Source organism: Oncorhynchus gorbuscha, linkage group LG24 (assembly GCF_021184085.1).
Source record: "Oncorhynchus gorbuscha isolate QuinsamMale2020 ecotype Even-year linkage group LG24, OgorEven_v1.0, whole genome shotgun sequence".
Taxonomy (NCBI): Eukaryota; Metazoa; Chordata; class Actinopteri; order Salmoniformes; family Salmonidae; genus Oncorhynchus; species Oncorhynchus gorbuscha.
The window spans coordinates 33,251,994-33,396,172 of record NC_060196.1 but is presented as its reverse complement, the minus strand read 5'-3'; the positions used below and the strand labels follow the sequence as shown (position 1 = coordinate 33,396,172).

Below are 144,179 nucleotides of genomic sequence, written 5' to 3'. Positions count from 1 at the left end.
ACATCCCGGTCGGCCAAACCCTCCCCTAACCCGGACAATGCTGGGCCTATTGTGCGCCGCCGCATGGGTATCCTGGTCGCGACACAGCTCGGGATCAAACCCGGGTCTGTGGTGACGCCTCAAGCACTGCGATGCAGTGCCTTAAACCTCTGTGCCACTCAGCAGGCCCTCAGGCTGCAACATTTGTAAACACATACTCTGTAAAGAGCTTTTCTAAAGCAAATAGTTTTTTCTTCGTGTGTGAGGTACAGTATATACTTTGTTTCAAAGGACATAGTATTCAGACAGACCCCTTCACTTTTTCCACATTTTGTTACATTACAGCCTTATTTTAAAATCGATTAGACAGAATACTGTTTTAACTGTTTTCAGATAAAAATGTAACACTTTGTATTATATTGTACTATACATAATACGTTCCTCATACAGACATATTAACATTCAACCGCAATTATGTTTAGTTTGACACACACATTCCAAAACCTGTTTCCAGAAAATGTCACTATGCTTTTCTACATTGTCAGTGTCATATTGCCTCAAGGGCAAGGTTACTCTAACTCTGCTACAGCACCAGTCATATTGAACCAAAATTAGTCAGAGACAACAACCAACAATGGGTTAAAAGAAAACACTAACACATACGGTGCATTCGGAAATGATTCAGACCCCATATCTTTCTCCACTATTTATTACGTTACAGCCTTCTTCTAAAATGTATTCAATAATTTTGTTTCCCCCTCGTCAATCTACACACAATAACCCATAATTACAAAACTAAAACAGGTTTTTAGAAATGTTTTCAAATGTATGTATATATATATATATATATAAACTGAAATACCTTATTTATTAAGTATTCAGACCCTTTGCTCAGGTTCATCCTGTTTCCATTGATCATCCTTGAGATGTTTCTACTACTTGACTGGAGTCCACCTGTGGTAAATTCAATTGATTAGACATGATGATTGGAAAGGCACACACCCGTCTATATAAGGTCCCACAGTTGACAGTGCATGTCAGAGCAAACACCAAGCCATGAGATCGAAGGAATTGTCCGTAGAGCTCCGAGACAGGATTTTGTCGAGGCACAGACCTAAGGAAGGGTACCAAAAAATGTCTGCAGCACTGAATGTCCCCAAGTATGGAAGAAGTTTTGAACCACCAAGACTTTTCCTTGAGCTGGCCACCCGATCAATCGAAGGAGAAGGGCCTTGGTCAAGGAGGTGACCAAGAACCCGATGGTCACCCTGACAGAACTCTAGAGTTCCTCTGTGTAGATGGGAGAACCTTCCAGATGGACAACCACTCTGCAGCACCCCACCAATCAGGCTTTATGGTAAAGTGGCCAGACGGAAGCCACTCCTCAGTAAAAGGCACATGACAGCCCGCTTCGAGTTTACTTAAAGGCAGCTAAAACTCTCAGAAACAAGATTCTCTGGACTGATGAAACCAATATTGAACTCTTTGGCCTGAATGCCAAGCGTCACAACTGGAGGAAACCTGGCACCATCCCCACGGTGAAGCATGGTGTTGGCAGCATCAGGCTGTGGGGATATTCTTCAGCGAAATGGACAGGGAGACTAGTCAAGATCGAGGAAAAGATGAACAGAGCAAAGTACAGAAAGAACCTTGATGAAAACCTGCTCCAGAGCGCTCAGGAGCTCATACTGGGACACAGGTTCACCTTCCAACAGGACAATGACCCTAAGCACGCAGCCAAGACAAAGCAGGAGTGGCTTCAGGACAATATCACATATGGAATCATGTAGTAACCAAAAAAGTGTTAAACAAATCACAATATACTTTATATTTTAGATTCTTAAAAGTATACACCCTATGCCTTGAAGGAATCTTCGCAAATGCTTGGCATTCTCTCAACCAGCTTCACCTGGAATGCTTTCCCAACAGTCTTTACGGAGATCCCACATATGCTGAGCACTTGTTGGCTGATATTCCTTCACTCTGCAGTCCAGAGGTCGGGGGATTGTGTAGACCAGGTCATCTGCATTCCGTCATTCTCCTTCTTGGTAAAATAGCCTTTGCACAGCCTGGAGGAGTGTTGGGTCATTGTACTGTTGAAAAACAATGATAGTCCCACTAAGCGCAAACCAGATGGGATGGTGTATCACTGCAGAATATTGTGGTAGGCATGCTGGTGAAGTGTGCCTTGAATTCTAAATAAATCACAGACAGTGTCACCAGCAAAGCACCGCCATACCATCACACCTCCTCCACCACACTTCACGGTGGGAACCACACATGCAGAGATCATCTGTTCACCTCCTTCACAAAGATACGGCGGTCGGAACCAAAAAGATTTCCACCCGTTTAATGTCCATTGTTCATGTTTCATGTCTCTTCTTCTTGGTGTTCTTTAGTAGTGGTTTCTTTACAGCAATTTGACCATGAAGGCCTGATTCATGCAGTCTCCTCTGAACAGTTGATGTTGTGATGTGTCTGCTACTTGAACTCTGTGAAGCATTTATTTGGGCTGCAATTTCTGAGTCTGGTAACTCTAATCAACTTATACTCTGCAGCAGAGGTAACTCTGGGGTTTCCTGTGGCAGTCCTCACGATAGCCAGTTTCATCATAGCGCTTGATGGTTTTTGCGACTGCACTTGAAATGTTCCGTATTGACTGACATTCATGTCTTAAAGTAATGATGGACTGTCATTTCTCTTTGCTTATTTGAGCTGTTCTTGCCACAATATGGACTTGGTATTTTACCAAATAGGGCTATTTTCTGTATGCCACCCCTAACTAATTGTTTCAAACGCATTAAGAAGGAAAGAAATTCCACAAATTAACTTTTAACAAGGCACATCTGTTAATTGAAATGCATTCCAGGTGACTACCCCATGAAGCTGCTTGAGAGAATGCTAAGAGTGTGGCAAGCTACCATTAAGGCAAAGGGTGGCTACTTTGAAGAATCTAAAATATATTTAGATTTGTTTAACACATTTTTGGTTACTGCATGATTCCATATGTTTTATCTCATAGTTTTGATGTCTTCACTATTATTCTACAATGTAGAAATGGTGTTCGAAAACTTTTGACTGGTACTGTATATATATATTTGTATATACATAAAAATATTAAAATGTACAATCTTCCTTTAGTGAAGCCCCTCAACATTTACATTGCATTCAGTCATCTGTCTCCCGTCCAGAACGACCCACAGGAGCAACAAGGGTCAAGCTCCTCGCCCAAGGTCACGTCGACAGATCGCCCACCAAGTCAAAACGGGGACCCAAACCAGCGACCCATTGGCCACTAGCCTAAGCTCCCAACTGCCAGGCCATGAACCGTCCAAGATCCCCGCACAGTTTCCCGAAAGCTGCCCCTCAACCATCCGAGCTCCCCACCCACAGTCCCTCCCCCTCCCGGAAAAAAACAACTCTCCCTCTATTCCCCAACCCGATCAAGCCACCATTCCCCAACGCACCAACAACCAACACAATGAACAAAAGAGAAAAATATTGAAAAACTAAGGAAAACAACAGATAACAACAGAAAACAGAAATGCAAAAAAAAGAAAACATAAATTGCAGTGTATTTCTTACTTTTACCTTTGACTGTCATTCTATCCCCTGCCCAGCAACTCCACTCCCACGTATCTCCAGTTCCACATCCAAACCCTCAGTTTCCGTAGGCCTATCACACCTATCTCTGTGAGCCAACCTCTTTCTAAGCGCCATATATAGCGCCTTAGATAAGCGCCTTAGATTTCTAAGCGCCATATATCTTTCAACTATGCTGTCATGTTTAACAAACTATTTGAATCTATCTATTCGAATTGAATCCACAGATTGCGAGTTGAAGTTAAATATGTTTTCCTAAGAGTATAAGTATATTAGTAATTGACTGACCAGGTCTCTCCAGATCTTCCAACAATCTGCACAAAGGCAAAAAAAAGCTATTTTTAAGCAGTGGATGAGCTTTTCTTAGTAATCTACTTGAGAACCATTTTGGGTTCATGTGAAACTTTTGTATAAGTGAAGCTTTTAGAGAGAGGTTCAATGCTTTTATATTTAATCATCTCAACCCACCCAATTCATACTCATTATATAGATTGGCATGCTTTATCTTGTCTGGTTGAGCGTCCCAGATAAAGTGAAATATTTTTTGCTCATATGGGTTGATAAATGAATCATCAGGAGTAGGCAGCGCCCTAAGTGAGTAAACTGAGATATGACTAAGGAGTTAATCAGTGTCATTTTCCATAAACAGACAGGTATTTACATCTCCATGGTTACAGGATCTTGTCTATTTTTTACTAGGTTTCTATTCAAATTCATTGTGGAGAGCTCATTTATGTTTTGTGATATGAATACCAAGTATGTCCACCATCATCCCATTTTATAGGTAAATTGCAGGGTAATGTAAACATTTAGTTTTTTGGAAGATCCAATACGGAATATGGGACACTTATCATAATTAGGTTTTTGTCCAGAGAATACAGAAAATATCTTTAATTATCTAGATCTTTAATGAGACATTGCAGGGATCTAGCTTGCGGACCTTTGTTTTTAAGACTTGGATTTCTGATGTCATCTAATGTTGTTATTTGATCTGATTTTAAAAGCTAGCATTTCGATGGCCATGACACACTTGTTTAACTCCTCTTGGCAGTCAAAACTCTCTGAGAAGTAGTCGCTATTTACCATTTTACACCTGGGGTTGGTATATGTTCAAATCCTGGCATTTACATATAAAATCCAGTCTTACTTTATCAAAGGCCTTTTCAAAATCCGCTATGAATACCTATAATGTTTCATGTTGTTCTATTATTTCTAGTATGTTATCTCCAATGTACCGTCCGTGTAAAAACAAAAAACCTGTCCGATCGGGATGAACAATATCTGTCAAGTGCTATGCATTTCGCTAGTATTTTCATCACAACGTTTAGATGGACGGGATCTTTATATTTTCATGTTGTTTCAATAATAGTGAAATCTTCCTGCTGACTCCCTGAAAGACTACCATTTCTGTATGATTAGTTAAAACTCTTTAAAAATATGATTAGGAGAATCATGGATGACTCCGACTTTAGTAACGAGTTTCTGAAAATTATTTTTGGTAGCGTTTCTGTGTTGGAGATACAATTATTTTCTCCATATTCCATAAACATTTGTAATATATTACGTTAGATTGTTCTTGAATAAGTTCCTCTAGTGACAGGCTCTTTTAGTCTAAGATCCTAAAAAATAACCTACGTTTGACTTTTACATCCAATACAATGTCCATTTAACCCAACACATACAGGAACTTCCAATGAATGTTAAAATCAAACAATTCACCGACCAGGAACTGTAAAGGTTAATGTAGCTTTGTACTGAAACAGCCTCCATTTCCGGCTTGTGGGGAGAAACACAACAAAACGGCCCATCTACCAGAAGTTTGGCCGACGACTGCTGTTTTTTCTTTAAAAAAAAATGTAAAAATGTACTTTTCTGCCCCTTCTCAGTAACTTAATCGCCCTTGATAAATCGCTCGGATCTGTAGCCTGCTTCATTAACGTCAGCATTAGCTGCGTGAGGTACTTCTTTGTGGGTGACATTAAAAGTTCTTTGGAGAGAGGCATGGGGCAGTCGAAATAAAATGATGGGTTAGTATAGCTGACTGGCACAGAACTGCGAAAGAAAAGAGGCTGAAGGAGGGTTCATTTTTTTACAACATAATGCTCATTGCTGTCCCTTTGTGAGTCGTGTTACAATCGGGGTTAGGGTCAATCTAAATAAGTCAGGAAACTAACTGACACTCAATTCCTGAATTGGATATTTCCCAAAACTTTCCGCGAGGGTTTTTCAATTGCTGAACATAGCTTGAGTTCATTTCAGGAGGTGACTGGAAGTAAAACAGAAAATTATCCTAGACCTGCTCTGTGTAAGTGACAGTAACTGTGTGCTTCTTACAGCTGCCACACAGGCTGCCAACACTACAGTGGCTTTAGAGAAGATGGATGCCATAGATATCGCTAATGCCAACACGCTGACAGAGAAGTAGCAGAGGTCTGAGAATAGGCTAAACCGAGGACCTAATAAAGTGCCTTCAATATGGACACGTTAAAAGGGTTGTGACAAATACTCATTTGGCAAGTCAATGCTATGAGTGTGGCTTACTGTATCGGGACGTACATCTTGGAGTGAAAAAAAGCCTGTGAGAAACGTGTCATTCTACTATACAAACTCCACCCCACAGGAAGAACCTGTTTCTGTGTTGATTTGAAGAAAGGTTCACGCTAACGATTCTTCGGTCATATTCTAGGCGAGTGAGTTGAAGGATGTAATGTTCATGTCATTGGCGTTAGAGATGTACTATATAGGATGGCAGTAACTGAATTTAAAACATGAAATGACAAAAACCTCTTATGCCCCACACTCCCCGTTGCTGAGCAACAATGCTGGTGGCCTTACCCCCCACAGTTCACCAGTCCCCAAAAGTTTTGGACAAGTCTGGTATAATTTCCTCCAAAATCCTCCCATTGTGAAGATGGCTCTGCAGTTTCTTCAATGTCATTAATCTCTCAAACATGTTTGAAAGAAACTAAAGTTAATGGGGCCACGTCAACTTTTCCCGCTTCTTTGTCCTGAACTGTGTGTGCATGCATGTGGGTGTGTCTTGATGTCCTTGGTGGCTTAACATTCGGGTCGGGATGCATCAGGGCCTTGTCGTATTGGAAAATGGAGTCATGCTGTAACCTCAGCCTCATTTCGCTGCCTGTCTCAGGCTGTCCAGGCCAATGTAGCACTCTTTGACACTCAAATGGGTTCAAATGAGCTGTGATGAAACGTGATCACACCCCCCCGAAACAATTGTCGGCTGTTGTTTCATTGTCAATGTGCAAATATGAGTATGCTGCAGAGAAATTAAAATGAAAAAGATCTGCACCATTTAAAGTCTTTGATCCCCACACACAAAATGAGAAACTTTATTGAAGCGTATTTCAAAAGCTAAGCGGCTGTTTGTTTTTTCAGATAAGACAATACAAATCAATTAGCGTCAACAGTCTTTCTCAAGTCACATGCTCTTCTTTCTATTAGAAAGCATTTTGAATGCTGATATCATTTGATCTGTAAAGAAAACTTTAGTAAATGTGCCCACTGCATACATCAATCCACAGTGAAAAAGGGGTGGGATGAAAACATCTTATGTGCTAGTGTTAGCGACGTTTGAGGTGGTCCTATAGGGGTCTGGATAACATCCATCTTAAAGTGCTCTTTATGTTTCCATTTCTTTCTCCATAACACACACAAAGGATTAAACGTCAGACCCCCTGCTCGTCAGCCATGCGGATATCTCGTAGTCAAACGCAGTTAAATAGCCTGTGAAAAGTTACCGGGAAGCCATCAAATAGGTTTTCAATTGTTTTTTGGGGGGTTACAAAATACAGGACATATATCACTGTGCCTGGGATTTATGTCTGTCTGTCTGTCTGTCTGTCTGTCTGTCTGTCTGTCTGTCTGTCTGTCTGTCTGTCTGTCTGTCTGTCTGTCTGTCTGTCTGTCTGTCTGTCTGTCTGTCTGTCTGTCTGTCTGTCTGTCTGTCTGTCTGTCTGTCTGTCTGTCTGCCTGCCTGCCTGCCTGCCTGCCTGCCTGCCTGCCTGCCTGCCTGCCTGCCTGCCTGCCTGCCTGCCTGCCTGCCTGCCTGCCTGCCTGTCTGTCTGTCTGTCTGTCTGTCTGTCTGTCTCTCTCTCGCTCTCTCTATAGCTGGTTGCTACATATTGAGAATCTACTGTGCTTTAGACTAAACGAAAAGCTCTACGGTATATAAATGCAATGTCCACCACATTACATTGTTACAGAAACTTCTACGGTTAATGTTGCATTGAAGAGCAAAGACGAACAGGTCTCCGCTCTCATGGTTCAGCTCATGGTTCAGCTCTGCGTCTCCATCAACAAAGTGATCCTGCAGGCCAACACTTGTATAAAACGTGTTGATGGAGAAATGGTCAGAGTGGTTGAATAATATCTGTCAAACATTGAACCACTATAAGAAACAGATGTGGGTGCAGTGAACTGAATTTAACCCTCTTGTTCCCTAGGTTTGAGAGTACATTCAGTGTGTGCAATGTTTCAGAAATGTTTTCAACATCCATGAGAAGTTGAGTCTGACCAATTCCAGTATTCAATAGGTAACATTTTGACAGCCATTAATTCAACAGACTTTTAATATGTCTATTTTTTGTGTGTGATGGTTCTTGGAAATGATGGCTCTTGGAAATGTATGGCTAACAGTAGTACCAACTGGGGGTGGTGGGGGCAATGGGAAGCACTGTTATGTGTGTGTTTAACAATCCCAGTGCGAACAGACATGCATGGCGTAAGTGGGTGAGGAACCCTATGTTAGAACCCTACGGGAAACAAGATACTGTAGCTCTCAAATCAGTCATCACCCTGTTTAACATAATGCTTCTATAGCCACTGACAGGGTCCTGCCAGCTGTCAGTGAAGGAACTCAGCTGTTTCACTCTGCACACCAGTTCCCTCTCAGACTCCACTCTTCCTCTCGACACATCTCCCGTGCCCCCCCTGAGGATTGGGGAGCTGTAGCAGTGCATAATAAAGATAGGGGCCGCCTCCTAGGGAGGCCAAATTAAGTCAAAGGTGTCATCAGTTCCCGAATAGGATTTCAAACTTAGACCACGCAGGCCCGACCCTAATTCATTCACACCACGCAGACTATGCCGAATCCTTCTGAGAAAAAAAGGATTGTGCTGTTCTGCTCGGCGTGGCATCTAATCCCCCTGCGTGTCGGTGAATATGCAATGGGGCCTAATGTAATGTGGGGAAGTGAAAGGAGCCGCAAGCGAGCGGTGGGACTGAGTTGAAGAAAGCAGGAGGTCTATGCCCAGTGGTGGTAGCAGTTGTTGGACTCAGAATTTGATGTTAAAGCTAACATGACACTCGGCGAGACCCAAATGCAGACGCGGGAGGCAGATGGTTGGAGTTTAAGATGTTTAATGATTCCAAAGGGATTAGGCAAGAGAACGGTCGTGGACAGGCAAAAGGTCATAACCAGATCAGAGTCCAGGAGGTACAGAGTGTCAGTCGGGCTGGAGGTCAGGGCAGGCAGGCGGGTACAGAGTCTCGAAAAGGCAAGGGTCAAAACCGGGAGGACTAGAAAAAGGATAAAAGGCAAAGCAAGAAAACGGGAAAACCCACTGGTAGGCTTGGACATACAAGACAAACTGGCACAGAGAGAGAAAACACAGGGATAAATACACTGGGGGAAAGAAGCGACACCTGGAGGGGATGGAGACAATAACGAGACAGGTGAAACAGATCAGGGCGTGACAAAAGCAGTCTCTAAGAATACAAGTCCTTTCCAGTCAACTAATAAAATATAACCCTTGACCGCATGAAAATAGCAGTGACTGACATAGCCAACTATAGATATTTCTCTATCTATGACTTTGAAACGCTATGACTTTGAAACGCCCTGAGATTTTTTGTGATAATATCAGGCCAACAAATAATTTTCCTTTCTATTGTGACTAAATTACACACAATTAAAGCTGTGAATTGATATGCTTCAAGTTTATAATAGGCCCAGACTACTCCATGTAATCATTTAATGTTAGTGCTAAAAAGCAATCTATGCCTCCATCTTTTCTGTGTAATTCCCCATAGTTCTGCTGCCCCCCAGAATATAAAGCTCAGCTGCTCCGAATTACCACTACATTTCAAGGATTGACAGACAGGTACCCCCCCCCCCCTCCTGTCCCGACATTAGAGGGGGTGAGAGGAGATGCTTCTTCTTTGCAGCAGAGCAGCAGTAGCGGAGAATATTCAGTGATGTATCATTTACCACAAGCATGGCATCACCGTGGCAACAAGCCAATGGGTCACCTGTACCCAGCTGTTTCCCAGCATGCCTTGAGAAAAGTGAGGATGTTAAAAACAGTGGGGTGGGAAGTAGGAATGGAGGAGTGAACCCGATCATCAAATGTAATTTAATTATGATGGGGAAATGTATTATTCTCTTTCTTTTATATCCTCTTTGTTCTCTGTCACTGTCTTTCACTTTATCCAAACCGTATCACCGTTTCAGCATCATTACCTTAGTTCTGAAATGATAAGGTTGAGGGCAATTTGGGATTGTGAACTAACTCAAATGTTCTCATTCCTTTAATCAGTGATTGGAATGGTGACCAACCTCTCTCCCCTCCCACCTCTCTTTCTTTCCCTACTTCTCTCTCTCCCTCCATCCCCTACTTGCTCTGCTATGAGTCAACTGGTGAGCTTGACGATCGTATTGATTGAAAGCTCTTAAGTCGGATCACTTCATTTTTGTCTGTGTTTGATTGGTTTGTCGCCTTATCTGGGGACCCAATTTTGTACCATTTCTTTCACTGAAAAGACCTGTCACATGTTGAGTGACAAACCTCAGATTCAGTCAGGGAAAGTAGTGGCACCTGCCTCCCGCCCTCCATATGTGTTCTTCTAGGAACGGTTTCAACCAAACAGCCATTACCAAATAATTGTATAGTGGATTCTTTGGTAGCCAAGTGGCAATTGTGAATTGGTCCCAAATTTCAGATGACAGAAATCTATGTATTTTCAATGAGTGCTCTCTCACTCCCTGACTGCAATGTTGTTTTGCTTGTATACACGGCCGGAATACCTATTTCATAAACATCAGTATGGATTTTCTTTTTACACAAGGCTATTAATATTCTATATTTACTTTTATCCATTTAATGCAGTTACACAGTTAAAACTGAGATGGGCGTTACATATGGGGAGAACAGTGGGGAGAACAAGTATTTGATACCCTGCCGATTTTGCAGGTTTTCCTACTTAAAAATCATACAATGTGATTTTCTGGATTTTTGTTTTAGATTCCGTCTCTCACAGTTGAAGTGTACCTATGATTAAAAAAATACAGACCTCTACATGCTTTGTAAGTTGGAAAACCTGCAAAATCGGCAGTGTGTCAAATACTTGTTCTCCCCACTGTATATACACTACCGGTCAACATTTTTAGAACACCTACTCATTCAAGTTTTATTTTTTTTTTACTATTGTCTACATTGTACAATAATAATGAAGACATCACAATTACGAAATATCACATATGGAATCATGTAGTAACCAAAAAAGTGTTAAGCAAATCAAAATATATTTGAGATTTGAGATTCTTCAAATAGCCACCTTTTGCCTTGATGACAGCTTTTCACACTCTTGGCATTCTCTCAACCAGCTTCACCTGGAATGCTTTTCCAACAGTCTTGAAGGAGTTCCCACATGCTGAGCACTTGTTGGCTCCTTTCCCTTCACTCTGCGGTCCGACTCATCCCAAACCATCTCAATTTGGTTGAGGTCATGGGATTGTGGCTGCCAGGTCATCTGATGCAGTACTACATCGCTCTCCTTCTTGATAAAATAGCCCTTACACAGCTTGGAGGTGTGTTGGGTCATATGTGGTTCTCAACGTGAAGTGTGGATGAGGAGGTGTGCTGGTGTGGGTTGCTGGTGACACTGTCTGTGATTTATTTAAAATTCAAGGCACACTTAACCAACATGACTACCACAGCATTCTGCAGTGATACGCACATCCCATTTGGTTTGGTTTGTTTTTCAACAGGACAATGACCCAAAACACACCTCCAGGCTGTGTAAGGGCTATTTGAACAAGAAGGAGAGTGATGGAGTGCTGCATCAGATGATCTGGCCTGAAGGACAAGCAGCCAACAAGTGCTCAGCATATTTGGGAACTCCTTCAAGACTGTTGGAAAAGCATTCCTCATGAAGCTGGTTGCTCCTGTAAGTCGCTCTTCTAAAATGTTTTAAAAAACTCAAGTTCTGTGCCAGATGGGTGTGTTTGCACTTTTGAGACTATTGCGTTTGTTTTGTTGTGCCAGAGAAGCTAAATCAAGCAGTTACAGTAAACCCAAGCCTGCTGTATAGTGAAATAGAATGATGATTAACACAATCGATGTAATGGACCAGAGTTAGCACATTTATGTAGACACCTTGAGAAAGATGGGCTACTTAATGCTACTGAATTCCACTGTGCTTCTGAACGCCTAGTTGTTGCTTCTCACCACTAAAGTTGTCACTCATCTCCTTTTGAGCCTAGCTAAATGTTAATGTCCACGTTACATACAAATATTCAATGTTTCGACGGATATTCACATAGAGCTCCTGTGAAGATCACTCAACATCCAGAGGAACTTGCTCGGACACATTAGCAATGTATTGACTCCGTGTATCAGTCACCATAAAAACTGTCCAGGAATGGCGGAGCCTTTGAGTGAAGAGAGAACACGTGTACTATTTGTGTGAAAAAATGCCCATATGTCATAATCTATGTTTGTGCGAGAGAGAGATATTGTGTAGCTATAAAGTTGTGTGTGCCGTGCATGTGTGTTTTCCTAGCACCCGGAGAGGACGGCCCGCCCGCTGACCTGCAGACTCGGGAGGGCTTTATCTCGCCGGTGTACCGCACATTCTTGATAGCCACACTGCTATTGACAGCCGGTGCAAGGAGGAAAGGGACATTTTTGGTTTGATACCACATATTGTGCTTTGGAGCAGCACTCATAAATAACTCTGACGCGTTTTTGTTGTATGCATGGCAAGGCCTCTGATACAGCCTCCCATAAAAAGACACTTCTATTATGGAATGTATTTGTCAAGTGGGCCCATGATGGATGGAGTTGCGTTTTAGCCCTTGGCAGGTGGATGGGCTTTCGGCGGCAACGCCTTGTGGGGAGGATTTGCTAGCTCGGGGGAGAGTAGGGATTGGTGAGGACGGAGAGGGCTGGTGCCGGGCTGGTGCAATTATTCAGCATGGAATGGGAAAAATTCTCATTCTCATGTACCGCGTGCTTTATGGCGACGGGTCTCCTTTTCCCTTTCATGGGAACAGACAGACAGTTAGCCGGAGGTTGAAAGTTAGCTCCCAGTAAATTGGTTTGTTTCCAGAGATTATTGAGATAGAGATTGAGGCAATTGCATATAGGTTGTCTGTTATTGTTGGACCCTGTTATAATGTTTACTATGAAGCTGCATTTCTTAAGTTGGCATAAAGCCAGCTGTGACTAAAAGCCATCAAGTCTTTGTTCATGTTTCTGTGTATGTGCCTGCCTGCCTGCCCGCGAGTGAGTGAGTGAGTGAGTGAGTGAGTGAGTGAGTGGGTGAGTGAGTGAGTGAGTGAGTGAGTGAGTGAGTGTGAGTGAGTGAGTGAGTGAGTGAGTGAGTAAGTGAGTGAGTGAGTGAGTGCGAGAGAGATACAGGGAACGATACCAAAACGTTTCTGTATTTTGTTAAGTGCTTATGGCACAACTTTAGGTGCAGTTGGCAGTGGGCAGTCTGGTGGGTGAGACACGTGTTACCTTATTGAGAAAAAGGGTGGCTGTACCCTTGCTGCTTAGCTACAGATGCCCAAATGTGCAGCACTAAAATGAGAAGACTCCAGAGTTCTCAAGTATACCAACCTCCCAGCATCCATCTGCTTCCACTGAAAGTGTGATTGCGTGTGTGTGTGTGTGGGCTAAAAACCCTGGACATTCTACCTACCACATTGTGGGTCTTTGACAAAGAGTTGATATGAGTCAACTTGAAAGTGCCGTGGTCGTGTTTATTAGGCACCAAAAGGAAGAACAAAGTATTGGAACAGGAAGAGATTACCTGGATTTCTCCAATAGAAAACACACATTTTCATTTTCTATTGCAAACCATTTTAAGCCATGTTTCTTTGCATGCCCAAATGAACACGACCCAAGTTGGCAGGGCTCACTGACTTAACACTGCTATAGCTCCCGAAGGCCCTATACCTAAATATGCACAGTGATCTGTCTACATTTGCACAGGCTGAAATCCCTAATCCCCTCTCAGGGTATCTATTGCAGTCGGGGTTCGGAGGTGAAATGCACAATTTGGTCAATAGGCTTACAATACTATCAGGGACTATTGATGTTGGTGCAACTTAGCCACAGCGCTACGCTAATTGTTTCCTTTACTTGCCTGTAGCAAGGACAACGTTACATTTGTCACACCCTGATCTGTTTCACCTGTCCTCGTTATTGTCTCCACCCCCCTCCAGGTGTCGCTTCTTTCCCCCAGTGTATTTATACCTGTGTTTCCTGTCTCTCTGTGCCAGTTCGTCTTGTATGTTTTCAAGTCTTCCAGCGTGTTTTTCCCCTTTGATCCTGCTTTTGATTTCTTTTTGCTAGTCCTCCAGGTTTTGACCCTTGCCTCTTTTCTGGACTCTGTGTCCGCCTGCCTGCCCCCGACACTGAGCCTGCCCTCCGACCTGTACCCCTGCCTTACTCTGCATTACTGACCTCTGCCGGCCTTGACCTGTCTTCTACTTGTCCCCGTTGGAACATTAAATAGTGTTACTTCGACAGTCTGCATCTGGGTCTTACTTTGATTCCTGATAACATTAGCTGCTTCTGGTTTTTTTCTTGGCACACACAATGCTCAGGGAGTCAATTGTGTCTGATTTGTGGGTTTAGGTGAGATTGGGTTCTGCAGGCCTGTGTGTGTGTGTGTGTGTGTGTGTGTGTGTGTGTGTGTGTGTGTGTGTGTGTGTGTGTGTGTGTGTGTGTGTGTGTGTGTGTGTGTGTGTGTGTGTGTGTGTGTGTGTGTGTGTGTGTGAGAAAGACAGTAAAATACACATACACAATCTATGCCCCTTTGATTTAACCCTGCACACACACACACACACATTCCCTGAAGCTGAACCTAATTAATCATTCTAATCCTAACCATTAACCCCTACCCTAACCATAATTCTAACCCTAAGCCTTTTTTTAAAGTGAGGACGGGCAAAATGTCCTCACTTCTCTGAATGTTAGTTGGTTTATTATTCTTGTGAGGACACACACACACACACACACACACACACACACACACACACACACACACACACACACACACACACACACACACACACACACACACACACACACACACACACACACACACACACACAAATAGTATTTTATTACATTTAGATTCAGTACTGTTTCATTGTGTCTTTCATGGGCATATTTTTTCAGTTATGGTTGTAAAACCTGTTGCAGAAGTGATAGTAACTATCCCAATACGCTACACATGCATAAAGCACATGTCCCCACCAGTCATCCATCATTCATTAGGTGCACCAAACAGCCAGTCCCTGCACCATTTCCACTGATCATTATAACATGCGGATGGGTCAGTTCAATTATCCCTGTAGTAGCCAAGAAAAAAGGATGATATAAAGATCAGTGAATCAGTGCAGGTGTCCCCTCTGGCTCTGAACCCATGATGCCCATAAACTCTCAGCTGCCCAGAAAGCCTGTGATGGAGGACCCTTACACCCTCTAATCCATTTCACATTTGTTCCAATCAATTATTGAAGCCGGGCAGCCAATTACAAACGAGAGAATTTGAGTTGCCTGGGAGGATTTGAGTTCAGTTCAACACCTGCGATAGACAATTCTCGGCCGTGAATAATTGGCGCAATTAATTTAGCTTTGCGGCGATCAAGAGGTGTTTTCATTCTCTTCTGCCACTAAATGATTGCAGACCCCTTCGATTGCAGACCAAACTTTTTATTTAAAGTATTAAGATCAGTGGGGTGTGGGGGTTTGACCTATATGATTTCATGTGTTTCTCTTCTTTAATCTGCAATTATTTCTCCTTTTGTCCATCTAATTGGGACAGTGGAGTGTCGTTAGACGGGTTCCACACAAACGAGGAAGGCAGGGAAGGAGTTAATGACTAAATCCATTTGCGTTTGATGTATTCATGCCACTGCAGTGGAAGGGGGGAATTATAGTGGGATTTTTTTGTATTTCTGCCTTTATTCCACTGATCAATTCCACAATCCCGTTCATTTGATGGCCAGATTGACGGCTGAGTAATTTCTTTCTCCCTTGACGGACGGGCCATAATGGGATGACATTCTGCCTGGATGTTCAGACTCGGGATCATTTCCAATTTACCACTCATCAACGGTAACCATGGCAAGGATGGGAGTAAGAGGGAAGGAGAGGAGAGAGAAACACTAGATTCATCTTCAATTACGCATGCTTCACATGTAGCTGAAAAATACATGTTTTTGTATTATGACAGGCTGTGCAGATTCGGAGACCGCTTCAAACCTCCTTTTCTCTTCAGTGCCTTTCTATCATAATAAATATATAGAGAAAGTGCGAGGGGGGGGTGGAGTTGGAACCATTTTCAAAATGTCGTACAAGATTGAAGGCTTTTGAACAATATATGACCAAGTGAAGAGGTGTGAAGAAGCCACAGCTCTATTTAACAATGAGCTGTGACTTTAAAGAGCTAAGATTAGCTGAGTGCTCACAATACACAATGTATAATTGCAGGTTCATCTTTTATCTCAATCTCTCGCCATCACAGGACATATTAGACAGGGTAGCTTTAGTATTGTCTTCTTGACCCTTTTTAATCGGCTGTTCAGAACGCTGCAACATTACCGAACATTCAGATAGAGATGCGTTATGTAGAACAGATACGATTGTCTGTAATGTAGAATAGGGATCCGCGTAAGCTCTATTTATACAACTTCTATCTGCAACAATCTGAACGTTTCACCTCTCCAAAAACAACCCCTAGAAAACCATTAGTGGATCTACTAGCCAATCAAGAAGAATCAAAAATACAACAGGCACTATGGCTCCTGGGAACAGGCGTGGTGCACCCCCTTGATTTAGCAGGTGTGTTGTCTTCTTCCCTTTACGACCAGACAAGCACAGGTGCAGAGGGTCAGGACCCCCGTGCCTCCAGGGACACCCTTAGAGCCTTGTGTGGCTATGATGGAGTACATAGAGGAGATAGAGCAGACGGCATGATGAGAACAGCCCTGCGGCGCTCAATCACTCTCCTTCCCAGTCTGTGTATAGACATTCCATCTTACCATCTCCCACCAAACTGCCATGTGTGGGGAGGAGGAGGGTGTACTGGTGCAAAATGGACGCCATCCCTCAGCTTTTTGGTTGCTACACCTTTAAGGTGAGTGGATTGACTTTGTGTGTTGAAGAGTCCTTTGGTATCATCAGTATTATAAGCAAATGAGCTTTGAATGAATTAAAAGGCAATAATTAATGCGTTGCATGACTTTCACTTACACATACAAAATGAATCCTGAAGATTCACTTTCCCTTTGGGTTTGTCGTTTCCTTGCTTAGAATGAATGTGCTTTCCACTAAATAGACACGGAGGTTTCACTGTTGATGGACCAATTGAACTGTCAAAGAGAAATGACCACCTATTGGAGTCCATAAGTCGGTGGACAACAAATGTCCTTGGGTATGTCAAGACCTTTATGGTGTCCTTGTCATTGAGCTCACCTTCCAGGAGAAAATCCAAACCATATCTGTCCATCCGTTTGTCTGTTATTCCACCACAACTCTGCCTTCCGATATCCCACAATCCTTCAATGTAAATGCAAGGCAGGACAAAGTTTTAATAAACAAGCCCCTAATTTGCCATCGTGTCACTCAGGTTCATAGGTAGAAAAAAACGAAATACGCCCAGCATCTGTTAGGCTAAGCATGGCAGACACCACCATTTTGTCTCCATTTGATGGAAGTTTGACTCGGATCTGAACAGCGCTCATTTGAAATTGGCCGCCCACGTGTTTAACTGTCAGAGTGCTGTAATGATATTCGTCTGTTGTTTGAAGTGAGTCAGACCGAAATGCAGCGTGTAGGTTACTCATGACTTTTAATGAAGAAAATGCTGTACATGAAATAACTGAGAATACAAAACAACAAACGAGTGAAACTACTTACAGCCTATCTGGTGACTAACACAAAGACAGGTACAATCACCCACGAAATACAACGCGCACTCAGGCTACCTAAATACGGTTCCCAATCCGAGACAACTAGAATCAGCTGACTCCAATTAGGAATCGCCTCAGGCAGCCAAGCCTAACTAGACACACCCCTACTAATACACACTCCCAATTAATACAAACCCCAATACGAAATACAACATATAAACCCATGTCACACCTTGGCCTACCCAAACATATAACAAAAACACAAGATACAATGACCAAGGCGTGACAGAACCCCCCCCCCTAAGGTGCGGACCCCACTCCATAAATGTCCTAGTTCCTCCCCTTCGCGTCCTAGGATAATCCACCTTCTCCGCCGACCATGGCCTAATAGTCCTCACCCTGATCCCCACATAACTGAGGGGCAGCTCGGGACAGAGGGGCAGCTTGGGACAGAGGGGCAGCTCGGGACAGAGGGGCAACTCGGGACAGAGGGGCAACTCGGGACAGAGGGGCAACTCGGGACAGAGGGGCAACTCGGGACAGAGGGGCAGCCCGGGACAGAGGGGCAGCCCGGGACAGAGGGGCAGCCCGGGATAGAGGGGCAGCCCGGGACCGAAGCAGCCCGGTACTGAGGGGAAGCCCGGTACTGAGGGGAAGCCCGGTTGCTGAGGGGAAGCCCGGTACTGAGAGGGAGCCCGGTACTGAGAGGAAGCCCGGTACTGAGAGGGAGCCCAGTACAGAGAGGGAGCCCAGTACAGAGAGGGAGCCCAGTACAGAGAGGGAGCCTAGTACTGAGAGGAAGCTCAGTACTGAGAGGAAGCTCAGGCAGGTAGTAGGCTCCGGTAAACCCTGGCTGGCTGGTGGACCTGGATGATTAAGGTTGTCTGGCCGATCTAGAAGATCTTGGCAGACTGGCACTTCTGGCGGATCCTGGCAGACTGGCACCTCTGGTGGATCCTGGCTGACTGGTGACGCTGGGCTGACTGGTGGCGCTGGGCAGACTGGGAGCACTGAACAGACAGGAGACTCCGGCAGCGCAGGAGAGGAGAAAGGCTCTGGCTGCGCTAAACAGGCAGGAGACTCCAACAGTGCAGGAGAGGAGAAAAGCTCTGGCTGCGCTGAACAGGCGAGGCGCACTGGACGCGCTGGGCCGACTGGGAGCACTGGCGGCGCTGGGCAGACAGGAGACTCCGGCAGCGCAAGAGAGGAGAAAGGCTCTGGCTGCGCTAAACAGGCGGGAGACTCCGATAGCTCAGGAGAAGAGAACAGCTCTGGTTGCGCTAAACAAGCGGGAGACTCCGGCAGCGCAGGAGGGGAGAAAAGCACTGGCTGCGCTGAACAGGCGAGGCGCACTGGAGGCCTGGTGCATGGTGCTGGAACTGGAGGTACTGGCGCGAGGACACGCACAGGAAGCCTGGTGCGGGGAGCTGCTACCGGAGGACTGGTGTGTAGAGGTGGCTCTGGATAGACCGGACCGTGCAGGCGCACTGGAGCTCTAGAGCACCGAGCCTGCCCAAGCTTACCTGGCTCGATGCCCACTCTAGCCCGGCCAATAGGAAGGGCTGGTATGTGGTACCTAAATACGGTTCCCAATCCGAGACAACTAGAATCAGCTGACTCCAATTAGGAATCGCCTCAGGCAGCCAAGCCTAACTAGACACACCCCTACTTATACACACTCCCAATTAATACAAACCCCAATACGAAATACAACATATAAACCCATGTCACACCCTGGCCTACCCAAACATATAACAAAAACACAAGATACAATGACCAAGGCGTGACAAGTGCTGGGAAATGCAATCCGATTGTGTGTTTTCGTATGCAAGCGCGCGGTTATGACTCAAAGCACCCCCTTCCTCACAATTGACCCCAACCCACTTGTTTTATTCATATCCCTCAATCCAACCTGCTGGTATTCGATCATTTTGATTAAAAGACCGATTTCTCCTGGAACTGCAGTGGGAGTTGGGAGTGGAGTGGCCAATGACAGTTGAGGATTCGTATATTTTCATAAACTTTTAACAATGTCAATGGGAACATGTCTTCAATCTTAGCTTTCGCCACAGAAAGGCACTCCATCTTTCTTTAGCTTTTGACAGAACATTTGAATACGAGCATAGGATTATTAATGTGCCAGGTCCTATGGCAGACTTCCTGGGGAGATTCACGAGGATTTTTATTGCAGAAAAGTAGGTGTTGTTTTAAATGGTCGTATTCTTTTTCTAAAGACGAGCAATAATAAGGAAGAATATTCATTTTCTCCATGGTTCCTGTGAATGGCTTCGGAGACATATATTTAAATTGGCTTCCGATTCCTTCCTATGACTGAGCCAGGGGTATTCATTTTAACCGGAGATGTTATGTTGTCCAACTGGTTATACAAGAACATAGGGGAAACTGTAGTTAATTTACATTTTCCCGAAGGAGTGTAATTGATTGTTTATATTTATTGTGTTTCCAGACGTAACAACTCAACATTGTTATGTCTAGGTTCTGCTTCAGTGCAGGTTAGTTTCCGACAAGCAAACTAACAAAGGGAGTATAAAAACTTATGCCATGGTAAGGTGTAGGTTCAGGAGTAGTAACTCACATTAAGAAATAGGTACAGCTGCAGCCTGAAGAACACAAAAATTGACTGAGTGAGTACTCGACCAGGGTGCTTCCCTTCTTCCTAAAAGTTCACATTCAGCAACTTTTTTGTACCTTTTTTCCTCTTTCTTCTCTCATCTCTTTGTTTCCTCTTGGGCAGTCACATCCTCTGTTCATCCCCCTCCTCTTCCTCCTCCTCTTCCTTCTCCTCCATTTCCTGCTCCTCCTTCCCTTGTATCAGTGCTTTCTTGTCATAAGAATGAATTGAATTTGTCCCCTTTAGTGCAAACAACAATAGACAGAGTGAGGACCTGCAGGAAAACAAATCGCCACTCCCGTCCCTGCTAGGGATAGTCAAGTTTGTGTGTGTGTGTTTGTGTGTGTGCGTGCGTGTGTGTGTGTGTGTGTGTGTGTGTGTGTGTGTGTGTGTGTGTGTGTGTGTGTGTGTGTGTGTGTGTGTGTGTGTGTGTGTGTGTGTGTGTGTGTGTGTGTGTGTGTGTGTGTGTGTGTGTGTGTGTGTGTGTGTGTGTGTGTGTGTGTGTGTGTGTGTGTGTGTGTGTGTGTGTGTGTGTGTGTGTGAGGATGAGGTGGCAGATGAGGAACAGGCCCAGGCCAGAGAGACACCCGCGGTCGTTTATTACCATGCCATCTTTATAGCTCCTGCTGAACCGGCGAGCGTCTCAGACAAATGATGTTAATAATAATAGCTGGCCCTGTGGCGAAAGAAAGTGGAAGGGCTAGAAACCTCACTGCTGCAGCACAACTCAAGCCTGCACCTGATACATGTAACTTCCCTCCATGAACAGAAGGGGGGAACGTTTGGGGGTTTTCTTTGCGGATCGAACACCATACGTTATAAAGTTGGCCTGCCTGTCTGAATATGAAATAGGATATGAAATAGTTATATTTGTTGTTGTTGTTAATATACTTCCTATGCAATGTAACATTGTCATTTAATCAGGATTTGCACATGAACAAGTGCATGCAATGAGTGTACATTTTCCTCCTGTCAAGATGCTCAAGGACGAGTATCTTGAACGTATCCATGTGTTCAGTGTCTGTTGGTAAAACAAACAATGTCAAACCATGCAACACTTGCATTGTGTATTGCGTCCTGAGGTTAATATGAGCAGGTCACAATGTAAATAGCTACCTTCAAAGCAACATTGATTTTCAAGCCTTTGATTTGAGAAATCAACTTTTCTGCGTTGAACATTGATGGTGATTGCTATGTGTCACATCTTTGATTCCTTTGGAGAGAAACCCCCCCCCACAATTGAAACGAACAAGAAAAGCTACAATATGGATCGTCCATGTCATTTCCTCTACATGCGGCGGCACTGAGTCGGATAGAGGTTAGCTAGGGTCATGGATTGGACACTTCGAGTGTTGTCATTAAATCAATTTGTTTGCGGTAAAGCCCTCTCTCCTCTTTCTCTCCCAGTCAGATCTCTGCTCTGCCAGTTGTAACATGGTAGGGAGGAGGGGAATGGATCATCTGCCCAACTGGTTACGGTCAGTGTTAAAAGCTTTTTCCAACACTATCGCGGAGTGGCTGTTGTAATAACACTGTCAGAAGAAATGACATAACACCTGTCATTTGTGGCATCCCACAATGTGTATCAATGTTGGTGAAGAGGAGAGTGTTGAAACATGACTGTGCGCATTACCACTTCCAATGTAGTTTGACAGATTGTTTTTCATCCAGTCGGCTCGGTGATTCAAACGACCAGCGACCTTTCGGTTCATGGCCCAACGCTCTTAAACGCTAGGCTACCTGCCGCCAGTTAGTTTTGACGGTAAACATACATATTACTATGATAGATTTATAATAATACAATGGTACGTATTCTCAGTGGCCCGTTGGACTAATGTGAATTACATACATAGTGTGCTTTTCTAAACCGTTCTCACTAAATCTATCCATTTCTGAGACAAGAGTTATTTTTACCCTCAACCCATTCCTGCAATAGATACAGAAGTGCTTTCCCCTTTTTTGACCTCAGTGGTTGTTTTTGTGTATTATGGCTGTGCCATGTCTAGAGTTGCTTACCCCAATAGGGTCAAGGACAGCTCTGGCACCTTGCAGCATCTCCCTCCCTACACATGTATTTCTTCCTCCCTCCTTCTCTCTCGTCCCCCCCTCTATTAATCCCTCCGTTGATGTAAGATGATATTTCATCACTCGACGGGAGTTTGTTGAGAGAGGGAGAGAGAGGGGCGTGAGGTGGATGTTGCCCCTAAGTACTGACTCAATGACAGTTTTGTTTTTTTACTCCTAATGCTATAAGGTTTGTGTTGACGTTGGGAAGGCTGGTCCTAGAATGGGTGAGTTGGTTGGTGTGTGTGTGTGTGTGTGTGTGTGTGTGTGTGTGTGTGTGTGTGTGTGTGTGTGTGTGTGTGTGTGTGTGTGTGTGTGTGTGTGTGTGTGTGTGTGTGTGTGTGTGTGTGTGTGTGTGTGTGTGTGTGTGTGTGTGTGTGTGTGTGTGTGTGTGTGTTTGTGTGTATATCTCAGACTTTGCTTTGCGATAGTTTTCATTTAGGTTCACAAAGTTATCAACAGCTGTTACTGTAAGGTCAATAAAACATGTGTAAACCAAAAACACAAGCAACCCTTTCCCCTAAATACACAGCACTTTGACTCAGATACTAAGTAATAAAGCACACTATTATGCCTAAGACATATCATGTCAAATAATGTACAATGTTATTTTTTTATTTCATGTTTTAGGGAAATGTAGTGTGTGTGTGTGGGTGGGTGGGTGGGTAGGTGCGTTTGTGTGTGTGTGGGGGGGGGTAAAGGGTAAGGTATGTGTGTATGTATGTAGAAGGTTGAAGTCCTGTTGGTTGTGAAACCTGTGGTCAGAATGGCAATATTTTATTGATAAAGATTACTACTAGGGAGGCTGGTCGACTGATATGAAAATGGGTTCGCGGGAGAATTTCCAAAAATTTGGATATTTTTTTTTAATATCAAAATCACTGTAATGTGGTTAGCCTTAAAAATCTAAATGAAAATGATTGAAGTCTAAAATATCAAATTCAACCAGAGAGTGCCCATAGATATGGGAAAAGGCCACACTTGACCGTTGCTCTTGAATCATTCCCACAGTGAATGGCTAGGCCTGCTACGCTATGAAACCACACGCTATTGCAGAGACTGATATTACCGGCCACAATTGATATGGTGAAAACATTATGTGGGGAGGCAGAGGCACATAAACTCACATCAATACCTTTGTCAGATAACACGGTTAAACTAAGAATGCATGCTATTGCTAGCAATCAAGAGGAAACTCTGACTGAACGACTCAAACTCCCCAGCTTATGCTCTCCATCTTGGCTGTGAGGGCCGAGATGCCCACGCATTGACTTTTGCTCGCTATATGGATGCTTTTCGCGAGGACATATTGTTCTGTCTCACGACAGATGAAATGGCACAGGAGATGTACAGTGTGCTGCGTGGCTATGTTGACAAAAAAACAAAAACAGATTCCATTGGATCGAATGGTGGGCTTTTGCGTAGACGGGGCACCATCTAAAACGGGAACGGTGGGCAGGCCTTCTGCGTTCTAGTTATGACTGTGTCTCCCTCTGCCGTATGGACGCAACGTGTGATATACTGAGAGCAACTGGCGATATGGGCGATATGAGATCAGAGCAGGACAATGTTGTGTTTCACACCGCGGCTTGGTGGTTATCGAGGGGGAGTGTAGGAAATATTTTTCGGATTGAGAGAGGAATCGTTTTCTCAGTGGACGTAAAAAGTAAAAAACAGGCTTGGTTGACTTTCTGTATCATGAATAGAAAGCTTGTGTCTTCTGCCTATGCAACAGACATATTTGGAACTGAACGACCTGAACGCAACCATGAAGGGGAAATCCAAAAACATTCTGCAGATGAGTGACTGAATCAGTGTATTCAGAGGACTGAATTCTTATTGGAGAGAGAGAGAGTCTTTGAAAAGCCAAAACCATACCCCCTTGCCCATGTTTCTAACAGAAAACTGCATCAGTAAGTGTCCCACACGAGTGAGGACTGCTCACCTTCAACGCTTGGAAGAGCACGTTGGGACCTACTTCCCAATCTGTTTGATCCTGGCTCAGTTGACATGCCGGTAAGTGAAATCGAACAGCTGATCAAACTGTCATGTGACCGAATGCATTCACGGGTCACTAGGGAGGAGTTTTGGTTCCTGACTCCAAGGGAATATCCCGCTGTCTCCCTCTGAGCATTAATGCCGCGTTCAAAACAACTGAATACTCGGAACTGGGAACTTGAACTCCGACTTCCGGCGTTAGTGCTCTCAAGACAACTGAGTTCTGACTGGGAAAAATCGTTTTGAGCGGTCATCCAACTTGGAATTCTAACCTGGGAACTCTGGCCTCTTTCTGTAGCACTGACTTTCCAACCTGAAGATCACTGGCGTCATGATTAGACCTATTTTTCAGAGTTCCCAGTTGTCATGAAAGCGCCATAAAACTCATGGTCCCCTTCGCCAGCTCCTATCTGTGTGAAGCTGGATTCAGGTCTCTAGTCTGCATCAAAACCAAATATCAATCCAGGTTTGATGTGGCAGCAGAGATGAGGTGCGCACAGTCGACCACGCCCTCTGACCTTTGAGAGGTTCTGACGCGACATGCAATCCCATCCCATGAGATAAGATCTATTATGTCAGACTAATTTGCAATTGACTGTCATAGCCCTATTTGAAAAGTAGGTGATAGTGAGTAGAGAAGACAATCAGAAATATTGTAACAATGTTTTTCAACTGACTGCCATAACCCCAAATAAAAAAGTAAACATTGGCTGTTTATTATTTTCTTTTAATTCTCTCACATGGTTCGGGTTGCAAGAATTTGGGGTCGTGGGCCAAAAACGTTTGGTAACCCCTGGCCTACCGTAACGTTGTTAGCCTTCAGCTCATTTTAGACTGAATTGCTACCTAGGAGACCAGGGGACAGGAACAATATCTAGTTATAGCCTATAACTAGGTTCCAGATTTTTCTTGGCAGGTCAAAATGCCATATTATGGCTAGTAACCTGCCACCTGGGCTTAAATATATAAATATTCCCTACAATTGGCCCAATGTGAGTACAATTCCAAGTATTTTATTCCCTCTGCTCTTATCAAGTGCCTCTAATGGATCTGAAAGCGACTGGACAGGTAAAAGCAATCGACCATAGATGTTTTGATTACTCACAACTTTCTCTGTGCGGGAGAGGGGGTATAAAATGGCAGATCTTCGATAGTCAGGCAATAAGTTATTCAGGCAGATACTGTATGTCCAACCACTCAAGATAATCAAGACTTCTGTCAATGTAAGGGTTTTCTTCTGGTGAAAGAGAGGCGGACCAAAATGCAGCGTGGTGGTTATTCATGTTTTTAATAAAGACGACTATACATGAACAGACTATACAAAACAAGAAAAGTGAAATCCTAAACAGTCCTATCTGGTGCAAACACAGAGACAGGAACAATCACCCACAAAACCCAACACAAAACAGGCTACCTAAATTTGGTTCCCTATCAGAGACAATGACTAACACCTGCCTCTGATTGAGAACCATATCAGGCCAAACATAGAAATAGACAAACCAGTCACACAACATAGAATGCCCACCCAGCTCACGTCCTGACCAACACTAAAACAAGGAAAACACATACGAACGATGGACAGAACGTGACAGAACCCCCCTCCCAAGGTGCGGACTCCGAACGCACAACCTAAACCTATAGGGGAGGGTCTGGGTGGGCATCTGTCCGTGGTGGCGGCTCTGGCGCTGGACGTGGACCCCACTCCATAATTGTCTTAGTCCACCTCCTTAGTGTCCCTTGAGTGGCGACCCTCGCCGCTAACCTTGGCCTAGGAAACCTAACAACGGGCCCCACTGGACTGAGGTAGCTCAGGACTGAGGGGAAGCTCGGGACCGAGGGGAAGCTCGGGACCGAGGGGAAGCTCGGGACCGAGGGGAAGCTCGGGACCGAGAGGAAGCTCGGGAGTGAGAGGAAGCTTGGGAGTGAGAGGAAGCTCAGGAGTGAGAGGAAGCTCAGGCAAGTTGATGGATCTACCAGATCCTGGCTGGCTGGTGGTTCCGGCAGATCCTGGCTGACTGGCAGATCCTGGCTGACTAGCGGATCTGGCAGATCCTGGCTGACTGGCACTTCTGGCGGATCCTGGCTGACTGGTGGATCCTGGCAGACTGGCGGATCCTGGCTGAATGGCGGATCTAACTGCTCCTGGCTGACTGGCAGATCCTGGCCGACTGGCAGATCCTGGCCGACTGGCAGATCTGGCAGATCCTGGCCAACTGGCAGATCCTGGCCGACTGGCAGATCCTGGCTGACTGGCAGATCCTGGCCAACTGGCAGTTCTGGCGGATCCTGGGTGACTGGCGGATCCTGGCAGACTGGCGGATCCTGGCTGATCCTGGCAGACTGGCGGATCCTGGCAGACTGGCGGATCCTGGCAGACTGGCGGATCCTGGCAGACTGGCGGATCCTGGCTGAATGGCGGATCTAACTGATCCTGGCAGACTGGCGGATCCTGGCTGACTGGCAGTTCTGGCATATCCTGGCAGACTGGCGGATCCTGGCCGACTGGCAGTTCTGGCAGATCCTGGCTGACTGGCACTTCTGGCGGATCCTGGCTGAATGGCAGATCTAACTGATCCTGGCTGACTGGCAGATCCTGGCCGACTGGCGGATCCTGGCCGACTGGCAGATCCTGGCCGACTGGCAGTTCTGGCAGATCCTGGCTGACTGGCGGCGCTGGGTAGACTGGCGGCACTGGCGGGGCTGGGCACACTGGCGGCACTGGCGGCGCTGGGCAGACTGGTAGCAACACTAAAACAAGGAAAACACATACGAACGATGGACAGAACGTGACAGTCAAACTGAAAGGGAGTTTTTCCATATGCCAAATCTGTTTCTAAATGGGTAATATCCATTCCATTCCAGTGTTGGCCTACAATAAGAGAGAAATAATGGCTGAACGGATTAATAAAAGGAATAAGAGGAATAGGCTTATTCAAGGCTCTATGACGGCAATGCTGTTTGAATGGAGAGTAAGACAATAGGAACAAAATGGTCGCTCTCTAAAGACGCTGTAGTAATGGCATTCAGAGATGGAAACAATCCTTCCGTGATCCAGTCATTTGTGTGTTTTGACAATCATTTTTTTCGCCCACAATGGCATTTTGTAAGGAGTCAAGTTAATTTGACTATAATAAGCTAATATGACGACATATACAGTGGCTCTTGGTCCAGTTCATTGGAGCTTGGTTATGGCCATTCAGACTGTGTATGGTGTTTTGTATTCCTTTCTTAGTCCTTTTATTTGAGGACTCGGTGCAATTAGAGAATCGGAAAAGGGAATGAGACCAAAATGGTTCCGTGTTAATCTGTTTAACTGTGCATGTTCATTATGACAAGGGTGTATTTTCCTGAGACAATCGCAGGCTTAATACATCTCGAGCCGGTGCGCAGTGAAGGGTTCGTTATGCTTTCTCGAGGCTGTGGATGGGCGGTTTGTTGCTTTCTCTCTGGCTCAAGACCTATTCTGGTTGTAATGTATGGCAATAGAAGGAGCTTCTGTATATTACTCTACAGTATACCACATCACACAGTTCATAAGGTATGATTTTTTTTTTTTTTTTTATTACATTAGATCTTACATGGACCTCTGGTTAAAAATGATATGTTTCTTGTTCTTTTTTTATTTTTAAAGAAGGTAAATGACTTTGGAAGCAATCAAGTCTTGTGATCTTCTGCTTCCTGGAGCATTAGAAGTGAATTTACCACCCCCTTCAGTTGATTCTCATACAGTTGCCAATCAGATTGACCTGTGGTCATGATTGAATGTGTCACACTTCCATTTTGAGGCTAATCTTAAAGCTATGTGTGTTTAATTCAAATTCAAAGCCTTAGATACTTGTTATGGTTAATTATGATAAGTCTGACTATCTACTTCATCGTGTCACGGTCTCTTTTGAGATTGAGAAATGGGCAGTGAAATGCATTTAAAATGGATGGAAACTGTAGCAAAAATACCATAAACGCTCCTATCAGGCAAAAAAAATCACAAAAATGAGATATCTCCAAGGAAGGAGAAATTATTCTTCCTTATGATACCAGAGGCTTGGTTTACAGGGCCAATATTAGGACAACTCTATCCTAATATTGAAACTGTTTTGGCAGCTGCTTCTCCAACTCCTACTTGGTTTACCTTTAAAACACATTCTCCAGTGGGCAGCCTTTAGGAAGTTTCCCGAATTGTCTTTGGCAAAGCCTGCTCCCAGGCACGCATCAATCTATCCCTCTAGAGGTTAGGAACCTTGGCCAACTTCGATAGAGCTAAATATTTACGCCGTCCAGCCCACCCTGTCTCCATGCAGGATGAAAAGGGGTATTCAGTAGATGCTCTCCTGGTTCTCTGGCACCTCACCTACAAGATGGAGAACCAAAGAGCAAAACCTCCCACTGTTACACAAATGGCTATATTTAGTCACATCCAAGCCATGGATAACAATATCTGTGTATATATTGGACAAATACCGTCTTAGTAAGGATTAGGTAGTGTAAACATATCCATGATGGGTGGCATAAGAATGAGAATAGGTTGAAGAGTTGTGTCATTTCAGCCTTGTAACCGGTTTGCTTATGACAGGGATATAGACCTGGTAATCTCATGTTGTCAGATGCACGGCCTCATGTTCAAGAGATGTGAGTCTTGTGCTAATAGTATTTTTGAATAACTATACCACCCCCAGGAGGGAGTGGTCTAACCTGTGAGCTACACCAAAAATGTTGGAACCCCCTGTACAGTCAATGTGTAATTATGTAGTTGTGATTATTCCGTTACTTGTTTAGTATTTTGTCCAATAGAACTGTATCATAGCATACAGGCGACTACATTTGTATGGCTTATGTTCAGCCCACATCTACAAGGTCACCATATACAACTTGACCTCAGTGAGCATATCAGTGCGACAGGGTTGGTATAACCCACAAAGTCAAATCAAATCAGAGTCTATCGGTCACGTACGCAGTTTAGCAGATGCTAAAACGGGCGCCGCAAAGTGCTAATGTCACCGGGTCCTAAAAACGCAGTAAAACGTTGAAAAAAAGTCCACAAACAGAGAAAATCAATGTCGGAACGAATTCAATTAACAACCCAAATAGCGCTGTAATAGTAATCCAGATACAATCTATGCAAACGTATGTACACCGGATGAATTCACACAAAATGTGTTGAGGATGATATGTACAGCCGTAGATATAATAGAGTGAGCTATGTCAGGAATCCATGAGTGGACGAAACATTTTGAAGTTCTTGACACACTCAAACTGGTCACTCAAACACACACCTACCCCGTTCTCAAAGGCACTTGGGTATTTTGTCTGGGCCCATCCAGCCTCTGAATGGCACACATACACAATCCGTGTCTCAATTGTCTCAAGGCTTAAAAATCATTAAAAAACCTGTCTTCTCCCCTTCATCTACACTGATTGAGTGAATGTCACAGGTGACATCAATAAGGGATCATAGATTTCCCCTTGCGTTCACCTGCTCAGTCTATGGCATAGAAAGAGCAGGTGTTCCTAATGTTTTGTGCATTCAGTGCATACAGTGCCTTCCGAATGTATTCATGACCCTTTTTCCACATTTTGATGTGTTACAAAGTGTGGTTAAAATGGATTTAAAAAAATGTTTTGGTCAACAAGCTACAACAAAATACTTCATGTCAAAGTGGAAGTAGAAATGTAAACGAAAATGAACAAATAAAAAATAAATCACGTCTTGATTTAAATACGTTTTCAGTATTCAGACATTGGAAAACCTCCCTGGTCTTTGTGTTTGAATCTGTGCTTGAAATTCACTACTCGGCTGAGGGACCTTATAGATTACTGAATGTGTGGGGTACAGAGATGAGGTAGTTGTTTAAGAATCATGTTAAACACCCATTGCACACAGAGTGAGTCCATGCAACTTATGTGACTTGCTGAGCAAACGTTTACCCCTGAACTTATTTAGGCTTGCCATAACAAAGGGGTTAATAAACACTTTCTGACTCAAGATATTTCAGCTTTTCATTTTTTATTAATTTGCAAACAGTTCTATTTGGCATTATGGGGTATTATGTGTAGGTCAGTGGCAGAAAATCTCAACGTAATCATTTTGTATTCAGGCTGTCACTCAACACAATGCAACTACAGATGTAATGTACAGTAGTAGAAACATTAGGAGGAGCTGTGTGAAGGATACAGTATTTAAATACACCGTGTGAAACGGAAGGTATCCAGTGTCTTAATGTCTCTTTAACATGGGACAGCAGCAATGGCTGTGTGTGTGTGTGTGTGTGTGTGTGTGTGTGTGTGTGTGTGTGTGTGTGTGTGTGTGTGTGTGTGTGTGTGTGTGTGTGTGTGTGTGTGTGTGTGTGTGTGTGTGTGTGTGTGTGTGTGTGTGTGTGTGTGTGCGTGCGTGCGTGCGTGCGTGCGTGCGTGCTGCGTGCGTGTGCGTGTGTGTGTGTGTGTTTGTGTGTATGAGGTGTGTATCTAATAGTGTGTAATAGTGTGTGTTTTGTGTGAGTGTGCATCACCTGGTAGATGGCTAGTGGTGGCTGTTCAACAGTCTGATGGCCCGCTAACAGAAGCTGTTTTTTTAGTCTATTGGCTCTGATGCACCTGTCGGACGGTAGCCACATGAACAGTCCGTGGCTTGGTGACTGAGGTGCTCAATGATCTTCTTGGCCTTCCTTTGACACAGAGTGTTGTACATGTCCAGAAGGTGTAGACAGTGTGCCACCGGTGATGAGTCAGGCTGCCCGCGCCACCCTCTGGAGAGCCATGCGGTTGAGGGCGGTGCAGTTGCCATACCAAGAGGTGATGCATCCAGAATGCTCTCAGTGGCGACAGGATGTTCTCAATGGTGCATCTGTAGAAGTTTATGAGGGTTTTAGGGCCCATGCCAAATTTCTTCAGCCGCCTGAGGTTGTAGGGGCGCTGTTGCAGACAATCAGACATGTTCTGGGCCATATGACACTTTGCGGCGCCAGATCTGGGCCATAGTCGCCTGCTGTCTAGGTCTGGACCGTAAAAGTTCAAGAAGCTGAATGCTCAAGATGCTCCCGCAGCTCTAGCTGGACCTTTGCCGCGCTCCTCCGCTCATACGTAGCAAAGTCAAATATCTGCTTCATCGTCTGAGTCAAGGGCGTTTGCTTGAACCACAGAGTGGCAGGCGCCGTAAATAACATTTAAGGAGCCAATGTGTCAACAATAAATGCCAATAGCCACCAAGCCATAAAGCATTGATGAGGAAGAAGGCCTTAAAATGATGCATCAAGCTTCTAAGAGCCCATTGATTCTGGATTTGAGCACTGGATAGCAACACTGAGCACTTATGGCAACTTGCTGACAATGGAGGAAACATTGCTCCAAAGGCTATTAACAGCTAGTTAATGCTTTCAATGCCTTTTCACATAAACCAAGGTCGTATATGCATAGTCTGATCTATTTTGTTTTTTTCAATTGTGTCACAGCGTCAGAATCGGCTTGACTATGAACATATCACGTGAGATGGAGAGGAAAAATATGTAACTTTGTGGCTAATTACACCACAATCTTGATTCAGAATTAACATCTCGTTTCCCACCTAAATATCCATAATTAATCAACAAATCAGCGAGAAAGAATAGGCTAATTGGCTTCAAAACTCAAACCTGACCACTTAATCCAGGGATGACACAGCTAATTGTGGGAGTAATCGAAGTTCCTCCCTTTGGGAGTTGATGGAGGGATTCGTAAATGGGGGGGTGGGGGGGGGTTCCGTCGTGTTGTCGTGACGACTCCATCCGTTACACGGGGAGTACCTCCACGGTGACAACCAGAGGGTTGGTTCATAATCGTCAAATACGTTACAGTATCATTATGAATGAACAGGCCGGACGATTCTGTACGGTGTGCCGAAGTGTCAATCATTGTAACAATTGTTATTACATTGTTATTACATGAAGTAACAAAGTAACAGAGTTGTTCAATAACATTAAACAAAGTAGCATAGTTATTCAGTGATAGAAGTTAGCTGGAGGAAAGCACATATTAGTCTTAAAACTGAACTACCAACAGTTTATATCTGCCCCTATGGACGATTGCTCTAGAAAGATTATTATATCCCACTCTCATTTATTCTCTTCATTACCAGCCACTTTGTCCTTGAGGTGGCATTCCAGAATTTTTTTCACAACCTTATTTTTCTGTCAATTCCTATTTTAATTGGACATTTTTGTCACCAAACAAGATTTATTACCAGTGTACAGGTGAGAGTGAACATGGCTGAAATTATAATCTTTTTTTTCTGTGACACGGGCATATCCGGGGAGGGGTGCGACCTTGTAGGCAGCTCTCTAGGGGTGGACCAGTGCTGTGTGTGTATGTGTTTATCAGAGAGAGAATGTGTGGGAAAGGGGATACCTAGTCAGTTGCAAAACTGAATGCATTCAACTGAAATGTGTCTTCCGCATTTAACCCAACCCCTTCACCACTGGCCTGGATACAGATCCTAGTCACGTTGTCTACTTTGCAGTGTCACCTTCAAACCCAGAAGTACTGACTCCTTTTTGCTTCCCCTGCTCAAAGTGCTATTATGATAACTTACTAACATGCTAACGTGGCATGGTAGTGCAGCTGTGCCATGCTGTTAGTAGAAGTTGCCCATATGCACAGATCTGGGACCAGCTTACCCTTCCCAAATGCTAAACTTAAGGACATTGCGCTGACCTTAGAACAGTGTATATTGGCAACCTTCATCCTACTTCCTGTCACTCTGGAAACAATCATTAATAGACATGGGCTGTAGGAAGAGCTAGAAGAGTAAGAGTCTTGCTTCCTGTTGGTTATGTTGTACGATCTGCTTATTTTTCATTATTAGGAAGCAAGATTAGCTTATAACTCATTTATGAGCCTGCAAACACTTGGTATGTTTGGTGTTTGCAATTCAGGAAATTTAAAACGTGTTGTGTATTTGAGGTTTAGAAATGCTTCTTCATTTTTTAATTTCCACTTTGAAATTTCAGACTTGATTTTCCCTTGTGAAAATGTAGCAATCCATTATAATCCACATAATAATTTGCATTTCCTGTTGCTGCAGGATTTTTTCCCTGCTGTACTCAAATTAAGACCCTACATGTCACGCCCTGACCTTAGTTATCTTTGTTTTTTTTTTATTATTTTTGGTTAGGTCAGGGTGTGACGAGGGTCGTATGTGTTTTAACTTTGTCTAGGGTTTTTTGTATATCTATGGGGTTTTGGTAATTGTCTAGGTTTATGTAGGTCTATGGTGGCCTGAATTTGGTTCCCAATCAGAGGCAGCTGTTTATCGTTGTCTCTGATTGGGGATCCTATTTAGGTTGCCATTTTCCATTTTGGTTTTGTGGGTTATTATTCTATGTTTAGTTGCCTGTTTCGCACTAGTCATATTGCTTCACGGCTCGTTTTGTTGTTTTGTATAGTTTTGTTCAGTGTTGCATTCGTTTAATAAAATAGAATGTACGCTTATCACGCTGCGCCTTGGTCTCCTCCTTATGGCGACCCTGACACTACATCCGTAATGGATATTCTATTATTTCATTACATAGAGTCGTGCTCTGATATTATGCATTGTATGAAATAAATGTTGAGAATGAAAACACTGACCGAGGTCTGAAAGGGCTAGTATTATTTTAACCCTTTTCTTTAGCTGCCTGATTTACAGTCGTATGTACTGTAGCAATAAAATCGATTCATATTTAATGTTCAGAAACATGAGTATCAGCTTCCTGTTTGAAAAACTCAGTGTCACTCTTAGGGCCAGTAAGAGGTCAGAGAGGAGACAGGCTCTAGCCTGTTTGTACTGGCAGTATGCAATAAATGTCTCAATGCACAGGGAAATTATAGCTTTACTGTGCCCACCACCATCACCTTTCAAATGAAATATTTAACACAAAACGTAATGTTTTACGGCCCTAATGCAACCGACCTAAGAGAGCCAACAAGCTCTCTTTATTTATGTCTTTCATTACACTCAGTTCATTTCATGGTTTTGGGGTGTTATTTTGCTTGTTGAGGACCTGTTCCATAGGTATGCTAGCAGGTGCATTTTATATCAGAGTTGTGTATGTTGTTCACATGGGTATCTGCCCTCTCATTGGCTAGAATGTTCCCAATTGATTTCGCCTCCTCCCGCCTGCCTCTTCCTCCTTTGCGAAAATAACTACCATTGTTAGGACAGAGACGAGACCATCTCGTCATTATCTAGAGTATCTCTGCTTAGGATTAGTTGTGGGTTTTTTAGGACCCCAGCTGCTTAGGTTGCCTGGCAGGTGCCTGTCCAGATGTGTCCCCGCCGCCCCTTTTCTCCTCTAGTGATGTCACTCTGAATACAGCTGCTAGGGGTCCCAAGCCTCCCCAACCACCCCTACCCTCGCCTTGACCATCGTACTCTGGGTGTAATGAATACTATCTAGGAACCCGTCGAGGAGGGTTAAGGGGCTTATTTTCGGTAATTGATTGTAAGTGCTGTGCGACAGCTCCCCTGATGCTAGTGTACAAGTCATGACGCGGGCACTTATAGCGCACTCACCGGCAACTTGATTGATCAAGCCCAATCGATAACTTGGCCAGTGTGTAACAGGGGGCCTCTTAGCACGGGTTGACGTTCAGCGCTAATTGTGCATGACACGGTTGTGGGGGGTTGTTTGCGGTGTGATTATTCCACATGCCACACTAGTACTTGGCAGAACACTAGTACTTGGTAGCATAATGCGGCTCACTGTAGCTCAGTGGAGAGAAACTCTAGCAGTTGGTCACGATGCTTACTGTTTTTCATTCATTCAAACTAATATCTCCTGTTTGAGGCCTGTGGTTTGCTTATTGATGTGAAGTGCAGTAGTCCTTCTACTGTGTGTGTGTGTATGGGGCATCAATTTATCTCCACCACCATTGCGCATCATCCACTTGGAAGATGCACATCAACAGTCACAACTCCTCCACTCTCCCAGCTCCCCTTACAGATGTAGGATCTTAATTTGATTACTGCAGGATGATTTTCCTACTGTAGCAAACTGGCTCAACTTAAGATCCTACATCTGTAGCTGTACTATGCCTCCCTCCCTCCCTCCCTCCCTCCCTCCCTCCCTCCCTCCCTCCCTCCCTCCCTCCCTCTCTCTCTCTCTCTCTCTCTCTCTCTCTCTCTCTCTCTCTCTCTCTCTCTCTCTCTCTCTCCCTCCCTCCCTCCCTCCCTCCCCTCACTCTCTCTCTCTCTCTCCCCCTCCCTCCCTCCCTCCCTCCCCTCACTCTCTCTCTCTCTCTCCCCCTCCCTCCCTCCCTCCCTCCCTCCCTCCCTCCCTCCCTCCCTCCCTCCCTCCCTCCCTCCCTCCCTCCCTCCCTCCCTCTCTCCCTCCCTCCCTCCCTCCCTCCCTCCCCTCACTCTCTCTTTCCCTCCCTCCCTCCCTCCCTCCCTCCCTCCCTCCCTCCCTCCCTCCCTCCCTCCCTCCCTCCCTCCCTCCCTCCCTCCCTCCTCTCTCTCTCTCTCCCCCTCCCTCCCTCCCTCCCTCCCTCCCTCCCTCCCTCCCTCCCCCCCCCCCCCCCTCCCTCCTTCCCTCCCTCCCTCCCTCCCCCCTCTCCTCTCTCTCTCTCTCTGCCTGCTGTCCACCTCTGTGACCGGCCTCCGTCGCCCTATCAATGCCACCCGCCACCACCATCTTAATGAGCATCAGATTACAAACAGAAATCAACAAGAGATGATTGGCATGTTTTGGCGGTGGGCAGCTGAATCCGGACATGTCGCTTTGATATTTCCTCTCTCTCTCCTTCTCACTGATAATGTTAACCCTCTAATGAACCTTTTGTGTGCCTGTCTGAAGCTATTGTCTTCTACAGGAACCATTATTTTCTTGCTTTTTTCCCCCGCGACTGACATACCTGTGACCGTATGACGGCTACTGTCTCTTTCTTTTGTTTCTATTTTCTTTTTCTTTCTCTCTCTCTCTCTCTCTCTCTCTTTCTTTCTTTCTCACTTTATTCTCTATCAATCTCCCACCGTCGCTCTCGTTTTCTCTCCTTAATCTCTTTCTTTTGTTTTCTCTCCATCTCTTTCCATCCCTCCATCATTTGCATATTAGATGTATTTGCACTCTAATTCACCCCATTTGCTATTTGAATTCATACGGGGTTTTGATGACTCGCTGTACAGCCACTCCCGCTGAAATGTCATCGTGCACGGAACAGCAGTATAATTTAATAGCAATTAACAGTAAACAATGGTGTGGGGTTGGTTGATAAATCAATGGGCGTGGAGAGGAGGGGTGGCGAGCGTGTGCTCCTTCTGTTCTTTCATCTAGTGAAAGGTAGATTAGCCGGGTTTAGCCGGGTTTCAAAGACCTCGACGCAACTGAACAAATGGCAGTGGCTACGACCCTCTGTGTTGATGTTCTCCTTTTTTTGCTGAGCGCGACACAGATTGTGTACTGCAATAGGGATTCATGCGGTACTACAACAATCAATTCAATGCAAGTCTCCACATGTATCCTCTCTCCTGTGTGTGGGAACACATGGGGATGTGTGTGTAACTTCCTCCTCAGCCTGAAGTGTCCCCACTAGCGCCACCAACTAGCTAGCGTTTCGATTGGCGCTTACCGCTAAGACGCTTCAGGAGGGGCGGTCACATGTGCTAGCAAGGCAGAGGATCCTGCGCGTTAGCCGAATTAGGAGGAAGTGGTGCTCGCTGAGCAAGCAGCAGCGCGGCGTCCTTCACATATGTACATGTGCAATCCGCTAGCTGTGTTGTTTAACACAAGACGTTGCACTTTGTGCATGTCTGCTGTCTTTTGACAGATGCCGCTGAATATACAAGTGTTGCGATGCTCATAAATACATAGTATTTTGTTTATCTTAGTACCTGAACCAGCAGCCCTGTGGTAAACGGTCCATTTCAACTATGTGAACAAAACAATGCTGTTCTGACAAGAACGACTCCGCTGTTCGTGTTGTGTAGCGTGAGCCACCTTCCCTTTTTGTCGGGAACATTTCCTGAAATGCACTGCTAAAGTGAAGTGCTAGTCGTCACAGCAAACAGAGGAAGCTAGGAAACGAAGTAGACGCCTTTGATGGAATGAGCCAAAGAGCCTTTCATGTCTACAGCGCCGAACCCATCTGTTGTCTACTCCTTCAAGGGCACCCTGCCGCGCATATCCCGCCCAAATGAGAAATGGCACAGATTTTTTAGAAACAATCAACGTTTACTATTTTCTGATTACCATTTGTTTTTCCTGTATACCACGTACCAAGTGTTCTATTATCTGCACTGTGCTGCAGGGGTTAAATGTAGGGCTAAATACTGTAGGAGGACGCAAGTATGCAGTCGTTTGTACGCTTTTTATTTACCAACAAGAAGTCCCTCCCTGGGTTTGTGGTTAATGAAGCTTGCATTTTTGCATTACAAGCCGATATTAGGTAAATGGCAAGGTTGAAATGATGTCAATATGATGTTGGCTTAACCAGGTTTGCCCCCCTGGGTGAATTATGAAACAAGGAAGTTATTGTCATGTTAAAAATCATCTGAGTTCAATTGCCGTTTCGTACCTCCTTCGCCAACTTTTCACACGTTGTTTGTTCTTGTCAGGTAATGGATTTGGATGCGTAAACTGGTAAGGAATGCCACATTAAGTTAATGTGGAGGAACTGCATGGCAGTAGAGCCTCTTTGATAGGCCATGATGCCCAGCATGTCTGAGGCCTAGAGGCAGAACCTCAGGCTAACGTGTCACATCCTCTCACTCAAGTGCAGTAGACTCAAACCAGCAATGGAGGGTTTGCAGAACCTCTCGGGTGTAAAATGCATCGGGAAGGATAAGGAGCTGTTATTGGTACGATAGATGCATGTGGATGTTATGTAGGAAATGTTATGTTTCAACGCTAGTTGGATACAGTTTAAACAACAAGATACCTGATAAAGTACATAGGTATCTTGATGTATTTCCTAGGGAAGGCCGATTTTGATATTAACACGTGTACATATCCTATTCACAGACCAATCGGCTAAAAACGATGGTATAGCTTTCACAGATAAATGTGAATCGTTTGACACGCAATTTGTGAAATGTTTTCATTCGAAATGTGGGCCATGTGTAACATTTGCACACCTATAGCACTACCACACTATGAACAAACAGACAATTATATTTTCTTCAAGAGAAAACATTTTAGTCCTGGTTATGATTAGCCTGCTACAGAAGCCTTATGCTATCAGAGTTGCTACTGTCCAGCCCTAATCTTTTTATGAGCGATTTGCTGTTTTTAATGAAAACCCTCGCAGCCCTATCCTCAATCAGCTCCCCCATCTCAGCTTATATTTCATCCGGCCATTGTGATGTCATAATACATAATTCCCCCTTCATGACAAACAGTGGCGTGTGGGGGGCAAAAATCTTAAAATAAATGCTTTCGGGCTTGTGTCAAGTCGTAGTCACTCGCGTTGGAACAATCATGTTAAGCTGGTTTTCGCAGGCTCTCAGGCTCCAATCGAATGAGTGCCGACGTCCCTCGTATCGAACAGGTTTTGTTGCCCCTGTGGCAGGCTTTCGAGCGATGAACAAGGGACGTCAAAGTGAAGATGGTTTTACACACACACACAGAGGGCGAAGGCTGAAAGGGCCTGTGCATGACACAGTCATGGTGGGAAGAGTGACAACCCAGACGGAATAAACAGAAGGAGAACACACACACACACACACACACACACACACACACACACACACACACACACACACACACACACACACACACACACACACACACACACACACACACACACACACACACACACACACACACACACACACACACACACACACACACACACACACACACAGCTACATGAACACAGAAAGACTACACACACACCCCTACCAGAAACATGCCCCCCTTGCTTGCCGCCCCCACCCCTCGCCACTCTCCCCTCAGCCTGAGAATCTTTAGCTGCTACATGATGCATGAAAATATGCTGTCTTTTCTCAGAAGTGTTTGCGCCCTCTGACCCCATCGTCTCGGAGGCAATGTGACCTCGCTGCCGTCATCCATTTTAGTCGGCAGAACAAATTCGATGAATTTTTATTACTGTCTGTCTGGTGTGTGTTTCTTTTTTTTCTGTCTTTCTTTTGGTGTCTCTTCACTGTGGTGTCGAATGTCTTGACACTTCCAAGATGAAATTGTTTAGGTACTCCGAGAAGTTTATTTCCCGCCCCACGCAGTGTTATACCACTGCTCCCTTCTCTTTGTTATTGACGGTCTCTCGTACGGTGGTTGAAATACAAACGGGATACTCAAGCTTTCATTCTGTGGAGGTGAGTAGCGTATCACTCCATTCCTAAGGGTACTGTGGAGAAAAAAAATGTTTTAAACTGGTCTAACTTCAGTACTTCGTCGAGAGCCTTTTAGACACCCTCATAGTACGACAGCAACACTGACGCAAGGCTCTGAAAGCATCAATTAGCACCGCTGGTGGTCGGCGTACATTATTACCTCCTCCATTTTCTTTTTACATCTCATGGGAGAAGCTGCTAAGGGATACAATTATTATTATTTTTTGACACAAAAAGGAAAGTGCTAATTCACCTGTGATAACGAGTGCTATTCTTACCTCCATGTTGATGAGCGTATAAAGAGGTGTTTATTTATTTATTTATTTATTCATTCATTCATTTTCCCCCATCGTCAGATTTGACTTTGGTAATTGTGGGATCTCAAGTTGAGGAGGAGTCTAAAGAAAAAGATTACAGTCCTGTTTGGCAGTAATAGCGATTGTCAAAAAAACAGAAAAAAGTTTTCCTTTACTTGCATGTTTTTCTATGAGTTGTTTTGGAGTTAGTTCAGCTTGGGCCCAGATATTTGGTGTAAGACTCAAACCATTATTTTCATACTATATCAAGTGTTTGAAGTGTCTAAGTAACATACTGTGTCTGGGGTGGCAGGGTAGCCTAGTGGTTGGAGTGTTGGACTAGTAACCGGAAGGTTGCAAGTTCAAGCCCTCGAGCTGACAAGGTACAAATCTGTCGTTCTGCCCCTGAACAGGCAGTTAACCCACTGTTCCCAGGCCGTCATTGAAAATAAGAATTTTGTTCGTAACTGACTTGCCTAGTTAAATAAAGGTAAAATAAAAAAAATCTTCCCTGAATCGAAGGAGAAGAGCAACACGGACCGTACAGTGAACAAAAGACGACACCCATTGACAAGAAACTGGAACTTAAGAGACTGAAACGTGAGCCGTTGTCAAACAGAGCTCAAGCTAAACTAAAACGAGTCCTCTTTGTAACCAAAGTGGGAGGTCTTGGAGGGAAAAACGTCAATGTGTTAGCGAAGCTGCGTAGAATGTCTTCACATCCTCCATGCTGGATCCTGGAGCGTTCCTCCGCTGATGTTGCAGAGGTAAAGTACAGAAGTGAAACACGTCAGTGCTTGTTAAATCAACATCACAGCGTCACCGCGCCTCACCTTTGGGAAACGAGGTGAAGGTATGAGACGCTTGTCACGGCTGTCGGAGGAAGGAGGACATGTTTATCTTCTTGATGCTTTACACATAGACGTACATGCTACAGCTTACGGGCTCAATTCAGCGGAACACACCTTTTTCCCCGTTGTCTTTGCATTGGATTACGTTGTAGGGCAACTGTTTTTGCCTAGCATTTCAGCGGCCAAAGTGGAGCTACTGGCATTGCTTATATCTATCCACTTCTTTCATATTTACAGGAAGTGTCGACGGGGTAGAGCCATGTGACATGAAACCAGGGTTACACAAGTAACTTGACGTTTCTCTCCCCTATAAGTGCCAGTGAAATCACAGGGGACAGCCCCAACACACCTATCCCAGGACCCAACAGGCATTTCCTTCACCCCTCTACACTAATAGGATTAAAACACGTTTCACCAACTCATCCAGGTCCGTCTCCAAAAGGCGGACATAAAGAATGGGAAACCATCTGAAATCACATCTCGCGCCGGCTCGTCTCTTGACTAGTGAGCCCCTGCACATTTCAACATGAATTCATTGGAGGCAGGGATAGGGCGAGATCGGTGGCAGCGGCGGGAGAATCGTGGCGCTCATGATTGAAGCTGTTGTGTTTTATAGGAACCATTTGTCAAGGCCGCCTCTGACAGCACTTGAGGTAATTAAATTGGCGAATTCGAAAAAGAAAAGAGGGATGGAGTGAGTGAGTAAAGGTGGGAGAGAGATATGTGGTGAGGAGTGGACTTTAGAGCTGCCCTGGCCTTGCCAAAGGAAGCCAGGCTTCCCCAAAAAATGTACATATAGAATCATAATTTCCCTTCAATTCGCTAGAGGCTGAATGTATTTCACTGGAGAAAGTTTCAGAGCGAGCGAAACAGCGCCCCCTCTGTCTCTGTATGTGTAGGCCCTCTATCTGATGCTGTCTGGTCCAAAAGAGGATGCCATTGTTGCCGTCTGTAGCATTGAATGCAAGAGAAGCCAGCGAGCATTTGGCCTCCCTTGATAAAAAAAAGTATAAAATAATAGCCAATCAGCATTGAGCTAAACTGAGTGAGCTAAACTGTGAATGGTCCTGGCGCACCCTAAACATTTTTTCAAGGGAAGCCAGTTTGGACTTGGTGTCACTCCTGTCAAATTGCATTGAGAGCAGAAACAACTTGATTTGTTGCATCTCGTTGTGTCGTTGTCCTCCAGTGGCTAGCTAGCTAAAATTGTCCCTTTCCTAAATTAGCCCTGGATGGACATTGGGATTTGGACTTGTGGTTTTACTTAATTCTCCATACAGGACAATGATTATAACGGCGATTCTGACCCAACCATTAATTCATACATTGTGCCCCTGGCCTGAGAGGATGGAAGTTCAATATGCACAGTAGCTAGATGTAGAAAGTTAATGTTAACTATCTAACTTTACCCCCTGAAAGGAAGTTAGGCTAGCGAGCAAGCCTTTTAGGCAGGTAGCCAAAGACACCAAGAAATGAACATGAAGAGAGGAGGATGGCATTGGCGTTCCTCAACAAGTAGGGTGAGTCAACATGTTTTTTCTACTTGCACGAACATGCGCAGCCGCATCATATTTAGCTTACGTTGATTGGGACTAAATGGTTTTTGGTATCTTTTAGTTGTCACTAAATTAGACTCAACATAAGTGATTTGTTGAAATGTTGAAGTTGAAAATGATGTTGGAATAGTGGAGGCAGCTCCTGTTTTCTTTGTGCCTTTCCGTCACTCTCTGTGGTTCCAAATCAAGAGTTGTTTAGTGGTCTGAAAGTGTCGGCAGCATTACCTTGCCTGACCCTGCTGTAGGTCATGTAACTGTTGGTTACATGCAACATGCTTTGTGGACTCCACCGGACAGATGTGGCTCTCCGCTTTTGAATGTATTCTGCCACTGTGTCTTCCTATTGTCTTAGGCCTATATCCTGTAATACAGAGTGAAGGCATATGAACTAACAGGTTATAGAGCAAGACAATTCAAGTATGACAACACATAGGTTGTATAATGTTTAAAATCTGTCTTCCCCGGTGATTTTACCCACCGTTACTGGTTGCCTGGTATTTTTTTGGGCCGGAGATAGGAGATAGTGTGTGTGTGTTGGTGGCTCTTCACCATTTAAAGGTCATTTTCGATTGAGCCAACATATGCGTTTACAGTGAATGTGGTCTCCGCGATCGCAGAGCACATTTCCTTTAAAAGTTGCATGGACAACAAAGTGCATAAAAGTTGCATGGACAACGAAGCACGATCGGGTTGAATCGCAGCCTCATTTAGCGTGTGTGTCAGTGTGGTGTTTGTGTGCATGCACGTGTTCATTGTGACACTGTAGAATGGGGGGTTTTCTCTGGCAGTTCTGATATGGGCTTTGAGAGTGGATGGAATAAGGGGCACAAACATACCCACTGTGACCTTGGCGTTCACCCGTCTGCAGCCAAATAGCCACTTAAACTCACATAGAACTTATTCTCATACCACACTACTCTACCACCTCCATCTACATTGTTCATTGTTCATATCTCACTCAATCATTTGGCCCATCTCCTTTGTTCACTCCGAGATGTCAATTATTTATCTGTATTATACACACGCACGCACGCACACACATACCTGCTCTACCTCTCCCTCTTCCAATTAGAACGCAGAGCATCTTCCTCAGTCTCCAAATGACTGCTCATTGCCAAGCCTGTCAAGAAATTAAGCCATCACATGATGAGAACTGCTCCTCTCTCTCTCTTTCTCTCCCTCTGTTTCCCTCTCCCCCCCCCTCTCTCTCCCCCTTTGTTTCTCTCTCTCTCTTTCTTTCTCTCTCTGTCACTTGTCTAGCAATAATCTAATCACTTAGGAGTTTCAAATACATCACACACAAGCATGCACACACCTACACATTTTGTGTATCCATTAGGTGTGCCAGTGTGTTTAGATACTACGAATGAATTAATATTTTTTAGATATCTACTCTTCCTCTTGCAGCTTCTCTCTCTTCCACTCGTCTATGAATGCCCTTCATTTAACAATGCTTTTTGATGCCAAAGAGTGCTGTCAAAAAGTCAAAAGTCTCAATCTCTCTCTCTCTCTTTCTCTCTCTCTCTCTCTCTCTCTCTCTCTCTCTCTCAATCTTTTTCTTGCTCGCCCTCCTTCATTTAACAATGCTTTTTGTTGCCAAAGAGTGCTTTCAAGAAGTCAAAAGCCTCAATCTCTCTCTCCCTTTCACTCTTTCTCTCGCCCTCTTTCTCTCTCTCTTACCCATTGCCCCCTCTTCTTTCTCTCTCTACCATCCTCCCAACTCTCACTCTCGCACCCTCTTTCCCTTTCCCACTCTCCTCTCCTCTCTCTCTTTCTCGCCCATTCCATTCCTCCCTCATCTCCCTCCCTTCAGTTGACTGACTCTAATCCACTCCAGTAAGCGGAGCCAGCACGCGGATCACTGGCGCCCCCTCATCGTCTCTCCTCTCTGGGGAGGCCTTTGTGAAGCTAGGGGCTGAGCTACAGGCGACTCCTGTGTTACAGCACTCTTTATCCCCCCCCCCCCCCCCTGTCGTTATCCGTGACTATCTCTCTCTGTGTCTGTTTGGGGCCGCACTATAAAGGGAGCGATTGAGAGAGGGAGACAGAGAGAGGAAGAAGGGAGGGACGGCATGTGGGTGTGAGGGGAGGAGAGGATGAGAGAGATGGAAACGAGATATCCTCAATACATAGAGGAGAAGAAGGTGTGAGTAAAGAGGGGTAGAAACAAAGAGGGAGAGTGTTTGTATGAAGGAACGAAGAGAGAGTTAGAGAGGTGGCAGAAAAACATAGAGGACTAATTTGAGCAAGAGGGAGTCACACACAGCAAATGGGAAGAACGAGGGGAAGAACCAGAGAGCGGAGAAAGGACAGCAAGAAGGAAAGAGTTTTAGTCGGCCAAAGAGAGGGAGAGAGAGACGGCGAGAGAGGCTCTTGAGGGCTAAATGAAGCCTGATTCCCCAGACATTTGGACCTCCCTCGGGAGTGTACAGTGGTTGCCTGGCACTGATGATTGGAGATAAGCTCCTGAGGGAACAACACAACAGAATAAGCTGGGAACACACAAGCGTCTCGCTCCCGTTTGATTGACGCTTATTCCGTCAACATATCCAGCATACCATCGCTCCAACGCAATCCCTTTCAGAGACACAGTTGTTGTTGTATTGAGTCCCGGGTGTCTAGGGATCTAGGGAAATCAGGCTCTTGTTTCGGTATTGATACAAGTATTTGGAGGCGATAAAAGCCCTAACAGCAGAAATATACTGTACATTTATGTGTGTGTTCTTGAACTTTTGAATATGCATGTGCCCTAGAATGATGGATTGAATGAGTGTGTGTCATGATCTGTTTGCTACGTGTGTGTGTGGTTGAGTCACTGGCCTGATCTTTCCTATCCAGTTTTGCGCCCCCTCGGGCTTGTGCAGTGGTGGAGATCTCCGTGGGCTATACTCGGACTTAGTGGTCTGTTGCTGTCCCTTTGGTGGTGTGGGGGCTGTGCTTTGGGTGGGGGTGGGGTAATATCCTACCTGGTTGGCCCTTTTAACTTTAGACGGCGTCACAGTATCACACTGTCGGTGTTCTATTTAGAATTCAAGGCACAACCAGCATGGCTACCACAGCATTCTGCAGCGATACGCCATCCCATCTGGTTTGCGCTCAGTGGGACTATCATTTATTTTTCAACAGAACAATGACCCTAAACACACCTCCAGGCTGCGTAAGGCCTATTTGACCAGGAATGAGAGTGATGGAGTGACCTGGCCTCCATAATCACCCAACCTCAACTCAGTTAAGATGGTTTGGGATGAGTTGGATCACAGAGTGAAGGAAAAGCAGCCAACAAGTGCTCAGCATATGTAAGAACTCCTTAGAGACTGTTGGAAAACGATTCCTCATGGAGCTGGTTGAGAGAATGCCTGTCACGCCTTGGTCATTGTATCTTGTGTTTTTGTTATATGTTTGGGTAGGCCAGGGTGTGACATGGGTTTATATGTTGTATTTCGTATTAGGGTTTGTATTAATTGGGAGTGTGTATTATTAGGGGTGTGTCTAGTTAGGCTTGGCTGCCTGAGGCGATTCCTAATTGGAGTCAGCTGATTCTAGTTGTCTGGGATTGGGAACCGTATTTAGGTAGCCTGAGTGCGCGTTGTATTTCGTGGGTGATTGTACCTGTCTTTGTGTTAGTCACCAGATAGGCTGTAATTTGTTTCACTTGTTTGTTGTTTTTGTATTTTCAATTATTTCATGTACCGCTTTATCTTTATTAAAGGTCATGAGTAACCTACACGCTGCATTTCGGTCTGACTCTCTTCTAACAACAGACAAAGATCATTACAATGCCTCAAGTGTCAACAAGGCAAAGGGTGGCTACTTTGGGGCATCTAAAATCTACAATAAATTGGTTGCTACATGATTTCATATGTGTTATTTAATCGTTTTGATGTCGACACTTTTATTCTACAATGTAGAAAAACCATTGAATGAGTTGGTGTGTCAAAACGACCATCTTAAAACAATTCCATATGTTATGTGTGATCTTTGTTGTGTGTCTTGTGTTTGTGTGGTTGCGCGCGTGTGTGTTCCCCTCTGTCCTATCCACCAGTGAACACCCCCTGCATTACCAAGGCCGTTAGCATCTTTGGAGCCTGCTGTAATATGGGAGTGTTAGTGACACATGTGAGTGCCCCCCCCCCCTCCACTTAGGCAGCGTGGATGATGGACAGGAGTGACATGCCAGGTGACAGTAATGCGTCACACTGTGGCATTAAGAAGTACCACGGCGCCTCTGGCTACGGGGAACGTTCTCATGGAGCAGTTTCAGGACGCTTCTGTCACTTTGAAAAGAAGGGAGCTCTGTTAACTAGGTCAGGTAGGTCGTAGTCTACTAATTAATACTAACACTTAACAATCAAACGTCTGATAAGCCGGCCTTATTGATGACAATACGTTTAGAAAATGCTGAAAAAACCTTATTGAATACACTTGGAAAGTGGAGACGTCATAGAGCGTCAAAATGGAATCATTGCCGGGGACACCTTGCCGTTTTGGAGACACACTTGTTAGCAAAGAGATTTGCGGTGGCTAGTTAACGGTAAATGAGTTCATTGTCTCGCCTCACAGTTAGGCAAGACGCTAAGCTAGACAGCTAATTGCTTACAGTTTGTTAGCAATCCCTTCTACACTATTTTGCTAGGTACAGTAGCGATGCCGTGTCTCCTAAAATGTGTTGACATTTCACCATTGTGACATGCCTCCATGCATATCCACTTTCTATGTGTATTGGCATATGTTATTACATGTCTATTGCATATGTTAATGTTCTTTATTAGTTGTTCTTGGACAGCCTACAGTATTAGTTTACAGTATTTACAGTGGGCCTCATATTTATCAACATATAAGCAAAAGAATATTAAGGCTTTGGGGAACCTGGCCCTCCATGGATCCCCATGCCAAATTGGCACTTCAACTCGACAGCCTTCCAATGCCCCGATGCGGTACTACAGTATGTAGGAGCAGGTGACATCTCTTCACTGAATAATGAAGCAGGTGATTAAAATGACTGATGTCCACCTATCCATTCTCTCAGATCTCCCTTTAATGCCACCCCCTTGGCGACCACGAAGCGACCATGTCCAAACTTAGACTATCAAATAACCTCATTTGTGAAGGATCCAGCTTACTGCCTTCATGTTATTCACGTTGCACCCAGGCATCGTTCTCTAGTAAGTGAATGATCATGTGTGGACAGAGAGCAGTTGAATAATAGGAGGGAAGAAACCCCAACTGCCATCTGATTGTCCCATTTCTCCTAGCAGTCCTTCCCTCCACACCTCACTCCAGCACAGAGCAGAAGTGATACCACCTTGCCTCAAGTACTATTTGTTTCCTTGGAAAATCCTTGAGCTACACATGAATGATCATGCCTGGCGCAATGGAACCAATGGAGTGGTCCCTAACGTGCAAATGCACTTCCGACGGGCTCAAACAAACACCTAAATCATTTGAAAGATAACGGATACTACTTGAATCCAGGAGTGCGCAGGAGTGATAAGAGTGATATTTCGGCTCGCGGGGTCTTTTATATTGTCCATATCAGGATATGGGGAACAATGTGTCCGCTGTGGCAGGCGCCCATAGTTCATAATGTGCTGATGATGACCATGTGTCACTTTGATCCATGGATGGCAGAGCAAAAGGAATCCTTAAGCAACCTATATACACACACATGCATGGACACACGCAAACACACACACCTTCTGCCTACCCCCATAAGAATGTTCCAGGAAGAAGTAGCAATGGGGCCAGCATCTATCCGCTGGACGGGGAGCTGGACACATGTAGCAATGGGGCCAGCATCTATCCGCTGGACGGGGAGCTGGACACATGTAGCAATGGGGCCAGCATCTATCCGCTGGACGGGGAGCTGGACACATGTAGCAATGGGGCCAGCATCTATCCGCTGGACGGGGAGCTGGATACATGTAGCAATGGGGCCAGCATCTATCCGCTGGACGGGGAGCTGGACACATGTAGCAATGGGGCCAGCATCTATCCGCTGGACGGGGAGCTGGACACATGTAGCAATGGGGCCAGCATCTATCCGCTGGACGGGGAGCTGGACACATGTAGCAATGGGGCCAGCATCTATCCGCTGGACGGGGAGCTGGACACATGTAGCAATGGGGCCAGCATCTATCCGCTGGACGGGGAGCTGGACACATGTAGCAATGGGGCCAGCATCTATCCGCTGGACGGGGAGCTGGACACATGTAGCAATGGGGCCAGCATCTATCCGCTGGACGGGGAGCTGGACACATGTAGCAATGGGGCCAGCATCTCTCCGCTGGACGGGGAGCTGGATACATGTAGCAATGGGGCCAGCATCTATCCGCTGGACGGGGAGCTGGATACATGTAGCAATCAGGGAGGAGAGGGATGGAGATGGAGGTGGAGAGGGGAAGAAAGATAGAGGACTGGAATAAGACAAAGGAGGGAGGGAGTAAAGTGGGGACCAGGCACACTCAAGTTAAAAAGAGATGGCGAGAAAGAACCGGGAGAGGGAGTTCGGGACAAACGTATGAGGGGTTGGGAGACATGAGAGAATGAAAGAGTGGCGGTGTCGCACATTTCAAACAGAGCTCAATGTGAGGCGCTACTATGGGGAACTGCAATGGATATATTAACACTGGCAACTGATGGCGGGAGACAACGTTATCAACAGAATGGAAGAGAGAGGTGGTGAGACGAGTATACAGAGAACAATGTCAAAGGGTGATATCAAGGGAGGACAGAGAGGACAGAGAGAATGAGAAGAGAGACCACCATCCGCTAACTATTGTCATATTCAGATTAGGGAGCAGACATCATTATGTTATTCTAGGATTGACAGGTGCTCTCACGGGCTTTAATTCTCCATTGGCCCGAAACCTAACTTGAGATCTGCGCACCTAACTGACTTCCACATAAAACAAGCATTGTCAATGGGAGAATTGGGTGAGAACTTCAATTTTGCACTGTGTCACAGGTCGTCTTCCGTGCCATTGTACGTGAGAGCGAGACACTCCTGATGTCAAAATAATAAGACAAAGCCAACTTGTTGTTGTTCAGCAGAGAGGACGTTTTGCTGTTGCTCGGTGCAAGAGTTGCATCAGACACGAGTCCCTCTGGTTGGTCGTTAGACCAGAGCTTCTCTTTTGAGTCGCGCCAGAGCTTGACGGCCCATACAGACCTTGGGCTTGACAGTGGAGTGGGGGTTGCATGATTGCATCAAGGAGTGAAGTGGGAATTAATTGCATGTATGTGTATGCGTTTGTCAGTACGTGCGTATATGAGCCAGTTTAAGTGTTTTCATGTACAGAGTCTTAGTGTGTTTGTGCGTGTAAGTAGCGACCAGCCAGATGTGACTCTTGGCAGCTTTTGAGATGGAAGTCTTTGAATAATTTTGTATTATATACTGTAGCTGCATCCATCCCTATACATTCACATTGATCTGTTAACACACACAGCAGTTGAAGCTAAAATCATTGAAAATGGGCATTGGGCTACAGTGACATGTTTCCATTTCCACATTGCTACGGCCATAGTTATACAATACCTGCGACCAGCACACACACACACACACACACACACACACACACACACACACACACACACACACACACACACACACACACACACACACACACACACACACACACACACACACACACACACACACACACACACACACACACACACACACACACACACACACAAACACGCCCATTGTCTGACTTACGCACACATACTCATCCAGGCAGGTTTCACTTTGAACTATAAGGTTGATCAAAGTAACACAGTCTGTCCTGACAAGGCAGACTTGACAGAGACACTGAGGAGTTCTTGAGTAGAAGATATGACACACATGCACGCACACCTGATCATTGGCAATATCTACGACAACACAATTGACATATTTATAAAATCCACACTTGACACAGACATAGAGCCCCAGGCATATGTGTTCGTTTGGAATTAATTAATCTGTACAATAGTGAAATATTTATAGTGAGACAATAGATTTGTGTCGGGTACAACTCAAAACATGACGGTGAGTGGACTTGTAAAGTATATTGTATTTATTGTCAAGATTTCAAATCAATGGATCTGTGGCAGTTTTTGTGCAGTACAATCATGTCATTTGGTGATGAACTAGTAGTTGAAATACGAATTTTGAATGTGTGATAATCTTGAGCGAGAGCGAGAGAGAGAAAGAGAGCCCTTTGATGGGAGTACAACCTGTTGAGAGCCCTTTGAATAATCTTGAGAGAGAGAGAGAGAGAGAGAGAGAGACCCTCTCTGTTGAGAGTATTGTAAGTGGTCTAAAGTCCTTAATTTCTTCAGACTATACCCAGATATTCACAACACATTATTAGTGCGTGTGTGCATGCGTTGGATTGTCAACATGCAAGTGTGTGTCTGCACATGTTTGTTCACTGGTATAGCCAAAGGTTTTTTGGTGTTTGGACGGAGTGGGTATAGGTTTCAGGACTCTCTCTCCCTTCCCCTATCCCTCTCTTTCTCCCTATTTTCTCTCTCTCCTCCCTCTCTCCCTCCCTCCTCTTTCTATCTCCAGCTCTTGTTCAGGACTCTCTCTCCCCCCTCTATCCCTCTCTTTCTCCCTCCTTTCCCTCCCTATTTTTCTCTCTCCCCCTCTCTCTCCCCATCTCCCCCCGTCCTCTCTCCCTCCCTCCCTCCTCTCTCTATATCTAGCTCTTGTTCAGTCTCTCTCCCTCTCTCCCTCCCTCCTCTCTCTATATCTAGCTCTTGTTCAGAGTCTCTCTCCCTCTCTCCCTCCCTCCTCTCTCTATATCTAGCTCTTGTTCAGAGTCTCTCTCCCCCCCTCTATCCCTCTCTTTCTCTCTCCTTTCCCTCCCTATTTTTCTCTCTCCCTCTCTCCCCCCCCTCTCTCCCTCCTCTCTATATATCTAGCTCTTGTTCAGTCTCTCTCCCCCTCTCCCTCTCTCTCTCCCCCTCTCCCCCTCTCCCCCGCCCCTCTCTCTCCCCCGCCCTCTCTCCCTCCCTCCCTCTCTATATCTAGCTCTTGTTCAGTCTCTCTCCCTCCTCTCTCTATATCTAGCTCTTGTTCAGAGTCTCTCACCCCCTCTCTCTCCCCCTCTCTCCCCGCCCTCTCTCCCTTCCTCCTCTCTCTATATCTAGCTCTTGTTCAGAGTCTCTCTCCCCCTCTCTCCCCCTCTCCCCCCGCCCTCTCTCCCTCCCTCCTCTCTCTATGTCTATCTCTTGTTCAGAGTCTCTCTCCCTCCTCTCTCTATATCTAGCTCTTGTTCAGAGTCTCTCTCCCTCCCTCCTCTCTCTATATCTAGCTCTTGTTCAGAGTCTCTCTCCCTCCCTCCTCTCTCTAGTCTCTCTCCTCTCCCCTCCTCTCTCTATATCTAGCTCTTGTTCAGAGTCTCTCTCCCTCCCTCCTCTCTCTATATCTAGCTCTTGTTCAGAGTCTCTCTCCCTCCCTCCTCTCTCTATATCTAGCTCTTGTTCAGAGTCTCTCTCCCTCCCTCCTCTCTCTATATCTAGCTCTTGTTCAGAGTCTCTCTCCCTCCCTCCTCTCTCTATATCCAGCTCTTGTTCAGAGTCTCTCTCCCCCTCTCCCCCCGCCCTCTCTCCCTCCCTCCCTCCTCTCTCTATATCTAGCTCTTGTTCAGAGTCTCTCTCCCTCCCTCCTCTCTCTATATCTAGCTCTTGTTCAGGGTCTCTCTCCCTTCTCTCTCTATATCTAGCTCTTGTTCAGAGTCTCTCTCCCTCCCTCCTCTCTCTATATCTAGCTCTTGTTCAGAGTCTCTCTCCCTTCTCTCTCTATATCTAGCTCTTGTTCAGAGTCTCTCTCCCTCCCTCCTCTCTCTATATCTAGCTCTTGTTCAGAGTCTCTCTCCCTCCCTCCTCTCTCTATATCTAGCTCTTGTTCAGAGTCTCTCTCCGTCCTCTCTCTATGTCTAGCTCTTGTTCAGAGTCTCCCCCCCTCCTCTCTCTATATCTAGCTCTTGGTCAGCGTCTCTCTCCCCCGTCTTTCCTCACAATTTATTACACAAGCAACACAGAAAGGGGGAAACCTCCCAGTATGGAACCATTTGTCATCTCTACATTATCAGTGAAACACACCGCCTTCCATATTGTGCTACAAGGGCTCCGGCAAATTACTCTTTTTATGGGGTATGATAAAGGAAATGCTCCCTTATGTTCCCATTTTTTACCGCCTGATGCTGGCTAGACACGCCATGATTCACTCTCGGGAACCAGTTTTTCCGTAGGCTGCAGTGCGTTGCTTGGTTTGTGGGGGTGTACGCGTGTGTATGTGTGTTATGAAGAGCAAAGACACAAGCAGAGATGGATACAGGTTGGATGTGTAATATTTCCATTTTATACCATCTTTACCACCATCTCGGGAGAGGTTGAAATGTTGCGTTTGGAAATAGTGTCAACGGATCATTCAACGACAAGGAAAAGAAGCGGATGGATGTCGTTCACCTGATGGAGCCAGACAATTGTGTCTACTAGAATATCTAAGTGTGACTATGAGCCTTGTCTGGGTTCAGTTAGTCTTTCCTTGATTCCTTGCGTCCTCGCTCCTCGTCCTTCTCAAAGAGAAACAGCCCTAATCTGGCAGAACGTCCTCTAGCCTCCAGTGATACGCTGCAGTCACGAATGCTTGTCGAAGTCGTTCAAATGAAAGGAAACACAACCCGAAAACATGAATGTGTACAAAACATCAGGAACACCTGCTCTTTCCATGACATAGACTGACCAGGTGAAAGCTATGATCCCTTATTGATCCCTTATTGATGTCAAATCCACTTCCGTCAGTGTAGATGAAGGGGAGGAGACAGGTTAAAGAATGATTTTTTGGCCTTTGACAATAGAAACATGGATTGTGTGTGTGCCATTCAGAGGATGAATTAAAAATATTTAAGTACCTTTTGAATGGGATATGGTTGTAAGTGCCAGGCACACCGGTTTGAGGTCAATATCCTTCCAGGATACCCGGGCCAGGTTGATTAGAAGGGCCTGCTTGCTGAAGTGTTTTAGGGAGCGTTTGACAGTGATGAGGGGCGGTCGTTTGACCGCAGACCCATTACGGATGCAGGCAATGAGGCAGTGATCGCTGAGATCTTGGTTGAAAACAGCAGAGGTGTATTTGGAGGGCAAGTTGATTAGAATGATATCTATGAGGGTGCCCGTGTTTACGGATTTGGGGTTGTACCTGGTGAGGGCATCAAGCTTAGAATGTAGGATGGCCAGGGTATTAAGCATGTCACAGTTTAGGACACCTAGCAGCACGAGTTCTGAAGATAGATGGGGCGCAATCAATTCACATATGGAGTCCAGGGCACAGATGGGGGCAGAGGGTGGTCTGTAGCAAGCGGCAACAGTGAGAGACTTGTTCCTGGAAAGATCAATTTTTAAAAGTAGAAGTTCTAATTGTTTGGGTACAGACCTGGATAGTAAGACAGAACTCTGTAGGCTAGATTGCAACACCGCCCACATTGGCAGTTCTATCTTGTCAGAAAATGTTAAAGTTAGGGATGGAAATTTCAGGGTTTTTGGTGGACTTCCTAAGCCAAGATTCAGACACGATCTTTCCAGGAACAAGTCTCTCACTGTTTCCGCTTGCTACAGACCACCCTCTGCATAAGGCATATTGATATTGGGGAGAGGCATGCGTAGCCGGGCGATCAATAGGGGTCCAGTGAGTGGTTGGTCTGGCTGGAAACACGGCGATTCAGACAGCTAGCAGGCACCTGATAGCAAGCTAGCAGACCGGGGCTAGAAAGCTAGCAGAAGGGCCTTAGAAGGACGTCTCAATGGAGGAAAGTCTGTTTTGGCCTTCGCTTGCGGTGGCGTCAATTGACCAGTCGTGACGGATTAGTATTGTCATGTTTGTCATTTATTATCATGTCTTGTCCCTGTGCTCCCCATTCTGTTCGTTTCCCTCTGCTGGTCTTATTTGGTTCTTTCCCTCCTTCATCCCTTCTGAAGATCTCCCCCTCCCTCTCTCACTCTCTCGCTCTCTCTTCTCTCTATCGTTCAACGTTCCTGCTCCCAGCTGTTCCTATTCCCCTAATCATCATTTAGTCTTCCCACACCTGTTCCCGATCCTTTCCCCTGATTAGAGTCCCTATTTATTCCTTTGTGTTCCGTTCCTGTCCCGTGGTTCCTTGTTTAGTATTCACCATGCAGTTGGATTCTGTGATTGTGTTTCGCCCTGTCCTGTCGTGTTTTTTGCCTTCATCAGATGCTGCGTGTGAGCAGGTGTCTCTGTCAACTACGGCATGCGCCTACCCGGGCGACCTGCAGTCTGGCTGGAAACACGCTTCTCCAGTTATTCCCCTGATACAGACTAGAGACCGATTTCTGTTATTCCCTGTTTGGACTTAAATAAACTCTGTTTCTGTTAAGTCGCTTTTGGGTCCTCTTTCACCTGCATGACAAGTATGGTTCTGAGTAGCAGAGGGGTCCAAGTCCGATTGTCAAAATAGGTATAGTGGCCCAAGAAATTGGCCGATGGATCTATACAGCTAACAGTCCAATATGCTCTAGACAGATAGCAGCTAGTGGGACGCGGCCAGCGGATGGGCATTCAGGGGTAGTCGCGATGTAGAGGTTGAGTACCCCTTCGAGCAGATTGAGTACTCCCTCGAGCAGATTACGTCGTAGTCCAGTCGTGAAGGATCGGTGGGTTTCCTTGCCCCGTACCGGCAGTAGAAGGTGTCTGGGTATATTAGCCCAGGAGTAACTGATGGGCCTCTTTAGCTAGCCGGGAGAAAGGACCTAGCATGGGCTAGCTCCAGGACAATATGTGTACCTGACCTGCAGAAGTGATTAAATAACTGAACACATGGCATAGTTTTCATCAAAATGTGTATTCTAATGTTCTCCTTTCTTTAAAATGTGGACATGATAATGTGATGGTTGTTCCAAAATGTTTATTTGGTTAACTCTTCTTTCAAGCTCCTTTGGTAGGCATTAACTCTGTGAAGGTCAGAAAGACAGAGAAGGATGAAGACAAACCTGGAATAGGGAGTCATGAGAGACATAGAGTGAGAGAGAGAGAGGGGGGGGAGAGAGAGAGAGAGAGAGAGAGAGTGAGAGAGAGAGAGAGAAAGAGAGTGAGAGAGAGAGAGAGAGAGAGAGAGAGAGAGAGAGAGAGAGAGAGAGAGAGAGAGAGAGAGAGAGAGAGAGAGAGAGAGAGAGAGAGAGAGAGAGAGAGAGAGAGAGAGAGAGAGAGAGAGAGAGTGACAGAGTAAGCAATGGTAAATAAATCAGTTGAGGTAAAAATGCATGGCCTTGTTCTGCGGGCAAAGATGTGTATACCCGTTGTCTGTGTCTATCCCCCTCCTCCACCTCCTCTCCTCTCCTTCAATCCTTCTCTCCCCAAGCCTTTGGCGTTGTCTGACAGCCCGTGCAGTGCCAAACTGACAGGTCCTCAAGCCTGGCCAAGAAAGCAGGCATTAATTAAGTCATTGCCGGACTATAATTTCCTTGAGAAGTAAAAAATTCTCACACTCGAAAAGGTTACCGAGACCTTTTCTGTGTCAAAATTACCATGCGTCATGAATATTAATGTGCCTAATGAAGACAACCTTTGCTTCATCAAGAATGTTCTGGAGCAGGTGCCAAGCTGATAAATTCAACTCGGTGAAGTTTTTTTTTTCTTCTCTTTTTTTCTCTGTTTTTTTTTTTTTTGTCTCGTCTCGTCAGCCCCGCTGAAAATAGACACACGGCGAGGTTTACTTATTTAAATCAACATCTATCTGGATTAGTTTATTTCCTTTCTTTCAACCATCACCCATCCCCCCCTCCTCCCCCTTTCCACCTAGCTACCAAGTCTTTCCTTTTCTTTCATTCACTCTTTTTACATTTTAGTCCTGTTTGATGGTCTTGAAAAGTTGCCGACTGGCATGAAAAATTCTGTTTATTTTATGTTGAGGAAATGTTTTCCTTCTATCACCCCAGATGTGGGTAGCCTCTAACCCTAGGAAGCTCTTTGCCACCTTCTCCTCCCTCCTGAATCCTCCCCCCCCCCTCCTCCCTCTCTGCAGATGACTTCGTCAACCATTTTGAAAAGAAGGTCGACGACATCCGATCCTCGTTTGCTAAGTCAAACGACACCGCTGGTTCTGCTCACACTGCCCTACCCTGTGCTCTGACCTCTTTCTCCCCTCTCTCTCCAGATGAAATCTCGCGTCTTGTGACGGCCGGCCGCCCAACAACCTGCCCGCTTGACCCTATCCCCTCCTCTCTTCTCCAGACCATTTCCAGAGACCTTCTCCCTTACCTCACCTCGCTCATCAACTCATCCCTGACCGCTGGCTACGTCCCTTCCGTCTTCAAGAGAGCGAGAGTTGCACCCCTTCTGAAAAAACCTACACTCGATCCCTCCGATGTCAACAATTACAGACCAGTATCCCTTCCCATCCCTTCCCCCTTCTGATGACCAGGTGGCGAATCGCATCTCTGCATGTCTGGCATGTCTGGCAGACATATCAGTGTGGATGACGGATCACCACCTCAAGCTGAACCTCGGCAAGACGGAGCTGCTCTTCCTCCCGGGGAAGGACTGCCCGTTCCATGATCTCGCCATCACGGTTGACAACTCCATTGTGTCCTCCTCCCAGAGCGCCAAGAACCTTGGCGTGATCCTGGACAACACCCTGTCGTTCTCAACCAACATCAAGGCGGTGGCCCGTTCCTGTAGGTTCATGCTCTACAACATCCGCAGAGTACGACCCTGCCTCACACAGGAAGCGGCGCAGGTCCTAATCCAGGCACTTGTCATCTCCCGTCTGGATTACTGCAACTTGCTGTTGGCTGGGCTCCCTGCCTGTGCCATTAAACCCCTTCAACTCATCCAGAACGCCGCAGCCCGTCTGGTGTTCAACCTTCCCAAGTTCTCTCACGTCACCCCGCTCCTCCGTTCTCTCCACTGGCTTCCAGTTGAAGCTCGCATCCGCTACAAGACCATGGTGCTTGCCTACGGAGCTGTGAGGGGAACGGCACCTCAGTACCTCCAGGCTCTGATCAGGCCCTACACCCAAACAAGGGCACTGCGTTCATCCACCTCTGGCCTGCTCGCCTCCCTACCACTGAGGAAGTACAGCTCCCGCTCAGCCCAGTCAAAACTGTTCGCTGCTCTGGCCCCCCAATGGTGGAACAAACTCCCTCACGACGCCAGGACAGCGGAGTCAATCACCACCTTCCGGAGACACCTGAAACCCCACCTCTTTAAGGAATACCTAGGATAGGATAAGTAATCCCTCTCACCCCCCCCCTTAAGATTTAGATGCACTATTGTAAAGTGACTGTTCCACTGGATGTCATAAGGTGAATGCACCAATTTGTAAGTCGCTCTGGATAAGAGCGTCTGCTAAATGACTTAAATGTAAATGTAAATGTATTATGAGGTTTTGTGTGAAGTAGCAGAGAGCCTAGGAAATGTCAGAAGGTGAAAATGAGTTTTGATGACTCCAACCTAAGTGTATGTAAACTTCTGACTTCAACTGTACATACACTTAGGTTGGAGTCATTAAAAACTTGTTTTTCCACCACTCCACAAATTTCTTGTTAACAAACTATAGTTTTGGCAAGTCGGTTAGGACATCTACTTTGTGCACGACACAAGTAATTTTTCCAAAAATAGTTTACAGACAGATGATTTCAATTATAATCCATTGTATCACAATTCCAGCGGGTCAGAAGTTTACACACACTAAGATGACTGTGCCTTTAAACGGCTTGGAAAATTCCAGAAAATGATGTCATGGCTTTAGAAGATTCTGATAGGTTAAATGACATAATTTGAGTCAATTGGAGGTGTACCTGTGGATGTATTTCAAGGCCTTTACCGTCACTCGTTGCTTGACATCATGGTATTGGAGTGGCCAACACAAAGCCCTGACCTCAATGCCATAGAAAATGTGTGGGCAGAACTGAAAAAGCGTGTGCGAGCGAGGAGGCCTACAATCCCGACTCAATTACACCAGCTCTGTCAGGAGGAATGGGCCAAAATTTACCCAACGTATTGTGGGAAACTTGTGGAAGGCTACCTGCAACGTTTGACCCAAGTTAAACAATTGTAAAGCAATGCCACCAAATACTAACTGAGTGCATGTAAACTTCTGATCCACTGGGAATGTGATGAAAGAAATAAAAGCTGACATAAATCATTCTCTCTACTATTATTCTGACATTTCACATTCTTAAAATAAAGTGGTGATCCTAACTGACATAAAATAGGGATTTTTTACTAGGATTAAATGTCAGGAATTGTGAAAAACTGAGTTTAAATGTATTTGGCTAAGGTATATGTCAACTTCCTACTTCAGCGATATGTGTGATCTCAGCTAGTAGGGTTGAAAAAACAAAGATTTTGTGTAAAACTTATGATTTGATTAAAACCGTCCCTTGGGAATGATTCTGCTTCAATAGAGCTATTGTCAAAGACAAAAACAAATACGATTTTTAGACTACAATGCTTTAGACTGGATGTGGGGGAGGAGTTTCTGTCTCTTTCACATAGTGATGGTGACTCCAGGTTTTGTATGAGTGAGAGTGTGAGAGCAGTCAGATTATCAAACACGGTGGCTCTGACGTGGCGGCGGCAGTGAAAAAACACACCCCCACCTCCTCCTTCCACCCCTCCCCAACTTTTTCTTTTCTCTGACATCCTCCGCCACTGCTGCCTATTGTCTCCCAGCTGTAATTGAGATGCACGAGCATTGACAGAACTCATTTACTGCGATGGAGAACTGTGTAATATGGAGGGGAACACAGATTATTACATCGACACACAAACACACAGGCACATATGCTCGGCACGCACACAAGCACATGCACACGTGCACACACCAGCACACGCACGAGCAGACAATCGGACACACACATACAACCACACGCACACATGTGCACACGCAGGCATCAAACACACACAAAAAATAAGCCTTGCAATTTGCCATTGCGGTTGATGTGTTTATTCAGTTGTTCCAGCATGATTTACACTCAGTCTTACTCAGTCTGGGTGGCACTGTGAGCGGAGGTGAGAGCAACTCTCTTGATTGCTTTGTGTTCACAGCTCAAGTCAGTGAGACTCTGTGGCAGTGAGCTCAAGTCATTTCAGCACAGTGCTGGAATAATGTCCGAAGTAGCTAACGTCCTCTTGTGTATATATTACGTCGATGTGAAGCACTTGAACTAACACAGAGAAGTGACATAATGAAGACTCTGATGATATGGTGTGGACTGGGTTTGAATTGGACTGCTTGGAACTTCTTGACTTGAGTGGGTGGTTAACTCTTTGACTTAATTTGCAATGCATTCTAAGGTACAGTATATAGGGTTGCATTAGTTTTATTCTGGCATTGGTGAACCCAACAAGATTAGGGTCAAATCAAATGTCGCCAATTCAATTCAGGGAATTAACTCAATTTGTATTGTTTCCTTAAATTGACTGAACTTGACACTTAAATGTAGAATACACCTGCACAATTAAACTATATAGATATTAAAGGTATGGGAAGTCACCTGATTGACCTAGGATGTGCTTTTGCAAATTAAAAGTTTAAATTATACTTCTTTGATTTTCCTTAATTGAAAATCAATATATATTTGGAAGTATGTATTTGGAAGACATTTTCAGAAGGGAAACGTGTGCCTCCCTTTTCTAAGGAAAACATCTCTTTTCTCTTCCTCCTCTTTCTGCATCAGATCGATGGCCCAATCCCTGAAGGGGACCCATCCTCTTGAGACAAAGGGCCTCACTCACTCCACACACACACACACGCACGCACACACACACACGCACACACACACACACACACACACACACACACACACACACACACACACACACACACACACACACACACACACACACACACACACACACACACACACACACACACACACACACACACACACACACACACACACACACACTGTAACAGCGCCGGGATCCACCGTCATACACCTCTCATGAATTCCCACCTGTCAGCCAGTCCCCTCCCATATCAAGCCCCTTGAAAGGTGACAGCTTTCCAATGACTGACAAAGGCTCTTTAGGTGATACCGAAGATCTCTGGCTGCCGCCGCTTCTGTAAAGTGCCCCTCAAATGTCACTTTGCCTCTCCCTCTGCAGATACACACACACACACACACACACCCTTCCACTCCTTACACTTTTCAAACAGAGGCCTGCTCTCAATTGCTCCACCGGCTTTGACATTGATATTGCCAGGAGCACGTAGATGTAACAATGGTGCTCGCCCAGAATGCTTCTAACACCTGAGAGGTGTACGATATGTTGAATGATAGGTCTATTGCTGCTTAGTTTTTCAATACATTTGTTTTTATCCATGAGGTAAAATAGAGAAGGAGAGGGAAACTATTTGCACTGAACCATAAGTATCTGTGGGTTTGTTGTGTTAGCCTGCTGAGCTAAGGCCTGGACATCAGCTCGGGGAGCTAACACAAGTCTTCAGGTTTCAGACACGGTTACTCATCATGCAACTGTTGTCCACCCGAATGACTTGTTACATTTCACCCCCTTTGTCCTCCTCCGTGTCGAGACCCATCTGAGTCATGGAACCAATGTGACAAACGGGGGTTCAAACCCAGATCTCATGTGCACCACAAGACTGTATTAGCCCATGTGTTAGCCCGCTGAACTAAAGCCCAGGGATGAATTAACTCAGGGAGCTAACCCAAGCCTTCAGATCTGAGGCAACGTTACTCATCATGCGAGCGCAGTTCACCGAACCACTGCCGTTACACTTGCAGGTCGAAAACATGACAAAGATACGCCAGAAATGAGTCTAGTTAGAGGTTGTTAGAAGAAGTGAAGTTTTCAATAGTTATACGATACAGTTCGCCTGAAAGAAAGCAAATAATTGACGAGACGTTTCATTTTGTATGATGAGCCATTCGCCTCTCGGAAGTCGTTAACATTACTTCATAGCAGCGGGAGGGCGGATAAAACGTTGCGAAGTGAACTTCAAAGACGGTGGTAATTTGTGTTTAGCTGAATGATAAAGGCTGTTTCCGTGTCATAGTGGCGGTGCCTTTATCCAGGAATAGTGGCCCATACAAAATAATAGCCATGTTGTGTGTGTATGCTTATCTAATTAACAAGTGATACACACTGTGAGCCAAATGAAAGTCGCGGCGGGGTATCTCTGGTGACAGGGAACAAAGCTTCTAGTGTCTAGTGGGATCGCACTCAGTAGGAGGAAAGGTACAGTTAGATTGTGTGATGCAACCTTTATTTCATGGAAATGTCACAAGAGTCAGTTAATAGAAGATAGATATATGCTGTACATTTCAATATGATTCAGTGCAGTAGAATACAATACAATTCAATATGATACAGCACAGAGCACTATTGTTCATTCAGTCGGGTACTGTTTTTTAATTATATATTTTGTGTTAAGATATTTAGTGGCGACATCTTGGGTGAAATAGGACACAGTGATTACCTAGAAGAACCTTAGGCATGGGACAGAAAAATAGTGTGTTGACTGATTAATAGTAAAGCACAATACATTTTAATCGCTTCTGAACATTTTGAAATCAAGAGCTTGTTACACTAATTAAAACACCTTGCGGATAAAAAGTCGGTCTTGCTTGTGAAGTGGGAAAGGAGAGATCAAGATTAAAAAAGCCAGGAACCAATTATCACAGGAAGCAGACCAAAACGATACCCCATTTTTCACACACAAAGGAGATGTCAGACAGGTTTCAATAACTACCCCTTCAATTATCAAGATGCGTGTCTTCAACAAGCAGTTCAAATGTTTATGTGCACTACTTGAAGGGCATATTCCATTTGAGTTCGTATTTAACTGAGTTTCTTACTTCAGTGTTCAGAGAAAACTAAGCAATGTCATAGAGGCTTCCTCAATCCATTGTGTGTGACACCAACAACATCATTGTTTTCTAAAACATTGGTAACACGGTACGGTACGCTTGTCATAAAGCCAGACATACAGTAGAAATCGGAAGTTTACATTACACTTGGAGTTGGAGTCATTAAAAATTGTTTTTCAACCAATCCACAAATTCTTTGTTAACAAACTAGTTTTGGCAAGTCGGTTAGGGTATCTACTTTGTGCATGACACAAGTAATTATTCCAACAATTGTTAACAGATTATTTCACTTTTAATTCACTGTATCACAATTCCAGTGGGTCAGAAGTTTACATACACTAAGTTGACTGTGCCTTAAAACAGCTTGGAAAATTCCAGAAAATGCCATGGCTTTAGAAGCTTCTGATAGACTAATTTACATAATTTGAGTCAATTGGAGGTGTACCTGTGGATGTATTTCAAGGCCTACCTTCAAACTCAATGCCTCTTTGCTTGACATCGTGGGAAAATCAAAAGAAATCAGCCAAGACCTCAGAAAAAAAAGTCTGGTTCATCCTTGGAAGCAATTTCCAGATGCCTGAAGGTACCACGTTCATCTGTACAAACAACAGTACGCGACTATAAACACCATGGGACCACACAGCTGTCATACCGCTCAGGTATGTTTGGGGGGAAAAGGGGGGAGGCTTGTAAGCCGAAGAATGCCATCCCAACCGTGAAGCACAGGGATGGCAGCATCATGTTGTGGGGGTGCTTTGCTACAGGAGTGACTGGTGCACTTCTCAAAATGATGGCATCATGAGGCAGGACAATTATGTGGATATATTGAAGCAACATCTCAAGACATCAATCTGGAAGTTTAAGCTTGGTCGCAAATGGGTTTTCCAAATGGACAATGACCCCAAACATACTTCCAAAGTTGTGGCAAAATGGCTTAACTAGTTTGGGATTGGGGGCAGCATTTTCACGTTTTTATGAAAAGCGTGCCCAGAGTAAACTGCCTACTACTCAGTCCCAGTTGCTAATATATGCATATTATTAGTAGATTTGAATAGAAAACACTCTGAAGTTTCTAAAACTGTTTGAATGTCTGTGAGTATAACAGAACTCATATGGCAGGCGAAAACCTGAGAAAAATCCAACAAGGAAGTGGGAAATATGAGGTTTGTAGTTTTTCAACTCTTGGCCTATCGAATACACAGTGTCTATGGGGTCATATTGCACTTTCCAAGGCTTCCACTAGATGTCAACAGTCTTTAGAACCTTGTTTGATGCTTCTACTGTGAAGGAGGGGGGAATGAGGGCCCTATGAGTCAGTGGTCTGGCAGAGTGCCACGAGCTGGTATATCTTTAATTCTGTGAATAACACTTGTATCTTTTATCAATGTTTATTATTAGTATTTCTGTACATTGATGTGGCTCTCTGCAAAATCAACGGATGTTTTGGAAGCAAAACATTACTGAACCAATGTAAACTGAGATTTTTGGATATAAATATGCACTTTATCGAACAAAACATACATGTATTTTGTAACATGAAGTCCTATGAGTGTCATCTGATGAAGATCATCAAAGGTGTGTGATTAATTTTATCTATATTTCTGCTTTTTGTGACTCCTCTCTTTGGCTGGAAAAATGGCTGTGTGTGTTTTTGTGACTAGGCTCTGACCTAACATAAGCATATGTTGTGCTTTCGCTGTAAAGCCCTTTTGAAATCAGACACGATGGGTAGATTAACAAGAAGTTTATCTTTCATTTGGTGAATTGCACTTGTTAATGTATGAAAGTTACATATTTCAAAAAAATATTTTTGAATTTCGCGCACTGCCTTTTCAGCGGAATGTTGTCGAGGGGTGCCGCTAGTGGAAGAAGAGGACATAAGAAGAGGACAACAAAGTCAAGGTATTGGAGTGGCCATCACAAAGCCCTGACCTCAATTCTATAAAACATTTGTGGGCAGAACTGAAAAAGTCTGAGCGAGCAAGGAGGCCTACAAACCTGACTCAGTTACACCAGCTCTGTCAGGAGGAATGGGCCAAAATTCACCCAACTTATTGTGGGAAGTTTGTGGAAGGCTACCTGAAACGTTTGACCCAAGTTAAACAATTGAAAGGCAATGCTACCAAATACTAATTGTGTGTTTATAAACTTCTGACCCACTGGGAATGTGATGAAAGAAATAAAAGTTGAAATAAATCATTCTCTCTATTATTCTGACATTTCACATTCTTAAAATAAAGTGGTGATCCTAACTGACCCAAGACAGGGATGTTTTACAAGGATTAAAGGTCAGGAATTGTGAAAAACTGAGTTTAAATGTATTTGGCTAAGGTGTATGTAAACTTCCGTCTTCAACTGTAGCAACACTTGTCGTAAGCAGTTATAACAACTGACGTCAGATGACATTTTTCCTCTGAGTTGACTGACTGTAGTAAGCATGTAGCCCCAAATAACCTATTGCTCTGTGAATGCCTGTAGGAAACCTCAGCCTATTTGGTGCACTCACCTTCTCTTCAAAGACTGTCACACAGGACTTCCCACTGAGAATAATCTCCTGGAAAAAATAAATGGGTTTGGGAATTTTACCAGTGTCCCCGTCTGCCTCTGAAGACCCGTGTCAATATTCTCATTGGCTTGTAGACAGATGAACATGGTATTGGAGAATGTGACTGGTACTCCCTAACACAGGGGTGAGAAATCTTAACAGTTGAGGGCCGGTGTGGGTGCAGGGTTTTGCTCCGTCCAATTCTATTTGGAATTGGGCATAGTACTTATCCTAGGAGGAAAACAAATATGTCAGCCGTTTTCTACTTCCTGATACGCACAGAGCAATACCTGGTCTGAAGCTACTGACCTCCTACTGGTCACAGTTCAATGTCAGCCTGTTCTGGCCTGGTGTTTGGAACACTAGTTCTCAGTCTTTGATCCATATTTGATTTTGTCCCCATTTCCTTTCCACGGAAAGAAAAGGACACAAACAAATGTCAAAGTAAAAATGCAATGTTTTGGTCGAGAACTTTCCGTTCCTATTACACATACAGAACAAATATGTAAACATATACCCTGTGATCACAGTAGGTTGGTGGCACCTTAATTGGGGAGGACGGGCTCGTAGTAGTGGCTGGAGCGAAATGAGTGGAATGGTATCAAATGGTTTCCATGTGTTTGATGCCATTCCATTCACTCTGTTCCAGCCATTATTATGAGCCGTCCTCCCCTCACCAGCCTCCACTGCTTGTGATACACACACACTGCATTTGGTGGCAGCAGTGGGGATCTAGTGGCCTCAGGGCAGCACCATCTTCAAGCAAGACACACACACACACACACACACACACACACACACACACACACACACACACACACACACACACACACACACACACACACACACACACACACACACACACACACACACACACACACACACTAAAACCTCCTGAAAAGGCCTATCATGCCACGAAGAGGTAAAAAAAAAAATAAATAAACTACAGAGGGAAAAGGAGAAAATATATAGCTCCGGGTTTGCAGCGAGTAGAAATTAATTACGTAACCTATTGCAGCTCATCTCCAAAAGTTCACGGTGCATGAAAAACTTAATATGTGCTGCCTTCACCTTTACAGGGTCATAAAAACGATATAGTTGTACTTACATTTTTTCATAAAGTGACACAGAACATTTATTAAGACTGGCATATGTTAATAATATTCTGTCTTAAAACCCCAGTGAAGGACGATGCTGGACATCCAGTAGCACAGTATCGCAAAGGTCAATAATATTTTTATAATACTGTTCTAATGGCATTTCACATCCTCGGGGACCGCCTCTGAATTTGACTCACACGTTTGGATCGAAATTAAAAGAGGGAGAGAAAAAAGTTGAATGTGTAAAATATGTCCTAGATATTCTACAGGTTCATTTAATTTCAAAGTAGAAAAAAATAGAATGACCTCTAAAGAATATAGAGTGGCTTCAAAAATGATTCACAACCCTTGACTTTTTCAAAATGTTATTGTGTTAAAGGCTGAATTGAAAATAAATTAAATTCAGCCTGTGTCACTGATATACACACAATACCCCCCAACATCAAAGTGGCATTTTGTTGTTGGAACATTTTCTAAATTAACAAAAAAAATTATAATAGTGGTTAGCGTTATTTTTGAACGATTACCCCAACTCAGTATTCCACACACAATTATCTGTGAAGTCCCTCAGTCGAGTACTGAATTTCAAGCACAGATGCAACCACAAAGACAAGGGAGATTTTCCAATGCCTCTCAAAGCACCTATTGGTAGATGGGTAAAAAAAAGCAGCCATTGAATATCCCTTTGAGCATGGTGAATGTATTAATTACCTTTCGGATGGTGTATGAATAGACCAAGTCACTACAAAGATACAGGCATCCTGCCTAACTCAGTTGCCGGAGAGGAAGGACATCGCTCCCGGATTTCAACATGAGGCCAATGGTGATTTTAAAACTGTTATAGAGTTCAATGGCTGTGATAGGAAAAAACTGAGGATAGATCAACAACATTGTTGTTAATCTACAATAGTAACCTAAATGAAGGAAGAAAAGGAGGTCTGTACAGAATAAAAATATTCCCAAAACATGCATCCTGTTTCCAATAAGGCACTAAAGTAATACTGCAAAGAAATGTGGCAAAGAAAATTAACATTTTGTCCTGAATTCAAAGCATTATGTTTGGGGCAAATTTAACACAACACATCACTGAGCACCACTCTTCTAATTTTCAAGTATGGTGGTGGTTATATCATGTTATGGATATGCTCGTCATTGGCAAGGACTAGCTGTTCTTTTATATAAAAAGAGACGGAATAGAGCTAGGCACAGGCAAAATCCTAGAGGAAACCAGGTTCAGTCTGCTTTCTTACATAAACAGGGAGACAAATGCCTCTTTCAGTAGGACAATAACCTCAAACTCAAAGACAAATATACACTGGAGTTGCTTACCAAGACAACATTGCATGTTCCCGAGTGTCCTAGTTACAGTTTGGACTTAAATCGGCTTGAAAATCTATGGCTAGACTTGAAAATGCAATGATCAACAATCAACTTCACAGAACTTGACAAGTTTAAAAAGAATAATTGACAAGTATTGTACAATCCAGGTGTGCAAAGCTCTTCGAGGCTCACCCAAAAAGACTCACAGCTATAATCCCTGCCAGGTGTGTTGACTCGGGGTTGAATACTTATCTAATCAAAATATTAGTGTTTTATATTTCATCATTATATCATTTTTCTTCCACTTTGACATTCAATGATTTTGTGTAGATCGTTTCCAAAAAAATGTAATTAAATCAATTAAATCTATTTTAACCGCAATTTGTAACACAAGAAAATATAAGGAACAAGTCAAGGGGTGTGAATTCTTTCTGGAGGCATGGGGTCATTTATGAAGGGTGGTAGAGATCCAGCATATACAATGTTCCTTTAATGTCAGACATGTGTTTCCATACGGTTTGCATAAGGCCATATATAAGTTAATGGTTTCGCAAGACTTCCATAGGTGAGTGTATGGTTTCCATTCAAACACAATGTATGGCTCAGGTACAGGCCAAGCATATGTCACCGACCGGCTCGATTCGGTTATATGTAGCAACATTTGACATGGCGATTATTTACATAGAATCATACACTACAGTTGAGGAACAATTTTTGAGAAAATGGCCCTTGAATATTTTGGTACACCTACTGGAGAGCTCTTCTTTGTCTACGCTCGTTCAGCATCGTTCACACCCTCTTAAGCCTTAGCCCTACCCATCCCTTTAAGGATTCACGTGAGGCCATGTGCTAAACAGGGTGATTTAGTGTACTAAACAACAAAAGATTTTAAGACTAAAGGCAGGTTTATACTAAATCTATCTACATGTCTGTATACAGTTGTTGCAGTGGCATCCTGATCATTCTATTGTAGTCCGACATCAAACTAGTCATTATATCAAATTAAATCAAAGTGTATTTGTCACATGCACAGGACATTGATGTTTATGATGTTTACCACTGATGTGATCTTCCTGTCTGGCTTGGCCCTTGGGTTGTGCCGTAGCGGAGATCTTTGTGGGCTATACCCGGCCTTGTCTCAGGATGGTAAATTGGTGGTTGAAGATATCCCTCTAGTGGTGTGGGGGCTGTAGGTGGGGTTATCTCCTTCCTGTTTGGCCCTGTCCGGGGGTATCATCGGATGGGGCCACAGTGTCTCCTGATCCCTCCTGTCTCAGCCTCCAGTATTTATGCTGCAGTAGTTTATGTGTCGGGGGGGCTAGGGTCAGTTTGTTATATCTGGAGTACTTCTCCTGTCTTATCCGGTGTCCTGTGTGAATTTAAGTATGCTCTCTCTAATTGTCTCTTTCTTTCTCTCTCTCAGAGGATCTGAGCCCTAGGACCATGCTTCAGGACTACCTGGCATGATGACTCCTTGCTGTTCCCAGTCCACCTGGCCGTGCTGCTGCTCCAGTTTCAACTGTTCTGCCTGTGATTTTTTTTTTGACCATGTTGGTCATTTATGAACATTTAAACATCTTGGCCATGTTCTGTTATAATCTCCACCCGGCACAGCCAGAAGAGGACTAGCCACCCCTCATAGCCTGGTTCCTCTCTAGGTTTCTTCCTAGGTTTTGGCCTTTCTAGGGAGTTTTTCCTACCCACCGTGCTTCTACACCTGCATTGCTTGCTGTTTGGGGTTTTAGGCTGGGTTTCTGCACTTTGAGATATCAGCTGATGTACGAAGGGCTATATAAATACATTTGTTTTGATTTGGATTTATAAACGGCAAAGTGAAATGGTTACTTGCATCTCTTCATTCAAAGACTCAATCATGGACACGCTTACTGACAGTTGTGGCTGATTTGCGTGATTTATTGTTGTCTCTGCCTTCTTGCCCTTTGTGCTGTTGTCTGTGCCCAATAATGTTTGTATCATGTTTGTGCTGCTACCATGTTGTGTTGCTACCATGTTGTTGTCATGTGTTGCTACCATGGTGTGTTGTCATGTGTTGCTGCCTTGCTATGTTGTTGTCTTAGGTCTCTCTGTATGTAGTGTTGTGTTGTCTCTCTTGTCGTGATGTGTGTTTTGTCCTATATTTATATATATATATTTTTTTTAAATCCCAGCCTCCGTCCTCGCAGGAGGCATTTTGCCTTTTGGTAGGCCGTCATTGGAAATAAGAATTTGTGCTTAACTGACTTACCTAGTTAAATAAAGGTTAAATTAAAATAAAAATAATTTGTGGAGTCTTTTGTTTTAACATGTAGCCAGCTAGCTAGCTAAACAATTAACCATAATCCCAACATTACTACCCTGCATGAGTCTACAGGTTGCTAAAGATAACCAACAAGGTTCAATGTTATAACTAGCAATGCAAATGACTCTGAGATACGAATAATATTACTAAACAGACCATACATGTAATGTTAACTAGCGAGCCACCCAGCCAACTAACAATACACTTTTACTTGCAATGAAAACAACTTTTTGCAAAAATGTGAAACGTATAATATCTGAAAATGTAGCTAGCTAGACTCTCTTACATGGATGAACGCTTCTCCCTCTATAGTTCTAGTGATATCTTTCAAAAAAGCCTCATTAGAAAGGATTACCTACACAAACTGAGCCGCTCATGTTATAGACAGAAGCATGCTACATGGCAGACCAATCCAAACTCATCTCTTGGCATGTCCAACCCATCCATTATCTCATCCAATCATGGCTAGCGGGAAGGTTCCTGCCTTTTTCCATGGTTAAAACAACTAGGGTCGTAATTTAACAATATCTTCATTTTCACAGATGGCATACACGTTTATTATTTAGGCACATTAAAGTTCACATGTTCCAGAAGGCATTTCTACATTTTACAGTCAAATGCCTCTCATGTGAAGTATTGTCGTACGACATAAACCTAGTTTCCTGAAACGAGTCACATACTCCCAGGCTGATGCAGGCTAAGGCCTGCCAAACCTACCTTCTGCCTGATTAGGCCGCTTTCCCTCCACACTATCTCTGACCAGCCAGATGTCTGTTAAGGTCAAGGTAGGGCTGTGGTGGCGATGACATTTCATCAGCTTGTGATTGTCAAGCAAATAACTGTCGGTCTCACGGTAATTGACCGTTCATTTACATAAACACATTTAAGCATCTCCTGGGATCCACACATCATTCACAAGTGATAAGCTAATATTAACATCCATCAGACTATTCTTAATTTAATATTGTCTTTACATATACTAAATAATAAATGTGTGGCATTTGTTTCAATTTAGAAAGGACCATTATCGAAATAGGAGCAGCGGAAAAATGACATGTCATCTATGCACTCAAATACCGAATGGAGGACGCTTTTCCCAGTGGCTTATTTTCATGCCAGTCAGGAAGGCTATACTCCTGTTGTAAACATAAGCAATGTGCTTAATATCAGGAACGTTGAGAAATAAATGTAGTAGACCTAGCCCATAGAAAGCTGATGGGATCCTCCTCTTTTATTAGTGGCCATCACTATTAGAAACGTTGGCCAGCGTGAGCTCTGATGAAGTGTTTGATTAGATTTTCGATGACATTTGCATTGATGTCAGAGTGATTAGAGGGACAATAGAGTGCTGAGTAGCAGGCAGTTAGCAAGTTTGGTAGGCTACTGATGACCATCAGCAGCATCAGAGCTTGGAGAAGCCTAATTACCGTGATGTGGAATTGCACTGCCTTCATGACTCTGAGCGCCAGTGTGGCAGTAATACGGTCAACACAACAGCCCGAGGTCAAGCCCTCCAGAATGTCAGAGAGCTGAATGAATGATTTTGTTTTTCTGACGCCTTTATTTTTCACCCTCTGACATTTTTGATTTCCTTGTGTCAGTGTCAACAGTTAACACTCCCATCTACTGCGGGTGCAACGAGTCTAGGACCGGAGTGAGGCAGCGAAAAGCTTAACCCTTCGCTTTGTGTGTGTGTTTGTGTGTGTATGCGTGTCAAAGGCCAACCACCACCTACCTGCCTTCAATTTCTTTACCGAGATTGCGTTAGCCAGTGGTTTTCAATTGGGACCAGAATTCATGTCAAAGGCGATAGGATTATTTATGTTCGACTTCAACTTCAATTTGCAGCCAATGAATATCCGTAGTGCTGTCACAGTTGTGAAGGAACTGGTTCAGTGAACCGGACTTGCATGATGAGTAACCTTGCCTGAGACCTTAGGACTTGCCTAGGCTTTAGCTTAGTGGGCTTCAATTGAGTTGGAAGATAGCAGGCTGAATTCATAGATTTACCCACAAAAAACCCTACAACTGTTATCAAGGTATTTCCCCCCATATATTTCATATTTCTTTCTATTGAACTCCTTTGCCTATTTTGAAAAAAATATTACACAAAAAAAGACACTGTGCCCTTTTATAAATACTTACATTATTCCTGTTGACTGTCAGCGCCCTGGATTGGCCCCCTAGCGTGACATGAGTTGCTGTGATTGTGATGTTGTGCCCTGAGCTAAAAGTCATGGGGCCTCCGAAGCTCGATGGAGGTGCCTCCTGTCGCCAAGGGGTGGTACTGTAGTTCTCTGCCAATATAAAGGCAATGCAGTCGCAAGCTGTTCTTGTTCTGAGCATTTGTATCTTTTTGGTTCCCAGCATTCACCACTCGTTATCATTGTTCAAATGTACACTAAAATAAAACAATATGGCTGACAGGGAATTGCAAGGGGAAGGATACAGTTTTTTTGTATAGTACATTTATTCAATTATTTCATACTATTAACATTGTTTTATTGAGAATGTGATGTTCCGAGCAAGTTACAACCATATAATTGGAATTATTAGATTCTATATCTATTGTTTACAATGTCTTTATACCTGTTCTTTTTGGATCTGTCATGTTTTTTTGTTGTCTAGCCCTTGTCATGTCACATGACCATTCTCATAGCACAGGCCAGAGTCCCACCTTCATTCCCCATCCCTTATCCACCACGGAGGAGAAAAGACATAGACACAACACAATCAGATGGCTTTGGAAGTGTGTGTGTGTTGTGGTGTACAGTGGTTTACATCCTGGGTTGGTAGTACAGTGACAAACTTGCACGTAGAGTTGTTGCTTCTTTCTCTAAGTTGCTGTATTGTTTCCATTCAAGTCAGAGAGCCAAGCAGAGTTGGGCCTTGTTCAGTCATAATGCCTGTATGGACAAAAACAAGATACAGTACTTCAATTGCAACAGGGAATATGCTTGAAACATAACTAGTGAAGTAAGTTTCATTTGATCACAGTAAACATTGTTAAATTGATTAAATCAATCTAAAATGTGTTAATGTAGCAGAATAGGGATTATCTTTAGAAAGTCTAGCAACCAGCTTTGATTGATTAATTGATTGGTTGAATGGAGCGGCCCTGTCAGTACTTTCTTTTCAGATCTTTTTCAATTGAACAATTTTTTTATACATGTGTTTGTGTTCGTTTTTATATGACAGCTGTCTCCGCCTGTCTCGCTTTCTGTCTGTGAACAAGATGTGCATGTGTGTGTGTGTGTGTGTGTGTATGTATCCGTTTTAGAAATGGCACTTGGCCTTGACAGTCACGTAAACGTTCTTGAAAAGCACTCGGCGTGGACACTCGAGGAAGCAACTCCGATAGATTCCCTCGCTGTGATGTCTGCGTGTCAAAGGACTTATCTCGCTAAGCATATGCTGGCACTTCACAATCATGTACTTCAAAAACCTCCAGCCTTCAAAGCATCAAAACGGAATTCAGCACATCAATCATGTAGCCACAAGCAAAATTCCCGAAGATGTCATCTGCGCTTAACAACAGCATCCAAAGGCGTTTTGAAGACATTCTTAATGGCTGTCTTAATTTGACGCTTTGCCTTAACTTTGCCTTAAGATAGAACTGTATGAGAAGAAATGAACACAAAAAGGACAAAAAATGAATTCTGAAACCTTATCATTTATTTGTATTGCAGAAAATCATTCGTAGCACACCCAAGCCAATTATTGAATCCTCTGTTGAATTTCTTTCTAGGATTCCTATATATGGCCATAAAACAAGCAAACCTATGGTCAATTTTGGCAGTTTGCAACATACAGAATCAAAATGAAAGGTAACTTGCTCATCAACGTTCAACACAATGTAAAGCATCCACAGTCAAGCTTGTACTCAGTTGAGGAAAAAAATACAAAATGACAACTCCCTGTGTTTAATTGTATTATTTTATTTTTTGTAGCCAACACCCCCTCCTTCCCTTGTGTTAAGAGAAAATATTCCAGCGCAGGGCGCAGCGGAGGGATAAACAATTTCACTGTACTAATTGGCCAGTGTCACTCCTGATGTTTTGGATAAACAGAGAGCAGGGGAAAGCCGAGACAAATGTTGGCTAATTAAATTGATGGGGGTAGAAAGGGGGGGGGGGGGTAGAAAACACCTGACAAAAAATGTGACTGGGAAATAACAACAGCTCTACTCGGCGAATAAAAACTTCCTTCTTACTTTGAAATACTCAGCTTTCCCCTAATTGGGCATCATTTGCTGATGGGCGAACAACGTCCTCAAACTGGAACTCTTATTTTTTGAGAAGTAAGAGTGAGGTCCTGGATGCTCCTGAATAATACACGAAACAAAGAGAACAGGACAGAGAGCTTTGAGAGAAAGCGTGTTGTTTCGTTGTGTGATTCGATGTTGTGGCGATTTCCCAGTTCTGTAAGTATGTCGATTAGGAATTAATTCATCCCCCTCCCTATCCAACTGTCTGGCTGTCTACCTCAATATTTATTTCCCTTTCTCTCAGTCTCTGCTTGGCTACTCTCTACTCACTCTCTCTCAAACACACAGCAACACACTCTTGCTCTCTCTCTCACATACACACACAAACACATACATTCTCTCTCTCTATAAAACACACATACTCCCTCCCTCCTCTGTGTTGACCACTTGTCAGAGGATGTTTATGGACCATTGTTTGCGGTGCTGATGATCATTGTCATGGGGTGCTTCCATTACCCATACTCCACTCTGATGGATGGGGCCTCCCTTGACGCCTGCTGATATGGGTGTCCTTGACCACTGGGGCAGACAAGACAGGGGGAGGGGGTAGTGTGTGTGTGTGTGTGTGTGTGTGTGTGTGTGTGTGTGTGTGTGTGTGTGTGTGTGTGTGTGTGTGTGTGTGTGTGTGTGTGTGTGTGTGTGTGTGTGTGTGTGTGTGTGTGTGTGTGTGTGTGTGTGTGTTGAGGTACGACTAAGATGGGCGATATGTTTTTTGATTTAGCTAGGCGAAGGCTATGATGTATAGATTGCAGTGGGGAGATATATAGATATGGAGCCAAACAGGACTGGTGTAGGACTATTGCTGTTTAAGATGGCTTAGCCTATATGATGTTACTTGATTTAGCTAGGCTAAGGCTATGATATATAGATACATTGCAGATTTTGCAGGTTTTCCTACTTACAAAGCATGTAGAGTCATTTAAAAAAATCATAGGAACACTTCAACTGTGAGAGACGGAATGCTTGGAGCAACTTTATTCTCACGGCGCTCAAAATTCATATTTAAGGATTACCATTATATGTGCAGGTCCTCGGCTCATAACAACCAATCAGAATGATCAGTGGTGCTTATCTGAATATATTGCTCAGTAACTCATCAATGAGTGTCAGCTCTTGTTCTTCGGGCCTGAAATATATGTACTCAAAGTATGCATACCAAACACAACGATACTGTATAATAATATGAACGGAATGATAATTGCATACAGTCAACCTACGTCATTACATTTTTTTTTCTCAAAATGGCAATTGATTGAAAGCACTTGCGTTTCATGATTTTGTCACCACGAGACCTGACAGAGCATTGCACGATTAGATGACAGTATATTTCCCTTGCCCGGCAAGATTAACAACTATTATTGACCTTAATGGAAAGCAGAAGAAAGATGCCCATCCTGGTGATTTGCATTCGACATGCCATTCACCATCTTCCCTGATTACCGAATGATTTTTGCTTTAATAAAATGCACGGGAATCCATTCAAATATATATATGCAACTTTACAAGCCCAGAGACAAAAAACCTTAAAGATATTGAAATGATAGTTTAAGGACTGTGGGGGGTGGGGAGAATGAGATATCTTTATGTCTTATCAGTTAAGACTTCCTTTGTATGGAGTAGTTTTCCCACCTTCACTCTCCTTGGAAAGACAGAGGCGCCACTGATGAATTCTTAAGCAGATCTCACTGATAATTGTATTTCATAACTGTCAAGCTGAGAAGAACGGTCCACTGAGAAGCTATTTGTGTCACCGCAGCCTCCCTCTCCCTCTCCTCACACAGCCCTCAATAAAACTCAAAATCGCGGCGGAGATTGTTAAGTCTTCCTCAAGGATTATTAAATCCAAAGGAGAAATTTATGGGTGACACTTCATAACAATTAATCAGAGTGCTTGATTAATAAAGTTGGCTGCCCCTCCCCATCCTCCTCCCTTATGCTCGTGAAGCCGTCCTATCGGGGACGACGTGGTGTCATTCTTTTTGATTAATGGAGCAGTCTGACCACGCCCATAACCCCCCCCTCCCGCCACACACACACATTCATGCACACACACACATAGTATGCCAAGTCTCACCTCTGTGGGGTCACTTTACTAACTTTCAAAAACAGGTAGGGCACAGTCATATGCGTATATATGTAGGATCTTAATTTTACCTCTATTATCACAGCAAAATAATTTGACCGTTTAGTCCATAATCAGTGGTTAGGCTATTAGCTGGCCAAAAGTAGGCTACATGAGAAGTGCAATACTGTTAAACCCCATAGTCGATTAAGAGCCGAAAATCTGTAGATATGTTTTCAATGATTTCTGATAAAAGTGACCCCTTGAGGGACAGAGAGAAACCATGAGGGACCCTGTTGAGAGTATTGTAAGTGGTCTAAAGTCCTTATTTACTTCAGATTATACCCAGATATTCACAACACATTATTAGTGTGTGTGTGTGTGCGTTGGATAGTCAACGCAAAAGGGATTTAAGGGGAAAAGGGGGAGATTTTGGAGAATGTCACCCACCTAACCTTGTCACTGTGATTAGACTACTGTGATTAATTAGTTTGGTAAGATTGAGCAATTAGGTCAGGTGTGTGCGTGTGTGTGTGTCTGGCAGGGGCATGTGAGAGCACGGAAAAATTACTTCCTCATTTGACCTGTACCAAAGCAAAAGAGAAAGAGCGAGAGAGACATTTTAGCAATGAGAGACCGATTGATTTTGTAGGTTATAAATCTAGTATGATTCAGAAACTTGAAGATGTTATAATGCATAGGCTACCACCAGGGGTTCGGCCAATAATAGTTTCAGGATATGTCAGTGCTTTTCAGGTACTGTATTTAGTTACATTCAATGAATCACAAGTCATCAGTGTCCCTTCAAAAATATGACTGTCGCTCTTGAGCAGGCCTACAAGTTGTAATGTAGCGCAAAGACTTCACAATAACACCCAAAATACCAACAACAGCTTCAAAGGAAATGTCCGTGGAGCCCATTAGAACAGTAAGGTGCTCATTTTAAGACACCCTCAGGCTCAAGCTTCACAGCAGGCTGGTATCCTCCATAGGTCTGTGGTACTGGGGCCTGTTCAGAAGAGAGCAACATATGTACAACATTGTGAATGCTCTGCCCTGCTTAATAGGCCCCAGCTTTCCCCCTCTAAAATACTGTTTGGGGTAAGAGTTCTTATCCACTACAAACTACATTTTACCCTAAACTGCGACTGTAAAACACAATGACAAAAGATGAAGTAAACGGTTTGAAATGAAAGAGGATCTCCAACAACTCCTTGAGAATCGGCCTTGAGGAACCTTTTAAAGGTTTTCCCAATTAACTTGTTAGTGAGGTGGCTGGTATATTTTTGCAATTAAGAACCCCTCTGTGATTTAAGGCTTCTTTTCAAGTGCCAGGTCCTCAGAGACTGGGTTTGTGGCCATGCGATCACTCCTGCTGATTATCATTAATGAACGTTGTGAGGTCCATCCCTCAATATGACTAGGGAGGTACAGAGGACCTAATTAAGCGGTTCCCCTTCATGAAAACGTTCCTCAAACTACATGGGACGACCAATATAGAATACAGACATTTTAGTTACATAAAAGACAATCATCTGTTGAGAGTTGTCAATTTGGAACATCAATAGTAGCAATACATAATTGCTCAACCAAATCCCAAAGAAATTACATTTACATTATCAAGATTATCAACTGCAGTCAGATTCATTCTTATAAGACTGACCATTCAATGTTACTGGCATGTTCAATCTCCAAATATACACCTCGCTATAACTAGCAACAGAGATATGGCATGGCTAGCCCTTTCATTTATTGCATGTGGACCCATCTGTGCTGTAGTTGGTAGATTACAGCAGTGTTGTGGTTATTATTATGGCATATTTTTTGTTTGTTAGCTGTCAATCAAACCGAGCAAAAGTGAAACTGAAACTAACCTTGACAGGTAAGTTTAGGAATACATTAGGAGATTTTGGTTAAGTGTAGGCATTAGGGTTAACTTTCGGCATTCATTCTGAGTGGATAAGGTTAGGAGGCTTGAAACAGAAAAAAAACGAGTGCTTAGAACTGGTTTTGAACCCGCGATTCTCAGAAGCATAGCTCGCAGTTTAAACCAATCCTCCATCCCATCCCAAACACCCTAGCTCGTCGCAAGCCTCTCTGGTAATAGGCTCTTGTGCTGTCCCTCGTGGATGGTCGGGTGTTGGGATCCCTGTGCATTAAAAACCTGGGTTTTCTGTTTGTCTGTTACCAGTTCGTCTTGTCTCTTCAAGCCTACCAGCGTGTTTTTCCAGACCCCTGTTTTCTCAGTACTTCCCTGACCCTGAGCCCGCCTGCCGTTCTGCACTTTACGGACTCTGCCCTGGATTACCGACCTGCCCCTTGACCTGCCGTTTGCCTGCCCCCTGTTTTGTAAATAAACTTCTGTGATTCGAACTGCCTGCATCTTATCCTGAGTTCTGATATGTGGTCCACGGGGCATGTTGCATGGTTGTTTTAGTGGAGACGTAAAAAGTTTGGCGAATCATACTGGAAACGACTACGCAAGAAGTGCAAGCTCACTTTTTAATGTTGGGATGGGCAGTTCTTAGTTTCTCAACACCAGACCTGCAAAATAAATGATATATGTGCTTTTAAATTGCCGTAAATGCTGTCATTACAATATAAATGTCCTTTACAAACTAATTAGCAATGAAAAAAAATAACGTTTGCACTATGCCAAGAGACAGTCAATATTACTGATGCAGTGCTGTTTTGTCTGTTTGAGAAAATGTAGTACTGTCTAGCTGAGCTGACAAAGACAAACATTTCACTGCTTGACTTTTCTAATTAACGGGCAAAAAAAGGCTAATTGGCAGTGGAGTGCTTGTGTCAAAAACAACAAAAGGATCAGAGGAGGAGAGGAAACTCTTAGGAAAAAAGGGTTCCAAAAGGGTTATTCGGCTCTCCCCATAAGAGAACCCTTTTGGTTAAAGGTGGAACCATTTTTGGTTCTAGGTACAAACAATGCTTTTGGGTTCCATGTAGAATCTTCTGTGAAAAGAGATTTAGATGGAACCCAAAAGGGTTCTTCAAAAGGGTATGCATGTCAATGGCTGGTATTTTGAAAAGTGAAATCTGTCACTTAATACAGCAGTGCTATAAAGGTTTTCTGAAGGTTGTTCCAGAGCCCTGGTCTGTCCTGAGACACAACTGTTTAAGTGAGTGAGTGAGAGTATGTGTTTAGGAAGTGGCCCACATTAGTATAGGTGACTCATGCCCCAGCCATAAAGACTCCTTCTTACCTCTGGGTACCCCCTCTGGGTATGTGAGGCCCTCTCTGGGTATCGGGGACCTCCACTGCATATAGGCCCTTCTGGGTATTTGGAGCCCTCTCTAGGTATTGGGGGCCTTCTCTGCATATAGACCCCTTCTGCGTATCGGGGGCCATCTCTGAGTATCGGGGGCACCCTATGGATATTTGAGGCCGCCTCAGGGTATTTGGAGCCTTCTCTTGGTATCCGGGCCCCCTCCGCATATTTGGGGCCCACTCTGCGTATAGGCCCCCTCTGTGTATTTGGAGCCCTTACTGGGTATCCGGGCCCCCTCTGCATATAGGCCCCCTCTGCTTATCAGGGGCCCCCTCTGGGTATTTGAGGCCCTCTCTGGGTATCAGGGGTCTCCTCTGCATATAGGCCCCCTCTGGGTATTGGGGCCCCCTCTGCGTATCAGGGGCCCCCTCGGCCCTCTTTGGGTTTCGGGGGCCCTCTCTGTGTATTGGGGGCCATCTCTGTGTATCGGGGGCCTCCTCTGTATATAGACCCCCTCTGACTATTGAGGGGCCCCAATACACAGTGACTAAAAGAGGGGCCTCAATACACAGCCCCCCCCTATGTGCAGAAGGGGCCCCTCTTTTTTTTTCCTAATGGAAAATAAACCCCCCACAACAAATCCACATAATAATTAATATTTCCTGTTGCTGCATGATTATTTTACTGTTGTAACAAAATGGCTCAAATTAGGATCTTACATCTGTATACACAGCAAGTAGTCTGTGTATAGGTTCTTCAGTGTGATAGTGTATTTTTATCAAAATCCGTTTAATCAGAATAATTGCAAATATGCTAAAGTCAATGTGCTAGCTACTTTCACACCCTCTACAAATCCACAATGAAACAATACATTCAGGAAAAATAATGTACAAGTAGTACATTTTTCGAATGGGGCGATTCCTCACAAAACTAGAACATAATTTACTCTACGGGCATATCAAAGATCCAGAGTGGGATCTCTGGTAGTTTTAAAGTTATGACCCATTTTATATAGAGACATTTGCATAGTAGACACTGTAACCAGAGAGGAAGAGGCGAAGTGAGGGAAAACTGGGCCCAAAATGGGTGTTCTCCAGCAGGTGGCATTTTTTCATTTTTTTCCACTCACCATGAAGGTCAATGAGAATTTTGTATTTGGTTATAAAAAAATGTTTTGTGGTTTATTTGCTACGTGTGGATTAATTGATCGAATAGAAGTTTCGTAATGATTAGGTTGTTACGAGTGTACCGATATAAGTACAACACGTGACATCCCTGCAATTTTGAGAAAAAAAACACTTTATTTTGGAGTTGTGCCTGGTCGTCACTAGTTACCCCAGCCACAAAGTCATGCATCCAACCTATTTCCAAAAATGTTCTTCTTAAAATTATATTTTAAACCTCACCCGAACCACTCTGCTAACCTTATGCCTAACCCTAACCTAAAATGAAGACAAAAAAGCTATTTATTTTCATGAATGTTTACTTTGTGGCTGTGGTAACTAGTGGAAACCATTGTGCCTGTCGGTCACACAAGTATCTATCCTCTCACTGGCTACAAGGGTCCCACCTGATCTTGCCTCCCTACTGCCTTCCATTTTTTTAAACAACATCTATTCATTGTTAGAGTGGTCACTAGAGTATCTGGTCAATATAGTGGATGATCAGTGATTTAACGAGTCACAGCCCTCCTTTTACTTGTATTATTACACACCCTGCAAATCAACAGCCAGAGTGCAACCATTTTGAATCCATTTTCACATTCACTTCGTTGGTAATGCAAACCAATTGGTTATAACTCTAAGTTGCAGACATACCACTTTGATATGGTTGTAGAGTGTATTATGTTCAACAAGATACTGTATATAAAAAAAATAGGTAAATCAAAAAATGTAATGTTCAATATTCATGTTTATATTATCAATATGCATAAATTAATGTCAGGTTATTTGAACTTAAATCAAAATACTACTCATATTACAGGGCAATCGTTAAGGCTTTGTATAACACCAATGTTTGCTTTGCAGCACCTACAGATTAAACATTATAGTCTTAAATGAAGACTGGTTAAGGCCGAAATGTCACAAATATTCCAACTTCAAATAATTATTTCTCAATTATGCTTTAAGACAAACTACATGGTCAAAAGTATGTGAACACCTGCTCCTCAAACATCTCATTCCAAAATCATGGGCATTAATATGGAATTGGTCCCCCCCTTTGCTGCTATAACAGCCTCCACTCTTCTGGGAAGGATTTCCACTAGATTTCGGAACATTGCTGCGGGGACTTGCTTCCATTCAGCCTCAAGAGTATTAGTGAGGTTGGACACTGATGTTGGGCGATGAGATCTGGCTCGCAGTCTACGTTCCAATTTATCTCAAAGCTGTTCGATAGGGTTGAGGTCAGGGCTCTGTGCAGGCCTGTCAAGTTCTTCCACACCGATCTCGACAAAACATTTCTGCATGGACCTCGCTTTGTGCATTGTCATGCTGAAACAGGAAAGGGCCTTCCTCAAACTGTTGCCACAAAGTTGGAGGCACAGAATCGTCTAGAATTCTATTGTATGCTGTGGCGTTATGATTTGGGTGGACCACCCACTGTAGTTTTGGTTAGTTAGTTAGCTGTATAGTAGTAGGCTAGTCTCGCTTAGTGTCATGTTCTGACCTTAGTTCCTATTGTGTCAGATAAAAATATTGACGAATACGCTGATTCGGTGTGCGAGTTCATTAGAACGTGTGTCGAAGATGTCGTTCCCATAGCAACGATAAAAACATTCCCTAACCAGAAACCGTGGATTGATGGCAGCATTCGCGTGAAACTGAAAGCGCGAACCACTGCTTTTAATCAGGGCAAGGTGTCTGGCAACATGACCAAATACAAACAGTGCAGCTATTCCCTCCGCAAGGCTATTAAACAAGCTAAGTGTCAGTACAGAGACAAAGTGGAATCTCAATTCAACGGCTCAGACACAAGAGGCATGTGGCAGGGTCAATCATCAAGTTTGCGGACGACACAACAGTGGTAGGCTTGATTACCAACAACGACGAGACGGCCTACAGAGAGGAGGTGAGGGCCCTCGGAGTGTGGTGTCAGGAAAATAACCTCACACTCAACGTCAACAAAACTAAGGAGATGATTGTGGACTTCAGGAAACAGCAGAGGGAACACCCCCCCTATCCACATCGATGGAACAGTAGTGGAGAGGGTAGCAAGTTTTAAGTTCCTCGGCATACACATCACAGACAAACTGAATTGGTCCACTCACTCTGACAGCGTCGTGAAGAAGGCGCAGCAGCGCCTCTTCAACCTCAGGAGGCTGAAGAAATTTGGCTTGTCACCAAAAGCACTCACAAACTTCTACAGATGCACAATCGAGAGCATCCTGGCGGGCTGTATCACCGCCTGGTACGGCAACTGGTCCGCCCTCAACCGTAAGGCTCTCCAGAGGGTAGTGAGGTCTGCACAACGCATCACCGGGGGCAAACTACCTGCCCTCCAGGACACCTACACCACCCAATGTTACAGGAAGGCCATAAAGATCATCAAGGACATCAACCACCCGAACCACTGCCTGTTCACCCCGCTATCATCCAGAAGGCGAGGTCAGTACAGGTGCATCAAAGCTGGGACCGAGAGACTGAAAAACAGCTTCTATCTCAAGGCCATCAGACTGTTAAACAGCCACCACTAACATTGAGTGGCTGCTGCCAACACACTGTCATTGACACTGACCCAACTCCAGCCACTTTAATAATGGGAATTGATGGGAAATGATGTAAATATATCACTAGCCACTTTAAACAATGCTACCTTATATAATGTTACTTACCCTACATTATTAATCTCATATGCATACGTATATACTGTACTCTACATCATCGACTGCATCCTTATGTAATACATGTATCACTAGCCACTTTAACTATGCCACTTTGTTTACTTTGTCTACATACTCATCTCATATGTATATACTGTACTCGATACCATCTACTGTATGCTGCTCTGTACCATCACTCATTCATTTATCCTTATGTACATATTCTTTATCCCCTTACACTGTGTATAAGACAGTAGTTTTGGAATTGTTAGTTAGATTACTTGTTGGTTATCACTGCATTGTCGGAACTAGAAGCACAAGCATTTCGCTACACTCGCATTAACATCTGCTAACCATGTGTATGTGACAAATAACATTTGATTTGATTTGTTTTGTTATGTCTTTGTTTTAGTATGGTCAGGGCATGAGTTAGGTGGGTTGTCTATGTTATTTTTTCTATGTTGTGTTTTGTGTTTGACCTGGTATGGTTCTCAATCCGAGGCAGGTGTCGTTAGTTGTCTCTGATTGAGAATCATATTTAGGTAGCCTTTTCCCAGTTGTGTTTCGTGGGTGATTATTCTCTGTCCAGTGTTTTTTGTATTCACCGTTCAGGACTGTTTCGTATCATTCTCTCGTTATTTTGTTTTCTGGTGTTCATGTAAATAAAGTATCATTATGGACACTTACTACGCTGCGCATTGGTCCGATCTCTCCTACTCCTCAGAGGAAGAAGACGAGCGTTACAGAATCACCCACCACCAAAGGACCAAGCAGCGTGGTAACGGGCAACAGCAGCGATCTCCAGACTCCTGGACATGGGAGGAGATCTTGGATGGCAAGGGACCCTGGGTACAGCTGGGAGAATATCCCCGCCCCAAGGCAGAGCTGCAGGCAGTGAAAGCCGAGAGGCGGTGGTATGAGGAGGCAGTGCGGCAGCGCGGCTGGGACGAGAGGCAGCCCCCAAGATTTATTGGGGGTGGCACATGGGGAGTGTGGCTAAGTCAGGTAGGAGACCTGCGCCAACTCCCTGTGCTTACCGTGGAGAGAGGTGGACCGGGCAGGCACCGTGTTATGCTGTGAGGCGCACAGTGTCCTCGGTGCGCAAGCATAGCCTGGTGTGTTACATAGCAACACCTCATATCGGACGGGCTAGAGTGGGCATTGAGCCAGGTGCCATGAAGCCGGCTCAGCGCATCTGGTCTCCAGTGCGTCTCCTCGGGCCGGGGTACATGGCACCAGCCCTGCGCATGGTGTCCCCGGTTCGCCAGCACAGCCCAGTGCGGTCGATTCCACCTCACCGCACTGGCCTGGCTACGGGGAGCATCCAGCCAGGTAGGGTTGAGCAGGCTCGGTGCTCGAGACCTCCAGTGCGCCTCCACGGTCCAGTCTATCCGGTGCCTCCTCCACACACCAGGCCTCCGGTGGCAGCCCCCCGCACCAGGCAGTCTCTCCGTCTCCTCCCTACAGGTGCTCCGACCTGTCCAGTGCTACCAGAGTCTCCCATCAGTCAGGAGCTGCCAGAGCCACCTGTCAGTCAGGAGCTGCCAGAGCCGTTCGTTACTGCGGTGCCCTTCACTCCGGAGCTGCCGGAGTCTCCCGCCTGCCCGGTGCTGCCGGAATCTCCCGTCCACTCAGGACCCGCGGCTAGGGTCCCCAGTCCGAGGTCGGCGGCAAGGGTCGCCGCTCTAAGGAGGCAGGTTAGGAGGCGGACAAAGACTATGGTGGAGTGGGGTCCACGTCCTGCGCCAGAGCCACCACCGCGGACAGACACCCACCCAGACCCTCCCATATAGGTTGAGGTTTTGCGGCCAGAGTCTGCACCTTTGAGGGGGGGGGGTACTGTCACGTTCTGACCTTAGTTCTTTTGTTATGTCTTTGTTTTAGTATGGTCAGGGAGTGAGTTGGGTGGGTTGTCTATGTTCCTTTTCCCAGTTGTGTTTCGTGGGTGATTATTCTCTGTTCAGTGTTTTTTGTATTCACCGTTCAGGACTGTTTCGTTTCATTCTCTCGTTATTTTGTTTTCTGGTGTTCATGTAAATAAAGTAGCATTATGGACACTTACCACGCTGTGCATTGGTCCGATCTCTCCTACTCCTCCTCAGAGGAAGAAGATGAACGTTACACTTAGGGGTATTTTGGGATATTTGTTTCTTTCCTTGGGTCCAGCTCAGCCCCTTTTCCTGCCCCCTCGTTACCGTGTGTTTTCAAATAAGTGTTTGACAGTCATATTAGTTGTCTGTGGTTATTTTCATTCTCACCATTACTTTGTCACTATTGCACTTTGCATGAGTTATAATACGGGTCTCGATACCATCCCCCCTAGACTGCCGGGCCAAAGGGATTCGTAACACCTTCACTGGAACTAAGGGGCCTGAACCATGAAAAACAAACCCAGACCATTATTCCTCCACCAACTTTACAGTTGGCACTATGCATTAGGCAGGTAGCATTCTCCTGGCATCTGCCAAACCCAGCAGATCAGGATCCATCTGAACATTCCCTTCATCGATGATGTATCCCAGAAATTAGATAGTGGAGCGGTGGAACTTGCACTTCTCAGCTCTTACAAACAACTAATTTTCCAGGAGGCACTGAAGGATCTGTCGAACATGGAGAATGTGTTCCTGGGCAGAACAAGAAAAAAACAGGATGTCGTCGAGGTAGACAAAAACAAAATTATTTACATGTCCCGGAGCACATCGTTGACCGGGGCCTGGAAGACAGCGGGCGAGTTGGTGAGTTCAAACGGCATAACCAGGTACTCATAGTGTCGACAGGCAGTGTTGAAAGCCATCTGCCACTCATACCAGACAGGGAATATATCCGGCCTCGAGGTGGTGTGGTGCCTAGGAGTTGGTCAATAGCACAATCATAAGGACGATGTGGAGGAAGGGAGGTAGCATGAGCCTTGCTGAAAACCTCCAGGCGGTCATGGTACTCTGCGGGAACAGCAGAGAGATTCGAGGTCGTACGCAACCCTGGAGGCAGACGTTCCAGGGAAGGCTGCGCCGCCTTCAGGTAATGTGAATGGCAGAACGGGCTTCAACCCAGGATTGAACCCGTGGTCCAGTCAATATCGGGGTTGTGCTTCTGGAGCTAAGGAAATCCCAAAACAATAAAGATGTGGGGTAACTCAATGAGGAGAAGCTGTATTGACTCACTGTGGTTTCCAGATACCCGCATATTACTGGGAACTGTGTTGTACGTGACTCTTCCAATGGAGCGGCCGTCCACTGCCCTGGCATCCATGGGAACGGAGAGGAGTTGAGTAGGGATACTTAGTTCTGATACCAGGGTAGCGTCCATGAAACTTTCATCTGCCCCAGAGTCAATGAGCACCTGGAGAGACTTAGACTGGTCTCCCCACATCAAGATCCCATAAAAAGCAGTTTGGGTAATTACATTTACATTTACATTTAAGTCATTTAGCAGACGCTCTTATCCAGAGCGACTTACAAATTGGTGCATTCAACTTATGACATCGAGTGGAACAGTCACTTTACAATAGTGCATCTAAATCTTAAAGGGGGGGGGGTGAGAGGGATTACTTATCCTATCCTGAGGTAAGCGGGGTAATGGAAATTAGAGGGTTCCAGTCAGGCTCACAAGTGTACTTGTACCAACTATGGATTCAGGTCTCTTCACTGGGCAGGTGGCTATGTAATGCCCTACAGCACTACAATACAGACAACTATTGGAGCTTCGCCTGTGTGAACGTGCCCTAGGCAATAATCTAGCTCTTCCCAGTTGCATAGGTTCTGGTGAATCCGACTCACCCATCGTCGATGATTCTAGAGGGAGCTTGGGTGGCCTCGGATCCTCTCGGAAAAACAGCCTTCGGGGTCATCCGGATTCCTTCGGATATGAGCGAACCGCAGCAGAAAGACGAATGTGACCTAGGCCAGACCTCCTCTCACTCCTGCGTTCCCCGAGACGTCCATCAATCCTAATGCTGAGGGCGATGAGGGAATCGATGTCCACCAGTAACTCCCGAGCAGCTAGCTCATATTTTATCACCTCTGATAACCTGTGAAGGAAGGTATCAAATAGGGACTCTGGATTCCAGGCACTCTCGGCGGCTAACGTGCAAAGGTCTACATCGTAGTCTCCCACACTACTGGAGTCTTGACGTAATTCAAGTAGTTTTCGGGCCGCCTCTCCCCCGGATCCCGGAGAATCGTAAAGAATCGTAAAGAATCGTAAAGAATAGAATACACAAGGTGCAATTTCAAAATGTGCTTGTGCAACAGCAGTTTTCCACTTGTTATGTCAATCACTGACAATCACTCAATTAGGGTTCAATTACCCAGCTATCTATACTTGTAGTAATCATGGCCAAATTACCGACTGGACACGAAGAGCACATGCCTAGGAGCCCCGACCTCCAGGTGGATTGATTTAGTTAGTAACTCACTCAGATATCAAATTAACATTTATTTGACCTTTATTTAACTAGGCAAGATCAGTTAAGAACAAATTCTTATTTTCAATGATGGCCTAGGAACAGTGGGTTAACTGCCTGTTCAGGGGCAGAATGACAGATTTGTACCTTCGTCAGCTTGGGGATTTGAACTTGCAATCTTCCGGTTACTAGTCCAACGCTCTAACCACAAGGCTACCCCCCCATGGCAAAATGTGTAGAATTGCAGTAAATTTGCTTTTAAACTGCAACTCTTTCTCTCGGCCCCATGGCAAAACAAGTAGAATTGCATGAAATGAGTTATGAAATTGCAACATTTTCTTTCCGCACCATGGCAAAATGTGTAGAATTGCAGAGAACTTTCTTTCAAGCAATGATTAAGTTAAACAAAGTAGAAAAATTGTTAGGGAAAAAAGGACAACAACAATGAAAATAAAGTAGGCCTACAACAAAGCTCAATGCAAACTGTAAATAGGACTATAGCATAAAACATGGCAAACATTCAAATGTTGGAAGTTGACATGGAATAATGACACAGTAAATGTTTTTCTATTGTGGTGTAATTATTACTTACCAACACATCAATTTAATCAGCCCAACGATTTGAAGACGCACAAGCAATCACCAGAGACATGATTTTGTTTGTGTTCTCTCTGTGTGAATTTTTACCTTCAAACAATTAGGCTTCACAGTCTAACCTTTACATCTTAACAGCGAGCGATATTGTTTTTAATGATCTTAGTCAATCATCTAAAGTTCTTTAATAAGAGTCATTATTTTTTAGATCAATTCAATTGTAATAGCATAGCTATAGTCAGGGCCGACCCTGGGCATAAGTGACATAGGCAATCACCTTGGGCCCCTGGCCATAAAAATAAATAAAACTCAGTCGGGGTCTCAACTTACTGTTGAGCATTAGAATAGTAGAATAGACAAGTTGCAATATCCTGAAATTTGCTTGTCCACCAGCAGTTTTCCTCTTGCTATTTCAGTCACTGACAGTCATTCATTTTTTTTAGAATGGTAAGTTAGTCTACCCAGCTATTTAAAATTGTAGTAATCATGGCTGAATTACCGACCTGGGCACTAAGGGCACGTGGCCAGGGGCTGTGACCTCCAGGTGGCCCCCATTGATTTTGTTACTGCAAGTCTTTCTCTCCACCCCATAGCAAAATGAGTAGAATGAAATGAGTTATAATATTGCAACAACAATAAAAATATGCACCATGGCAATATGTGACTCACCCCCTGGATTCGGACTTATGTAGCAAAATTTGAAATAGTGTTTTTTTACATTAGATAAAAGTAGAGATTCAGAGCTACAAAATGGTATATCATACACTGCATTTGAGGAACAATGGGAAATTAATTCTGCTTTGAAAGTTGATTAGCTTGTAAACTCACTTTTGAGAAAATTGCCTTTTGAAGGTTTTGGTATCTAGAGAAGAGCTCTTCTTTGTCTACACCCATTCAGCCTCGCTTTAGCCCCACCCATCTCATTTCCCTCTGGAAGCACACACTTGACGCTCTGAATAGCATGAAAACAGCCTGACCAGCTCTGCTGGCAACAATTTCATTACGCTTGTTTGCAGACATTTACTGACACTGGCCATATTCATTGGGTGTTGTACACACATCAAGTAACGTTAGCTAACGAGCCAGCCAGCCAACATTAGTTAGTTAAACCATGTTAATCAACCATGTTCGATGTTAGCTAGCTAACACTAGGCTCTAACTAGAACAACACACGCCTCTGGGAAATGAATAATAACATCAGCTAGGGAGCCAGTCAGCTAACGTTAGCTAGGTAGCTAACAATACACTTTAGCTTAAGACATATAGCTAGCTAGGTAAACAATGTACCTAGCTAGGTAAAGTGTAATTTCACACACGTCACATAATGTTTGCTAACGAGCCAGCCAGCTAACGTTATGTTAGCTAGATAAACAACAATGAACAGTGCCAACAATGCCACAGTGCTGTGAGCTAACCAACCATAATAATGTTAGCTAACTAGAACAGCAAACGGCTCTGGGAAACGAATGATAACATCAGCTAGGGAGCCAGCCAGTTAATGTTAGCTAGCTAGCTAACAGTACACTTTAGCTTGAAACCACTTTCTGTCAAAATGAGAAAACGAGTAATATCTGAAAATGTAACTAGCTAACACTAGGCTATCTTACCTGTATACATCATCGTGCATGAATGCGTCTCCGTGTCAGGAATGCAATGCCACCATTGCCCTTAGTTTGAAGATGTAATCCAAAGACTTTAGCTATCATACTCTAATTCCACTGATTTCAAAACTTGATCCTCCAGAAAGTGGTGAGACACACTTATGCAGCTCCACTACACAATACCATTTTTTTTAAAGCAACGTTCGACAGGATTACCAACAGACTGATGAGATTCTATGGCAGACCAAGCTGAACTCCTCCCTCGTCATCTCCAGCCCACTCATTATCTCAGCCAATCATGGCTAGTGGGAAGGTTGCTAACTTTTTCTGTGGCTCAACCAACAAGGCTCATAATTTAACAAATGTATTTGTATTTACAGATAACATACACGTTTGTTATTAAGGCACATGAAAGTTCACATGTTCAAGAAGGCATTTCTGCCAAAAACCGCATTTGGGTAAAAAACAAATATGTTTTATGTTCAAACGGCTTTCCTGTGAAGTCGTGAATTGCGGCATACACCTAGATTCCTGAATCGGGTAACATATGTGTAGAATTGCAGAACACTTGCTGTTGAACTGCAATACTTTCTCTACATCCAATGGCAAACTTTGTAGAATTGCAGGAAATGTACTTTAAAATGTAGATTTTTCTCTCCGCCATCAAGAGGGGGGTCACCTAAATGTTTTATCTGCGAGGTTGGGGTCCCCCAATCAAATCTATAGCAGAGCAATTTAATCATGAGTGAATCGATATCTGTAGATCTTATACTGTACATGTCCACATATCCATAGCATGCTCAACACCATTTTAATTTAGCTACATAGTAGTATGGCTCATAATGAACTTGCTGTGCATCTGTCATCCTCAAATAACGTCCATGGGACGTTTCATCATCTTGGGGCGTCCAAATTGGGGTAATCAAAAGACCCCGGCAGAGATTATGAACCTTTAATTGCGTTGTCAAAATTACGGCATAGTGTGTCATCTCTCGCGTCTCTACTTCAGATACGTTTCTTCATCAACATTTGGTGAAAAACTACAGAAGTAATTGAGTTGCGGGTATAAAGCTCTATCAAAGCTCTTGTTCTTCTAGGCTAGGTGACATTTTAATTATACGTCCTTATCTGATAGATGGGGAGATATACCTTGTGTCAAAGTAAACCCCACTTCTTTATTGTTTTTTAATCATATATGCTTATATTCATGCTGTCAATGGATGCATGGGATTTCATTTGACCCATCATTGATTGAAGATTATGTACCATATAGAGGAGGTTTATCGTGAGCCACAAATCTCTCCGATTAGAAGTGTCTTGTTACTTGACTGACAATGAGCGCAAAAAGAAACTTAATAAGTGAATGGCTATATTTTATTCAAAGTTTAGTAGAAGTATGTTATGGTGAAAAGACTTTGTGCATGTGGAAGAACTGCAATCTTGAGCTGACAAGCTTAGAGTTCTTCCTCAGGCACAAAGTCATTTCACCATAACATTATACGTAGTTAATAGTGCTTCAATTGTAAGTAGCACTTATACCATTTGATTACTGATTGAGTCAGTAAGTAATCAATGTAACAATGGTCTCAATGGTGAATCAAGAGTATAGCTATGGATGAATAGTACCAATGAGTCAGTCTGTAATTAGGACAAGTTACAGTGAATTGCAACGTTATGAGCATCATAACATTCGAATGGCATGTACAATTATATTATGGAGTTGAAGCGACATGGAATTCATCCCCCACACTAAAAACCCTTGATTCTATTATTCCATCAGTAACCTTTGCATTGGTGTGTTACGGCTGGAGGGTCTCAGTTTGCTTGAGGTGGTGCCTCAAACAATGATAATGGTGATAGTAATAGTGATAATGCTACACATAGAACCAGGCAGTTAAAGGTCTTTCTCTTTATTGTGCCAACAGCATGTTTGCATTCAACTGTATTTGTCTGATTAAATATTTCTTAGTGTGACTGATGAGGTTGTGTGATAGCAGGTCAAAAGAGGCATCAAACATTTTATCTGAAGCTTTGATTTAAAACATTTTTAGTACTTAATAAAAAATGCATGTAGGCATAGCACTTTGTATCCAAACTTTACGTTTAATAATTATTATATTGGAAGATAAAATGGAAAAACTAAATGCGTTAATCAAGTGTCATCAGCTAATGTATGTAACATATTTTCTCCAATTGTTGGCCTATAAAAGTAATTTCTAACTTTCGTTACTTTTAGCTTTTGGATATTCCATTGTTGCCACCCATTTCAGGCTTACATTAAGGGGCAGTAAAGTTTGGGTAGAGAGTAATCTATCTCTAGCTAAATATCTTATACTTACTTCATCAATAAAAGGGTAAAAATGTTTTGTCTATATACAGGTACATTTTGTGTATACTGCATATCACATAAATGTTTGGGATGAGGTTGTTTGTATACGTAAACAGTACACTACTTTTGGAATGTTCCCTCACCTTCTAGCACTGGGCCTTCAGCCAATGTAGTATTTAGAAGCAGGGGTGAAATAGTAGTTCCATTCTCACTGGTATCACTGTACACCATCCATACAATCTGTGCGTGTTCATGTCAACCAATCTAAAATAAAAAGAAAGAACAAGAAAGAAGAACATAATGTGTGCAAATATACAGTACATGCCAACTACACGAACATGTTCACATGTACTGAGGGGAGTGTTTTTCAACGTAGATTAAAAAAAAGGGAGACGACGGTGACACAAAACGAGGGTGACTCGTCATCGTGTTGTCATTGTGTCAGTTTGAAAAGGTACTTGATATGCGCAGAGGGGGGGGGGGTGAGACTATGCCATGTTATTGTTTGCGAATGTGTAAGATCTTGACATACATGTGTGTGGACATGTGTGATGGCGTCCTAGGATTGTGTAGCTTGGAAGCTTTTTGGACCATAATGCACTGATTCATTATGACTGGCTGTAAGGAAGGAGAGAGAGAGAGAAGAAAAAAAGAGAAAGAAGGGAAAAAAAATGTTTCAAATGCGCTAGCACCTGGAACTTCAAATCTAAACAAAAATCTCCCCATTTTCCCTTCAATCTTGTCACAGGATATGCCATACTTTTCCTCAGACACCCACTTCTAGGGAACTGCAACACAATTTCCAGAAAATTCCAGGGAGTGTGGACGTGGACCCAATGCCCAGCGAGTTATGGTCTGGCCTCCCGGTTTACGCTCTGTGTTGTTACTGACAATGGTAGCCATGCTCTCACTCCTGTCATACCATGGTGCCGTCCGACTCTGCATTCAGCCATGTCTCTCTTATGATCACACTGTTCTTTAAAAAAAAAACTCAGTTACTCTCCAATGTTCGTGATAGCATGAATTGTGTGGTGTAAAGTATTGTCAGGATGGCTGCTTTAAGTTCTATTCAAAGTTATTACAAATGCTGGCTTCAAATTCTGCTTTTTTTTGTGTCCTGTAGATTTCTTGGGCCTTGGCACTATGGTATTGTGGAATCTTCATTGTAAGCGTCTTAAATACCTAAAATAAGGTATACCCAATATGTACATGCATTCACACGGGCAATAAACAAATACATAAAAGACCAGCAAATTGTGAATAGTGGTGGACACTACAGAAAATACTCTGCTGTTAACATTGACTTACACATTACGAGAGGTTATGCATGTGCACGGGGGACGTGCAGAGAAACCACCATCTTGTTTTCCAGTTTAACCCTATGTGATATGGCTTGCGTTGAGTCATCGGGGACATTCAGCAACAATTATAGTTACAATGTAACTGTAATGGGGCCACCACACACTGATATCACCACATGTGTGTGAGTTTATGTGTGTGTGTGTGTGTGTGTGTGTGTGTGTGTATGTTTGTGTGCGTAGGTGTGTGTTTGCAGGCCAGTGTATGTGTTTGCGAGCCTGCATTCGTCTGCAATGTGAAGGCCTGTGCATGCATGTGTGTATGTGTGAGTTGCATGAGACTGCCTTCCTTTGGGCAGATAAGAAAGCAAACAGCATAATGTGATCTTTGGTGTGTAAAAATCTGGATAATATCACATAACACATAATATGTGTATCTAGATTCTATAAGAAACAAATGTAGGCCTACAATATACCCTCAATTAAAGTATAAGCCTACAATATACCCTCAAAGTAAGATTTAATTCCATATGATCATTATCGCATAAACATTTTACCACATTTTCAATACCATGCATATTATGAAAGTGTTTATTTTCTCTAAAATAATTAATTTAGCAAATACAAAAGGTTAAAAACATACATGAGGATGACCTAATTATTTTCCCCATTACATCTTATTGTGAATACAACACAATGCCTAGTGAAAATGATTTACACTCAGGGCTTTTTAGATGACAAAAACACTATGAACTCTGAATTAAACAAATTCTTTAGCAGGAATATTGTGTGCAAGTTAATCATGAATGTCAAATGACAATCCCTTTGAGTTAAAGTTTAACTGCATCCTTATTGAGCCTGGGATGGAAAGTACGGTCTAGAAGTGTTTTCATTCACTTTGAACCTTTATGAAGTAGTCGTAAAGTTCTCCTGAGCAGGTGTTTGCCTTGAGAAAAATATTTAGTTCTGGTTTTCTGTAATCATTAGAGCATTCAATAGTGAATAACAGGCAACAATTTAGGACCTACAATACATGCAATACACTCTATTCTACATAGTTGTGGATGACTATTTTGTAATATTTCTAATAGCCTAATTTCTAAATTATGTTAACTGGTCTATACCTAAATTACACCAAAGATGCCAGCAATGGCTTATAGAAAGAAATTATCAAAGCAACAAGACCAAACAAGATGCACAAGGGAGCACAACTAAGGCAGGATAAAAGTTCTCAAAGATCAACATTGGATATATTGTATAGAATTCAATAAGGTATCAATCTGCACAAAAAATATATTCATTTTTTTGGACAAAGTTGACCAAAACGTTTTTCTGGTTTTGTTATAAGTCTTAGCCAACAAATCGCATTGGTATCCTATGTTAAATTAACTGTAATAATAATAATTATAATAATAATAATGACACTAATAATAATACCAACAATATTAATAATAATAGCAATATCTGTGGAAAATAATGTAGTTTAAGAATATGAAATTACATGAGACAAAACCTTTCAAGACCAATTAAATTCCAATGTTCAAACTGAACACTTACAATTGTAAACGCAGCTAGAGAAGTCTTATAACCGTTAAAAACGCTGTAGGCCTATTCCCTATGAAGAAGCTCCTGTAACACAGAGTGCTCTGTCCATTAAGTGCATAAAACCCTCGCCTGTCCTTGCCAACTCTACTTCCACGATGCACTTTCTGATTGAAGATTAGTGACGTAAGAAACATCAATCGCGACAGGCATGTCGAGGTAGATGGAGGAATGGATAGATAGGCAGATGTTGGGGCGGTACTTGGAAATATTGCCACATTATTAGCCCCCTCCGACAACCATTCTGCATAGATGATAAATTTGATAGCATGCTGGCAATGCCTCAAGTATGTCGCGCGCACTGAGAGGTAAGGATTTATTTGAGTGTGTAAAATCCTAACGATAGTCTATTGGTTCATCATCTGTTACCTTTTGACTTGAGAAAAATATCTAACATTTTAAAAAATGAAGTGCGGAGTGGCATGAACTGATAAGAGAGGTTAACATATGGTGCAAATTCCGAGAACTCACCAGGGTCAGTTAAACAAGGTTCGTCTGCCGGCCGCCTGGGCGTTGGGAAATTAATCCGTCTCGCAAAAATGCAGTCGTGCGCCCGAGAATGTGGCTTGAGTTGGTGCATTAGCAAGAAGCGGCAGCCATGGTGGTGATGGAAAATCTCCAAAATATCTGATGCATGGGGTGGTAGGTGGAACGGTGCGTATCTACCGCTGAGCAACGTAACACAGCTTCAATGCTACCGAAGTTATAAACTAGCCTACTTAGCAACATCAAACGTGCTTTAGGTAACACATGTACCCACAGAGTAGCCAAAATAAAAGAGCATCTCATTAAAAAATAGAAGAAAACTCAACTTCACGGTAAATTGGGGTTCTCTTGATGTCCTAGGTTTAGAATACTTTCAACAGCTTGGCTATTTGAGTTACTGACCAAATAAATACTCTGCCTCAATGCAGTCGGGCAGAATAAGTTGTTGTATTGACATGTTAATAACATAGTGAATGAAATGGATTTAAAAAATAAATGCGCTGGGATGCAGAGCAGTGCACTGTTTCAGTTACAGTGGACTTCTGCACTCTGTGCCCCTCCCCTTCCCCATGCAAAGTAGTCAATTCCTAGCAAGGTGCAACGAATCAATCTGCAACTTCCAATGTACCCTTTTTCGAGGTGTCAATGAAGAGGTACAACAACAAAAAACTCCTCCCAACTGCTGCCTGTATATATATATTTTTTTTTCAAGATACAGAAGCTTTGCAATCTAATATATGGTCTAAAAGGTTAATTAATGAAAAAATGAATTTCAGAAGAGAATTGAATATCAGAACAGATACAGAATATCCCGTCAGTGTTCTTTTCTGTGTTTTTGTGTTGATCATTTCTCTCCATTTTGCAGGCCATGTAACATGAGGACAGTGGCATAAAACATGCAGTACGTGTAGCCTCATACACTCAAAACGAATTTGGAGAAAACCAACTATCATAATACATGGACGTGGAGAGTATTTTTTTTCTCCAGAGCATTGCATTGGACATGGGGTGTTTTATTATCCTGTTATAGAAAAGAATTGGGGGAAAACAACAGAACAATTAAAAAGATTGACAGGTGGGCTCTGACTGTCAGAGTGACGCTTCCAGAGGGGTGGAGTAACAGAGAGGCAGGAAAGGCAACTCGATGTGTCTGTCTATCAGTTGAGCCTGTCTGATCAGTCGCGCATCCCCGGTACATATTTCTCACTGCGGAGACGAGACTCCAGCTTCACTATGTGGAGTTTAAAAAAATAAGCAATAAATCCACATTCGTATCGGTTCATGGAGTCGCTGTTGGCGTTTCGTTTGTTTATGAAAAGTCTTTGGAGCGGTAATACATCAACTGTCCACATGAAAGCCGAAAGGGCATCGTTTTTGTGAGCTTCGTCGGAATAGGCTATCCGAGCCTAGCTGTGGGTGTTTAGTTTGCGCGAGGAGACGGATTGGCGGCATAGCCATTTGATCTGTAATGCGGTGGAGATATGACTGACACGGACTGATTGACATAACCCTCTAATGACAATCTCCTTCTATCCCATGTTGTGTCTACTTGCAGAGATTGAACCACGGAACAGCACCTGTGCGGAAATACAGTTTGGAACGTTGTCCATCGCCGTGGAAGTTTGATACATTGAAAGACTTTTACTTTCAACGCGAAAATCTGTTATAAAGTGTCGTTCCCGGGGTTGGAATCCTTGTTTTTTAATGGAAGCTCCGTGGACTGAAGAAGCTTTTGGCGGCTGTCCATGTTCTCCACTGCTAGACTGAAACCTAAAACAGAGGTCTTATAAAAACTGTTTTCAACTCAACATTTCCAGAGAAACATCATTTTGTTGAGAGACAGGCTATTTGTTTCTTCACATTTGACAAACATTCGCTGAAAGATGTTTTTTTTAAATAATACTTTCACTGACGTTTAGATTTCCTTTGCCACTCAAAAGAACGGGAATCAATTTCTATTCAGATTCTATTGAAGAGAAGGACAAAACTACGTTATTTTATTTGGTTTCGTCAAACTGGTTTCCTCTTAGGTCGTCTTTTATTTTGGTCTCTGCATGAAAGTCAAGCGGAAAGTCTACCAGCAGCATGCCGAGGAGAAAGCAGCAAGCGCCAAGGCGGTCCGTAGGTAAGTACAACTACAAGTCTATTTCCCCAATTCCCTCCCATAAAATACTCTCAAGGACGCATTTTCCCATCCTTATTTCAAATAGCCCTAAGTAGACACACATTCGAAACATAAATATAGCTTACTATGTTATACATATTTAGCTACACTCAAAAGGAGATAAACATATATTTTTTGGTCCAGAAAAGTATTTAAGCCTAATTCGAATACTTTCCTCTTAATTTTTGGCACGGGTTCATATTCACATATAGGTTGTCAAAACCCATAGGCCTATTGAAGTTTTACACACATAATATACCTAATGCAATTGGACGTGTGTTTGATCTAGTAGCATATCTTCGGCTTTAAGTACCCATGAAAAACTAGTCGCTGGCGCGTAGTTTAAGTCTCTGCGTTACACTCGGGGATTGCCATCCTTGATTTGATGCCTGATTGATCGTCTGTCATGCGACTACCTTTGATCTATTCATTCCTGTTAAGCGTCAGTAAATCATTCACTATGGAAACACGCATGCGCTTGACAGCTTGAGCCACTCAATGGACAACTTTTTTCCCCTGTCGAGGAGCAGGAGAAAAGACAAATTGAAAGAAAAGTTCCCAAGCGGGGTAAATACTTTGCGATTAATGACCATGGGGGGAGGGACAAGGGATGAAGTGGAGGGAGGGTTCTGGGGCGTGTCAAGATCAGAAAGTAACACTCAAATACTCTTAAGAGTACCTACAGTACGTCGACAATATCATCCTCAAAGAAGCAACTTTAACTTTCCCCCAGACTTACTAGGCTACTCTTTACCAATGCAATACTATACTCAACCCACAATAGAAAGAGCTTTTTTCAGAGTAGCCTAAATTCTATCCTAGGATATAGACTATGCACACTTTTTTTTCCCGGCTTTGATAGTGCGTTTTTTTCCCTTCTATTTTTGGGGAGGTGCACAACACATACGAGTTTTCTCCGAAGTATCATGAAAGATGACCAGAGTTGAGCCTGTCATTTTGGAGACGTTTTTTCTTTGTCTCTTATAACATGGAATGATTGACAAGGATTTCCACCAATCACCTAATGAGAAATCTGCCTTTGAAGTTCAGGCATTAACGACTGCTGCTGAACAAAACAGTTCTAGAATATTAAACAGACTTTGGAAATGTGAAGTTAAGCAGGTTGGGAGGGAGTTACTTTTAACTCTGTGGGGTTGTGAATTCAGCTTTAAAGCAGAAATATAAATGTGAGGATATTCTGGTATAAATAGGTGATATGGATAAACTAGTGAAAAAGTTGTTACGAATGAAAAGGGCGCCAGGGAAGGGGTTTTGTCACTAAGCATGTAAGCTACAATCAACTCCTAATAAATACAATGGCCTGAGACTGTTGTGAATGCATGTACTAAATCAGAGCATTCAATAACCTTGTGCAAAAAAACATTATTTTGGACCGGTGAACTGCAATGCACTTCAACATAGTATGCACATATCCAATATGTACACTTAAAGGGGACTATATTATGTGCTTTAGCCTAGTTTTACCATGCACTGAAATGTACAAAATGCTGCTGAATTATCTGACCCAGCAGCTTGTGCACTCAACCAAGCCATCAGCTCCCTGCTCGACTCCCATCCAGCTTTTGAATATTGATTTAATTGTCTGATTTGTGACGGGAACATACATCACTGGCAGTAATGGTCAATCAAAACTTGGCAGGCATCGTCTTTCCATTATTTCCAGTGTGTGACACATGGTGGTCTCCATCAAAACACTGTGACAATAACTAGTTTGTTTGAGTGTGTGTGACAGAGACTTCTTCATTACTGAAAAAAGCACCACTACCCCACACTTACACACACAACCCAAATCATGTATTGAAAGTTAAATAAAATTCTTGACTTAAACACACACTGCAGTCAGGAAAATAAGAATGTGAAAACAACTAGCTTTGTTTTGCTGAAAAGCGATTGAATATCACTGTTTTAAAATGGAGGTCCATGCTTTATTGGTGAATTCTAGCCCCTTGGATGCCGCTGTACCTTGTGTCTAGTATGGCCAGTAACTATACATAATCTCCCCTCCATTTGTAACAACATGGCTGCATCTGTTCTTTTTGGCAGTTCCATTCAATGCGGTGCAATCCGAGCAGCATCGACTTTTGCTGCAGTCATTTGTTGACATTTGATCTCCGGAGGGTGCTTCGTTTTCATTTTGGGTGTGTTTTATCACTCTTATTTGGAGTGACCTGCAAGTCCAGGGTAGGCTTACTGTACTTTGATACATTTTCAAGCCAGAGCTAAAAAAAAATTGGTAGCCTATATAGAGCTAGTGTCATTGTATATAATAGTTTCTGAACAAATGGGTCCAGAGAAGCTTTGTTATTTTCATACTAGAGCGTATGGGTGGCATAACCTTTGACCTGCAAATGCTGCTTAAATATTTTGTACCACAAGAGTGCAGAATGCCAATATTCTCTCCAAGGGGGTTATGAAATTGAGGCCTTGTCTTGTAGTACTAATACCCTTTGTCACTTATTGTAATAAGTGTTGATTTCAGGACAATTTTCTTCTATACCTCTACACTAAAATGTCACGATAAGACCTACCTAGGAAAAACTCCATAATATTCAGATACTTAATCATCACCTCAATGACACCAAAACAAGAAACGGCGACCAATAAAAACACACCTTTTCTGTGACGTCGATCTATGCCTCCTTTTCTCCCCAACTAAACCCTGCCTGCTACATGAAAAGGAGTCTCAGTCTCTTAATTATCACCCGAGGGAGGGAGGGAAAAATAAGTCAAGCCTCCTCCCTTCGTACGACGACAAGCGGGCGGCAGCTAGTGGCATCGTTAGCACGACTCCATAATTATCTGGGATGCTGACGGATCTAGCGACAGGGCCCAGCCGATTAATGCTGACAAATTCAGCAAGGTGTCAAGTTCTGCAGCTGGCTTGATGTAATCAAGTTGATATTAGCCCAGGTCCCCACACACAAGGCACATTTGCTAACACACACACACACACACACCTCTAGTTGCAGTATTAACTCAATGATTTCGAAGGGGTTCAGGGTGGGGGGCTTGCAGCTTGGTAACAAAAGGACTATCTGGCTAATCAAGTTGAAGTCGCCGAGGCAAACGAACACTGCTAGATAATGGCTGATCTAAGTCGTGTTTCCATGAGTTTTGTACAGGTGTCCTATAACAGGGTTATAAGATGTGCTGGTTTAGGCATCAGTACATTGGATATGTTGTATTGCATATTGTCCTGCATCACGCTGCTTGATTTCTATCTTCCATCTGTACAGTTTGTTATGAAGCGTATGTTCCATTACGAACAGAGATTGTGTTGCGTACTATTGGGGTTTCTCTTCCTGTGTTTTCAGACTAAACGTTTTTGTAGCACTGCAGCTTTGCAGGTTGTCAGGTCTCTTAAACTAAGCTGTAGTACAGTATGTGTGAGTCTGTGCATGTCTGTGTGTAGCAGCCACTGTCTCTTTACCCTAGCTATAGTCGGGGATATGCAAAGTGTCATTAACAGTCGACATTGACTCTAGTAGTCGATAGTCATGTTTGCCCCCCTATTTCTCAACGCAAATAGTTTCAATTTGCATGTGGGGTCAGTAGGCCTATAGGAAATCAAAGAGTTACACACACATATATACACCCACCCCTCCACACACATACTCCCGTTCCTCATCTACGTGGAGGTTAAGTGACAAATGAAGATCGATGACTGCTCTTATGGAAAAGAAAGGGTGTTGAAAATATGCCTGGATTAAAAGAGCGCCGGGAGAGTGGCGGTGTGAAGGCGTCCGCCTCAGGAGCAGCGCCGCCGAGGTAAAACTATACCTGGGTTTAACAAGCTTTCTCTCTCTCACACACACATACATACATACATACATACATACATACATACATACATACATACACACATACACACATACACACATACATACATCTTTCCACATCCTCCACACCTACAACAATGAAGAACTTGCTACAATCCTGCAGTTTAGTCTTCCAGTACATGTATGGGAAACCATAGTATCCAAGGAGAACGGAGCAGCTGTATTTCCTCTTCATCTCCCCCTCCCTCGGTGTGGCTTGACATCTCATCTGTCCACTCGTTTCTATCAGCGTGAGACAGAGGCGGAGAGCGAGACGATAAAATAAAAAGAAAGAAAGAAAGAGCGAGTCATGACCTGGAGAGGGAGTGGAAGTCCAGAGTACACTCTCTTGAGGTCAATGTGTACTCTGGGGAGTCCCTGGCTGAACGGGTTCCATCTAAGCCCACGCTCTGTGTGTGTGTTTTGGAGGAAGTTGTGTGTTATTGTTACAAAGCAATGTGTATGTTATTTTTTTCCCCCCGCCTTTCTAATGTTTCCTTTGACCTTAGAGGATAGGGGTCATTTGTAGGCTTATACTCCAGTCGTCTCTGAGCATATGTCAATGCTTCTGTGTGTGATTGAGAATGTGGACGTGTGTCAGAGTCGTCTGGGTGTTAACTGATAAGTGCCAGACACATGGGATTTTTGTGGCGGGTGTATGATGTTAGGCAGTCCTTTGTCAATTAGCTAAAGCAACTGGATTTCGCTGTGTACTGACACAGTATGACCTCTTCATTTTTCTTTTGTTTTAACAAACTGTTAGTTTTATGAGGAAAAGATTGATAGGACTGTGAAGAGCCTGTTTAGTGCATGTGGCACAAGGCCAATATTATATTTTGGACAGTGACTTTCAGCCAATACATTTAAGCAAATAGTATTTGTGACCATATTTAGCATTGATTATATTTAATCTGAATGACCAATTAAAAATAAACTAAATGCATCTCTCTGATGTCTGACTTTGTTGATTTTTTTTTCCTGAAAGGCAGTTACATTCTGGAACCTTGTGTAGCTCCTCCCCAACTTCCTGTTTCCTACTTCCTGTCTATATGTACTAAACTAAATCATACAAATAAAAAGCATCTTTATTATTTCTTTTTATTTCCATAACAGAAGCTTTGAACACTAATGTGGTAGAGTGCATTTAACGGAGTGAAGGGAAGACAGAAAAATGTAGGAAGAAAGAAAAAGGGGGGGTTGTGGGGCTGCGAGGAAAAGGTATTAAAAGTGACAGATGAACAGGAGTGGGGAGAAATTCTCCCCCAGCAGCTGTGACTGCTGCCATTACCCTGACAGGTGTCAATTAAGAATTACTGCCAAGGCCCCCAGTCATTTCTACTACACCCACCCCAGCTGTGTTTGTGTGTGTGTGAGAGAGAGAAATAACACTTTACCCTTGTCGCTGTGTTAACATGTGGCCACAGTCGCAGCCCCCCCATTGAAAATGAGCCGTTGGGCGGCAGCTAGCTGCGCTAATCAATAACCAGTGTATTAGCAATTATTTTGCCCATTGATTTACGAGGGACAGTAACTCCCCACGCAGTGTTATTAGCCTTTAATTAGATGTCTACACACACACACACACACACACACACACACACACACACACACACACACACACACACACACACACACACACACACACACACTTGCACACTGCCCTGTTGCCAGATGGATATATGTTGCACACACACACACACACACACATACTGTCCTACAGCTTGTTGCTAGGTGGATATATAGTTCCTTAGAGGCAGCAGAGTTTAGAACAATCACTCTCTATCATATCACAGGCCCTACATTTGATGCTGAGGAGCCTTAAGACCCGTGGGCAAGCTGAGGGAGGGGGCAGAATGAAATACAGGTCCATTTCAGATAGTAGTTTCATTGTGTGCACTTGTACTCTGGATGGAGGCTTTTGATAGGGTAGAGTGTATTAACGACTACTTAACGGTGGCAACCTTGTTCCATATTAGCTAGTGGAATCATGCTAACATAGAATCAAGTCACCTGTCACGAACAGCCAATTGACACTTGACAGTTTTCATGACATCGGCATCAGTTTCCTCATGCTTAGAGCACGCAAATACTACGGATGGATGGGTGTTGGAGTTTAGTGCTCCCAAGTAAATTGTGCGAGGACATTCTTCGGATTCATTTGACGTCTGCTTTGATCAAATATCAGATTCTCTTCCTATCACTCAGAGGACATTTCATTTTATCCCATACCCAGATTAAATATATTCCTCGAATAAAAAGCATTCTCAATTGAAAATCTCCATTTTAAAATTGCTTTTAGTCCCGAAGACCAGTCCCAAAATACTTTGAGTGCATTTCTGTTAGCCAGCCCCAGTGAAAATAGTATGTTGAACCCCTAATCAGTGGCTTGTTACACAGACTTCAGTCTATAAGGCTTTCCTGACACAACAGGAGCATCAATAAGCCATACGCATCTGTGACTGAACTGCCATACTTGGAGAAACATCTACTAACAACAACACATTTAACTGAAATGTAATATGTGCCACTTTACAAGACGTTGTTGTATCATCTTGTAAAAGTTTAATTTGAAATGTGTCAAGCCCTTGTTTTGTTTTCCCTAACTTACTTGTAGGGTTAGAGTCAAGATTTTTACATTGCGATGCTACTCGTCTTTTTGTCCCTTCATTCAGGATACAGGGCACTCCAAGTGGGCTGTCATGTGCCTTTTTACTGAGGAGTGGCTTCCGTCTGGCCACTCTACCATAAAGGCCTGATTGGTGGAGTGTTGCAGAGATGGTTGTCCTTCAGGAAGGTTCTCCCATCTCCAGAGGAACTCTAGAGCTCTGTCAGGTTGACCATGGGGTGGCAGGGTAGCCTAGTGGTTAGAGCGTTGGACTAGTAACCGACAAATCTGTCGTTCTGCCCCTGAACAAGCAGTTAACCCACTGTTCCTAGGCCGACATTGAAAATAAGAATTTGTTCTTAACTGACTTGCCCAGTTAAATAAAGGTAAAATAAAATATAGTGCCTTCGGAAAGTATTCAGACGGCTTGACTTTTTCCACATTTTGTTACGTTACAGCCTTGTTCAAAAATGGATGAAATAAAAATACTCTGCAATCTACACACAATACTCTACAATGACAGAGCAAAAACAGGTTTTTTTGGTGTTTTTGCAAATTTGTTAAATAAAAAACAGAAATATCTTATTTACATAAGTATTGAGACCCTTTGCTATGAGATTCGAAATTGAGCTCAGGTGCATCCTGTTTTTATTGCATCCTGTTTCTACAACTTGATTGGAGTCTACCTGTGGTAAATTTAATAGATTGTACTTGATTTGGAAAGGCCACACTGGTCTATATTAGGTCCCACAGTTGACAGTGCATGTAAGAGCAAAAACCAAGCCATGAGTCAAAGGACTTGTCCATAGAGCTCATAGATATGATTGTGTTGAAGCACAGATCTGGGGAAGGGTACCAAACAAATTGCTGCTGCATTGAAAGTCCCCCAAAACACAGAGGCCTACATTTTTAAATGGAAGATGTTTGGAACCGCCAAGACTCTTCCTATACCTGGCCTCTCGGCCAAACTTAACAATCGGAGGAGAATGGCCTTGGTCAGGGAGGTTACCAAGAGCCAAATGGTCAATCTGACAGAGCTCTAGAGTTCCTCTGGAGATGGGAGAAACTTCCTGAAGGACAACCATCTCTGCAACACTACACCAATCAGGCCTTTATGGTAGAGTGGCCAGACGGAAGCCACTCTTCCGTAAAAGGCACATGACAGCCCACTTGGAGTTTGCCAAAAGGCACCTAAAGATCTGAATGCCAAGTGTCACTTATGGAGGAACCTGGCACCATCACCATTGTGAAGCATTGTGGTGGCAGCATCACGCTGTGGGGATGTTTTTTAGAGGCAGGGACTGGGAGACTAGTCCGGATCGAGGCAAAGATGAGCAAAGTACAGAGAGATCCTTGATGAAAACCTGCTTCAGAGCGCTCAGGACATCAGACTGGGGCGAAGGTTCACCTTCCAACAGGATAACGACCCTAAGCACACAGCCAAGACAACGCAGGAGTGGCTTCTGGACAAGACTCTGAATGTCCTTCAGTGGCCCAACCAGAGCCCGTACTTGAACCCGATCAAATATCTCTGGAGAGACCTGAAAATAGCTGTGCAGCAATGCTCCCCATACAACCTGATATAGCTTGAGAGGATATTCAAAGAAGAATAGGAAAAACTCTCCAAATACAGGCGTGCCAAGCTTGTAGCGTCATACCTAAGAAGACTCAAGGCTGTAATCGCTGCCAAAGGTGCTTCAACAAAGTACTGAGTCAGGAATCTGAATACTTATGTAAATTTGATGTCTGTTTTTATTTTTAATAAAAAAAATAATTCAAATTCTAAAATCCTGTTTTTGCTTTGTCATTCTGGGGTATTTATAGATTTATGAGGGGGAAAAACAATTGAATACATTTTATAATAAGGCTGTAACCTACCAAATGTGGAAAAAGTCAAGGGGTGTGAATACTTTCCGAAAGCACTGTAAATCCACAACTCTTAAAGTCTGTGTTCACAGTATATCATGACATAAGACAAATAAAAATTGGTGCTGTTTTTACTGCGAGGTGATGGATAAAAGCTGGCCTCAGCACATGAGACTGTGTGTCGAGAGAAACTCCCAGCGAAATTCCCATCTCCAAGGAGTGTTTATTTAACCGATAAGTGTCTTTTGAAAAGCAATGAATATCATTTTTTTTTGGACAACAGTTTACTGGGCTCTGTAGATAAGATACTGCATCTGGGAATGGATACGGCCCACAGATGACAGTTTGTCCTTGAGACTGGACCAGACGCCAGGGTTTTTGCTGAATCCTCACCTCTCTCTCTTTCCATTTTTCTCTCCTTACTCAATCTCTCTCTGTGTCATGGTCTCTCTCTCTCTCATCTTTATTGCTATCCATCCATCTCTCCCGATCTCTTTACCTCGGTCCTCTTTCATATTCTCTCGTTTTGTCTACTCTTTCATACTCTCTCACTATTCTCTCTTTATTTATCCCCTTCCCACTCCGGTGTAACCGGACAGAGCCAGCAAGTCTGTTTTGAAAAATATGTACTAGAAGACAAAAGGATTGTTTCCTATGCTGTACTCTGGCAAACCCATGTGTATATGTGCATTTCCTTTGCATAACACTCTTAATAGTCATGTAGTGCCATGCATACTAGTTGTAGATTCTCCATAGGTGTTGGGGAAAGAATTTACTGTATAGTGTGTGGGTTTGTTCGATGCCACATGTGGGCCCCAAAATTGCCCGCAAGCTTTATTTGATCCGACGCGGACTCAGACAGTGTCAGTCTAAGCTCGGCTCTAAGTCGTCTTTCTTAGGAAACGGTGGGGTGCCCCCAGTCCCCCCTCTGTCTGTCTCATGACTGCCCTGTCACCTGGTCTCATAAAGTCAGTCTGAAGACTTGTTTTTGTGTCTGACTTTCAAATTGTCTGTATGCCCTTTCAGTGGATCTCTCGTGTGGTCCTTCTTTCTGTCTCTCTTTCTCATGTCTGCATTGTCACTCAGTCTCTCATACAGTCTGTCTGAAGACGTGTTTGTCCGTTGTTCTGACTCTCTTTCAAGTTGCCTGTCTGTTCATCCCTCTGTTTCATAATCCTGCTGTCTGTTCGTCTTTCCCACAGCAGGGAAAACTAATCAAGCCATCTGCAATGATTGAATTCTGTCTGTCTGACAGAGAGAGTGAGACAGCGAGAGTCAGGCAATGATTAGCTAAGTTGAACATTAGCTAACTATTGTGGCTGACTCAAACATCCATGTTTTCCAGTTCACAGTCAATCATCCATCAATCATTGACCCAGTTCGTTGTTGACACCTTCAGTATCTGTCTGCCTTTTGAGGTCACAGGTTCAGAGGTTAAAACGCTAATTGTTGACTATAGATGTTAAGTAGGTGTTTTTGGTAGGATTTCAATAAATTATAATTTATCCAATTAATAGTGTTACTTTGAGGGCATCCCTTTGATCACATAATGTGATGCAAGGTGATTTGTAGATCGTTGATTCTGCTCTCTCCATGGAATGTAGTGGAGCTCAAACACACACTGTAAGTGTGTGGTTTCACTGCTCTGCAGATTGACGTTCAATCGCACTTGATCATTACACTGATAACCTGGTAATCGAGAATTAGAGATGTCTGTTCGTTGCCAATAGTGGAAGGGCTATTAGCCACGTGCGAGTGTGTGTGCCTTACTGTACAGAGGGATAGAGTGTCTAAGTCTTGGGGCAGACTGTGAGGAAAAAGAGACTGAGAAAAAGAGGGAGACGGCATGATGTGAGAGGGGGAGAGAAAAGGCCAGAGAGAGAGAGAGAGAGGCCAGAGGGGAGGAGAGAGAGAGAGAGAGAGAGAGAGAGAGAGAGAGAGAGAGAGAGAGAGAGAGAGAGAGAGAGAGAGAGAGAGAGAGAGAGAGAGAGAGAGAGAGAGAGAGAGAGAGAGAGAGAGAGAGAGAGAGAGAGAGAGAGAGAGAGAGAGAGAGAGAGAATATGCCTGCCTGCCACTCATCACTCACTCCTTAATGACTCTTTTTTTGTTCTCCCTTTTTCCCCCGGGAGTCTCAGCTCGGCCCAGCGGCCATTCAAATGAGGTCATCCAAAGTTCACGACCCCCACTACCACCGTGGTCCCACACAACACCCATCCCTCGTGTGTGTATATTATGTGTGTGTGTTTGTCTGCCAACTTGCTGTTTTTGTTTTTTAAGAAACACATTTTTCAGACATCTGAGAAAATGGCAGGTGTGGGTGGATGTGTCTACAGTACGTGGTTGATGAAAGACTTCTGTCAGTGAAATATTTTGTTTTTCGTTCTTCCTTTATTTGGATATCTTTCAGATCTGCCAGGTAGACCAGATTGTATGTTATGGTGCAATAAGGATTTGTTTTTCACTGTTTATTTACAATGATGAATTACACAATAATATATTCTATCGAAACAAAGTCTATTATAGTTTTTGTACTTTTGTTCAGTCTTCTGTGTGTGTACTATGTATTGTTTCGATGCTGGCTCGGTTCCTATTCCTGCTTGCGCAGGGTGTTGACAGACCAGGTGTGTGTGTGTGGTACCACAGTGTCCCATTCCCCTTGGCACGGTTTGTCAGCTATCTGGCTCTGGGAAGCGTCAAGCAACGCAACTCAAAGTGAAGCCTTTTCACTCTCTCCCCCTCATACCAAATTTGGGAAACAGCTGGAAAGACCATGAAGATGATTTGTCTCCCTCTGCTAGTGTGTCTGACAGCTTCTGCTGCACCACACACACACACACACACACATGCACTCACACTCCCCCTTGAGGAGATGTAAAATGAACAGTCCAATTTGGAGATATTCAGCATATTAAATGAAGTCGGTGTCCCTGGGGTGGATGGAGGGAGATTTGATAGGGTTTAATGGAACCAGTGGAACTTTTCATTATGTGTGTGTGTGTGACCACATTCCTACGTAGGTGTGTGTTCTCAAATATCTCCATGCAGAGTTTGTGAACACACACAGGGTCTTGTATAAAGGGCTGTGCTCTCTTGGTGCTTGTTGCCAAAAAGACCCTGATTTCCTTTAGCCCAGCATGGCTGGGTCATACATCACTAAGGGGCCTCCCAGCTCCGGTGGCAGGGGCTGACAGAATGACACGTGTCATTTATCATAGAGGGGCCAGGCCTTGGGAAACTACACAGACTGGACCGCACATGACACTGCCTGAGAACGAGGGAGAGAGACCGAGAGACAGAGGGAGAGAGAAATAGGGAGAGCTCCGAAAGGGTTGTCTGTACGATACACAGATAGAATACACGTGGACACAGTGAGTAAGTGTCTGTTCGTTCGATCCTCTACGTATCCCTCTATCCCTTCTCCTTCTTTCTCTAGTTTTCCTCTCTCCCATGCACCCATCCATAACCCCGCTCCTCCTCCTGCCTCTCCCCCTGCGACTTCTCCCTCTTTCCTTCCCTCCATCCCTCCCACCATGTCACTCGCCTGGACCCCTTTTCATTTGTCTTCATGAGCCTCATTTATTTTGGATGCCACATGCAAGTTGACAGGCATCACTCACTACTGCCCTCCCTACACACACACACACACACACATCGCCCTTCCCGACTTATCCGAGGTCAACCCAGCAGTCACGCTTCTCCATTTTACCTCGTCTCCCCCCTGTCTCTTATATCCTCCCACCACCCCCATCAACATTGCTGCCGATGGATGTGTCTTTAAAGCAGAGATTGATTACGGTAGGGGGGCAGTGGATATCGTTGCGATATTCGTGGACACCATCTGGGTGTATGTGTTCATGGGTGGCACAGTGTGAGTGTGTTAGGTGTGCCTGTTTCCGCGTGGCGCGGTATATAAGTGGCACGGTCGGTGGGCACTTTGAGAAGCTGTGCAAAAGTTTAATTGCCAGGGCAGTAAGGTTCTCTTTTGGCTCCATTTCTAAAATGTTCCATAGTCAGCCCTCAGTACGATATTATGTTGTGTTGAGCGATGGTTTCCTTCTTTTTTTCTCCTCTCTCTCTCTCTTTCTCTATCTCTCTTTCTCTTTCTCTCTCTCTCACACACCCTCACCATGCTCCCTCCTTCACTTACTGCTTCTCTCTTCTAAGCTGTTATGGATGGTTTACTAAGAGTCATGTCCCTACCCTGGGAAATCTCAACACAGGCGCACACACAACACTGAACACACAACATGATACAAACACACAACATGACACAAACACACAATCGGAGATGTAGGCATTGATCCCCAGTGACGTGGTTTCTTCTGTGAGAGGCCAGTTTGTGATTTAGTGCGTCTCCTCCTTCAGGGGCTCTATCTCGTTCCCCCTCTGCCTCCCTCTTTTGTCAGTTCACTGTTCACTGTCACGGCCATCAGGAATAGCCCCCCCCCCCCCCACACACACACACACACACACACAAACACTCCCATGTGGGATGACAGAATTGTTACTCTTTCTTGACCCCCTTTTAGTTTTTTTCCCCTCGCTTAACATTCCAGTAACACTTCATTTAAACTGTTTATGTTGTAACAAGGTCTATTTTCTGTCACGTTGTTTGCATTCATATTAATGGAGTTGTCATTGTTTTGTGGAATGTAGACAATGTTCTCATATGATCAGCAAATTCGATTTGGCAATCAGTGTGTCCGTACGCGTGTGTGTGTGCGTGCGTGTGTGCGTGCGTGCGTGCGTGCGTGTGTACGTACGTGCGTGTGTGTGTGTGTGTGTACGTACGTGCGTGTGTGTGTATACGTGCGTGCGTGTGTATGTATGTGCATGCGTGTGTGTCTTTCCTCTGATCTAACTCATCCACAAGCTGTGTGGGTTTTCCCCGCAGAGACAAGGGGTCAGTTTCAGGGAAGAGTGTGTGTGTGTGTGTCTTGTGTGTGTGCATGTTGTTTCTTAGCGGTGTACAGATCGGATGGCCCATGTAAAATAGAGGGGAAGGCTGAGGGTACAGGGAAGGGTTGATTGATGGGTTATTGTGCAACCAGACATAACTGGTTAGGTCATGGCCTTCACTCACTCACTCACTCACTCACTCACTCACTCACTCACTCACTCACTCACTCACTCACTCACTCACTCACACAACTATTCACTCTCCTGCACTGCCTTTCTCCCTTCATAATCCACTTTGTTTTCTTTTCTTTCCTTCTCCAGTGTAGTGTTTTTTTAAATTAATTTTATCCCGTTTCATTTTAGACACTATTCACTGAATGTAACCATTGAAATACTGTCTCTGACTCCTGAGAAACTCTAGCAAAAGATCTTGCTGCGGCGTTTTTTTACGGCCACGCCGATTGGGCAGCAACCAGTGATTATCCAATTAGGGAGCCTCATACAAATTTTTCTCCCTCATGGGAAGTATTCACCAAATAAAGTGTGACTGATGCAACAGGGGTCATGGAAAGGTGTATCTGAGCAATACTTTTGTTTTCTCTCCCTTGCCATTTTCTCTCCTGTCCTCTGCAGAAAGAGAGTGATTTATGGTAATTATCGTCTTTGGGGTCATCCATCAACCTGTTGTTGCTAGGCGATGGGAGCAGCTGTTGTTTGGGCCAGGGAAATTCCACTGTCAGGGGGCAGGCAGTACACAGGTGACTTCAGGGGGAGATTTAAAGGGACAGGCCCCATTTTTTGTTTTGTTCTTTTTCCCAGACAACTCTTGTGCATGTTGATTTCAGTTTGTTTTAATCTGTTTGTTTTTTGGTTTAGTCAGTGCAGAGAAAAGACTAGGATAGATAGAAACAGTAAGGACTGAATTTCGTCAAGCTCCCAGGAATTCCTTGAAGTCAAACAATGCCTGTGGAATGAAGAGGTAGATAGTGATACAACAATGATTCAATTTGACCCTACCATTGCCAAAGACATCGGGGAATGAGGGAAGATGGTCAATGCAGCTAGTCTATGAAAATGCTTATCCTAGAACCTGTTGTGTATGAATTAAAATGTACTACACTAAGCGAAGCATAGGTGCTTATATTGGCACCAGAAGCACTCCAATGTTGACTTTAACCTTTCCAAAACCATCCGTTTTTCAATGTAGCTCTTCAGAAATAACTATGTGACGCAGAGGCTTCACTAACTGTAATAGCTAAACCTTCCAGGCGGTTTCTCCCAAAGCTTAACCAAGTGGGTGTGAGGCTACACTAACGCTCAGCTAACATTAGCAAAACGTTAGGACTTTTTGGTTGCATTATTTTGAGAAGCGGCAATAATGGGGGCAGAGGCTATACTAGTCTCTATGTTCTGTAGCATTCAGCTAAGATTAGCGAAACGTTGCGACTTTGTAGTTACATGGGTTTCAACAGAAGCAGCCAGCCAGATGGGGGTTGGCTCTGCAGTGCTTATGATATAATGGCCATTGTCTCATCTCTGAGCAGCCTGGAGTTGACAGTGGGGGGGAAAGGTGATTTATTGACTGCAACCGTCGCTATGGCTGCTCAAAGCTGGCTCCCAGGGAACATGGACAAACAGAGAGGGAGGGGAGAAAGGACAGAGGGAGAACAGGGAAGAAGGAGAGAGACTGTACTGCAATGCAGGAGCGAAGAGCAGGGGAGTAAAATGACTGATTATCAGAAGTTTATTTGTGAAATTCAAAATTGTTTGTTTATAGTTAAATGATTCAGCAAAGAATAAATCAAATAACTTTAAGGTTTCATACTGCTTGTTGTTAGTTTAAACAAAATTATAATACCCACAATGTCTTCACGTATATGAACTAACAGGTATGTTGTTAATTTGTTATGAAGAGTTATAGAGGTATATTTACTTAGGATCAAGATTTTTACCCCCCTCCCCAATTTCATCATATCCAATTACGATATTGTCTCATCGCTGCAACTCCCCAACTGGCTCGGATGAGGCTTAGTTCAAGTAATGCGTTCTCCGAAACATGACCTGCCAAACCACGCTCCTTAACACCCGCCGGCTTAACCAGGAAGCCAGCCGCACCCATGTGTTCGAGGAAACGACGTTCAACTGATGACAAAGATCAGCCTGCAGTTACCATGCCCGCTAGAGCACGATAAGCCAAGTGAAGCACCCCGGCCAAACCCTCCCCAAACTCGGACGACGCTGGGCCTATTGTGCGCCGGCCTATGAGACTCCTGGTCACGACCGGTTGTGACACAGTCTGGGATCGAACCCGGGTCGGTAGTGACGCCTCAAGCACCGCGATGCAGTGCCCTAGACCGTTGTGCCACTTGGGAGGCCCCAAGATCAACAATTACAAACATCAACAAAAAATAAAAACAGAAATAACTTATTTACATAAGTATTCAGACCCTTTGCTATAAGACTCGAAATTGTGCTCAGGTGCGTGCTGTTTCCATTGATCATCATTTAGCTGTTTCGACAACTTGATTGGAGTCCCCCTGTTGTAAATTCAATTGATTGGACATGATTTGGAAAGGCACACACCTGTCTATACAAGGTCCCACAGTTTACAGTTCATGTCAGAGCAAAAACGAAGCCATGAGGTCGAAGGAATTGTCCATAGAGCTCCGAGACAGGATTGTGTCGAGGCACAGATCTGGGGAGGTGATATTCCTCTTCTGGTGTACGAATACTTTTCACTGTACATCTACACACCAGTCTGTATCCTTTTAACTGTGAGTAATGCGCTAATTGAGCCCATCAATTATTCAACGATCACTCCAAAGCTCTTGCCGCGTCTGGGATTGTCAATGCTGTGTGGTTTGGATGGGTATTGGAAATGTGTTAGTAGTTAGGCCTAGTATTACCTCGGTGCCTAGGTTAAGAGGTTTGCATAGTTGTTTCATTTTCAACTAATGAAACCGTGGTGGTCAAGGTGAACTTTTCCCCATGACTAAGAACTTGTGATGGAAGATGTACTTGTTCATGTTGCTGTGAGTAAAGTTGTCATGATGGTCAGGATAAGTCATGTCGGACTTATCTCCCTCTTCTGGACAGGGATATAAGAGTGAACTGACAGAACTCCCCCCTCCACAACCCAATAGTCCAGTCACCTCCCCTTAGCGACCCCCCCCCCCCCCCATTGTTTGAAGCTAATGTATAATGCTCTGTCTATATGACCCATTTTAGCAGGTCATTAGCATAATTTGGTTGTGGCCAGCAAGTTAGTGTAGTGCAGATGACAGGGAAAGTGTGCTACACAACCTTAAAATATATATATACATTATCGGACAAAGTAGACTTTACATTGGGGTGTGTGTGAGATGGAGAGAAAAGTGGATGAGAAGGTACAAATGCGTTATACATTTGATACCATGCTACAGGTGTATAATATCAAATTATCTTAATACAACATGTGTATCTTTAATATCTATTTACAAAAGAATAGGCAGAAATGTTATGTATGAACACAAATTTGGCTTAAATGATGATCATTTTAGTGAATTGAATAGAAAATAAACATGGTTTTCCTCCACCTCCGGACATTTTGGAAAGCCGAGGAGATGAATTTGCACGGCCTGCTGGAATGGTACAACAGCTATTGGAGGCCCTGCAGGTATTGTGCCATATGGTCAATTATTCCACATGGGCAGGGGGAAGGGGGGGCTGGGAACTGTGAGCAGATTTTTATAAGCAGGCAGTTGAGGGGAAATCAGATATTAATTTAGAGCGACCACTCCACAAGATCCACGGCAAACAAAATCAATGTCACTTTATACTGGGCAGGGTCCATGTAGGACAAGCCTCAGAACTTCAAAGGCCACCACTTTTGTTGAGGCTGGGATAAAGTTTAATCTGTCTTGAGGCAACAACAAAAAGGCAGTGGACATAATCACAACAATAATGCTAATCAGTGAATGGGTAACTCCCTCAGCATGGGTTGTATGATGGAAAAAGATGGGTCAAAACTGAATCCCAAAAAATAATGTTAAAGGAGATTGTACACCAACAGCAGTCATGTACTAAAAAAAGAGAGGTCCCTCACCATTACAGTAAATAAGATGCCCAACAAATAGGATGCTAAGTGGCCCTTTTCTTCTTTTTTTGAACAAAAGGAACGACTATGAGAATCATCTCGAAATGAAAACTATGCTGTCGACCCTTTTACACACAGACGTAAATGAAAAGGCTGTTTTTCCTCGGTTAGCCTTAGCGAACGTAGGCAGTAGGCCTTAACGCCAGCTTGCTGTAGCGTAGGCCCCGTGAGCACTTGGAACAGACAGCAGCATCACGCCACCCAGGCCTGTGCAGCAGTGGCTGTCCCAGAGAAGAAGAAAGCGGGAGAAGGAGAGAGGGAGGAAATGACATGCCCCCTGACGTGCGGTGCATTACCATAATTGGCTTTTCTACATGATAGGACAGAGGAAATAATAATGTCATTTTATTTACAGCCAGTCCCACTGTCCCCCCCTCACTCGCGTGCACACACACACACATGCACACATCGTGCAGGTCAAATGACACACACTGATCAGGCCTGTCCAAAGCCATCACAGCTAAGTGGCAGCGAGTAGAGGGCCCGGTGACAAAGCAAAGTAGAGAGAGAGAGAGAGAGGAATAAGACTGGCCACGTTTCGGCCCCCATTTTGAAGGGCGTCTAAACGGCGGCTCGGTTGCCGGTCTGGAATAGCAGAGTGTCCGACACGGGCTAAATCAGCGGAGTGAGAGCAGGCGGAATTGGACATTAGCACCGCAAATGACTGCCGGGATTGGCCCTCTTCTCCGAGACAGAGTAAATAAATATGGAGGGGTGTGTGTGTGTAACATGTGTGTGTGAGTTGCAATTCGGTGGTGCTGCTTCTCGCTCAACTGCTCTCGCTCCCTGTCTCACATTGTTTCCCTCACGATAGCTTTGGTTAAGTTTGACACCAGCCAAATGGTGTAACCCCTGCGCCCTGTGACAGATAGATAGTGTTACGGGTTTAAGTGACAGATTTGCGCAAGAGAAACGAGCCAGGAAAAAAAATATGAAGGGACTCCATTTTTCAGATGTTATATAGAGAGAGAAACTGCCGGCTCTCTCTCGGGAAAGCAAAACTTAATTTTAGTCTAATTTGTTTTGAAGCAGAGGGGCCTGTCTCACCGGTTGATTCTCAAGTTGTTCCGATGCAATGTTTGAGCGTGTCAACACATTAGTGCATGTGAGTGAAAGCTCAGCTAGTTGGGAATTCACTGTGCATACTATCACAAACACTGGGCCATATAGACAATGCAGAAACAGTACTGTAAGAGGACAATGGTTCTTTTTATGTTTATCCATGACAGACAACAATTTCTTTGATGAATGCAGTATTATATTTAAGCAATAAGGCCTGAGGAATTGTGGTACATGCCTGATATACCACAGCTAAAGGCTGTTCTTAAAGAGTGCCTGGACACAGCCTTTAGCTGTGGTATATTGGCCATATATCACAACCCCCTAAGGTGCCTTATTGCTATTATAAACTGGTTACCAACATCATTTGTGCAGTAAAATAAGTGTTTTGTCATACCTGTGGTATAAGGTCTGATATACCACGCCTGTCAGCCAATCAGCTTTCAAGGCTCAAACCACCCAGTTTATAAAACAGATTTGAGCTTGGCTTGGAGAAGGCTTGTACATGTTTGCATGTGCGTGACTGTATGAATGTCTGTCTGTTTTTGTCTATGTACTGTAAACTTAGGTGTGTGTGTGTGTGTGTGTGTGTGTGTGTGTGTGTGTGTGTGTGTGTGTGTGTGTGTGTGTGTGTGTGTGTGTGTGTGTGTGTGTGTGACAGTAAAGGCCCGGTAGTGTCCTGCCGAGGTGTCACCTGTCTGGAGGAAGCCTGTGCCAAAGTGACAGGCTCGTCTCTGGATGCAGATGGCCTCGCTCTCCCTTTCCTCTCCACAGCTGTCACACGTCCCCTCTGTGTTTGACACACACACACATTTGCACACACACATACTAACACGCACACGTCATTGACACTGACACATGAACGTACTGAGACACACAAACACACAGGGACAGGCCTGATGGATACGTACAGAATATCTCCCTAGCACACCAGGTGGATAGATACGCATAGATGCTTACAAACCCACCCACGCTCACTCACATACACGCACACAAACCTTTCGTTTTTATCTCGCTGCCTCAGGTTACAGTCGATTTCACATCTGACCCACCCAAAGACAGACCAACTCAAAACTCTCTTGTTCACAGCTCTGTCAGCTAACACCTAACCAAATCGTCTTTCCTTTTTTTGTCTCTAGAAACTTATTTTCCTCTTCCATTCTCTGTGACAGCACAAAGTGGGCTTATTTTTCTTTTTCTCTTTTGTTGACTGACAACCACAACAGACGTCCTCCCCTCCCCCCATTTGAATCCTTCCTCTCCCTCTCTCCGTTGTTCTGAGTGAGGCTTGAAAGCGGGCGGCTCAACGCGCCTTGTCAGCATCTCCCCATCACTGATTGCCTTATTAGCCACCGGTGAAACCAGGAGCTTTTTTGATTTTTATTTATTTTTTACACAGATGGCAAAAAAGGAGGAAGAGAAGAAGAAATGAAATGGGCTTTTATGTTGTTTTTTTCTTTCGCTGAAAGAAAAGGCTTGTTGGTGGTCACTGACACCCACCACCCTCACACTGACACCCACCACCCTCACACTGACACCCACCACACTGACACCCACCACCCTCACACTGACACCCACCACACTGACACCCACCACCCTCACACTGACACCCACCACCCTCACACTGACACCCACCACCCTCACACTGACACCCACCACCCTCATACTGACACCCACCACCCTCACACTGACACCCAACACCCTCACACTGACACCCAACACCCTCACACTGACACCCACCACACTGACACCCACCACCCTCACACTGACACCCACCACCCTCACACTGACACCCACCACCCTCACACTGACACCCACCACCCTCACACTGACACCCACCACCCTCACACTGACACCCACCACCCTCACACTGACACCCACCACCCTCACACTGACACCCACCATACTGACACCCACCACACTGACACCCACCACCCTCACACTGACACCCACCACCCTCACACTGACACCCACCACCCTCACACTGACACCCACCGCCCACCACACTGACACCCACCGCCCACCACACTGACACCCACCGCCCTCACACTGACACCCACCGCCCTCACACTGACACCCACCACACTGACACCCACCACCCTCACACTGACACCCACCACACTCACACTGTCACCCACCACCCACCACACTGACACCCACCGCCCTCACACTGACACCCACCGCCCTCACACTGACACCCACCTCCCTCACACTGACACCCACCGCCCTCACACTGACACCCACCGCCCTCACACTGACACCCACCACACTGTCACCCACCGCCCACCACACTGTCACCCACCGCCCTCACGCTGACACCCAAAGCCCTCACGCTGACACCCACCGCCCTCACGCTGACACCCACCGCCCTCACGCTGACACCCACCGCCCTCACGCTGACACCCACCGCCCTCACGCTGACACCCACCGCCCTCACGCTGACACCCACCGCCCTCACGCTGACACCCACCGCCCTCACGCTGACACCCACCGCCCTCACGCTGACACATGATTTGACACGGACGGTTTCCGAGGTGGAGGCAGCAGTCTGGGGATGTCGGGGGACGTACGTGTGTGTGTGTGTGTGTGTGTGTGTGTGTGTGTGTGTGTGTGTGTGTGTGTGTGTGTGTGTGTGTGTGTGTGTGTGTGTGTGTGTGTGTGTGTGTGTGTGTGTGTGTGTGTGTGGGGTGATCTAGGCTGAGGTGTAGGTGTGTGTGTGCAGGAAAAGACTGGCATTGTTTTTAGAAGTGTCAGGTTCTCTTGTCTGTCTCTTCTGTCAAGGCGTTCCCTCTTTACCCACTCTGCTCAGTCAGAGCTAAGGGTAATTATAGTGGAGACGCTAATTGATTTTTTATTGGTGTGTTGCTTAGTGTGATGAGCTATTTGGAGACAGTGAGAGAGTAAGAGTGATGGGAGAGTTGTCAGGTACTCAACCAAACGCTCCAATGAAGTGAAATACGGAATGCTCTTGACGGATGCACTTTTGACATTTTTTGTTGTGGTCAGTTCTTTAATTGGATTATATGTGAAAGGGTGTGATGTGGGGCTCTGGGATACGCCAAGTTGTAGTACCGGACAGATAGATTCCAGGTATTATGTGAGCAAAATAGTATTACCTTTTGTGTGTATACAGTACACGCTACAGTTGATGTTCATACACATTTATACCAACACACACACACACACACACACACACACACACACACACACACACACACACACACACACACACACACACACACACACACACACACACACACACACACACTAGTCACAGTTGCTTATGGCCCTCCAGCTTCTCTCAGGCAGCAGTAAATGGCAGCTCACAAACATCAGGTATTATGTCTTCTCCGATTATGGGCCTGAGCGGCATGCACAGTTCAGGAGCTGACAGCACATCTGCCTCTTCGCTAGAGACTGATACTGGCACCTTGGACAAGCATCTTATGGGGAAGGATAGAGTGAACTGCCCGAGCACTGTCTCCATCTGTCTGTCTCTGTATCGCTTTCACTCGCTCTTTCCCCCTCGCTCTCTGTCCGTTTCTCTATTTACAGTATTTCTCCTTTACCATTACAATATGGAACATACGTAATGTAGATACAGCACATGTTCATATCGAGTGAAACGTGACATAGTGTTGTGAAATTGGAACACATTTGATTGTTGGAAATTTGTTCCTCTACAATGTTTTATTTGCTACCTAGTGCCGTTTGAGACAATGTCAGACTTCAACTGTCTCTAAAGTCCAGAGGGCCTGGATTTCTACTTGAGAGATGGTTGACGCTGGTTATAGGCTTGTTCTCAAAGTAAAATGTCTGCTTGGCAACAGGGGTTGCAATCACATGTTGTCTTCCATTAAAGATAACCAGCCGGGCAGCTGATCAACACAGGTAGTGCCTTGTTAAGTACTCAGGTCACGTGGCTTTCATTCACTTTCCTTAATGGTCATTAAATAAATGGCGTGTCTTTTCTATCTTGTTGTGGCCTGACAGAGTTCCGTTATTCCCTTTTCAGGGCTGACAACACTTAAAAGTGTAAATGCCAGACAAATGCAGTTTCATTAGACACATACCATAGTAATACATACCATAGCCATGCTGTTGTTACCTATTATATCTTCTTTATCTGATGAAAGGCCACATAAGGACTGCCTGATTGTTTTGTTTTTCTGGTGTTGAAGAAAGAATAACTGGTGTTGTTTTTCCGCAATTCAGATTATTATTATTTTTTTAATAGTGCACTTCAAAATAGTATGTAGATGAACCTTGATATAAGAGTCTGTGTAGAGAAAGTATACTCAGTCACACCCTCATCCTCTATGGGTAACATTCTGCCCCCCCCCCAGAAGCAGCCACACTCCGCTCCCTGAGAACTAGTACAGCATGGATGGTGACAACATGTCATTTCCACCGGCGATTTCTACGTGCCACGCTGTGAGGAGTCCACTGCCTATGCCAACTCTATGCTAGCCCAGCCGAGGGCCTGGCATGCTCACTTATTGCACACTTGACGGGCAGGGTGTGAGTGGCACAGTGGTAGCAGAGACTGGATCAAACTCAGAGAGAGTCAGTGCCCTCCAACTAGAAGAGGAAGCCATTTTAGTACATGAACTGGCTTGTGGCTGTTGTGTTCACCTTTTTACTGGGCAGTCTAAACATTTGAAGGATAGGATTTAGGACTGTGAACTTTTTTTGTATTCAACAGTGTACATCAATATTAAATAGTGTATGATAACTTGGAGTTAAGACATCAAGGCACTACAAAGCAACAAACATGAGAGGTCTAACATACTGTATGTAAGCTACTGACCTTTTTTGTCAAGTGGACTCTGTTGATTAATATCTGCTTTGGGAACTGGTTTTCCATCATGTAGAATTTTGCTTGTGTCACTAGTTTTTGAATTCAAGGGGAAATATTTATCTTGCTCATCTGTGTTCTCCTTTACCCTTGCTGAGCCGTAATGTTCGATACCTTCGTTAGGCCGCACAGTGAAGGGGACTATCTATCATAGTCAAGATATCGATGTTTGCCACTTTATAATTGCAAAGCTGTGTCCTCCGCCAGGACTATTGACAAAAATCTCTTAAGAATCACGACACTCACCCACTCTTTACACATTCAGAGATACGCGCATGCGTGCGTGGTATACACACATTAAACGCACATTATGGGATGCAAACATCGAGAATCTTTATACACATCAGGTGGACACATCTGATCAATTTGAGTGGTGCCATTAGGAATGTTCTACCCCAATGAGTTGCCTGATGTCCCTTTTTTCTCTCATCTTGTGTTTTTCAGCTTATGGGGACGAGGACGAATTTAAGGCTGATGACAAGATTGATGAGGAACACCTGCAAGATGATGGGCTCTCCTTGGATGGACAGGAAGGCGAGTACCTCTGCAACGAGGATGACGATGCCGGGGACCAATTCAGCTTCCAGAACTCCCCTTTCAGCAATGGCACCAACCCTGACGCTGGCTACGCTTCTCCTCTCAGCGATACCAGCGACCAACTTATCGACTTCCAGAGCACACGCTCCAAGGACGGACTGGATAAGGAGGAGGCAGTCAGAGAAAGAGTAGACCACCTAAAGATCCCCAATGGCCTGTCTCTGCAGGACAGCCTGGCGCAGATGAAAGCTGTCTATGCAAACCTGATCTCGGACGCCTCTTGGTCCAGCATCACCAAGGACATGCTAAGAAGTAACAGCAACAGCAACAAGGTCATCAGTGTGATCAGCAACAGCAATGGAAGCAGCCACAAGGGGAGCAACGGTATCGCCAACAGTAATACTATCAGACTTGTGAACAATAATAACCACACCAACAGCAGCAGTAACACTTCTGCCCCTACCAACACTACCAGCAACACTACCGCTACAAGCACCGCGAACACTAACAACAATGGCACTGGTGTCAGCACTGGCAGCACCGGTGGAGTGACCTACGACTGGCACCAAGCGGCTTTGGCCAAAACCCTGCAGCATACACCATATAACCTCCTCCCCGAGCCAAGCCTCTTCAGCACTGTGCAGCTGTACCGGCAGAATAACAAGCTCTACGGTCCGGTGTTCACCGGTGCCAGCAAGTTCCGGTGCAAGGACTGCAGCGGAGCCTATGACACGCTGGTGGGGCTCACGGTACACATGAATGAGTCAGGCCACTACCGTGATGACAACAAGGACAAGGAAGAGGAGCGGGGAAAAAGGTGGTCCAAGCCACGTAAGCGCTCCCTCATGGAGATGGAAGGCAAGGAGGACGCTCAAAAGGTTCTCAAGTGCATGTACTGCGGCCATTCCTTTGAATCCCTACAGGACCTGAGTGTCCACATGATCAAAACAAAACACTACCAGAAAGTGCCTCTCAAAGAACCCATGCCAGCCCTCACCTCAAAGCTGGTGCCACCTACCAGAAAAAGAGCATTTCAGGACTTGGTGTCCCCGTGCTCACCAGAGTCTGTCCACAACACACCTGGTGTACACCTGGGGGAGACTACGAAAGACCAGAAAGTGGTTAACCCCTATGTCACGGCGAATAACCGCTACGGCTACCAAAATGGCGCCAGTTACACCTGGCAGTTTGAGGCTCGCAAGGCCCAGATCCTCAAATGCATGGAGTGCGGGAGTTCCCACGACACCCTGCAACAACTGACAGCCCACATGATGGTCACAGGACACTTTTTGAAAGTGACCAACACAGCGTCCAAAAAGGGGAAGCAGCTGGTGTTTGACCCCCTGGTTGAGGAAAAGATGCAGTCCATTCCTCTCCCGCCGACCTCTACACGACTCCCTGCGCCCAATGTGAAGTCACAGCCCGATTCTCTTCTCCTGCACTCCTCGCACACTGAAGAGAAAGGGGAGGAACATGAGGAGAAAATGGAGATGAGTGAACCAGAGAATAAGATCAAAGAAGAGAAACAGGATCTGACTGAGAAAAGTGAGAAAACTGGCAAGGCTGGACATTACAAGTATCTCACAGAGGAAGACCTGGAAGAGACTCCCAAAGGAGGTCTGGATATCCTGAAGTCCTTAGAGTTCACAGTGTCAAGTGCAATCATCAAGGCCCAGACAGGGACGCCCACCTGGGGTGGTGCTGGCTACCCTAGCATCCACGCTGCCTACCAGCTCCATGGGTCTCTGAAGTCCTCCATGCAGAGTGTCCAGGTGGTTCAACCCTTGTTCAGCACTAGCAGCTTGAAGGTGATGTCTTCTGACTCCAGCAATCTGATCCATTCACCGATCAGCCATTCCCCACCTCCAAGCCACAAGAACAATGTGCTGGCCATGGAGGAGCTGGTGGAAAAAGTCACAGGGAAGGTCTCTGTGAAGAAGGAGAAGGACGAGAAGGCGTCAGAAAACAAATGCAAAGTGAGCTCTACCAAGTCACTCCCCACTGTCCAAGGAGAGGAAGGGGTCACCCATGCCGGATAGCCTCAACAAGCCGGTGAAAAACATTGATGTAGAGGATAAGAGTGAGCCTAGAAGCAGAGAGGGAGAGGCAAAAGACGGCAAAGCGGATCCGCCAATGAAGAACGGAGCAGATATGCCAAAAACGGTAGCCAGCAATGGCTGTAACGGCTTGGGAATCATCACGGATCATTCACCTGAGCAGTCATTTGTCAACCCCCTCAGTGCGTTGCAGTCAATCATGAACAATCACTTGGGAAAGGCCTCGAAGACAGCCACGCCCTTTCTAGACCCTCTGGCAATGCTGTACAAGATCAGTAACAACATGATGGAGAAGCCCATGAACAACTCCAATCAGGTCAAGCAAGTTGAGTCAATCAATCGATTCTATGACAATGATGACCAACCCATGGACTTGACAAAATCCAAAAATACGAATGGACGCAATGCTAACAGCACCTCCACTACGCCGAACAACAATAGCAACTGTAACACCAATAACAGCAACAGGCCTATTCTGTCAAGCTTGTCTGAATCTCTCTCGTCCCCTTTACGGGAAAATGCTTTGATGGACATCTCCGACATGGTCAAGAACCTGACCGGCCGTCTGACACCGAAATCCTCTACCCCATCCTCCATCTCTGAGAAATCTGACGCGGACAACAGCGCCTTCGAGGATGGCTTGGAGGAGCTCTCTGCATTCCAGAAAAGGAAAGGCCGGCAGTCCAACTGGAATCCTCAGCACCTCCTCATCCTTCAGGCCCAGTTCACCTCCTGTCTCCGGGAGACGGCTGACGGCAAGTTCGTCATGACTGACTTAGGCCCCCAGGAGCGGGTCCATATCTGCAAGTTCACTGGTCTCTCCATGACCACGATCTCCCATTGGCTGGCCAATGTCAAGTACCAGCTGAGGCGGACAGGCGGGACAAAATTCCTGAAAAACATTGACTCGGGCCAGCCCCTGTTTCTCTGCAGTGACTGTGCCTCTCAGTTTAGGACTCCTTCCTCTTACATAAATCATTTGGAGTCCCACTTAGGCTTCAGCATGAAGGACATCTCAAAGCTTTCCATAGATCACCTTAGAGAGCAGCAGGCAGTTACCAGAATGATAACGGAGAAAACGTTCAGTTCCCTGGGACTTAATGAGGAAGACTCATGCTCTGTATTTCAGTGCAAGCTGTGCAATCGGACCTTTGTCAGCAAGCATGCAGTCAAACTGCACCTTAGCAAAACGCATGGCAAATCTCCGGAGGACCATCTCATCTTTGTCACTGAACTAGAAAAGTTTGATAAAGCATAAATGAGCTGGACAAAAGCTGATGATATGACTGATTACTGAACTGTTGCACTATATCTCAATACTGCACTGCATCATAACTGAGACTTTGGAATCAGTCTGAAGTAACTGCTGTCATAAAACTGGGCCATGTTCTGTTTTGGATTTTATTTAGTTTTTAAACTGAACACACATTTTTGCAGATTATTTATATGATCTTTTGTCTGTGCATGTTTTTCAGTAAATTAAAGAGATACTTTGGGATTTTGGCAATGAGGCTACTTATCTACTTCCCCAGAGTCCGATGAACTTATGGATACCATATTTATGCTTCTGTGTCCAGTATGGAGGAAGTTTGAGGTAGCTTCTCGAGCCAATGCTACCTAGTGTTAGCGCAATGACTGGAAGTCTGTGAGTATCTGCTAGCATGCTAGTTCATCTGACTCTGGGGAAGTACACTGAACAAAAATATAAACGCGACATGTAAAGTGTTGGTTTCATGAGCTGAAATAAAAGATCCATGAAATGTTCCATACGCACCAAAATATTATTTTTTAAATGCTGTGCGCACATTTGTTTACATCCCGGTTAGTGAGTATTGCTCTTTTGCCAAGATAATCCATATACCTAACAGTTGTGGCATATCAAGAAGCTGATTAAACAGCATGATCATTACACAGGTGCACCTTGTGGTGGGGACAATAAAAGGGCACTCTAAGATGTGCCATTTAATCACATAATGCCACAGATGTCCCAAGTTTTGAGGGAGTGTGCAATTGGCATGAATGTCCACCAGAGCTGTTGCCAGATAATTTAATTTTCATTTCTCCACCATAAGCCAACCTCCAATGTTGTTTTAGAGAATGTAGCAGTTTGTTCAACTGGCCTCACAACCACAGACAAAGTGTAACAAGGCCAGCCTAGGACCTCCACATACAGCCTTACCTGTCGGATTGTCTGGGAGGGTATTTCTGTCTGTAATAAAGCCCTTTTGTGAGGAACAACTCATTCTGGTTGGCTGGGCCTGGCTTCCATGTAGCCCACCCATGCCTAGTCATGTGAAATCCGTCGATTAGCGCCTAATGGATTTATTTAAATTGACTGATATCCGTATACATGAACTGTAACTTAGTAAAATCTTTTTAAATTGTTGCTTTATGTTGTGTATAATTTTTTCGTTCAGTAAAGGGCATAATTTCCAAAATCAGAAAGTATCCCTTTAAGATGAAACTAACATTTTTAAAAGAAATGTTGAACAAAACCACAAATTTTGCAAATATATGATCGATATGAAGGTGTTTAGTTGTTTCCAACTAATCAAAAAGGAATTAGGATTTCTGCACTTTACATAAGTGCTTTTGGGGTACAATGATGAGGTACACATTAGGGTTGTTAAAATAAACTCCATGGCAAGATGACATTTAAACACTTAAACTCTCTCTTCTCCTGACCACCTCAACATTGCGTAAGGGATGTAACATTTTAAAGGATGATGTGTAGGTCAAATGGCAAACTACAGAAAGAACAGAGTACTCATTTGTTTAGCTTTTCTCTGCATACAGTATTTGTTTCCCTAATCAAGTATTATTTAATGGTGGTATTGAAATATTTGCTTTGATACCACGTTTCTTTGTATTGTGTGCAGTTTGAGTTTCAACTTGTAAATTAAGTTTTAAAAGGATGCATACATAAATGATCAGCAAGCGTGTGTAAATGTATGTTATCATATCTTGCTATTTGCTGCAGCTCAGCATTTGTACTGTGTGCATTTTTATATTGTCATTTTATAGAGAAATATGGAAAAAATATACAATTAACTATATATAGGTATAAATAGTATATACAGTGCCTTCAGAAAGTATTCAGACCCCTTTACTTTTTCCACATTTTGGTAGGTTACAGCCTTATTTTAAAATGTATTAAATTGTTTTTTCCCCCTCATCAATCTACATATAATACCCCATGATTACAAGCAAAAACAGGATTTTATAAAATGTTGCTAATTTATTACAAATAAACTGAAATATCCCAGTTACATAAGTATTCAGACCCTTTACTCTTTACTTTGTTGAAGCGCCTTTGGCAGCAATTACAGAACCTAGAATCTTCTTGTGTATGATGCTATAAGCTTTTCACACCTGTATTTCGGGAGTTTCTCCCATTCGTCTCTGCAGATCCTCTCAAGCTCTGTCAGGTTGGATGGGGAGCATTGCTGTGCAGCTATTTTCGGGTCTCTAGAGATGTTTGATCTGGTTCAAGTTCGGGCTCTGGCTGGGCCACTCAAGGACATTCAGAGAGTTGTCCCAAACCCACTCCTGCGTTGTCTAGGCTGTGTGCTTAGGGTCGTTGTCCTGTTGGAAGGTGAACCTTCGCCCCAGTCTGATGTCCTGAGCTCTCTGGAGCATGTTTTCATGAAGGATTTCTCTGTACTTTGCTTCATTCATCTTTGCCTCGATCCTGACTCGTCTCCCAGTCCCTGCTGCTGAAATACATCCCCACAGCGTGTTTCTACCACCACCATGTTTCACCGTAGGGATGGTACCAGGTTTATTCCAGAAGTGACGCTTGGCATTCAGGCCAAAGAGTTCAATCTTGGTTTCATCAAGACCAGAGAATCTTGTTTCTCATGGCCTGAGAATTTTTAGGTGCCTTTTGGGAAACTCCAAGCAGACTGTCATGTGCCTTTTACTGAGGAGTGGCTTCCGTCTGGCCACTCTATCATAAAGGCCTGATTGGTGGAGTGCTTTAGAGATGGTTGTCCTTCTGGTAGGTTCTCCAATCTCCACAGAGGAACTCTGGAGCTCTGTCGGGTTCTTTGTCACGTCCATGACCAAGGCCCTTCTCCCTCAATTGCTCAGTTTGTCCAGGTGGCCAGCTCTAGAGAGTCTTGGAGTCTTGGGAGATTCCAAACTTATTTCATTTAAGAAGGATGGAGGCCATTGTGTTCTGGAGGACCTTCAATGTTGCATAATTGTTTTGGTACCTTTCCCCAGATCTGTGCCTCGACACAATCCTGTCTCAGAGCTCTACGGACAATTCCTTCGACCTCATGGTTTGGTTTTTGCTCTGTGGGACCTTATATAGACAGGTGTGTGCCTTTCCAAATCATGTCCAATCAATTGAATTTTACACAGGTGGACTCCAAGTTGTAGAAACATCTCAAGGATGATCAATGGAAACATGATAAACCTGAGCTCAATTCTCATAGGAAAGGGTCTGAATACTTAAGGTATTTCTGCTTTTTATTTTTAGATTTGCAAAAAAATTGAAAACCTGTTTTTGCTTTGTCATTATGGAGTGTTGTGTGTAGATTGCTGAGGATTTGTATTTATTTTTATCCATTTTAGGATAAGGTTGTAACGTTAAAAAAAAGTGGATAGAGTCAAGGGGTCTGATTAGTTTCCGATGGCACTGTATACTGTATATATACTGTAGAGCCAGAACATGTCCTTTTTTTCAATGAAAAGTAGGTCCTTCAGTGTGGTTTACATGATTAAATGTAACTACGCAGGCATCTCTTCTGGTGCATGGTACTGTATGTCAAAAGGAACATGCAATGCACAAGAAATTATACATTTCAATGTTGTATCATTAATACTGTTCAAAATTCTATCCTCTAAATCATGAAAGTATTGTTTTGTTTCTGCAATTGTAAAATAAACTTTAAACCAGTATTCTGCTTTGTTATTTATCTTGGGGATTTTTTTTAACAATGCAATGTAGCATCAGGAAAACATTGATTTATTCTTCATGGATCAATTCTCGGCTTGAAGGTAACCAGACCCTCAGCAAAAAATGTATTTTAAGTGTTCAAGACATGACATTTCGTATGTAGTTTGTCATTCACTGATTAGAGAGACTCATATTGACTATTTCTCATTGTATATGTTGTGTTAGTCTCTTGATGACACACACCAATGAGCATTAATAGTCACAGCAACGAGGGAATTTGTCTCCTGGACCAACATAAAACAAGCTGCACTTTGAAGAGATTTTAAATGACAATGGGTTCGAGATATTAGTGATTTTAGCACCATAGCGCCTGTTAACCTTTTACTGCAGTGGGCTAAATTAGGGTCACCCCGAGGGACTCTTCGTCGTCTTAAATCTACTTTGAAACAAAAGTATACACCTCACACACATGGTTATGTGCTTAACCCTTGTGTAGTCTTAACATTCTGTCTACTCCCCTTGTTCTAAGGATAAGAAATGACCCGCCTTCACTAAACCCCTAAAATAAAACACCTTCATTTAATGTTAAACCCCAAATCTATTTTGCATGAAAAAATAACCTTCCCTCTTCACAATGCAGGAAGACTGCATTTAATCAGTGGACACCACTCATTTATATTACAACACACCTGTCATAATTGCTTTCTAAAGTAGAGTTTTAATAGTATTATCATTATTGCTAAAGGTATTGCATAGGTGTAAACACTTTTTTTAATCAAGAGACACTTTTATAGCCTAAGAAAGTAGCAGAAATGTGCAGAAAGTAGTTTTGAATGCATTTTATTGAAGGGAAACAAGTCTTGAACTTTTTTGGCAACATTGTAATATATTCCTATATACTGTACAATGAGGAATTCAACTACAAATACTAGTCTTCTCCCATTTTTTAACCATTATACACCTCGTGGGTGGGGGCAAACAACAGCAATAAATAAGAATAAAATAAGATAATAGATACAAAACAAAAATGTGAAGAGCATAAATCAATCAACTCTAATTAGCACATGCAAGTTGTAACAGTGAGTCAGACCGAAATGCAGCGTGTAGGTTACTCATGACTTTAATGAAAGTATCACGGTACATGAAATAACTGAACTAAATACAAAAACAACAGAACGTGAAACTAATTACAGCCTATCTGGTGACTACAACACAGAGACAGGAACAAACACCCACAAAATACAAAGCGAACTCAGGCTACCTAAATACGGTTCCCAATCAGAGACAACGATAAGCACCTGACTCCAATTGAGAATCGCCTCAGGCAGCCAAGCCTATACAACACCCCTAATTAGCCGTGATCCCAAATACTACAAACCCCAATACGAAAAACAACATATAAACCCATGTCACAGCCTGGCCTAACCAAACATATAACAAAACACAAAATACAATGACCAAGGCGTGACACAAGTCTGTGTGCATGGATTTTGCAGAAATATTTCTGACATTTGCAGCACATAGTATTTGTTTTACAGTCTTTCTTTGGGTGGCAAATTGGCATTTTCTCCTCTTGCCTGCCCCAGCTGCAGCCTCCAGTGGATCGGGACAAGATTCAGCCCCTTGAACAGCTTTCACAAGCGCTGCAGAGGCTGCTGTGTGAGGGAGGCGCTCCCTTCTTTGAATGTGTGGGGTTACAAGTGCCTTTTCCAGCTGCTCCAGGAACACCCTCCTCTTGTTCCGCTTATCAGGCATCCAGGTAGGGTTGATCTTGTTCCATATCATCAAGGCATTGTATAAGGACACATTAATTATGTTATGGAAGATGACCAGGGGCCAGCGGGCAGTCATCCTCCTGCAGCTGTAAGTTCCAATCACCTTGTCCAGGTTGTCCACGCCTCCTTTGTTGTGGTTATAGTCCAGGATGATGGCTGGCTTCCTGTCCTCACAATGACTGATCTCAGCCGTTTTGTGCAGTATGCTCAGGAGGACCACATTCTTGTTCCTCTTTGGGAGGTAAGAAACTAGAGTTACAGTGGGGGTGAAGGCAAACTTTGATGAGAAGGTCTCTCTCCCCCTTATTGCGAGGAGTGCAGGGGGGAGCTCAGACGTGTTCTTTCTAACTGTGCCAACCATGGTGATCTTCCTCTTCAGGAGCTGCTGGCTGAGGTCAATCAGTAGCACACAAAATCTCAATTTGTCATTGTGTGTGTGTGTGTGTCTTTGTGGTGTGTAAATGATTATGACCCAAAGACAATCTTTGTACCCTGGTTGTGTACAGCTTTCATGGAAATATGAACAAAGGCGATGTTTCTTATTTTCTAATGTTGGGGTCTAATCTTCTCTATCTTGTGCCTAATCTTCTCTATCTTCTCATAGCAGACAGCATTTTGCTGGTTCTGGTGATGGCCTCCCCCTTATGTTAAGGATCTTAGCATGGTCCTAGTACTTAGACTATGTAAATCACTGTAATCGTAAGTAACGCCACAATGCAGCTACCTGTGGAGCAGACGGGAACATTGGGAGATAGGCACAGTTTAAGCAGATTTGCATGGTTTTGCCTCGATTCCGGGGGGATTCGTGGGCCTCCCGCTTATTTGGTAAATGTCAGTTTCCTTTCGGGAATCCAACGTTTACTCCTTTCAACTTAATTATGGGCCAATTATGTGTCATGGACACGGGGCCACAGAGAAAATAACAATAATGGGTATGAGAGCAAATATGCATTGAGTGCACAATCATTTCAAACGCTCTTTTACTTGAACGGACAAATATAGTTGTCCAAAACCGAACACATGTCAATCGAATAATATTACAAATCTCTGTTGAATGTCATGGATTGGTAATGACAGATGTCATAACATAGTCATAAGTGGTATGTATGTCATATGGGGCAAATCATTGGTTAAATAGTATCAAATTTACCACAGTCTGACTGGTGGAGAAATAAACTTGTTATTTTGATGATTGCAGTGTCTAATATCCTCTGCCCAATCCAATGATTGAGTTAGATAGAACTGGTAACATACATATTGTATATTACAGTAAGAGATGAGGTTCTTTGTCAACATCTGACTTCTTGGGAAAATCAGAACTCAAAGACTTGACGCTCAGCACATTTAATCCTAGTAGGAATAGCTTCAAATTGAAGTTACCAGAGGAAATGGGAATATACAGTAGGCTTAGTCACTTCTCTCACCGAAATACACAGAATAAGGGGTATTGTCATTAAAATCAGGATTTCTGAGGGACTTAACAGTTTCAGGTGTATTATAAAATTAAGCCTCCAATTTTTCTGAGTCACCTGGGGACTTGATAAAGGGGGCATGGCAGGTTTCTTCCGGATGGTATTTAAGATGACACACAGTACTGCCACCCCACACATCTCTTGTACATTCGCCTGAGGCGCTTCATACAAAACAATGAGGAACCGTGGTGCCTAGCAGCTTGTGTTCAGTACCTGGAAGTCATAAAAGAAAACAAAACACATACTAAGATATTTAAGTCACAGAAGAAAAGTTGTGAGGCAACATGAGACATAAACATTGGGGTAAACCCTGCTTTGGAAAACTAACATCTGGGGGTTTGTTCAGTAGGTACAAACAGGTGGAAATATTCTTTAATGGAACAAACATATTGGAGAAATTATGAAATGTGGTCCACTTATCAAGTTCCCTTTATACAAGAAGTTGCTGGTCGAGTGGTATAGTCCAGGGTTTACCAAACTTGGTACTGCCCACCCAGGTGCACGTTTACTTTTTTGCCCTAGCACTACACAGCTGATTCAAATAACCAACTCATCATCAAGCTTTGATTAATCAGATCAGCTGTGTAGTACTAGGGCAAAAAAACTAAAACGTGCACCCAGGGGGGGGTTTGACGTATTTGATACCATTCCACTGATTCTGCACAGACCATACAAACGCTCCTCACCGCGTGGCCGCGGCCACCCTACTCTGGTGGTCCCAGCGCGCACGACCCACGTGGAGTTCCAGGTCTCCGGTAGCCTCTGGAACTGCCAATCTGCGGTCAACAAGGCAGAGTTCATCTCAGCCCATGCCTCCCTCCAGTCCCTCGACTTCTTGGCCCTGACGGAAACATGGATCACCACAGACAACACTGCTACTCCTACTGCTCTCTCTTCGTCCGCCCACGTGTTCTCGCACACCCCGAGAGCGTCTGGTCAGCGGGGTGGTGGCACCGGGATCCTCATCTCTCCCAAGTGGTCATTCTCTCTTTCTCCCCCTTACCCATCTGTCTATCGCCTCCTTTGAATTCCATGCTGTCACAGTTACTAGCCCTTTCAAGCTTAACATCCTTATCATTTATCGCCCTCCAGGTTCCCTCGGAGAGTTCATCAATGAGCTTGATGCCTTGATAAGCTCCTTTCCTGAGGACGGCTCACCTCTCACAGTTCTGGGCGACTTTAACCTCCCCACGTCTACCTTTGACTCTTTCCTCTCTGCCTCCTTCTTTCCACTCCTCTCCTCTTTTGACCTCACCCTCTCACCTTCCCCCTACTCACAAGGCAGGCAATACGCTCGACCTCATCTTTACTAGATGCTGTTCTTCCACTAACCTCATTGCAACTCCCCTCCAAGTCTCCGACCACTGCCTTGTATCCTTTTCCCTCTCGCTCTCATCCAACACCTCCCACACTGCCCCTACTCGGATGGTATTGTCCCAACCTTCGCTCTCTCTCCCCCGCTACTCTCTCCTCTTCCATCCTATCATCTCTTCCCTCCGCTCAAACCTTCTCCCACCTATCTCCTGATTCTGCCTCCTCAACCCTCCTCTCCTCCCTCTCTGCATCCCTTGACTCTCTATGTCCCCTATCCTCTTCAAGAGAGCGAGAGTTGCACCCCTTCTGAAAAAACCTACACTCGATCCCTCCGATGTCAACAATTACAGACCAGTATCCCTTCTTTCTTTTCTCTCCAAAACTCTTGAACGTGCCGTCCTTGGCCAGCTCTCCCGCTATCTCTCTCTGAATGACCTTCTTGATCCAAATCAGTCAGGTTTCAAGACTAGTCATTCAACTGAGACTGCTCTCCTCTGTATCACGGAGGCGCTCCGCACTGCTAAAGCTAACTCTCTCTCCTCTGCTCTCATCCTTCTAGATCTATCGGCTGCCTTCGATACTGTGAACCATCAGATCCTCCTCTCCACCCTCTCCGAGTTGGGCATCTCCGGCGCGGCCCACGCTTGGATTGCGTCCTACCTGACAGGTCGCTCCTACCAGGTGGCGTGGCGAGAATCTGTCTCCTCACCACGCGCTCTCACCACTGGTGTCCCCCAGGGCTCTGTTCTTGGCCCTCTCCTATTCTCGCTATACACCAAGTCACTTGGCTCTGTCATAACCTCACATGGTCTCTCTTATCATTGCTATGCAGACGACACACAATTAATCTTCTCCTTTCCCCCTTCTGATGACCAGGTGGCGAATCGCATCTCTGCATGTCTGGCAGACATATCAGTGTGGATGACGGATCACCACCTCAAGCTGAACCTCGGCAAGACGGAGCTGCTCTTCCTCCCGGGAAGGACTGCCCGTTCCATGATCTCGCCATCACGGTTGACAACTCCATTGTGTCCTCCTCCCAGTGCGCCAAGAACCTTGGCGTGATCCTGGACAACACCCTGTCGTTCTCAACTAACATCAAGGCGGTGGCCCGTTCCTGTAGGTTCATGCTCTACAACATCCGCAGAGTACGACCCTGCCTCACACAGGAAGCGGCGCAGGTCCTAATCCAGGCACTTGTCATCTCCGTCTGGATTACTGCAACTTGTTGGCTGGGCTCCCTGCCTGTGCCATTAAACCCCTTCAACTCATCCAGAACGCCGCAGCCCGTCTGGTGTTCAACCTTCCCAAGTTCTCTCACGTCACCCCGCTCCTCCGTTCTCTCCACTGGCTTCCAGTTGAAGCTCGCATCCGCTACAAGACCATGGTGCTTGCCTACGGAGCTGTGAGGGGAACGGCACCTCAGTACCTCCAGGCTCTGATCAGGCCCTACACCCAAACAAGGGCACTGCGTTCATCCACCTCTGGCCTGCTCGCCTCCCTACCACTGAGGAAGTACAGCTCCCGCTCAGCCCAGTCAAAACTGTTCGCTGCCCTGGCCCCCAATGGTGGAACAAACTCCCTCACGACGCCAGGACAGCGGAGTCAATCACCACCTTCCGGAGACACCTGAAACCCCACCTCTTTAAGGAATACCTAGGATAGGTTAAGTAATCCCTCTCACCCCACCCCCCCTAAGTTTTAGATGCACTATTGTTAAGTGACTGTCCCACTGGATGTCATAAGGTGAATGCACCAATTTGTAAGTCGCTCTGGATAAGAGCGTCTGCTAAATGACTTAAATGTTAAATGTTAAATGATTCCGCTCCAGTCATTACCACGAGCCCGTCCTCCCCAATTAAGGTGCCACCAACCTCCTGTGGCACACATACATGATAGAAAAGCAAAATCACAGAATTAACAATGAAACTATCCTGATGTTTACAGCACCAGCATTGCTTTCAACCACAGGAAATATGAATAGAGGTTTTGCGAGATGTCCTTTGCTCGTCTTGTGGAAGAGCTGTCATACACAAACACAGCCCCTCAATATGACTGTCAGTCAGACAATGTTTTGTTTGTTCTCTTGCGATTCCATTTTTGTTGTTGTTGCTGTAAAACAAACCGATAAATAAATTGTCTAGATGTCATCAACATTACCCTACAAGGCCACAGCATAAATATGATGTTTAAAAAAGGGTGTGTACAGAAGGCATCACGAATTCTATTTGTTTTGACAACTTATAATAATCAAAATGAAAAATCAGTCCGAGCACTGCAGTGTAATGCAAACTAATTAGACTTTAAACATTTTTTTTTAATATCACGTTTCCATGTATTGGTGTCCAGACAATTGGACAGGGAATGTAAAGGATTGAGACTTGTGCAGACATATCATTGTACATTAATTTCCTCCTTACAAAAGGAAATAATGTGTAAATAATATCAACAACCCCATGTCACTCATCTTATATTTCTGTGCTCTCATTCCACTCATCACCTGCAAGAGAAGAAGAATAGAATTACAATCCTTACCACAGTGTTAAACAACATGTACCTCACCTATATCTCAGTAGGGACTTGTGTCATAGAGAGTACAGATGTCCTAAAATGTACACCATCTCGTACTCTGCATTGCTGCTATGATCCTATCATATTCTAGACGATTAGTTACCAACTTCTTTCTACTTCCGTCATCTATCCCAGGGGTACTCAACTACTATTTGAGAAGGCCCAGTCGCACACGTTTCCTAGGTGGCAAAGGTCCGGATGGATATTGTAATTTATTTCTATAGTAACAAACCACCATCTTTCTATCCTTCTTTTTTTGTTTGTTGTTGGAACCGTCGGGCTGTAATGACCCTGTTCTCGGTTCGGATTTGAACCGCTGTTGAATATGGCCAGTTCCTGGCTTCCAGGCCCGAAGATAGGAAATGAAGACTCAAAGCTCCAAAAGACCCTTCATGTCGGACAGAGAGTTAATTCCAATGCCAGTTGACACATCTTTCCCTGCTGAAATCGTCTCAGTCACTCGAGAGCCATCTTGTAAAGTGTTGTGTCCCTGTCAAAAGTAAGCCATGTTCAGAGATAGAGCGCGCCACTATTCATCAGGGTGAGTCTAACGCTCATGAAGAATGGAGATGTGACAAAATAATCTCTTTGGAGAATAATGATGGCTGCCAAACCATGTTTTCGAAATCTATCAGACGCTTTTCTTGATGATGCCCGTCCTCTATGAGGACCCGCAGGTGTGCGGTGATGACAGACGGCGGCATCTTCGCTTTGGCATCAGTCACTGTTGGAAGCAACTGAAAGCATACCTCTTCATCGTTGAGTGGCTTTACCTTTTATTTCACCTTTATTTTGTCTTAGTTTTACCTGGAAGGGACTGAATAAGCCATTATTATTTCTGACTGACGGGATACACCGTCTCATGTACAAACAATGAGAAGAAATACATTTTATGTCTAATTTATGTATTCTTCCCTCAGTCCACATGCATTGTGGTTAGATTGGTATGTATTTCCATGCATTCGAGACTAAATGATAGAATTGCACCCGGGCTGAATAGTATTTCTTCAGTCTGTAATTGCATAGGGCCTCCACGGGCAACAAAAGCTACCACTGCTGCGGTGGGATTCCTCTAGCAATCAAATCTTAAATTGATAAGAGGAGGAAAAAAGTTGCCTCTGTGTACCTCAGTAATACCAGAGATAGCTCTTTCCCCATTTGTGTATAGGAAATGTAGATTTAGCCTTTAGGGCCTGAGGAAAAGAGATGGCTCGTGCTTTCCTGTAGTCTGAGGTTCATAACATTGTTCTGTCGACATTCCCTTGTTATGTAGGACTATTCCTGGCACAGGTTGGCCGATTTGAATGTCTATGTGTTCCCCCCCCCCCCCCCCAAGGTACAAGAGAAACTGCTGTCACATGGTTGGTATATAAGCCTTGGACATTGTGGTGGGTCCCGTAACGTCATTCACATTCTGTCCAATCCTGATTCCTGACATAATTTGCATGAGAATAAGCGCAAACTCCAAAAAGTGACACGTCCCAGACGAGCGATCCCAACTTGGCTGTCACAATTATGCCTGTAAATTCAGGTGACACAGATCTCGTGTCCTCGTCAAGTCTGACTTGACAGTGGCTCATGTTCCCTCCTGCTTTTTTTGTGTGTGTGTGTGTGTGTGGGGGGGTGGGGGTTGGTTTTGTTTATAATCAGCGAGATGGACGTTTCTTGCTTGCGGGATGGACGTTTCTTGCTTGCGGGAGCCTACGGAGGGGCAGCGGGCGAGCCAGTGCGGCATCATTAGCCGAAAACCTGCAAGCTGCTGACACTTGTCGAACGAGGCTCACTCGAACCACGGACGACGCATCCGCATAATGTTGAGAGGTGAAGGCGTTTCTATGTACAGCAGTGTGCTGTCAGGTGAAATCTCGCAGGGAAGGGACTCCAGAGGGATGATGGGAGGAGATGGCGGGTAGAACTTCCTTCTTCAATGGATGGTCGTATACAAGCCCAGATAGGTAGTCATACACACTTTCCATAACTGCAGTGTCCTTCTTATTAAGAGTCAACAATAACTTTGACTGATCAAATGTACAATATGTTTCCCTATTGGAACAGCAATAGTCTGCAGTCCCAATCAGTCTCATGGTCCCACTTGTCGCGACCGGCACAATCACATTCACTCAATTGTCCCCCACCATTAGTGCAGCATTCAAATATTCATACAATATCCAACACACACACACACACACACACACACACACACAAAGAAGTTAACTAAAATAGTGATACATTGTCATACATCCGTACTGAGAACCAGGCTGAACCTCACTTGTGTCCTACCAGATGCACTCACAGTATGTACAAACATGTCCCATTGATTTGAAATTGATGGAGCAATGTTGATATGTATCCCTGCCGCTGGTGCTGCCGACATCATTGACATCCCTGCCGTCACGTCACTTTGAAGGCACACCGTTTCTTCTCCATCCTCATCCATCAGTCTATCTATGCATAATGTATATCTGGGGTCACGTACATTGCTGGCTCCCCTCTATCTGATGTAGTAACAAGACTCTAGGGTGGGAAGGGTTATTTTGTGGGCACTGGAGAGGCTTCGTTATGGCCTCATCAAAGGTAACAAGTGTAGTGTATGATGAGAACTAAGATCACCATTGCAATTCAGGGGGTGACCTTTGAACTGAAAAGAAGGTACGGGCAACTTCCTCATTATTGTGCTTTTCCCATATTATGGAAAATGTTAGTGGTTTAGTTAAACGAACTGTACCTCACTGTGCCTGACTCACCTCTTCTCATTGACTCACAGTGCACAATGTAACAGCTTACTTTAAGAGATAGGGCAATCATTCACAGCTCACTCCGTAGCATACGATGCTGTGTAAAGAGACGTCTACAAACACTTTGTCCTGTCATGGTTTATTTTTTAAGAGCATATGTCCCATAACTGTCGTGAATGGACGCGTTGAGCCACTGATATACGGCTGTACGGATTACGGAGTGGTGGACAAGGCTGCTTGCTTTCGACGCTGATGTTTAGAGTCTATTAATTTTACAGTGCTGTTTAGAATTATCCATTCGCTTAAAGGTTAACGGCCTTCTCCTGCTCATGAAGAGTGCATCCCCCCCCCTCCCGCGCCAAAAGTTCCAACACGTGCCTGTGGACCTCTCTACACTGACACAATGATAAAAGTTTGCAGGAGTCACATGGTCAGTTAAAACGGGAAGGCTGTAAATGGAATGAACCGGACATATCCTCGGAACTCCGCCTACTGTTCGACAGTAACTGCTATACATACAGTATATATTTTAAAGAGATGTATTAATAAGGGAACAAACAATCCACTTAATGCCCAAAGTGAAGGGGAGAGTCATTTTTTACAAGTCCCCCAGATGAGATTCCTCGGCTTCTGCGGAACCCGAGTCAGGGTGGATGATTTAGCACGCAGGCCTGCAGGTATTTTGTCACTCAGCTCGAGTCATTGTTCTCTGTCAGCTGCCAGGAGGGAGGCCGAAGTTCACCTTTAACAATAACGCTAAATGCATGGTGGCGCGATGGTCCGACGGCTCATGAATATGAATATAAATATAAATAGACAAGTTGAAGATGGATGCTGGCTTGTCACTTTCATCTTACCTAACATATCCACTGAGAGTTTGCCGTGTCCCAGATCTTGCGACTGGAGCAGCAGAGCTGACTTCAACAAAGTTTGCGAGGGACAGAGGCCTATAGCTTGTCACACTTTGAGAATACTTTGTCACACATACTTAAAAAAAAAATTCAAACAGATTCCCAGGTGATCATATTTTTGTGAACTTGAATATTATTACAGCAGAATGGATTAATCAAATCAGGGATGCTCCCCTGTAAATAGCCAGGGGAGCATCAGCTGAATTTAAGTTTTTCGAGGTGCTTTATAATAAATAATTAAGTCTTTTAATCCAATTAATTGTGCTTTTTCATCTGTACTGAAATGAAAGAGCAGACAACAAATCTTTCTGTTTTCAGATCAGTGAAGATCAAGAACAGGAGATAAGGAGAGGAGATGAGTAGAGGAGATGAGTAGAGTAAACCCCTTCTGACTATAGAAATGCACCCATAGAGTCCCAATTGACCAGAGAACCAATCAGAGGGGTGGTGGGCATGGCTCAGTCCTGTAGATGCTGAGATTCTCAACTGGGCAAAAATCTGTCCTCTCCTTCACTCCTCCATCCTCCTCTCCTCCGTGACCCAAGTGGTCGAGGAGAGTGTCAATTTGTTAATAGGTGAATGGAAGAGTGTCCTCTTCTCCTCGATAGCCTCCTCCCCGCCGTGGAACCTCATCGGTATTCTATCGGCTCCCTACCACAGAAGTGTTTTTGAAATCCACCACACCCCATTTAAATCAGCTGTTGTTTTCTCAGAGGAGAAAAGCATCCACTAATTTAAAAACTATATGTTACCTGTCTTCTATCTATAAAATGCCTGGCACAACCAGCTACATTTTATTTTACCACTTTACACATATATTTTTTGAATTCCTCTGTAAATGTAATTTGCTTGATGAGTGGAGAAGGAGAGTTTCATTTCATACAAGAGCAGTTGTTTCTACATTTCCTCTCCCCGCCACCTCTCCTCGATTACTTTTCACCTTTTTCAAAAAGAGGCAGAAGAGAGGGCGTGAGAAGTCGAGCAAAACCAATTGAGATTCTTCTATCATCGGTGATGGGGTTAGGGGTGGGGCTTAAGTCCTTCTGAAGGATACATTCTAATATATCCATCCTTCCCCTTGTAGCTGGTTGGATGGTGAAGCCACTGTGTCCTGGTTATAACTAGAAGCAATGCAAAGGCCAGTTCTACATAAAGCAAAGACTAGCTCATTTTTATTAAGTTGAGCCCTCTGTGATAGTATAGTAGATTTAAACCATATATTGTTGTTGACATTGCCATACTGCACTCAATGTCACATCCTGATTGGTTTCACCTGTCTTTGTGCTTATCTCCACCCCCTCCATGCATCACCCATCTTCCCCATTATCCCCTGTGCATGTATACCTGTGTGCTATGTTCATCTGTTGGCAGTACGTCTTGTCTTGTCAGGTCTTACCAGCGTGCTTTCCTGTCTTCCTGTTTTCGCAAGTTTCTGTTCCCTAGTTTCCCCGGTTCTGACCATTCTGCCTGCCCTGACCCCAAGCCTGCCTGCCGTTCTGTACCTGCCTGACTCTGCCCTGAATAACGGACCTCTGCCTGCCCTTGACCTGCATTTTGCCTGCCCCCTGTTTGGTCAATAGACATCTGTGTTTCTATCTGTCTGCATCTGGGTCTTATCCCAGATGCAGAGTTCTAATAGACAGGGTTGTTCTAATCCCAGAGTTCTAATAGACAGGGTTGTTTGCTGTAGGGAGGTACAGTAAATAATGAAATTAGGGATGGCAATGTTATTATTCACGTAAGCATTATCACTCATTATAATATTTAAATATTTATTTTAATATATAATATCTAAACAGCATTTTTTAAATTTATTTTATACAGTGGACATCTCTGGAAGTGCATAATCCAGGAATGAACTCTGTTTGACACTCTTTACTGACTATCAGAATGTACTGGAAGTATCCTACCTGTCCAGTCATTGAGTGTGATGGGTGTAGGCCTTATTTTGAGTTGAGCAAGGCACTCGCCAAACCCAGCTCTCTTTCTTCAGCCTGAGCTGCGACTCCCACATTGTCACTATCTTCGATGCCTTTCATTTCACCTAACAGTGGGAACTTTGACGTGCGACATTGAATATGACTCCCCTAGCACAACACACACGAGATTGAGTTCCCCTGGTGGTATGCTCACTGCCTGTGTCTGTTTTTTTTTTTTATAACTTTCACTCCAAGTTAAGCCAACCCCGACTGCCAGGAAACAGAGATGTGACAAAAACAGGGAGAAGGGGGCAAAGGGAGGGGGGAGTGAGGGAGAGTGTTAGCGTATGCCAAAGCCAATCTGCCACTCAGCGACAGGCTGTTTGACAATCATAGGCTGTCATCACTTTCTGATCAGACCTGTCACTGGGAACGAGGGGAACGAGACAGCACTGCGGTGGAAAAATCCACACGTTTCACCCCCCACACACACTCATACACACACGTACCACTCACACCGCTCACACACAAATCACTGATAGGCGAGTCACTTCTGTTATTAATACACACACAAGCCACATTTTGGAGGGCCAATAAATAAAAAAATTCACCAAGTGCCACACAACACCAATACGAGAAACTAGAATTGGATGTGTATTTAAGTAACGGGATGTTATATGGTTGAAGTCGGAAGTTTACATACACCTTAGCCAAATACATTTCAACTCAGTTTTTCACAATTCCTGACATTTAATTCTAGTAAAAATTCCCTGTTTTTGGTCAGTTAGGATCACCGATTTATTTTTAGAATGTGAATTGTCAGAATAATAGTAGTGGAAATTATTTATTGAATCTTTTATTTATTTCATCACATTCCCAGCTTCCCACAATAAGCTGGGTGAATTTTGGCCCATTCTTCCTGACAGAGCTGGTATAACTGAGTCGGGTTTGTAGTCCTCCAAGCTCGCGCACACTTTTTCAGTTCTGCCCACAAATTTTCTATAGGATTGAGGTCAGGGCTTTGTAATGGCCACTCCAATACCTTGACTTTTTGGTCCTGAAGCCATTTTGCCATAACTTTGGAAGTATGCATGGGGTCATTGTCCATTTCTAAGACCCATTTGAGACCAAGCTTTAACTTCCTGAATGATGTTTTGAGAAGTTGCTTCAATATATCTACATCATTTTCCATCCTCATGATGCCATCTATTTTGTGAAGTGCACCAGTCCCTCCTGCAGCAATGCACCCCCACAACATGATGCTGCCACCCACAACATGATGCTGCCACACCCATGCTTCACGGTTTGGATGGTGTTCGTCGGCTTGCAAGCCTCCTCCTTTTTCCTCCAAACATAAGGATGGTCATTATGGCCAAACAGTTCTATGGTCTGATGAAAGAAACAGTTGCAAACCGTAGTCTGGCTTTTCTTTATGGCGGTTTTGGAGCAGAGGCTTCTTCCTTGCTGAAGGAATGGCAATATAGGACTTGTTTTACTGTGAATATAGATACTTTTGTACCTGTTTCCTCCAGCATCTTCACAAGGTCCTTTGTTGTTATTCTGGGATTGATTTGCACTTTCTGCACCAAAGTATGTTCATCTCTAGGAGACAGAACGCATCTCCTTCCTGAGCGGTATGACGGCTGCGTGGTCCCATGAAGTTTATACTTTCATACTGTTGTTTGTACAGATGAACGTGGTACCTTCAGGTGTTTGGAAATTGCTTCCAAGGATGAACCAGACTTGTGGAGGTCTACATTTTTTTCTGAGGTCTTGGCTGATTTCTTTTGATTTTCCCATGATGTCAAGCAATGAGGCACTGAGTTTGAAGGTAGGCCTTGAAATACATCCACAGGTACACCTGCAATTGACTCAAATTATGCCAATTAGCATGTCAGAAGCTATCTAAAGCCATGACATAATTTTCTGGAATTTTCCAAGCTGTTTAAAGGCACAGTCAATTTAGTGTATGTAAACTTCTGACCCAGTGTCATAGTTGAAGTGTACCTATGATGAAAATTACAGGCCTCTCTCATCTTTTGAAGTGGGAGAACTTGCACAATTGGTGGCTGACTAAATACTTTTTTGCCCCACTGTATACACAACAGCATACCAATCTGTGGGTGAAACGACACTGAGACTCAAACCAACTCTGATTCCAAGCAATACTGTTGGTATGGAAGGGAACACAGAGAATGGAGAGGAGTTCACAAGAGCCAATGAAGCACTAAACCGGCTGCAGGAAACCTTTCCAGTTGAAAGAGAGCCCAGTACCCAGCAGAGTGGCAGAAGTGGAAAAAACAGATAAGCACACTAGGCTATATAGAGTGATGCCCAACACCGTATACTGAGACAATAGTACTTCACCCTACCCCCAATACAATCTAGACTCTATTGTCCCCAAGAAACTGTTGTTCTCTAAGAAGTAACGATAGAATTAGCCAGAGCCAATGAGATCCATGGACACTGAAAAGACAATATAAAAGAGGAAATTAGCACGTCAACAATTGTCAATAATTATTCTATGCATGCATGCATGTGAGTATGCATGTGAGTGTGTGTGTGTGTGTCGGGGGGGGCAAGAGGGTGTGAGTGGGTGTGTGTGTGGGTATGTGTCTGTGCATATGAATGGGAGAGTGAAGGAGGGTTTAGGAGGGCAGTAGAGAATGGATGTGTGTAGTTATTGGGTGTATGTTCTGTGTGAATAAAAGAGAATGGATGATTAAGTAGTAGTATAGAGGGGTGTAAATATGTTTGAAAAGAAGGGAGAGGGGAAAGGATGGGGGTTGGGATAAACTTGGTCTGGATGGTTAAGGGAGAGCAAGGAAGGCGAGGTGGTGACATTTGGTTTTGGGGGAGAGAACGGGGAGGGGTGGTGGGGAGGGATTGGCAAGAGAGAGAAAAAAATACTTAATTATACTACAATGTAATTGTATTTCTTTCTTAAAAGTGGAATTCTTTCTTTAAATGTATGTCCAATGTATGTGCAATGTATGTATCCATAGTTTTTATTCACAAATTTAGGGAGCCTCCAAAGAGGCTGAAAATGTTCATCTCTACAAATGATTTACCGGACACCTGGAGATGTTATTATCCCCAACTACAAAGGACTATTCCTTTTTTTCTGAAAGTAAGAAAAGCTATTCAAGAATTTACTACGTTCTTATTTCCAAAAATACACCAAACAATTTACTGGATTAAAAGAATTCATGATTTTTTTTATAACCTTTATTTAACTAGGCAAGTCAGTTAAGAACAAATTCTTATTTTCAATGACGGCCTAGGAACAGTAGGTTAACTGCCAGTTCAGGGG

The 144,179-nt window shown here is 44.1% G+C and overlaps 1 protein-coding gene and 1 long non-coding RNA gene across 2 annotated transcripts; one reads left to right on the top strand and one right to left on the bottom strand.

Annotated features, from left to right (window-relative positions):
- Positions 1 to 72,016: 72,016 nt before the first annotated feature.
- LOC124013441 lies at positions 72,017 to 95,778 on the bottom strand. Its single transcript, XR_006834868.1, has 3 exons — positions 95,230 to 95,778; positions 92,002 to 92,122; positions 72,017 to 72,462 (listed from the first exon to the last, which is right to left on the bottom strand). It is a non-coding gene; the product is annotated as an uncharacterized LOC124013441 (long non-coding RNA).
- Positions 95,779 to 96,366: 588 nt separating this feature from the next.
- Positions 96,367 to 125,008, top strand: LOC124013227 (teashirt homolog 1-like). The gene is given in 3 exon segments (XM_046327479.1): positions 96,367 to 97,369; positions 121,114 to 123,196; positions 123,198 to 125,008. Coding segments are annotated over 3 exon segments (3,447 nt in total). The 5' UTR covers positions 96,367 to 97,329; the 3' UTR covers positions 124,522 to 125,008.
- Positions 125,009 to 144,179: the final 19,171 nt, after the last annotated feature.